Below are 138938 nucleotides of genomic sequence, written 5' to 3'. Positions count from 1 at the left end.
AATTTAGCGAGGTACGAGGACTAACAGGACTTTACCCTTCGCAGACAACCGTGTGCGGCGCAAAACTCCATCAAAGACATGGACTGGGACCAGGAGCAGTGGAAGCCGCTGATTGCGGATCGTAGCTTTCTGTTCTGGCTGGTGAAGGTTCCGTCCGATCAGGACCAGTTGCGTGCTCGGAAGGTGTCGGCCGTGCAGATCAACAAGCTGGAGGAGTTGTGGAAGGAGAACGTTGACGCCACTTTTCAGGATCTGGAGAAACCCGGCATCGACAAGGAACCGCAGCAGGTGCAGCTGCGGTACGTGGACGGCTACCAGTACCAGAACACGTTCGGTCCGCTGGTGAAGCTGGAAGCGGACTACGACGAGAAGCTGAAGGAAAGCCAGACACAGGAGAACATCGAGATTCGTTGGGACACGGGCTTGAACAAGAAGACGATCGCATACTTTACGCTGGCCAAGAACGATGGAGACATGAAGCTAATGCACGGAGACGAACTGAAGCTACGGTATGTCGGGGAGCTGCATAAGCCGTGGAGCTGCATCGGGCACGTCATCAAGGTACCGGACAACTACGGCGACGACGTCGGGCTGGAGTTGAAGCACAATCACCAGGCGCCGGTCGAGTGTACCATGAATTTCGCGGTGGACTTTATCTGGAAAGGCACGTCCTTTGAGCGCATGCAGCAAGCACTGCGCAAGTTTGCGATGGACGCAAAGAGCGTCTCGAACTACATCTACTCGCGGCTACTGGGGAACGTGCGTGCCGATGGCAACGACGAGGTGTTGTTCCGCATGAACCTTCCGAAGCACTTCAGTGCACCGAACCTGCCGGACCTGAATCGATCGCAGGTTTACGCGGTGCGGCATGCACTGCAGCGGCCGCTCAGTCTGATCCAGGGCCCACCGGGAACCGGCAAAACGGTCACATCGGCCACGATCGTCTACCAATTGGCCCGGCTCAATAGTGGTCCGATCCTGGTGTGCGCTCCAAGCAACACGGCGGTTGATCAGCTGACGGAGAAGATTCATCGCACCAACCTGAAGGTGGTGCGTGTTTGTGCGCGTTCTCGCGAGGCCATCGATTCCCCGGTCAGCTACCTGGCGCTGCACAATCAGATCCGCAATATGGCACAAAACTCGGAGCTGAAGAAGCTGCAGCAGCTAAAGGACGAGACCGGCGAGCTGAGTCTGTCGGACGAGCGACGCTATCGATCGCTGAAGAAACAGGCCGAACGGGAGCTGCTGGAAGCGGCCGACGTGATCTGTTGCACGTGTGTCGGGGCCGGTGACCTACGTCTGCAGCGTCTCAAGTTCAACTCCATTCTGATCGACGAATCGATGCAATCGACGGAACCGGAGTGCATGGTGCCGGTGGTGCTGGGTGCCAAGCAGCTCATTCTCGTCGGTGACCATTGTCAGTTGGGGCCTGTGGTAATGTGCAAAAAGGCAGCCAAGGCCGGACTGTCGCAGAGTCTGTTCGAGCGCTTGGTGGCCCTCGGCATCAGGCCATTCCGCCTGGAGGTACAGTACCGGATGCACCCGGAGCTGTCGCAGTTCCCTTCGAACTTTTTCTACGAGGGCAGCCTGCAGAATGGCGTGTGCGCGGACGAACGCAAACTGAAGGTGGACTTCCCGTGGCCATCGTCGGACTGTCCTATGTTTTTCTTGGTTACACAGGGCCAAGAGGAGATAGCCGGTTCCGGCACTTCGTACCTCAACCGTACCGAGGCCTCGAATGTGGAAAAAATAACGACCCGGTTCCTGAAGGCCGGCATTAAACCGGAACAGATTGGCATCATCACGCCGTACGAGGGACAGCGGGCTTATCTGGTGCAGTACATGCAGTACCAGGGGTCGCTGCACTCGAAGCTGTATCAGGAGATCGAGATCGCGAGCGTGGATGCGTTCCAGGGTCGCGAGAAGGACATCATCATTATGTCGTGCGTACGGGCAAACGAACACCAGGGCATCGGATTTCTGAACGATCCGCGGCGTCTAAACGTGGCACTGACTCGCGCCAAGTACGGCATCATCATCGTCGGCAACCCGAAGGTACTGTCGAAGCAGGAACTGTGGAATCATCTATTGAACTTTTACAAGGACAAAAAGGTGCTGGTCGAGGGTTCGCTGAACAACCTCAAGGAATCGCTGATTCAGTTCACGAAGCCAAAAAAGATCGTCAACACGCTCAATCCGGGCTCGCACTTCATGAACAACGTCATGTACGACGCAAAGGAAGTGCTGGGTGGCGGATACTTTGATCGCAGTCCGGCCGCCACAAGCTTTGCATCCGGAAGCAATCCGGTTACCGCGACCGGCTACGGGCACTCGTATCTTACTCAGACCGGTGGTGGTGGAATGGGAGTGGACTTGGGGATGCCGGGGCCGAGTGCAGGCGGGAGCAACTCGGCGATGCCCCTGGACACGTTCATGCGCAAGATGCACGATCCGATCGGGTACATCTCACCGCATCGCGCACATCAAGCGGTCGGCAACATGCCGGTGCCGGTGGGAATGTTCATCAACATGAACAACATGAACATACCGCCGCGCTTCTACCAGCAGCAGCAGGCCATTCAGGCGGCCAAACAGATTCGACGTCCGGCGGCCACCCCCACGGCGGGGGCCAGTGGTTCCATGGCGGGCCCTTCGTCGACCAGCAAACCCGTAAACCGTCCACGTCCAATTGGGCCCCCGAGTGGCTCGGGAGGCAGCAACCAGTCGAAAGGGCAGGGCGGATCGCTTACGCAGGGCATGTCGCAGCAGGGTATGTCGCAGCCTGGCTTCACCCTGTCCCAGCAGGCCGAGTTCTCGCAGGACTACATGGGCGAGTATCAGTCGCAGATGGACAACATCCTGTCGCAGGAGTCCAACTACAATAGCCAGTCCGGGCCGGGCGATCGGTTGGTGTTCGAGCTGCCGTCCAGCTCGCAGTTCTCGCAGCCCTACTGATAACCGGAGCCGACGCGGTGAGGCAAGGCAAGCTGTAAACGCGGATGGATCGATGCGATGCTATCATCAACACACACACACATACTGACAGGTTGGGAGACATCCAGAGGGAGACGGCAAGCAAACGGGAGTGGTTGACTGCTGCTGCGACGATGAGAGTGCGAGAGAGCGATCGGAAAGGCGAGCGAGCTTGTCTGTCTCTCTCTGTGGGCCCCGGCGGCCCCAACCCGATTGTTGGTGGTAAGGTGGAAAGAAGCGGACGATGGTCCCTGTCCCCTGAACGCAGCGCGATTTCTCTCGTACGCTTGTGAGAGCCCAATACAAATCTTCCGGTGTTCCCCGGGGGGAGATATGCGTAGAGCTGACAATGGCAAAGACCGCAAATTCTGGACATGGAAGCCATCATCGGACTTTTGTTGCCGTGCCGAGCTAAAGGGCTATCAACTGAGTGACGGCACGTGGGAAGGTTTTTCCATGCACGACCGCACTCTTCCTACCCCAAATTGACGAGGCCAGCCTACGCGCTGGTCAGTAACGCGGCCAGTTACCAGCACCAGTCGGTGTCTGTCGGTGAGAAGAACAACATTTCACATTTCATCGGTTTCGGTACTTCTTTCGGTTAAGCAGAGGACGAGTTCTTTGAGTTTCGGTTCGTTTCATTGCGATCAACGCGCGTTAGTGAAGGAGACACATATAACATTAGTCATTAGTGAAGGCCAGCGTGCCAGAGCGCAACATTTTTTTGTTGAGGGACAACGCAGCAGAGAAGCGCCATGTCGCCCGCACATTGTTTTGATTTGTTCAATAAAGAAAACGCATCTCTATTTTCACACCCTCATCCTTCGAATGTTTGCCATTCGTCGTTTAGAACGTTCCGGCCGGCCTGCGGACACAATACGTCATCTGTGGCTATCACTGCATATCGATTAGCATGGTAAGATCGTTCGTCAGGGTTAAAGCGCTAGCCTTTTAGCCTACGAACATGTACTTTTGTCAAGAAATTTTCCGATCGTGCGTCTTGCGATGAGTGTTCCGGTTGGCCGCATTGCTGAACTTCCGGTTGCACACGTCACAGGCGTAGTTTTTCTCGCCCGTGTGGATGTAGTTGTGTGTTTTTAGTTGATAACGAGTTGCGAAAGCTGCGAAAAAGCTGGAATTTAGATCCCAGAACGAGTCTGCGGCGGCGCTACTACTGACCTTTCTCGCAAACGGTGCAAGCGAACGGTTTCTCTCCCGTGTGGGACCGCATGTGCGTTTTCAAATGAACGTGCAGCATGAACCGTTTGCCACATACACTGCAATCGAACGGCCGCTCTTTGGTGTGGGTTCGCATGTGAACTACCAGATCACAGTTAGCGGCACATACCGTGTTGCAGACGGAACAGGGGAACTTTTTCTCCTTCTTCTCACCCGTGTGCTGTCGCATGTGGCCCTGGGGGGGAAGTAAAGTTAACTTACATTCGCACTTCATCCCTTCGTCGGGCTCCTCTAACATCTAGCCTTCTACCGGAGGAAGTCTTTCGGAAAAGCCAGGGCCAACGTTCCCTGGTACCCTGCGGGACAAATCTGGTAGTAGGCTTCAGTAGTCTTAGGAAGAGACAAATATCGGCTACTACTGCCGAACGTCTCTAGAATCAATAGAAAAAAAAGGCATCCCTGGGTACCTACGGTCAGTTCGCTTTTGCAGGGGTAAGCCTTGTCGCAGTGCTTACACTGGTACGGTTTTTCTCCGGAATGCGTGCGTATGTGGACGATAAGGTTTCCGTTTTGATTGAACCGCTTCTGACAGTGGGGACACTCAAACGGTTTCTCGTTGGTGTGGATTCGCGAGTGTGCCTTCAGCTGCCACGACAATTTGAAGCCCTTCTGGCACACGGTACACACGTGCGGTCGCGGTTCCTTGTGCACTTTCAGGTGCGTCGTCAGGCCGCTTCTTTTCGTGAACCGCTTATCGCACAACTCACAGGCATAGGGCCGAACCCCGGAATGGCTCCGCATGTGTAAGTTGAGCATGGGCTTGTCGTAGAAGCGCGCGTCGCACACCTTACAAACGTGCGCCTTTTCGCCGGTGTGCCGCAGAATGTGGTGGTTGAGTAACGACTTTTCGGCAAACTTCCGTGAACAGCTGGTGCATTCGAACCGTTTCTAGAACGTTACAATCAAGGTCATAAACTCATGACACAGTAAGTTAGTTTGCCTGCTACCCACCTCGGAGTGTCTTCTTTGCACGTGCTTCCGGTAGAGCCTGCGCTCGGTGAATTGCATGTCGCACAGTTTACAGTACCGCTTGTCCTCTTGCTCCGTCTTGCCACTGTCCGCCGATGATCGAGGTTCTTCCGCTTCCATTGAAGCGTTGATAAGATTATTAAGATGCTCTTGTTCCAATTGTTCCTGTGCGGTTCCGGGGTGTACTATCACGCGCGGTGCGCCACTGGCAGACACCGATGACGCCAGTTGATTTTCCATTATTTGAATATACTCCTCCGTAAGGGCATCTTTCAAATAATTAACGTGAATCATTTCGTCATCCTCATTATCATCGACAATTTCGGCTTCCTTCGACATGGCATTACAGCTACTTCCGATGAACTCGGACAGTTCGCGCTTGAGGTTGCGCAGGATGATGGATTCTTTCAAATCGCCTTCCGCGTGTGAGGCTACACCATTGGCTACGTGTATCATCTCAGATGGCGGCGATTGAGCTGGTTCGTTGAGTAGTTCACTGGGATTAACGGTGACCGCATATTCCTCCTCTTTTATCAGCTCTTTTGCCGCCGGTGGCGGTGTAACGATGTCCACCGTTGGAACCGGCGGCAACGGATGTGGTTGGCGCGCCAAAGTTTCAAGCTTAATCATCGGAACACCGTCGATGACGGATTCTTCGCGTTGCTCCAAGGAGGCAGCGTGAGTGTTCATAAGTTGAAACCGAAACTCTTCGATCGGAACAACGACCGCTGAGGTTTCGGTGTTGCCGTTGGAATCCGTCAGGACAACATTCAGCACCTCGTACTTGGTTTCACTGTCCTGTTTGATGACGACCGACTTTTCAATCAGAGATCGAATCGTGGCGTCCGATTGTTCGCTCATCTGACGGAAATTGCAGCACCTCTCCATCTCTGTGCAGCAATCGAGGCAGATATGACACGGCAGTCCATCGGATTCGCTAATCTGTAATGCAGAACTCGAACTCGTTTTCTACCAGGCAGAAGGTCATATAATATTCATACCGAAACACTCGAGCAGCTCATGATGGTCTCAGCAAGACAATACTCGAAAAGGTCTTTCAGCTGGTCTTTCTCCTTTTCCACCAGACATGTTCGGCAGATTCGGTCCAGGTAAATGATTTCTGTATCGCCCGATGCCGACGACGGTACGTTTGGACCAGAAAATCCAACTATTGCGGATTCAACCGGAATGGTGGATGAACAATCCATGGTTGGTATATCTTCCGCCCACTGCCACCACACTATATTGCAGGACAAATTATTACCTTGTTAAGAAAAATCGAGTATTGCTACCCACGAAGAATTCTCTATGTATCAATTGTGAAACAACAATATTTACATTTGTGCTGTCAAATAAATGCCATGCTGAAAATCGAAACGCAGTGGCACAACCCTGCACATCAGAAACACATCCCTGAAAACGCAAAAATGTTTGGTGCGAAATGCGAAAACCAGGGAAATAATGAGAAATTATTGAATATAATAGAAGAAAGAAAGAAGTAATAGTAGAAGGGGAAAATAGAAGAGAAATAAATTGATTTCTGAATATGTTTCCTGTTTTTTTTAGATTTTGTTGCTATACCAGCAAATAAGAACTTAAATTATCCTCTGTTTGTAAGCAAAGCGTATGCAAAATGTATTTACGCTCGGGTTTACGCATCGGCCGACCCGTAAACGTGTTGACACAGCCGCAGCAGTTTGGCATTAATCTGTAATGTCAAAACATTACGTTACGCTTCATGTTGCCCCCAGTTTGACGTTAGAAAAGCGTTTTTCCTCGCTAATATAATATAATAATGATAATACTCGATGCGATTTTTTGCATTACGAGAAAGGTAAATATGAAAGCGCGGCTTAGCCGAAATCCCGAAAGCTCGCGATTATGTGCAAGGTTGTGTGGAAATAATAAAACTGGCTATGATTCGTTGCGAAGTGCATCATACTTTTATCCAAGCCGTGAAAATTTAAGCTCAATGGCTGCCCGTGGAAGCAAAAAAAACTGTGACCCGAGTTTGTTCTAACCTTGCATTGGTGCTTCTGTTTTACTCTACAGGATACTATAGGTTTATTGAAAGTTAATGCAAAGTAATGTTTTTCGTTGCAGCTCCCCGATAGTGCATGTCAGGCTAATGGTTTTGAGCGCTGAAGGGTTTGGGGTACGCCTAAGGAAGCGAAAAGATAGCAAATCTGCGCCATGCATACTAGCAAGACGAAAAAGTCCATTGTGGAACCGATTTTTCGTTTAGAGAGATCTGGTAGTGTCGGTGTGAAGCTATACTATAATGGGTCCTTCCGTTTTTAAATAGAAATCGTATTTATATATTTATTTATTTAAAAGTTTGCTCGTATTTGTCACTAATTAGTCGTAGATTTGGCGTGCAAGCGTGATTTTGAACATAAGAGGAAGCGAAACACGAGTGCCCACAACAATGCCGGGCACAGTCTGCATGGGAAACGGAGTAACAGATGCTACTGTGGCGCCACTAAGTCTGCAGGATAGTGCAGTGATCGTTTGTAAGGCGAACCGAGATAGCCAAAACTGTGAAAATATGATCCCATTGTCAAGTGACTGCGCTCCGGGTTGCGCTAGAGTCAGCAATAGGCAACAGCATCAGCAACATAAGCAGCAGGATAACAGCATTAGCAAAGCGATAACCGCTGTACATTTCGCCTCCGGACCGATGGCGTACGGCACAATCATTAAGGGCAGGAAGGGATTCAGTAATGGTAGCTCCATTTGCAATCGTAAGAAGCAATCGCACCAGCAAGTAATAAACAGTCTGAAGCCGCTGAGTTTTAAAATTGCACCAAGTGGCCTGGATATGCCGGAGGATCCACTAGCAAGGGCTGTCGTTGGCGAAGCGCCTTCTGATTCAGAAACCGCCAAAAAGGATTTCAACTGCCATCCAAACAACGGCGTTAGTGGCTATAACGAACAAGAATGTAACATTCCAACATGCGAACGAAGCGAACGAGCGAAAAAGAAATCTTCGCTGGAGACCAAGCCCAGCAAACACAGATCGGAAGATTTGGCCAGCGATTCGTCGTTGCAATGTTCCCAACTTACCGTAAATGGACCCTCGGAAAGCCCGGCGGAAAAGGAGCTAATCTGTACGAAAGGGATGAAGGAAATGGTGAGTATTATTGGTCGCCGCTTTTAGTTGTAAGTTGAGTGAAAAGTTGTGTCTTTGCAAAACTGTTAGAACCATAGTAGCCTCACACGATAGTGTTCGGTATCGCAGTAGACATGTTTCAGAGGGTAATGCGTGGTATCGGTTTTGGATTGGCATAGTCGTGCACTCGGAAATGGAGCCTTTTTTGTAGGCCCTCTGCATCGATAATACGTGAATGAGTGATCCAACATTTTTGAGAATCTTGATAAAGAACGTTGTCGTGTTAGGTTACGCGCGAAGAGAGCATTATTTGAATACGAACTGAAACTGAAGTCATGATCGTCGATGGGATGCAGGCGGAACGAAATCTCGGAAGTCACGCGTTTAAAAGATATGCTTTTTCATCTGATCATTTTTTGTTCATGAAGCTTTTGAAGGCCGCCGAACCTAACCATACACCAGCGGGATTTACTTCGGAAGACATCGTTCATGGTTACACGCAAAGAGCTCATAGTTTTATCGATGCTTTGTCACAATGTTCGACAAACGGTGCACCGCCGATCACAAGACCTTCTGGCGGCCGCACAGTGGATTCTGGCCCCGCTGGATCATCGTCAGGGTCATACGCTTCATCACAACATGGAACACGAGGAAATTCTCACAAGTCACAACATCTACACAAAGGAACGGTCAAAACCAATGGAGCAACCAATGGTGAACATGAGCTTGGTGCACGGACTGGAAATGGAACTGGCGGTATTATACAGTATTGTAAAACAAACAAAACTGGTCCTCAAGGAATGTCAAAACAGAAAGAATCGAGCCGTTTGGATCTCTTCGGTGGTACCCAGAACGGCGGTCTATCTGTTACTTCGCAAAACATTCGTTCAACTCATCAGCAGCATGCCCATCAACAATCGTCATCATATCTGCACCATTTGTCGGGGGCTCAGAAGCACCAAGTGCATCCGCAGCAACCGATGCAACAGGAACTGCATCATGCGATGCCCAAAGCGAATGGATCTCATCAATACTCGTTCGATTTTCTCGTAGACGTTGGCTTGAAGATGTCTTATGCTGGCACCGGCAATGGCACGAGTCAATCTGTGGGACCGATGCCATGCGCCGCTTCTCAGATGAATTATAATTTTACGCAACAATTCCAGCAGCACTTGCAACACCATCAGCACCTGCCGCAGCACGCACCCCACGACCACAGCCAGAGTACGAGCCCGAGCCGATCGCAATCGCATCCGGTAATGCACCATCATCATCAGCAGCACCATGCCCAGCATATGCCCCAGGCGATGTCTCAGCAACAGCAAAACCAACACCACCGATCGCAGCCCACCGTGTACGGAGGAGAAAATCTGATTTCCCAGCAAAACTTCGTGATGAATGATGCACCGGCGTTTTCGAATCACATTGCGATTGCTAGCACCAGAGAGCTGCAAATGTTAAACGCTTGCACCGGTGCTAACAGCAACAGCGGCAACATGGTCGAGGCAGCGCCCTATGTATACACCCAGCACGAGGGCGACCAGCAACATCAACATCATCCTGGCATGTACTACCAACAGCATCATTCCCAGCAGCAGCAGCAGCCACATCAACAGTATCTGCATAACTATCACACAAACAATAACTATCAGTACCACAATCGCAATGGGAGAGGAATTCCAGCAAACTACTATGGCCACGGCGGCGCAGGGTCCGGTCGCGATGAGGGCAGCAGGAAAAAACCCTGGGCTGGACACACAGGAGCCAAAGGCAAGGGAAGTGCTCCGCCGAGTACTGGGAAACAGTTCAACAAAGTACAAAACGTAGGTTACTCTTATCGAAAGAACTACCACCACTACCATAACTATCCCGCGGGCAATGGGCATCAGTACTATGAGCATTCGTCTGTGCCGCCGCCTCATCACCACCACAAACAGAACATGTACCGGAACTTGGTGTACGTTCGAGGATATGACCAAGGCCATGGGGCTGCGTATCTCCCAGAAACCAGTGCTGCCGTTTCTACCACTCACTGTGCTAAGGAGCCCGTAGAGACTGCGGAGCAGCACAGCGCGGACAATTGCCTAAACACTACCATTGCTGCCGAGGAAGAGGTTCCAGCACCAAACGAACTGGTGGTTGAAAATGAAGCCAGGGATGCTGAAGACGGTTGTGAAAAGCTTTGCAGCGTTCCGCGATCTTCGTCGTCCTCGTCTGTGGTGTCGATTCCATCGACAGCGTCATCGGCAGTATCGTGTCGTTCGGCTGTATCTCAAGCGCACCTTCCGCTGGAAGCTACCCATGCTAACGGGCACGGTTATGAGTCAGACTCATCGCACTCATCCGATTACCACGATGGTACGTATCGTGCATACTCCAAGTACAGCCAAAACAACGACGAGCGGCCAGTGTATCGTTCATCGTCCACGACGTCCTCGGGCATATCGACCTATCCACCCTCGAGCGAGTTCATACCATCGACACCATTGTCCATGCAAGCCGGAACACTGGTGAGTGAATTCTTCGGCCGCAGTCACAGCTACCACGGATCGCATCAGAATCTGTCCGTGTATGCCAGTGGCGGAAGTGTCGGCGAAGTAAGCCCTCCAGCCGGCTCTCCCACCGGAAACCCACGGTCCGTTTCGGGGACACAATCGCTGCCATTATTTGGTGAACTGTTTGGAACTGCCAACCATCATCAGCTACAGTTGACTGACAGTCAGTCGGTGATTAGCTTCGGCAGTAGCTCTTCATTGGATCAGGCCGCGTTGCACAATGTGGCGTGTAGCTCGTCAAGCTCTTCGTCCCTTTCTGCGTCATCGGTGCCGCCCAACGACTTCTCGTCGATGCAGAGCGGACATCCAAAGAAACGGTAAGATTTCCCTTCGATTCTGACATGGTTTCCGATGGCATTGAATTTCTATTGCCCTTTGCAGCAGTCATTCGGGACGTGCATCGCCAAACAATGGTAGTGCGCCAACACGAGCACCGAGTCGGTGCGCCGTGGCATCGGCCTCTTCGGGTGGCTCTTCCGCTGCTTCGAAAGAGCATGCCACCAGTAGCAGTGCTGGGCGCAAGAATAATCAAGTTTCTCTGAGCTACACCTACCATACATCGCTTCCTCCGGATTTCTCACATACGCCAGCCGATCGGTTCATTTTGCGCGCCAACGAAGTTGAAATGAAATCCCCACCAGAACCGCTGACCGACGGCGGCCCACATGATGGTTTGTCGCTGAGTATCTGGGAAAAGTTTACGGCTGCCCAGCAGACGGAAGAAACGTACATCGCCAAGATGCACCTCTGGCGTTATTTGTACACTTGCATCCGCAAGGCTTATCCGAAATACGGTCTATACCTGGTCGGGAGTACGATCTCGGGCTTCGGAGCGAACAGCTCGGATGTTGATATGTGTCTGGTGGCTAGAGGTGCCCCCATTTACTTCGATCCGCGCACCGAAGCGCTGTGCCATTTGTCGCTGGTGAAAGACTATTTCGTGAACTTACCGTCGCCCACCTTCGAGCAGTTCAGTTTGATTCAAGCAAAGGTACCAATACTTAGGTTTCAGGATAGCAAAAACGGTATCGAGGTGGACCTTAACTTCAACAATTGCGTTGGCATTCGGAACACTCACTTGTTGCACTGCTATTCACAGAGTAAGTATGCTGGAAGGTTGCCTGGATAGCGGTCGGTTTCAGCTTTAGCATTAATTACAGTGGACTGGCGCGTACGCCCCTTAGTTTTGGTGGTCAAGCTGTGGGCTCACCATCACAATATCAACGATGCAAAGAGTATGACCATTTCGAGTTACTCGCTAGTTCTGATGGTGATCCACTTCTTGCAATGCGGCGTCAGCGTACCCGTTCTGCCGTGTTTGCATTCTATGTATCCCGACAAGTTTATGGTAAGGACCGTAGTGTGTTCCCGGGGGTCTCGAATACATTATTTGATTAATTTTTACAGAAAATTATCGACATCAACAGCATTGAAATGATCGAGCGGATTGAACCATACAAAACGGAGAACAGACAGACTCTGGGCGAGCTGCTGTTGCAGTTTTTGGAATATTACACGCATTTCGAGTAAGTTTGAGCATTTAGCTTAGTGTTTCGTTGCAGGTTAGTAATGAAAACCTACACTCTGTACCGTCCAGGTACGCGCGCTATGCAATTTCGGTTCGCACGGCATCCATTATACCGATCGAGGAGTGCCGGCTTGCCAGAAGCTACAAAAATGACCCTCACCATTGGAAGCATTTGTGTATCGAAGGTAAATGAGTGCACGAAAATGCTCCATGACCACCGTGAAACTAATCGATTTGATTTCAGAACCGTTTGATCTGACCAACACCGCTAGATCAGTATTCGATGGTGACGTATTCGAGCAGATCAAGTCTACCTTCGCCACCTCCTGGCGTATGCTAAAAGCCAGCAAAAGGTTAAGCGTCCTTTTCGGAGACCCACTCTTCACTCCGCTGACGTCGACACTTTCAATAACCTCATGATCACTGCTGCCTACATTGGTAAGATTGCTTCCATCGGTTCTACGGGGGCTCGGGGAGTCGATGAGGAGTTTCTTTCGCGCCAGTGGTGTGTGAGATATCAAAATCCTGCTTGAGACTGATGGTTTATTATCGAAACCGTGGAGATACATGGCCAGACGGGAGGGAAGCGTGATTTAAGTTCAGTCCACTGTTCGTTGATTCGTTAGTGAACGGAGTGCAACGTGGTCCCATGGTCTTCTCAGCGAAAGTCGTTCTTTTAATGGTTCAGTGATCAGGAGTGATTGTCGCTTTGCCGCAGTGGACGATTATCATATCACGATGGGGAGAAAGTTCAACAAAACAAGGGATCTGTTTGGGGAAACTGGCAATTCGATTGCTGTCACTGATAAAAATCCGAAGCAATATTGTTGGTGCTCTGTATAGGTGACGGCAGTGAAAGTAGGACATAAAAGGAAATCATTAAACTAGAGAAAGCTAAGACCCAGGAGCGCTGGCAATGTATCGTTGAATGATCTCGAATAGTTAATCTTAAATCTGTCTGTTCCGTGCCATCGTCAAAGGTGTGAACGTGGATGAATATTCGTAATAGTGCGTACTGTCGCGAGAATGTGAGTTACTAATGTCTAAGAAGCAATACTCCTACTAGAGCCTAATGCTAACATTAAAAGTGAGTGATATCCTGCGTGGATTTGCGTTGTGGACGACAGGGGCTGACCAACAGGGTGAGCGGGAAAACGAGAAATCAAACCATAGCTCTCACAAACAAAGACAGCACAAAAGAGGTAAACCTAGGGTCACTGGTTCACAGTACGGAGCAATGTGATAGAGATTCTGTGTTGAACAAGCGATTGGGTCAAAGATTCCTTCTTCCAAAGAAGATTTTCCTAGTTGTTAGAAAAAGTAATTAAAAACAGATGAAATCTCTCAACTAGTACATGCAACGTATGCAAAAAAGCAACGCGAGCGCGAGAGAGATAGTGGGAGGATACCATCATTCGAATTGCAACACGCGATTAGGTCGTAGCAATGATATGTTATTAGATTTGGAAGAAGAATGTGGCAAACATCACAAAGTTCAGCAAAGACAGTCTCGTGATGCATAAAAAACAGAACTTTTAACAGTTTTCATTTTGAAAAGTATATATGTATAAAGATGAAATGATAAAACACGGCTGTGAAATCAGAGAACTAAAGTAACATTAGAGATGCTAAACTAGTCGGCGCGCGGTATTAATCGCGGACCGATGTAAGGCGATAATGGTGTTTGATCAAAAAAGTAATTTATACTATATTTTTAGAGTTAATTTATACGAACAATTCGTTGAATTGCCGTTGGGAAAATCAAGAATCTCTCAAGAACCGAAACCTTATGTCGACAATAATATCGTCGAACGGAACAGAAAGAGGTCAGAGCGAAACTCGCGTCGTAGAAGAACTTAAAGAGAGGCAAAGAGTGAGCCCGTGAGCGCTGCTCGAAGCGGAATTCTTGATCAACGGAAAGCTAAGAGCGAACGTCACATAAAAAGTCAAAAAAAAGATTAAAAACCAGCATAAAAGTGAAATTACACACACAAAAAAATAATTCAAGTGAATCATAATCGTCTTTAAGGTAACAAAAAAGGAAATCGAACCGTAGGAACCGCAATGAGTGTTAGGAATTCAGAAACAGAATGTAAAGCTCATACGAGGCATTAGAAGATGGGACAGGAAAATTAAAAGGATAGGCTCATGAAAGAGAACAATAGAAAGAGAGATAGAGGAAGAGCGAGAGAAAATTAGAGAGTGAACGAACAATAGAGTGAAAGAGTGTGTTTGTGTGTAGAAAGCAAGAAAGAAAGAGAGCGAAAGTGAGTGTGTGTGTGTGTGAGAGAGAGAGGGAGATCGAGACAGAGGCCGAGTGAAAATTTCTTATGTTCCGTACCACTCATGTTGGGGGTTTATGAAAAAAAACTGAGAAAAAATAAGAAAAAAAGTGAAGTTTACAAAACATGGCCATGGCTTATTACTGTAGATTCGAATCCAAATCCAAAAACTCTGGCTGCTGTAAAAAGTTTTCGGAGTTATTTACAAATATCCCAGCAACTTTTTACATTTCACCTACTTTGTTATGTGAGTAGTGTTCGCTGCAATCTATAAAAGTATATTGATCATAGTAAACTTCGAAAGCAAAACCTTGCCCGATGGTCATGGATACACCTTTGAAGTGTATTCGTGTTTCGGAATGCGGATTGAGCCTCCGTTTCGTACTCCAGGATCATCAAGATCTTACAGTCGCATTGTGCTGTTGTGTTCTGCTTTGCATGAATATTTCGGAATGGGTGAACGCCGCGCCCGGAAGAGATTACTAACCTGGTAAGTTTTTCTGTGTTTTAGACACCGTCGATGTACGGTAGATCTTGAATGCAGCAAATACATTTAATTTAAACTTCAATATACTAAGCTCCGATGGAAGTTCCTTTGCCGTGGAGCGAAAAAAGAGAAACATTACTTTCTTTTTTCGCCATCGCCATTAACGTCTCTCTGTAATTATTTCCACACGATCAACGATGATACCGTAGACCCCAAAGTGCAAACACCCGAGTTTCTGTTGACCGGTGCTTAAGTTGAATGATCGCAATGCCGGCGCACGAAAGTGTGTTTAGATCATGAAGGTTTTCCGGCGTGGTTCGGGCTCCCAAACTTACGCCGGCCAATCAACGTGCTTGTGCGAAGCATGTGTGTACGCCGTAAAAATAGACTGGCGTAAAAAGTTTTTCGCTTCGTTGGCCATGAAACCACGTCGTTAAAACTGCACCATTAATGACAGAACGGGTATGATGAAGGAACGGATCTTGCACAGCCGCCATGTTTCATCACTCCTGTCGATAAGTAAGAAGTCACAAAGGCCACTGGTAGTATTCGTAACGTTTGAGGTTAGGAGGGTGAAGCAATATTCGTATTCAATTCAATGTTCCGTGGTCCTTTTATGTCGGTTCGATTCTCTTCTCACCGGACGGGACGTGATCGGTAAGTGGCTGGGGATTTTATCGTGCATGTTGCGGAGTCCGCTGGTTGATGCTTTAATGACGTGCTCTGGGGACGAGGGTCGCTTGGGGCAGGAACATTTTCTGATTCATAGCTTCGTAAGATAAGAAGCCTTCTTTCTTTCCGCTCAATGGAGGGTGTTGGTCAAACTATCCGCCTTTCCGTCCGGCAATCGCGTTTTCGGACAGCACGCACATTTCACCCGATGTTGAAAACAGCAGCCAATCTTAGTACAGCAGCCCAATTGGTAGCCGTTACGACGGCGGACTCGTTATTGATTTTATGTTATATTGAACAACCAAAGAATGGACCATAAAAATAAATAATTTCGTGCCTGACTTAACGCAAGCCACCACCACCATCCGGTTTGTTTTTGGCGTGTCTCGTTTTCGGGGTATCCATTACGCACTTCCACCAGGTTTTTTTGGCCGAAACCCCACGACGGTCGTTACGCGGGACGGGAGCTCGTGCGCTGGGTGGAAGCGAAAAACAATAACATCTTGTTATGATGATCATTTGGACTTTGACTTTTGGAGCCTTACAAAGCGGCGGAAAACGCTGCCCGGGTCAGCTTACGACCGGGGCCAACGGGGATGTAAAATGAAGGGTAAACGCAGGAAACGGGTGAACGGAGGGAAAAAGTTTTCCGGCCCGTGTTGCTTAGGGTTTAAGTTTTGCGAAACGCCATACCACGGGCAGGAGTTCGGGAGTACAGCACCGAGACACGATTTGTCCATCCCAAAGGAGTAACTTTTTCATCAGGATTCCTTTTTTCACATCCATCCATGGAATCAAGCAACAAGACATTTTGTCGTTCTAAGGGGGCCCGACCTGGTCCTTTGCATCTCATGTGCATCCCCAAGACCGTCTGTCGCAGAGAGAGACGCAGTTTATGGATGTTTTCCGCTGTGGCCAGTATTGTTTTTGTCAGCAGACGCTTCAGGGGTATCCGTGTCCATCAGTGGCTCCGTGTTGAGTGAGCGCTGCAAAAGTGATTTGCAAATTAAATCTCAAGAAGCTCGAGGGCGGTTTTCGCGAAACCGATGCCGAAAACTTCACTGGTCTAATCGGGCTTTCGCTTATATCCTGCGGTACACAATTCTTTTGTCAATCTTTGATGCAAACCAAAGCCTAGGGGTAACTGTTAGATTATTTAGGATCTCGGAAGACGGACCAAGAAAGTTTTGCCAAGGAAGCAGCCCTGCTTCGAAGACTGCCAATTCGCTTGTAACACAGTGTACCGTATAATAAAGGGTAAGACATTTTGCCTCTGTTTTTAGATAAATATTCGCTGGAACTTTAGCGTTCTTTTTCCATTTTATTGCAGTCTTAAAGCATTTAGTTCGCAATTTGTTTGGATTATTAACTAAATCATAAAACATATTTTAAATCTGGAAAACATTATATGCATGGAAAATTGTATGTTGGAAAACAACATCCCACAACTTTTTCCATTTTGGAGACATTTTGGAATAAGCTTTAAGTAGGTAACGTTTGTTACGTCCTGGGAATTCATTTCGTTTCATCTTATATAGTGTACCGGCCCTACTCTCGACGGTGGGGAACAACGAGTTTGGTATGGCGAAAAGCCAAACTAGAGGATGCTTGAAAACGATGACGATGCATCAGTTTTGATCTACATCGCAGATAAAGGGCCAGTGGACCGGATGAGTCGGGCGTTGCACGGTGAACAATGCAAGACATTCATGGGATGCCCACCTGCATGTTTGGCCACCAGCATGATCGACGCGCGACCCAGCATCATCGCGGCAAGCACCGTGCATGATAGATTCGCCGGAAGCAATTGACTGGGAATTTATTGAATTTTATTATTATCCCGATGCAACGTGCCAGCACTTTCCCGCCATCAGTTCCCGTCCGGAGCACTGCGCGTGCAAACGTTATGTTGGCTTCGGTGGACGCGCACCTGATGGCTGGCTGACTGCGTGCCTGGTTGGCTGTGGTGATGTGTTATATATTTAAAATCTAATTATGCTCGTTAATTGCTAAGCCCAACTGCGATCCAATCCGATTCCGCACAGTCCGGGTGCGGATATTGGGGTTGGTAATCTCGACGGTCACCACTCGTCGCGTGCTGGGAGAGAAATGCAAAACATGCACCTATTAGTAGCCGTGACGTGTGAGGCTCGAGAATGATGGTCCGAGGGCGAGAAGGTAACAGTCGCTCCGAAAACGAGTCGATTCAAATATTCTAGATTAATGCGAGGTTTATGCTCTTCGGCACTGATTTGTTGATAGGGTGCACTGGCGAACAAGGGCACCGTGTGTACCGCCAACAAGTGCAAAATGAGTTTTGCCAAATCGAATCCAATCAGTTGCAAACCGAATCATCATCACACGCAGTTTGATTGAATGTTTTGACAAAAATTAAAATATTCACTCCACGGCGTGTCCTTTTGTGGTTTTCGGTCCGCATCAAATGAATGGTTCAACAACGCCATGTACGGGGCACGCACAATTCGCCTGTGAAGTTCACTTTAAACCAGGTCAACCCTTGGATGTCGACGATTGGCACGATAGGCAATGTGGTGCCGATATCAATTCCCGGGCATCCCGTCAATAGCCACCGTTTCCCCGTGAATCTGTTAGCGTTCAGGAAGTTCGTATAGTTTCCCTGAAAGTATGCTAGTCTTATGCAAAACGAATGTTGCATCGTAAATGGCCGGCTACGATGCGACCGATGCGTTTGATTGGGTTTTAATCAATCATTTCGAAGCCAGGTTGAGTTCTTAAGTTGGTTGCTATGTGACTAGCAGTGCTCGATTTGGACTGTTGCGATGCAAACGAATTATTTTTTTGAGGTTTTCCACTCAGTAGCCTTAGTAAGCGTTGAGAAAAGTACAAACTTTTCTAGGCTGATATCTAGGACATGGTAACATACGCTGGGGATGTGTCTTTTTTATTACAGTACTTCCGGTTTCCGAACTAGATGGCTGAAGTGTTCAGTACGATCATAGGTCGTCCGATTATTTTCGATTCGTGTCAGATGAAAACCGTTACACAAAGAACGTTCGGATGTGGTGCTCAACTGTCAATGGTATCGATTGAGTTTGGTACTGGAAGTTGGCCGTTGGCATCCATCCATCCTGCATGGAGACCACCCTTTGGTGCCTATTGTCAAAGCAATCGCGGCATAGTGTTTGGCATCGCTTGTCCGCAAAAAACCCAAAACCCGACAGGCATGCCTCCGTCTAACTGCTCCGTTAACGGCAAGCTCTCTGTTCCTAGTGCCACATGGTCTAGGAAATGTTGGGCGTTTTTTGGCTGCTGATAGAGTTTTCATGGTAAGGTGACAAAACACATTTACGCTCCAGGTCCGTATTGTAACACCGGTTTTACCGCCCTTTGGGCGCACAATGATTGATACGAGCTTTCCCATTGTTTGATGTTGAGGGAGCATATGATTTTAAGCTGGCCCTTGGAACACCCGTGATGGTTGTGCTGTTGGACTATAGTTGGTTGGAGGATTTACAATGAACTTTAGAGTCTCTTTGCAAAGCGACACAGGGTTGTGGAACAATTGAACAGTAAATTCTCTACGCTAAGAAAGCAGAGAGAACCAAATATGTTTAAAAGTGTAAAAATGAGATTATTGCTTGCTTCACTAGAGAACTACTTTTGAAAAGATTGTTTAAAACATTTGTCGATTGCTTTTTCCGATTCCAGCGTTCCAGCAAAAAAGGTTTGAAATAGCTTTGGTGAGATACCGGCGAAGGGAACATCCTGTTATGGAATGAAGTAACTGTCTGGCGGATGAGAAAATGAAACATAGAAGAATGTGTAAACATCGTTACGTTTGCAATTTACCGTTTCATTGCAGCTATTCTTTGATAGCAGTTTTTTTTATCGCAGATTCATTTGTCCGTTGGTATCAGCCACTCTTCCACGGGCCAGGATTGAATGAAGTAACTTAGATCAAGCACATGTCGTGGCCATTCGTTTTAGAACCCTCAAGTTTAGAAACCTTACACCATATAACAAAACAAGTTTTATGGTCTATAAAGCATCTACTATAATAATTATTGCCTCATCCCCAAATGGAATGTTAAAGCTGAAGCCGGGTTGTTTTGTAAAGATCCCGTTTACCGTTTCCGGTTCGAACCTTTCAATCCGGTTGAATGTTTAAAACCGTTGCATCAACTGACCGGAATTGATTGGCTCGGCCATGCGATCATTTGCATCAATTGTGTGCACTTCATAAAAGAAACACACAACATGGTTGAACACTAATGGCAACAATCAACGTCATAAAATGACGGCTGCTGATCAATATTTCCCATGCCGCGGAACGCCCATAGCGATTGTCAATTACACAAACACATGCCTCTAATGGTTCGCTTAACGAGGCCGCTGGGGTTTTCCACACATTTTTTACTCGTTGCTAGAATTGAATGATTTATATTGTAGGTAAAAGATTAAAAATAAAGTTTCCTTCCAAATTCAGGCCCCAGGTGGAGCCAACAAACACATTTCTGGACCCATTTCATGATTAACCTTCTTCGCAACACGTCGACACCGAGAACGGTACGAAGCAAATTATTGTTAGTTTCTTTTGCTTATTCATGAGAAACGGCCCCAAAAAGTGTCCATAGAGAAAGGCTACGTTTCCCCGAGTGTATGACGATGATAGTGCATAAACAGCCCAGCTAGCCACGGAACTAATAAGAGCGCAGAGGCACAATGACGCTGGGCCAGCACTAGCCCAATTTGTCATGGATGAATCGTTGGTCAATAAAGCATGCCAGTCCCACGCGAACTCGCACGAACAACATTTAGCTCTCACGCCCACAACGGCACGTTCGTAATTTATTAATCGCAGCGCCAGGAACTGTAAATAGCGGGAAACCCGCCAACCTTTCGGCGTTTCTCTGGCCAACCTGAACATCGTCGTAGTTTTGAATAATGGTTGTAATAATCTTCGTGATTGCTACTTCGCCCAGCGTAACAACAGCGCCAGGGTTTAATGCTCCGTCACTCGGTTCCACACGATAAAGTTCGCACATACAGATGGATATGGTAATTGAATTTTGGCTATGCAGAATTCTTCCCGAACTGGAGATCGCAATTCAAGGGTCCTTGATGACACGACTTGATGCGATCGGTACGCTCTTAAGCGTTTCCTAGAAATTAGCCAAACTTTATCACAAGCTTCGCCATTTCTAGCCGATGATTGATTGCCACTAGGTTGGAGCTAGGGGCAAATGGGTGTTGGCCACAGGACCACAAGTGTGTGTGTGTGTGTATTGGGCTGCCGACCGAGAGGCTGCCAAAAGTGTAGCTAATTCACCGCGGCGCGCGCATATGAATATTTCAATCAGCAACTTTTTTCATCCTCCGAAAAGCCTCCCTAGCTCTGGGTCACGTGCTTCGGCGGCGGCCTTTTAGCAAGTTTCTTGCGAGAGAAGGGTCACACAGCTCAGACTAGGGATACGGATGATTGGGATGAACGTGTGCGTTCCTGCACGGGATGGGCGGAACATGGGCGAAGCGGCCAAAAGCTTTCGAAGAGTTGTGAATTGGCAGTCCTCTCACTGTCGTTAGAGAGCCGATGTGGCCGGATATGAAAAATGGGTTTCTATTTGTATTTACATCTGAATTGTGTGTAAATTGAAGTTTTCCATCGATCCGGGGTGAGATGGGCTTATCCTTGTCGGTTGGCCTACGGCATCGGCAGTGTTGGGGCTGGGCGCGGAGCTGGCCGTTTGAGAATGGTGGCGATTATGGGATATCCAAGCCGGAGGAGGATAAACCCGATAAAAAAGGGCGCACATGGAAATATGATGAATTGATGCTGGTTGTGTCATCATTTTTGGAGGGTTTAGAATTTCGATTCCCGCATATTCCCGCCGCCAGAAAGCGTGACGATGTTTTATCGATAAGTTAATTCACAATTCACGGCCAGACGGAGAGAAGGTTCGCAAAACTTGTATAAAAATATCGTGCGTTACGTGAGCGGGACGTTTATATCTTGTTATTTTGTGTCTCAACGTCATGTTTGGTAGCCTTTTCTTCGCAATTCGACTATTTGAAAATTTGTTCGGTATTTAAAGATTAACGGCCTAAGCCATTTCAGGCAGATCTAAGTGGACAGCCAACCGTATCAACCCCTCCGGAGTTGGTCTTCTTTGGGTTCAGGCATCAATATCGATCCGATCTTTGCCTCAACTTATTGGCCCTGTCGTTCACGTTCAGGCTGTATTTGCACGAATAGCACCGATGATAAAACTGGATTCTTGCCGAGATTAGAAAAAAAACCACATCAGATAGAATAAAAATAGAGAATCAGTTTCAACATGCTCCGGTGAGCACCGAGCGAAAGGCACCGGCTTTTTCCGGGGAGGCACTCCAGATTGGTATAAAGTTCGGGCTACAAGTGCACTGTCGCCGTGCGTTTAGTTTCATGTTTGCAAAATCCGTTAGCGTAACTTCCGTTTCACGAAAAAGTGTGTTAGGAGCGACACGGACCCGGCAGAAAGCAGAAGGATCCTAAGATTGCCTTTACCTGTCTGCAAGACGATTGCCAGTTTATGCATTTTTAAGACACTCGAAGAGCCACCGGCAAGGCTTCGAATGCCGACCATGTGGCTCAACACGCTTCTTTCTGTCTGTAGATTGGCTCGCTTTCAAGATTCCGGTTTCGGGGCAGTGATTTAAATTTGAATATTTTATCACACAAAAAATCTTGGCCGATATTCAAGTTGGCCGTGCAGGAGTTTAACGTGTGTTCCACGTACGGTCGCAAGCCTGGGCTTCTAGTGATGCGTGGAAAGAGCACATTTAAGTAAGCCATGCACTGTGCACATCTTGCAAACATTCGCAGCAGCAATTGAAGAGTTGTTTAGTTAAAGTTTCGTCTCTGGCTTAATGTTCAGGTGTTCCGAAAAACTCGTAGCTTCATCGGTAGCAGTTATTCCGTACTTACCGGTGAACAACATTGGCCAGTGAAGAATAATTAATTTCCTACGACCTGTTTTTGTTCCACCGTTTCCATCCTAAAGTTTCAAGGTTTGCTTCGTTTCCCGGGCTCAGTGTTTCAATTTTTAACACTTGATCGTTTGAGTTTGGCCACTAAGAAGTTTTTGTTCGCGTTCGCATGGCCAGCGCGGCACTCGTTAGTGAAGTTTATCACACTTTTTATCGAAGAAAGAATGCATTTTCTTACCGTTAATGGTGGTTTGATGATGAAATTAAAGAACAGGAATGATATTATGGAAACGAATGCATCCGCGGTGCAGGCACGGCGTTCCCGGGGTCCCGGAACAAGTTAATATCCATACAATGGCTCTCAACGGACAAAAAAGAATGTTTGGATCCGTTCCAGAATCGGGCTGGCTCTCCCGGTGGCCGGCTATCGGTAATCTGGTGGCCAGACCCTGTCAAACGCTGGCTCGTCTGCCGCCCATCAGTTATGAGCAACAATGCAAAATAGCACGGAGAGACGGCAAAGTAGGCCCCGACGCCGCGGAGCCAAATGGAGTGTAATTTTGCACGCTCATTTGTGAGTTCCACTGTAATCTTGCACCATTTCTCTTTGGGCGTGTGTTTTTCTCGCTCGAATTCGGTTCAAGATGCGCTATTACACCAGCCGGGGATTTCGGGATCGCTCCGGAATATCTTCATCCACTCTAATTACGGTAAACGAAGACCCAGGGAGCAACTGTTTGAGATATGATGCCGAACCAAAAACCACGATTAACGTAAAAAATGGCCACTATGTGGCCACTGCGCGAGGACCAAGAGATTGGAGAACTGGGTACGATTTTTTGCCGCGTCTTGTTTGTAATGATAACAGGAAGTGTGTGGTGAAGTGTTTGAAAAAGTGAAACTTCTTCTTTTACTTTCAGGACGTTAGAGCGAACTGAAGAATAATGAACCCACCCGTCCTCTTCGTAACCATTTTCCGAGCTCATTTGGGTGAATGTTAGCAACAGACAGCTTTAATTGTGAAGACCACGAGTACGATGGAGTCGCCCAGTACTTTAATGCGAGGCCGATGGAGTCCCCCGGTACTCCACGGCGTCCCAGGGTTCATCTTCAAATCGGTGCCGTAGCCGGAGCTTTCCTTTGTGACTGTGCAACGCATCGAAAGAATTCTCCGTAAGCCGGTGGCATTAAAACACTCCAACCGACCGTGTGCTCTCCCCGAAGGGGTTTCGTTTTAAGCTGGACGTGGACCCGGTGGCCGCCAGCGGCGTTGGTGTTATTGATGATGGGAGCACTGGCAAAGAAGACAAAGTTTGAAGGAAACAGTATCGTTTTCGATGCGTTGTTATAAGAGGATCACATTTGCATACTGCGAGGCCATTTTCGAGCTTCGGGCGTAGACGGTGTGCGTAGAACAAAGAGCGAAGCTTGAGTTGTTTATCACACGCAGGATAAGCAAAAAAATATGCGCCACTCTTGTCGATAAAGTTTACGCTTGCGATACTTTAGGGAGCCCGCGGGAGAAGAATTTCGAAAACGGCCGGGTTGCGAATGCTCTGTATCGAGGGCGACACCAAGGTTTGCAAATCGACAGGTCAGGCCAATCGACAAAAAGTTACTTAGTTTAGGGGAAAAAATGGATGGTCCTGACGCCGGGATGCCGCAGGATCGTACCCATGGGCTGGGTCTAATCTATTTTCAAAAATACCAGGCGATATTGTAGAGGATCTCATTAATTTCCAAACCCATTAACGGTGGAGCCCTTCTTTGCCAATTACATCTTGAAATATGCGCGCTTTGCGTTGGGACGCCCGGAAACTCCGGCCCAACCGGACCGGGCGAAGTTTGCATATATTTACTGACCGGCTTAGTTCCGCAACGAATTCGCTGCTTCGCCCGTTGCGGTGCTTTGGGAGCGTGTCCAGTTCCAGGAGGGATTTTCCATAGCCCTTAGTTGGACCCATTTCTGCCATGGACCAGTTCTGCGTACCGAAGTATGATGAACCGAAAAAAGGGGGTAACAAAAGAAATGTACAACGCACGCCCTCCAACGGCGTGGCCAACGTGATGGCGGGGCGCGGGGGGAAAAGGGGCAAACAAACGTCAGAACGAATGATAAACGAAACCGCAAAACCGTAAAAAATGAATAAAAGATGTTGGATTTTCCGTGCCATAACTTTCGGGGGCCGCGCATGGTGTTGAATTCCACGCTCTCGGCCACAACGGACGCTCGGCGGGCGCGATGAGCAACGACTTGATTTTAAAAAGGCAGGATTGATGATAGGGTACAAAAACCAGCATGGCGCAGCATGGCGCATCATCCCTGGGTTCGCAACCAGTGCCGGGAGTCCCCATGGGAGGGGACCTGGGCGAGATGGGCAAAACAGATTAAACCAAGTCCAGTTCCGTCACGTGACGGTGGTTCCGGAAGTGTGGCCATACGAGTCATTAGTAGGTGACCACGAAGTCAGCATTTGCATTACCTGGCACAGTTGTTTCGGTCTTTTCAGTGCATCCTGTAGGGGCTGTAAAAAAGTTCGTGTATCCGTTGCAATGGCATCGTTCGGTTCGTTAATTAAATATTGTCCGTGGCTTGCAGTGGCTCAAATTTTTCATTTCTATTATTAAGTGCGACCAGTCAGTTCCCGCTGTGCAGCGTAACGACTCTCTGGCCAGTGTGCGCATGCTGCATGGCACCACACGGTTCACATGAGGCGAGTTGTTGGATTTGTTACCTCGTAGCACTGGCGGCCCAGCTGCACGACACACGCTCGACACTGATGCGAAAAATGTAATATTTAATGAGATTTTCACTTTTCAATTTGAAGGAAAAATATTACGAAGATATATCAAACACCGGGCCGGGCCATAACGAAGCCGTAGACGCTGTCGCGGCCACAGCGTATCCGGTTAATGGCAGGCGAATCTCGGATGCTTCGCCGTAATGATGGAGGCTCTCGCCTATCGTGTGCAGGGATATGAAAAGAAAATATTAATCAAATCAGACGAGTCAGATAGACTTGCTCCGGGGGCGAGAATTTTCTTTCTCTCTAACGTTTGCCTTTTGCTCTAATATATAAACAATTTTTCACAATTTTCAAAAGAATCTATCTCTATTTTCAGATCTTGATCTGAAACGAACACCTCGAACCAATTTGTAGTATGTTGATTCCGGTTTTTGATAGTTGTCAGCATGCAAGTGGGCCAGTATCCTTCTGTAGACGTTTTGTTCTAGAACTGTTAATGACATCTGGGATTAAGGGCAGGACAATAATGCTGCAGATGCCTGCCCGATACTCTTTCAAATGCTTGACTTCGGCGGTGTAATTAAGTGCAAGCATGACTGTTGCAGAAAAGGAATACGGGCCCGACCGACACCAACTACCGGGGCTGGATGCAATAATCAGTCGAAATCTTTTTGGCATTATCCGGCGGTAATATTACTGTGGCCAAATTGAATCACTCCAAACTGCGCGCTTGCCAGCCCCAGTCCTTCATTATTCTTTAACACCATTTTAATTACATTTTCGAATAGCGCAACGAAGTAAAAGTTCGATCTCCGACAGTGCGGCCGAGTGGTATCGGATGTAAAGGGCGACCGTATTCCGAACCGTATTCGCTTGGCCAGAGTGCACACCAGAGGCTGATAAAAGCCAACCGGGTGATTTTATGCAAAATTGCAAAATATGCTTCGATGTCAGATGGGCGGAAGTCGTCGACGGATGTTCATTAATGCCGAGATCTGGTCCGGTCTGCGACAGTGACATTGTGGAAAAGACGCGCAGCATGAAGCTTACAAAATGATGAGTTTACCAGTTCTTCTTGCTGTGGCTCTGAAATTTCTGGTAAATTGGTAGAAAAAAACAGCCCAGCAGGTCTTCGCGAATCAGGCGAGGGTCAGGTCTCGGAAGGACAGGTTCGTCGTAATCAAGAGCGAATCAGGTCGGTATCAGGTTTGGGGCGTAAACGGATCAACGGTTGGGCAATTTTACGATAAATTTTTAGTTTTAGGCTCCAGGCAGTTACTCTACAACCCTTGTCGGATGTTATAGGGCCCTTCAACTTTCTATTTGAACAATGTTTGAATCGTCCGTTCGGAAGAGGAGAAGCACGGCTGCACTCAGTGTCATCATCGTAGCCGTGATAGATTTTAACCTTATCGAGAATGTTATCAGCATCGTAAGATGGAGTTGCTAATGCGATTGGTTGACGAGCACGAGGCTTGCGTCTTGGCTCACGGCACATATCACGGACCAACTTGCAACAAGGTGCATCAGTAAATGGACCTTCCAAGGGATCGTAAGCTCAAGAAGGCAGATTACAAATGGAGCTTCTGTGAGCGATTACCGATGTTCGTCGAACACGGAATAGTTTCATTTGTTCTAGCTCAGTGAGTAGTTCTAGTGTGCCGTTTTGGGATGGTAAAATTAATTCAATTTGTTACCGGACTATGATCCTACGGCGATTCTGCATTAGGCAAAAGGGCAGCAAAGCAATAACGTGCGTTTACATCGATTTAATTAGTATTAATGATCGTTGTGATGTTGTTTCCACGGTCAGACCGGGGCCAATATGCGTGACCAAAATCTGATACTGTGGATAAGCGCGCAAAGTGGGCTGTGGTGGCCTTTGAACCGGCCGTGGCAGTACTGACCAGAGGTATGGCGAGCAGAGCTTTGATCTTTCATGGTATAAATGGTGTCACTCGTTACACATTAGCAGTTTCATTCATAAACATCGTTAGCTACGTGGGTCGCGTCTCCTCGTTCATCGTTGCCAACATAGTAGATAAATCCGACTAAATGAAATCGAACCATTGAAAGTATGCAACCGGTTTCTGAGGTCAACATAATCAAATTCCAAGCCCAGCGGGAAAGATTGCGTGTCGCATACTAAATCATAAAGCCACAAAAGAACGATCCGAATGACTGATGAGCCTTACTCTGATTGGCCAAATTGAGAAAAGATGGCCCTCGTGAGAAAAAAGGGCAATTAGGCAGCGAACGGAAGGAGACAGAAAAACACACAATGGTTCACACATTTTACAGTCTCGATGTTTATCAAATGGCTGCAAATGGGTGGGGGCCATAAAAGGGGTCAATTTAATTATCGAAGAAAGGGTGCATCAGTAGAGAGCTTGGGTGTGGCTTTTTCGTTCATCTGCCGGAACGGGTCTTATCGGTCGAACCCGTTTCCCCGTTGTGTCTGGGTTAATTTCGATAATGGCCGTTATAGGTCCCGTTCGGTGACTGAATGAAAATTAGGCCCCAGAGAGGACCGGTCAGCGTGCCCTAGTCCTGCCGGGATGGCCGTGGTTTGTGCCGACAATGGCCGTCGGTTGGCAGTAACGCCCTGTGTGTGTCGACCACCGTTGTCTTTGTTTACGCGAAAGCAAACACGTAGATACGGCCGCGCACATGTTCTAATCTTGTTATCAATGCGAATACTAATGCAGTGACAAGGTCGTAAACAGTTATGCTGCGTAACGGGACGGAATAATCTGACGCTCAAATATTCACCGCCATATTATACACATGCCACGCGCACCGGATACAACGGGCGACCGGACTCTATTGCTTCGTACCTACGCAGCGAACGGGCGCGAGGTCCGTAGATTATTTTTGCCCACGGCCGGGTCCCACATGGACGGAATGGGTTGTTTGGGAAGTTGCGGACAGACATCATGGCGCCGTGGCTTAGTTGGTTAAAGCGCCTGTCTAGTAAACAGGAGATCGTGAGTTCGAATCTCGCCGGAGCCTACATAAGCTTTCTACGGAGAGAGAGAGAGGAGAAAACTAACGAAGTTTTTTTTTACCACTCACTCAGTACAGACACAGACGCTCTATTCTCGGCAAGGTTTCGGTTATTTACGTTTATGAGCGGAAAATTTAAATTTAAATGAGGGAAATGATAGTCGAATTATGTCGATATGAAATGAGTTTCCTTCGTCGCCCTTCCCGCGGGTCCTACGTCCCAATGTTTTTGGGGATAAAAATAAACTCACATTGCGCGCTCTCGGGGCGCCAGAGCGACAAGAGTACGCATTGATTAAGAAACTAATTAGGTATCCGGCTGCGGAGCGATAAATCGTACCGGGAACACGGAATGGTTCGTTCGTGGCGCCGGGTCGTTGTTTGTTTTGATGTCGTTAGCGACCTCTGCGAGTGCCGGAGTGCCGTACGTGCCGACGAAACGTTGCACGTCTTCGATAACAAAATGGCTGTCGCCGTCATCGTCGCGCGGCGCGGTGTTCTTCCGCAGGGAAATTCACGGAAGCTGGCACGGTTATTTATGAAAGTGGTCGGTCGCGGTATATTGTGGCCATGCGAACATGGGTGCTGCCCCGCGGGTGTCATAGTCAGCGTTCGTTCGCGGCATAGCGCGGTACAATTTATGCAGACGAACGGACAACACTCGGACGGACCGGGCGTGGACTTTACATTCATCAAATGGTTCATATCTTGCTGCCGCTGAACGAACGGGATGCATGCCCGTGCGGTCGAATATTATTGGTATTTGGCCAGTGACGAATGATAATCTGGGTTCGTCGTAATTTATGAAGTGTGACCGCTGTAACGAGATAGTTCCTCGGCTTAGAGACCGTTGAAATAGGATTGAGAAATTATTAGAAGCGCCCACGTTTCAACACACAGATCCGATCGGATATAGAAGCTGTTATTCGACGGTAATGTTATTGAAAGTATCTGCTTCTATTCGAAGGCAGCACCGCGTTACTGGGGCACATAAACATCAAAGGAATGCGCCGGCTGGGACGTCGAGCGAGAGATGGCGTTTTTTAGGAGCTTCCACCAAATGGCAGCTGTTGTTGTGGGCGGCGTGTGGTGGCTTTACGGTACACACGCCCCCACCAGCACATGACACGCGTGTGTTTTTAATCATACGCCATGTTGTGGGAATTGGAACAGAACGCGCAACAGACGTATGAAATGCAACACCCCACATCAGTTGCAATTAAACGAAGTTGCCGGCCTCACTTGCGCCTCAGAGCCCCAGAAAGGGCGTATGTGTGATGTACGTGACGGGCAGGAAACCTCGTTATATCACGCGGGACGATTATTGAGGGTCGTGTGGCCAGCTTAGTAGCGGTCAGCCGTAGAAGTTGCGATAACACTCGAAGCCCAGAGTAAAGCGGAGCCGAAATAGCTCAGTTGGGAGAGCGTTAGACTGAAGATCTAAAGGTCCCCGGTTCAATCCCGGGTTTCGGCAAATTCTAAGCTTCTTTTTTCATCAATAACCATACACTCAATAATTCTTATGCTCCTTGCAACGAATGGCGCACGCTCTAAGAAGGGCGCATTAAATGGAGATTAAACGACAAACTTGAAATGGACTTGGTCGGGAATAGAGTTCCCCGGCATATAAATCTTTCGCGAGTAGTGGAAAATTACATTCGTTTGGAAAGTAGTTAAGTGTTTTACGTGTATCGAAAGTTCTTATCACAGTCCAGAGGTTTGAGAGCGAGCCGGTCATCGATAACGGTTAGTGGTTTTTTCCGTGAAGGAAGTTTTTCATTAAACGTAGAACGATATAGGTTCTGGTTGAATGGATCCGAATATCGCCCAACTTCTGCTCGAAATGCTGCGCGAGAGAAAGGATATTTTGTGCAGCGATGGGAATAAGTAGAAATAAATTATCCATTTTCTTTACTCTTCACCGGTTGTGGTTTGCGCTGGCTGGCTGGCTGGCTGGCTGGCGGTTGTGAATGAAGTGGCGCTATTGGGTGCAATAGTGGCGACGGCGGTGGCTGCGGGTTTAATAACATACGATGCACTCTGCACCGCCAAGCCCAGCCCTGGCTCGCCACGTGTTGGAGGTCGAAACGATGACGACGAAAAAAGCCGGTGGCCCTATGTGCCGCTCTGGTTTGGGATATAATAACGATGTTTTCGGTGCTCTTAATAACTATATTTTTAGTTTCGAGCTCGGATGGCGAAGTTTTTCCAGGCAGCACTTTCGGCCTCTTTGCAGCGGACGTTACCAGAGTGCATCTGCACCGAGGGAGCTACACGAAGCATTGTGCAAAGTGTTAATAGGAAAAATCAAATGAGTTTCCGTCGCTGCTTTTCGCGCCAGAGTTCCTTTTTTCGTAAAGTCGCCACGGCCGCCCGAGGAAACCATTTCCAGATCGATTATCGTGCGTTCCATCGTTTGCTGCCGGCAGCCTTTCGGCCGATTGGCCAGTCCAGGCGGAGAAAGAGCATTAAATGTCTATTACAGGAAAGCTGAAACCATTGCCCCGCAATCGCTTCTGCGCCTGGGTTTGGTCCCTGGATTGCGTGAACGTTACGAGGAACGCCTTGGGCAGCAGATCGTTGGTGTCATCAATTATCCGCCCGATGCAATGGCCGTAAAACGATAGGGGAAAAAACAACGGTGGTAAACCCGAAGCGATTTGTGCGGGATTTTCGACTGCAGTGTCCCTGGGGCGGGGGCATTCACAAGCTTTCGCATTTTCTTGGATGCATCTTGAAAGGCTTATTACGATCGAATGGCTTTCGGTGGACGCGCCCCATCCGGTGGCATTGGCTTCATCCATGACCGGGCCTCACTAAGTGCACGATTCCTGTGCGCCAAAATATTCTTTATACGTAATGGAACCGAACATGGAATGTACGTACAAGGAATGATCGTGGGCTTGGACCAGCTCCAATAATCGACCATAAATCGTGTTAAAGGGGGCCTGGGGGTTTCCTTGGCCAACACAGTACTGGTGGCCAAAAAGTTTGGAACTTGTTAAAAGGGTGATTTCGGGAAAAGGGAAATATAATCTTTGGCACAGCGAAAAAGAAGTATTCCTCTCCCCGACGGGGAATCGAACCCCGGTCTCCCGCGTGACAGGCGGGGATACTTACCACTATACTATCGAGGACTTGAAATTAGTGGACACGATTACTGTAGTGTGTCCGGGCACGTGTTTTAATAATAGATTTCAGTTCGAATAGTAGGCTTGATAATTGATGAAACACTTAATTTACCTAAAGCACTTTGGAAATTTTATTCTTCCATTCGGTTCAACCAACTGTTCTGGGTAGTGTGTAAACGTTAGTTTATTGCCCTCAATTTCAAAGTGAGGCTGGTTCTGGTTAATGCGATTCCTAGAAGGACAAAATACTGTCCTTAACATATGTTGCCGAGAAGCAGTGTGCTACGGCGCAAGTGTTCGTATTACAATTTAAAACTTCGTCGGTTCCTTGGATAGGTCGTCTGTCGGATGCTAAATTCACCGCACCGCTTCGCATATCGGGTAATAGACGGCAGGATTCGCTGGGGGTCAACTATGACCAATATGCGCTTGTTAGACATGACTCCCTGCACCACCAACGTGGCACGTGAGGCGACAGGGGGATGATTATTTAAGTGCCGGATGCCGATGCATAGACTGCACATTTTTCTTTCGCTTCCTGTCTCCGCCGCCGGGTCCTGACACTCGTTTAAGGCCGTTACACGAGAGCGCTGCAGAGGTTGAGTGGCCTGGTTCGATTCAATATAGCACCACTTTGGTGATTCCCGTGAACAACAGCTTAGGCGATAGGTAACTGATATACGAAGCTATTGGTTTTCGCTTGCCACCTGCAGTCACGAGACATGGAAAGTTTTTCCGGTTTCGGGAGGACCCTGCACTGCAGAGCCTGCAGGGTGTACGTGCGAAGCTGTGACACAAGCAAAAATGTGACAAACTCAACGATTCGAAAGAAATAAATGGATGGTACTTAAGAGGGTGCAGCTCTGCAAACGAGTTCTTACAATGTGTGGCGTGCCCCCCGTGGGCGATGAGAGGCAGGTGGATGAAAAAGCTGGTCATTTGCAAGGGATGTCGCCGTGCTTCGGAAGCGATTTGTGAGCGGATTCCGTGTAACCGAAGCTCGATCCGGGACGATCCACCAGTTGGTGCTGCTGGCCGGTGTAACACTTGACAAAGCTTCAAGCAGTCGAGAATTTGTAGTAACTTACGGGGCCAGATTACGGTGCACTGTCGCGTGTTGGTGGGTGCAATTGGATTTTGAGTTCCTTTCGCAGTTAACGCACGAATGGGTGACGTTTGTAATATTTTAAGCTGACTAACGCCAGCATCAATTGATTTATGCTCCAACTCAGCCTGTTGGAAAAAGGGTCGTAAAAGTTACAACATAAAGTTCGGCATACTCGGAATGCGGGTCAGTATGTGGGTCAATAAAGATTAAAAGGTTGCGCGGTAATTATAAGTTTGTTGGCATCGCTGTCCGCGTTTAGAACCCCAATCGGTGCATTCGGGGGGCACCAGGTTCCAGGTTGTGGGCGCCTTCGAGTTTGGCAGCAGCGCTCGGTCCGACGATCGTTGGCTTGAGGCCAACCGTTAGGGTGGTGAACGGAAAAGTAAACAACCGCCACGCCAGGATACATCGAGTGGACGGAGGAAGATTATAGGATTAATTTAAATTCGATTATCCCATCCGCTAGGTACCAGAAAGCGAACCGAGCAGTAACATTTATCTAAAGAAGTTAAATGAAAGATTTAAAGGACTTTTTTTTAATTTTAAAAATTACTTTCGAAAAGAAGCTTCAACTGTCTGTTTAATCATGGAGTTGCTCTTCAAGAATCTGTTCTGTTTTACTTATCAATCGATGGAAAGATTCATGCCAATCAACTCCCAGCGATGTCCTGAGGGCCTCATGTCTTCGCGACTGACGAGGGCTAAATTATAACGAGACCTTGGGCAGGTAAACGAAGGAAAAAAATGGTTTAATGAAGCAGCCTGAATCGGCGTGCAACGGAATTTTAATCAAAGCCTCGTAACGAGAATCGATAGACCCTTTTTGCGGCGGGTGGGAAGATCCCGTGCTCCTCCTCCACGTTTCAGACTGACCGAGGTTCCGGCGGAGAATATGAGTGCAAACAAGTGTACTTTGAAGAGCCGAGAGAACTCATTCCTGAGGATCCAGAAAGGTTCACGCATAAAAACAGATCTCGGCAGTTTCCCGGGCCGCGCGTGACGGATTCGCCGCTCTAGTTCTTGGCCGGTTTCCGAGCCCTGGTACGGTAAATAATGATAGAGAAACAAGACGAGTGGAGATGATCAAACGCGCAGTGCGTAACTTTTTGTAACATTCCCAACGGCCCCTGGCCCGGCGGCAGCCCTTTCATTTCTGCTGGTGCAAAATGACGAAGGAAATTAATTTTAATTTCATAGGTTCGTGTGGCTGAGGAGGGTAAATTTCCCCCGTAGAGAAATTACCATTAAGAACAGAGGCGTGTTGCCGCTCCGGCAGACGGTGGTCCCACGTCCCACGCGGGTTTAACGCTTCTCGCCGAAGTGGCTGCTCCGAAAGGGGTTGGATCGAAAGTAATTCAATTCGCTGACTCTCCTCGGCAATTTAACTACGCTACTTCGGGTGGTCGTCGCTGTCCCAGAGCTCCGTCGTCCGTCGCAATGACCGGTACTGGAAAAGGAGCCCTCCGGAACGGAGCTCCAAATAGCATACGGAGCACGGTTTAATTCGACACGCTCTGTGGCTGTGAAAGCTCAAATGTATCGGGCGAGGCATTCGGGCGGAAAACTGGGCCTCCGATTGGCAGACAAAGAAGATCTCGGCCACTCGTACCCACATGGAGGACCCTGGGCGCGCACACGGCTCGTCGGACACACGTTCGGCCGAGTATGCAAATCGAGTCCCTCAGCTAGACAGTTCTGTCCCGGGGTCCACCGGGGATACGGAAAACAAAGCAAACGATAAAGCGCGCCGGAGGAAGAGCCAGACGGACAGGAAGAGAAGTAAGTGGCCTACGGAACCGAATGATGAACTTCGCGACGCAGGATTGTGGCAGACCGACGTATTCCCGGTGGTAGTTCCCGTGCTCCTCGCCCCTCGGCCATCGTCGGAGTTTAGGGTTGAGTTTGGGTTCCTCCATGGACGGCGTAGGTTGGGGCCTTCATTCTGACAACTTTTCTGCTGGGTCCGCTGGTCAGCAGCCAGGCGCCCGGATCCGGCAAGTCACACACGGCCCCGGGCCGACGTTGTTCCGGTGAATTGCGAGCATCTCGCTGGGGAACGCCAGAAGCAAATTCAGTCACCGACGGCGCACGGGTTTCGGCCGTTTAAAGGGAGTGGCTTTCGAAGGTGCCACTTTCAAGCTGACTCCCCTATCCGGCCGACGAGACAGACGATGGTCACGCCAGGAGAGCTCGGGTTACGTAGCCGCAGAACACGATTGCTCGCCACGAAAGTTATACAATTATTTTCGGCGTTATTGGGATGAAACTTTTGACGGACTCCTTCCGTCTAGATCCGTACATTAAATATGCCTCGCGGACTATTGTTTTGTGGGTTTTCGTAAATAAATGTGTTATTTAGGCGAGCGGGTTTTCGCCACCGGGGGAAATATAACTCCTGCGCCTTTTCATTGACAACCGGACGGAATATTTCGGACCAAGGACTCGGTGGGTGCGCTATTGTTGCAATGCGTCCCCAGCACGTACCTGCGCACGTAGTTGGCTCTATTTTATGCACAGATGCAGCCGGCCATAAAAAGGGATTCTCCAGAAAAAAGGGGCCCGGGAGAAAAATAAGCGGTCCGCAGCTGAAAAGCTGACATCTGCAAAAACAGAGCAAAGCGGCCTCAACCGGTGCAAATGCAAAATAAATTCAGCCCCCATAAGAATGGCCAGCGGCCATTTTGATCTTTCGTAAGCAAAAAGATTTGGTTATGCATCACGCTTTTTACCACGAAACCGAAACGTGTGCATGGCGGATCGGATGGATTTTTTCTCGCAACTGTCGTGGGCCTCTGCTCCCGACAAACTTATTGGCCGAATTGGGATCGGGAAGGCCGCAAAAAAGGCCGACATTCGGCCAGCAAGGAGACCGCAGCACGGATCAGCACTTTCGGCACGGTCTAGGTCCTGTGAATTTGTTGTCATCAGTAGCTCTTGTGGAGCGGAACCGGGAGGCCGTATCGTCTCCGAGAACCGGCCTCACTTAACACATTGGTATTGGTTTATTATCTGGAAAGTTCAATCCGTGCCTAAAATCATCCGATTTTAAGGGAACAAAACCCGAATACCACATTCTGAATCAGCCAACAAACCATCCGCACATGAGTATGTTGCCGGATTTCTGGCGAACACCAACCACTTCCAGGACCATCTGTCTCCTCTGCCTGACGACTTCCGAGCACGGCACGGTGGACGCAATCGAGCACGTAAGCCGATCCAAGGAAACCATGTTTTCAGCACCATTTAACACTATAAAAGACGACACTGTAACCGGTCGAAGTAACGGGGGCAGTAAGTGCGGCGCGGAATATGCCTTTCCGTGGCGTCCATGCTTTTGACACTTTTCCTGTTATGCTGGCTTACAACTTTACACAGGTCGGCGGAAGTGCGTGTTCCTTGACCCGATAATGCCAGGTTAATGCCGGGGTGTGGTACGAAAGCAATACGAAAATTTGGCGGCGTGAAGTAGCGATTAATCATAACTAAGTTATGCGTGACAGCGATCGGGCGGACATTAGTTTGGTGTAAGGTGATCATTCGTCAGTTAATTTAAATTATCGTGATGCCCAGCACAGTCGATGGCTATCAATTATAGACCGAACTGGCCAAGTCATCGTTAAATGGACATAAAAACTAGATTGGCTCAAAGGTGAAATGATTTTAGGTTTCATTCGCTCTCCGATCGGTGGCACCAATTTACGTCCGAATTTTGGTGCCAGCCGCATGGACCGCTGAATGTACAAGATTATTAAATTGCACCGACAGCCTCGCACGGCGGGTCTTAATGGCATTATCTTGGCGCATGCCGGTGGTGGCGATTGCGCCCGGATCAGTTCCGGGTCCGGAGTGAATGAGTGTTTCCTAGATAAAGCAGAGCCACCAAATGCGCGAATTTAGTGTGTACCCGAGGCTTTGTGACTTTGTCCACTAGCGGCACATGTAAATGGAGTGGCGGTGGTGAAAGCGCTTGAAATCGATTAAAGTAATTTATTTGGAAATTAATTAAAATTCAGCGCTCGCTTCCAATCCGCGAACTATTCACACGCCAATTCGCACTGTTCCGGCGTGAAACCCGGTGCCGTTATCGGGCACCAGGATGGTCGACCATCCTGCTGGCCCTCTAGGGAACGGGGTTTGCGGTGTCCACAAGCGAACGGGCAGCATGCGGAGAGGGTGATTTCGTTACGCCGAGCGCTGGCTAACTCACTTCCACGTTGGATGATAAAACGAAATAAAACCCACAAAGACCTCCCGTGGGGCCCAAGTGGTACCACCCAACCCAACCAGAGAGTCCAGTGTCGGTAATAACCCGCCGCCGGTTGCCGGTTAGTGGGAAGATGGTGCGGATTTGCTGCGGATCCGGTGCACATGGCCCGACCGTTTGGCGATGTAAATTGCTGACCATGGACAGCAATTTGGTTGTTTTTTGGTTCCCGAATTTGCTCCACTCGGCTACGAGTTCCCTCCGGACGCTCCGTTTATTGGATAAACGTTCCGGGTCTTAGCACTGCCCGCACGTCCGTTCTCTCTAGTAATGGGTTAGTCAAACTCCACGCACCGCGCCCCGGCGATGGTTTTCGATCGGAATGATCCGTGGCTCGTTGTGCTAATGTTTGCATTTTTTGTACCTGTAAATCGAATTATGCAAATCGCTAAATGGGGCCACAGCAACACGGCCAGTGCATGTTCGAACGTGAAGTGTGGTTAAGAATGGGTGTTCTGACGCTTGCGAAGGCCATGTTTTGGGGGCGCCATGAGCCGGATGTTTTGTGGCGCCATGAAGTCTACGGAGGCTGCGGACCCCGGGGCGAGATCCATACTAAAATCATAGAAATATTAAATGATTCAGTGTTAATCAAATTCAACACGCGGTACGGCTGCGGTTTTCATATTTATCGAAATCCCTACCAGCGAATGGCTAGGTGAACAACGCTATCGACGAGTATTGTTTCGCAACCACGACAATCCGGCGGAATTGCAGTCAGCCACAGTAATAATTAAACTCCTACGTGAGTTAAAGTTATGGTGTCATTCACGCGATGTCAAATTATGGCAAAACTTTAAATATACAGGGGCAAGTGGTAGGTGCGATATTGTTGAAATCCGTAACCACATTGTTGATCCTACTCGAAATCTATGGACGCGTGGACACATGGGAACTGAGTGTGGCTTCCGATTGTAGTTAGTAAACAAAACGGGTTGTGACCACGAAAACCACCGGAAAGATAATTGATGCCATTGTTGATCCTTTGGTGTGAAAATCGATATCGCGTTTTTGGGTGACACGAGGCGTACGGTGGTCGGTCGGCCGGTCTAGAAACAACATATTGATCGACTCATTAATCCGCCACATCAACCGGGAGCAAGTAAATAAACCGCCCAACGATGGCGGTTGGTGGGCATCGCGTTGCTAGGTTACTGATTAGATTGACTACGTTGATTGATTCGACAAACAGATATGGAGCTGACGCCTTTCCACAGATTTCGCGGCGCTTTTTGCAACTGTCACATGATGATGGGAGTTTCAGCGTATGTGAAGTAAAAGTATAAGGATATTCCGTTGATTTCAGTACCGTTTTATGTTGTGTGCTACTACATCCGGGTTGTTACGGCTCGCACTTGATACCATCGACGTTCGGTCGGTCGGAGATAAATTCTCCCTGATCGAGGACCAGCTTGAGCGAACCGAGCAGATCGATCAAATCGTAGCAGCGCACCAAATTGTTCTGGATGCCAAAGCTTTGGAGGCTTTTGTTTCGCGTCAGCTGCTTCGCATTGACGTAGGTTATTTTATTCCCGTGCAGCAGTAAAGTTTTCAGGTACTTGAGCGGTACGAACACGAGAAAGTTCATCTCCTTGATCTCGTTGTACGATAGGTCGATCTCGTCGATCAGGTCGTACTTGCGCATCGAGAACGTGCCAAACTCCACGTGCCAGATGAGGTTGTGGCGAAGGTTTACAAAGTTGAGCGACTGCAGCTCAGCGAAAATGCCAATCGGTAGCTCGGTAACTAGATTGTGCGACAAATCTAGCGAGGCGAGGGAAGCGAGATCGTCGAAGATGTTGCGTGGCACGCCGTCGAACGAGAAGTTCATGCGGGACATTTCGAGGCTGTACAGGTACGGTAGGTTGTGTAGGAAGTCGAAATTCTTCAACTGTACGCTGCCAGATATGATTAGCGTGCGCAGGTACGTCTGGTTGTCGAACGCATAAGGGCCGACACCGAGGAGCTTGTTGTTTTGGAGGTCGATCTTTGAGGCGTGCGTGAATGCGTTGTTCTCGATGATGCTGATGCTGTTGTTCGACAGGTTGAACTCTATCCCCTGGCCGTTGATAGCAAAGGCTCCCGAAGCAATTTTGGCTATCGAATTACTGCTCAAATCGAGCGATCTAAGGCTAGTGAGATGCGCAAACATGCCCACCGGCACCGTTGAGATGCGGTTGTCGCTCATGTCCAACCTAGTCAATTGCGCCATCTTCGAGAACGTTTGGATGTCGATCAAGTCCAGCTCAAGCTTCATCTCGGACATGTCCAACTCTCTGAGTCCAGTAAGCGACCGAAGGAAGGCAAAGTCTTTGAGCGTTGGGTTACCCTTTAGAGTGAGCTCACGGAGCTCCTCGGGCCACTCGAAAGCTTTCGGAGATATTTCACGCAAACGGTTGAAGGAAACGTCGAGCCCGTTGATCGTGCTGAAGGTGTTTTCTTCGATGCGCACCAGATTGATGGCATCCGCTTTCACTCGGCGGATGTACGGAATCGGCGGCAGCGTATGAATGTGGCTGTCGAAAAACTCAATCCAATCCTGATACCCTTCGTTACGAATCTCCTTGAAGCGATCCTCGTCGGTGGCGTAGATGTTTTTGAGCAAACACTTGCCATCGACAGCTTCGCACGTTAAGCGGATGATGGCCGGTTCCGATGCTGGCAGTAAAGATGCCAGCATAACGATGGGCGCAAAACACGCGAACCACACTCGACACATGTTGCGGATGTACTGAGCATTCCATTGGAATAGCTTGTAAGAAGATTACGAGACCGGTTTCAATCGCGTTTGTTATCAGCACCCGAGAACGTAAACCATCGGCCGGTTCTTGCTAGAAAGTGGGCTATATTTTGAAGTGATAACCACTTTGAGGCGTTGGCATGTTATGTAAAATAGAAAAGAAACAAATTGAAAAGAAAGAAAAGTCGATTGTTTATTATTAAGTTTCATTGTTTGTTTTTTATTTCTTACTTCAACCAGTTCGGCTCTAATGTTTGTGGTTCACATCTGAAGTACAAAGTAACTTTCCTTTGGGATTTGTGTTCTGGTTGGCTAGAGTATGGTTTTGACCTGGCGGTCTGACCGCTCAGCATTACTGATACTCTTATATTGCCAGTTTGCCGGTAGATTACTTTAATGTTTGTCCAACACTCGTGCAAACTCGGGTTTGAACAAACGTTTCAACTTTTTCGTTTTCGGTTTCCGACTTTCAGTTTTGAAAGTATCTGTTCCCGTAGTTCCGGTCAGCGTAATGTTTTCTTTCGTTATCGTGAACTTTTTACCCTTGATCCGTGTATCCGAATAATCCGTATTTGGTTTTGTCTGTCCACTCGGATCACATGTTGGTATTCGACGTAAGACATTTAAAAAATGTCCATCGACTGCCCGTTCGTGTTCATTCGCTAGTCTCCAAATGAGTTTTCTTCGAGTTTTTATTTGGTTCGCTTCGAGTTTTATTTGCGAATTCAACTGCTTCTTGAGCTGAGCCGAACAACGCGGGATTGAAAATATGTTGGAATGGGATTTCGTCGCAGCGTCGTAGGTTGCTAAGCAACCGTAGGGATAGTAACGATCGATTGCGTTGACAACTGTGTTTTTTTTGGTTGACAGAGATTGTAGAGAATTTTATGTATAACAATGACAGAAACTCTGTCCGTTTCAGAGTTTGCTCCTAGTTTGTGCATTATTCCTTTGCTACACGATTGATTTCGAACTTTCCCTCTTTCTCTTTTCCAGTCCGAATCCTGCCTCCTGTGTCCTGGTTTTTTGCCGCTCCGCACTTCATTACCGTTGTTTTCGATTTTGTTATAATTTATTACCAACTTTCTTGAACAGCGCTTGAATGCCTTCGATAAATTTCCGAATGAATAACCATCCGCTTTGTCGAACCGATTCGACATTGGCAACTGCACCCAGCAATCCTATGGTGCCGTGCGAATGCTTTTGATTTTTCCGCGCCATGGACCGCGCCTTATTTTTAATTTATTATACAAAGTTAAAACCCGGACCGAAAGCAAACATAAAACAAAAACTTTCGTTTTCAACTATCGTTCCAGCGCCGACCAACACCAACGAGCTCGGTGCTCGATATTGGAGCACCATGGAGCACGTCCTTTGGGGCGAATTGTTGCGGCCTTTCGTAAGTAATAGTTGAAACACTAAATGTTTGTCGTTGGCCAGCACCGGGCCGATAATTTGTTCGCCCTTCGAAGGGAGTGTGTATCGGCGGTGCGATGTCTCGTGATTCACAACGCTTCCCATTATTTGATATGTCAACAATTGTTCAATAGACAAACATGGTTGAGATAGTTTTGCTGTTCTTAACCGTGCTTTTCGCAATAAAATAAACTTATCGTGTCTTTGCTTTCGAAACAACGGTAGACGAAATCGCGTCATGTAAAAACTTTTAATTACACCATAACGGCCAGTTACTTGTTTCTTAATTCTTTTTGCATGTTCGATGTGAAACGAAAACGGTACAAATTTCTCTATCCATAAAGGTTTGTCATTCGTTTAAACCAAATTGCTCCGCATCAGTACACTACGCAATGCTGGTTTCAGTCAACCTAAAGTAGTGTACTAAATCAGTTACGTTTATTTACATATTTTGTCTTCTAAGCGATATTTTATATACACATGGTGGTTCTGTACAAATTAGATAATTGAAATAACTAACCCGCCCGCGTTTTCCTAACCGTGGCCGTTCTCATTTTTGGATTGTAAAAGAGACGACCCGGGAAGTGAACTTTTTGAGCTCGAATGGGTGCTCCACTTTGGTGACGCATTTCGCACGATGATATTCAAACAACTCTTGGCCAAACCACTAGTCACAAAACGAAGAATAATGTATCCGTCGTGATCGGTTGAGTTCAAAAGTTAGTAGTAGTTTGAGGAAATTATTCGCCATGCATGGTGAAGGATTGTAGCACTTTGGACGTATGAATATGGTGGCGTGTAACACTCAATATTAGATGATTGAATATCTAGGCTTTCTGTACAAAAAATGTATATAAAAATAAGGCACGAAACGAACGAAAAAAATGAAATTCTGGTTTAGTTAATTTAGATGCAAATCTACACTCTATTTCGCATTTTCCACATTCAAATTGGTCAAAACCAAGAAGAAATGGAAAGAGGATTCGAAAATGTTGTGTGAAAATGAAAACCAAGCCACATAACGACATGGCCGGGTACAGTCTGGTTGGCCTATCAGTCTTTATCATTAAGAGTAACTAAGGCTGTTAACAAAACGTTGCACGCGTCCTATCTGAATTCAAACGGACAACTCATTTGAATATTGTGTCGGATCAGGGTGAGATCTCAATGATACGAACCCAGCTGTAGTCGAAAGTTTCGGTATCCATCGGAGCTCGGGAAGCAGTGCAACAGTGTGTACGGTTTCCGGTGCCATGATCCGACTTCAATCAATTCCAAACACTTTCCCGGCAGGTTCAAAATTAAGGTTAGCAGATAATCCAGATAATCCTCCTGCCACCGTTCAGTCGGAGAGCGGGTGCAGACAGGGGTTTGTTGTTTGTGCATTGTGAAAAACATGTTTGGTTCCAAGTTACTTAAGCGATGTTGGCTTCATTTGTTGCTTCAGACGTCAGCAGAGGGCAGAGTGTTTGATGTTTGATGTTGCCGGCGTCGGTTAAATTCGATATTCCTTAATGCTCGTCGTCGTAACTTTACGCCACTCACATGCACCCGTCCCGGCACTTCGGGCGATGAAAAACTCGCTCGCTCGCTGAAGCATTACTATGTCAGCCGAAAATCCTTCCATCGGATACTGTGGTGGTAGAAGAGCAGAATCGTCGACAGGACGAACGCCACCAGGCTGGGCCCGGAGAGGATGGTCGAGATGCCGTGATGCATTGCCGCGGGGTGTTCTCCTGGAACGAAGGGTGTGGGATACGGGGGACTTTTCACTAGCCAGAAGCACGCGCGATGCAATGGACCTGCGCCACACAGAGACACCGGGAGTCGTACACTTACCATTTAGTATGTGCACCCGCACGGATGCCGGATTGGCGTTCGACGGCTCGCAGGTGTACTGGCCAGAGTCGCTGGCGATGGCCTTCTGCACCAACAGACGGCTGGTCGTCAGGATGCCCTTTTCGGTGACGAGCGAAATGCCTCCCCGGGGCGAGTCGAAATTAATGTCCTGCGTTAGAGTGAAAGGGCGAAAAGCGCGCAGATCGAGTTGACAATTGGCTTACGCGGCTCCTTGGAGCCCAAATTACGTGGCCAATCCACACAGGACTTTATTCGGGGGGCTGGCCTTACTTACATCTCGATTGTGCTTCCACACGACGGCCGGCGGTGGCTCGGGGGAATACTTAACGATGCAGGTGAGATTTATCGTTGAGCCTTTATTGATAAATAAATCAGGGCCACCGTTAATCTCTGTCACTGGTTCTTGAAGGAATAAATGTTGGCCATCGAAGGCAATCGAAACAGCGGTAGCGTGTTTGGTGTACAAATGGTCCCCAATGTCGTCCATCAGCCGGGGAGCGAATCGATGAGTTTGAAAAACCGGCGGGACCATCACAAGCAGGCGACGACAGGAAGGTGTGAATGAGAAGGGAGGGAGAAAACAAGATGGCTTATTAAGTTATTTGCTCGATCGCAGCAACATGATCCAAAAGGAGTTAAGACAGGAGGTAGTCGATCAAAGATGGCGTCCGTAGTTGCGCCATTATTTTACAATTAAAACAAGCATAGTTCACTTCATATTTTGCGCTCGAGGATTATTTTAAACTTATACCAACGACTGTCTATTAAACCCAAATCCAATCGCAATCCAGTTAAAGTGAGTAATGAATTGGCGTTTAGGATCTGCCAATTTGCTTGTGGTTGGCTGTGATTGTGATGACAAACCGAGAGCAGGAGCAATCGGTGGACGGGAACAATGTTTTGCACATTAATTTTATTAATTCATCCACTGGCCATGAAAATTCCTTTGGAAGTTTATTGCATGAGGGTTGTGGTCTTTATCATAAAAATGTAGCCCACAGACTGTATCGCTCGATGAATTGCTTATTTGTAGATTGTTTATAAAAATTAATAACTCACTCAACGTCATTCCGATAGCAATAAAGTTCCATCCATGGAAAACAGCGATTCCGCAACATCGAAAGGGCATTTTATGTGTACCATAAGTGCTTCACGCAGCGTGCAGAGAATTATGGTATTAAAATCAAGGATGATAAAAACTCCCATTCACTCTGCCCAATCGGCAGGAATTGTTTGCAGCATATTTATGGACCAAGATCTTGCTGCCGCCACCGCATGTCGGGGCGACATAATTTCGCTCCGCAAACATACGCCATTTCGTAGGTTTTGTTCGTGGAGAGTGAAAAGCAGTTAAAGTTTATTTCTCCTCCTGACCCCTGGCGGCCAGCAAATCGTGAATCGTGTGCGGTTGAAGCGTGGCCATAAAAGCAACAGTACGGACCCGTACCGTACCATATCAATGTGATGTTTGGCGTGTGCTTGGATTTACTCCGGAAAGACACACGGGGGACATGGCAATAATGGCAGGTCGCAACGTTCTCGACGTCGCCACCGAATAGTGTGGCGCAGAGAGGGACGCAGGACGAAAATACACCCAATCCCCGTGGGCACGAATACGAGAACTGTCAGCTGCTCATAATATTGTACATGTTCTACATATTTCATAACATCCGGAAGCCTCCGTTACCGCAGCGCCCGGGTTCCGGTTTCCGGTAAACTGATTTGTCGATGGCGAGCAGCCCTACAGGAGCAGCCGGAGACTCTGTGCCGGCGAAAATCTTTCCTTTCGCTTTGGCCGACTGGCAGCAGCAATGTTGCAACACAGCATTCGGTGGCCGCCCTCCACTGGCGGACAAGGAGCGCATTAGAAGGAATGCTTTTAATGTTGCTTTTTACCATTCCGCTTGGAGCGGCGGAAGATCATAAGAATCCGGCATTCCGGCTCCCGGATGAAATCAGAGAACCCAGTCTTGTGTCCCAGTCTCCCGACGCCAACGCGTTGGCACAGGCCCGAGCTCGATTTCTCTATTTGTTCACCAAACAGGGGGCGCCCGAGTTTGCAGGCAATTGATTATGATTTTTTTCTCCAACTTTGCTCGATTCCTCAGAAACGGCTGCAAACTTCACCAAAGCGCGTGCACGCCAAGGGCTTTGTAATTTTGTTCATTTTAATTTTAACAAAACTTCTCAGCTTACGGCGGGTCGGGTATTTCGACTTTTTGGAGTGCCACCTAGCTGGGGATGTCGCCGTTCTCGCCCGATTTGCTGCCACAAAGCGCAATTCGTAAGCGAACTGGCAAGTGATAGTGACGTGGCCGAAGTTTTACTTGCCGTTGCGGCGAGAAGTGGCTGCTGAGCCAGCGTCAAACTCGAGTGGCCCTTCGGTGCCAAAAGTATCGAAATCGTGCACCAAAGTTGGAATTAAAGTTGCAGCTCACGGCAGGGCTAAAGGGCCAGTAATTGGAATTTCTCTCCGATTCGGTTTCTGCGGCGTCTGGTGTGTCGTAGTTTCGCCGCAACATGCCACACCGGCCACCGGGCAGCATATCACGTAATACTCACCCACTATCGTGAGATAGACAAAGTGTCCGATCGGTGGTGTGGTCGATATTTGACACTCGTAAATGCCGGAATCCTTGCGCTGGGCGTACCGTATCCGGAGTGTCCACTCTTCCGTGTGCGGCGAGTGCATGGCTTCGAAGCGCTGGTCGCTGGTGTAGGTGTAGCGCCCGACCGTCAGCAGGTGGATGTCCCGATGCCGCACCCAGGAAACCTGGAAATGGGAAAATCGAAGGAAGCGGATAAAAACAAACTCCCCGAAGCAGCAAGCTGAAAGCTGAAGATTCACCGAAGGGTTGCTTCGATCTGAAGCAGGACGCAAGACTTGCACTAAATCGCAGACTGCTTAGATGTGACTGCTGAGGTTAAAACATGGAACAAAGCATTGGCGGGCACGGGTTACAAAAAGTCGGAATGAGCCCGATACGAACTGTAAAAAAGAGAGCCAAAAAGTGGCTTGAATTCAAAATACAACTTTGCAGTGATTGCTGGGAGCCGTAGTTTTGCTAAACTTTTTCTTCTCTCTCTTGCAGCGCTTGATGGATTTGGCAAATCGGGTCCGTTCGGAGAGTTTCAATTTTTTTTTGCAGTCAAATGGCCACATAGTTATTTTTCAATTTCTCCGTCGGTATGCAGTTCTGAAGTTGGCTTTCGTTTACACTAATGGCAAATGGTGTCGCGCTGCATACGGTTCCAGCTCTGCTGGCGACAGTTCGAGATTGAAACTGTTCGGAATGGTGAAAATAACCGGTTCGGCTCACTCGGCATCGATGGAATTGTTGAAAACATGTTGCTAAATCATTTGAACGGATTGAACTTTTGAATGAGTTGAAACGAAAAAATAAATAAGCTCCTTTAGAAAGTTGTTCCAACCAAACATTGTTCTTTATCAGCTTTTGAAATAATTGGATGTTCCACCATACAGTACGCTCTGGCGCACTTTTGTGTTTCACACAAAGACGAAAACATCGCCGTATTTTCTGATCCGTTATCCGTTTCGAACTCATTCCACCAGCCCCGGTTCCGGTCCATGTGTTGCGGAGGTTTAATGTACCGTCGTCGGTACCGCCGCCGCCAAGGTGTAATGCAAATGGTTGGGTGCGGTTTTCGGCGCAGTTGATACCGAGCCGAGGCCAGCCAGCCACACACTCGTGGAAATCTCGGTATCACGTCGTTATTTTCCGTAGCGCCGCATTCTCCCGTGGTTGTTACGCGGCTCGTCGTAAGGACAGTAAGCTATTTTTCCTCATTACCCGTACGTTAGACGATGAATTATGGTAAAATGAACCGAGTATCCTGGGCCCTTACGTGGGCCAACTCTTCCACCGAGTGTGAAACCTGCACCATTAGGAATGGCAATCATAATAATAACAATGATAATAAGGGGGTAATTTCTGTGGGTGAGTTTTTTTTTGTTTCCCCGGAGTTCGCCACTTGAGCGGCTCTTCCGAGCTTAGGATGTCGTTGCGGGATCATGAAAAGTGTAAAAGTGACGCTTCCAACACTCCCAGCTCACTGGAACAATGAGGCTGAGTGGTCTGTTTCCGCGTGTGGTTCCGTTCCGTAGAAATCCCTTCGGGCGTTTGAAGGTTCAAAGTGTCACGCTCGTGAGTACGAGTTGGTTTCCTTTCAAACTCTGGTAGAAGTGGAGTTACATAAGTCGAAAGTTTAGTTCCAATTGTTTTAAGTCGCTCAGTACACGTTATGTGCCTAGGTCTGGAAATTCATGCTTCACTGCTTTGCTGGCAACTTCAGATTTTATCTCTTATATGCCATCCAACAATCAAGACACGATACAGCTCGGTCATACCCAAATCTAGCCCTAGCATTAACCCATTAGAACAGATTTAAGCGGCTTCCGTTGGGTGGCCACAGACTGGCGTGTAATTATCGTCTACCCTTAGCCTTGTGCCTTCTGCTCGGCGCAGGACTATAGGCCGGGAGTCGAAAAAAGTTTGAGAGGAAATTGGGGCTTTACTCGACGAGCCGTTGCCGTTGTTGGCAGGAGTCATCATCATCGGCCGTACGGACAGTTGTAATCCGGAAATCGAAGCACCGATATGGCGCTAATTAGGTCAGGTTTTGCAGGGCTCCAGTTCCAACAAATCCCAAACACAGGAAATACAGTCCCAGTTTTTTGTGTCCCATCCCGAACCGTTTTTCTGTCACGGGCTGGTTAACGACGCTGGTGTCGCAAACGGACCGATGCCAGGGCGCTTACCGTGCGATTGCCGAGGTTTTTCACCTTGCAGTTCAGCAGAACCGTTTTGCCGACCAGCCCCGTGATGTTGGTAGCAACGGATGTATCAAAATAAGGCCCAGTTCCCGGCGTTGGCCACTCCTGGAGGAATTCGGTGCGAAACTTTCTCGAACCACCAGCTAGTTCACCTGTGCGAGAGGGAGAAAAGAAGAGCAGAGGAATTCTTTAGTATGTGTGGCCGTGTAGGAATGGTATGGAAAATGAGATGACGCCCAACCGGAAAAACGGGCCTATTCGCGAGGGAAGAATTTGTGTAATATTCGCCCGCCCGCGCGAAGGTGGGTGATGTTAACAAATTGAAACATTCAACATTTTTCCACAACGCACCCCAGCTTCAGTTGGATGGCGTGCTGGGCCGCGCAGAATGGCGTGCTGGGCCGCGCATTTCGAGTGTTCTGGCATTCCCCGAGTGTCGTGTCTGGCTTATGTCGATAATTCTGCGAGAAGTGGAATTTAAATATTAACAAGTGCCGGCGTGTCCCGTGAGAATGCCAGACTTACACGGGAAACATGCGAAACATACATACGGCCCAGCGCACACCTTGGCGGTGGCGTGGCTTTGGCACGCACCTCTTGAGAGAAGTCATCTTTCGAGGACAGCACAAGTGGAAGTTGTCTCGGCCGTTCCGGCCAACCCGAGGAAAAGTTTCCCCTTACAAACATCTTGGCGCGACAGTTTCGAGCGCTTCTGAATGGCCCAGTGTGTGGGGCCCCGGTTTTAATTCCATGTCGGTCGTGTGATGCGGGAATCCCGTTGACGCTCTAAAATGTTGCAAAATTTTACATAATCACTCGCCCAAACGTTCCTCGCCGGCGGATTGTGTGTCGGCTCTGGAAACGGGGGACACAAAGGCGGATAAGCCACACGAAAAGGACATTTAAAACTCTTGTGAAAAACGGTTTTGGAATCGCATTTAGGAATCAAGTAAATGGCACGGGAAGAGAATTGCTCTTGTAAGTTTATTTGGAAGTTAATTTTCGGAGACAGACGAAGGTTTCCTGTGCCGTGTGAGGCATTTTTAAAAGCATGTAAGACGATCCACGCCCCGCAGCATCCGCATCTTTGTGGGGTGCGAAGCCGTGGCTAGGATTCGTGGTTGTGTCGAGAATGGTGAACCTGACCCCTGGCCGAGGAGGCCGAGTACCGGACGAAGACGATGGTGCACTCGAGAAGACGGAACGAAGGATGCCAAGTCGAAGGATGGAAAATGGCCCGAGGGATTTTACGGGTCACTTACGAGCCGCTGTTCTATCAATCCCGGGATCGGAAAGGTCGCCTAGTTTCAGAGTTGCATTCCGTGGAATGATTGATCTGATTTCGCCCTCATTTACCCCAGCCAGCGGCACCTCAGGCCCATCGATCGGTTCGGGTTCTGGTTTTTTTTTTACGAAAAGGAATTGGAAAAGCGGGCCGTAAGTGAAAAGAGCGAGTAATGGCTAAATGAAAATGTTTGTTATAATTATCATGCGCAACCCGGCCGGAGGTCACGGGGGCCGCCCATCCATCATCGTGCACGATAAGCTCCCTTCGGCCAGGCCACGCTTGACGGGCTCGCCCTGTTCCGGTGTTGAGTCACGAGATTAACATTAAATGAATGAACCGCCCGGCCGCCACCCACCGGGATTAAATCCTGATAAAGTTCGGAAAAACCGGAAAGTGAGGGGCTCGTTGCGTGGCCTTTTAAGGTACTTGGCCCGTTGGCGTGGGTCATCCGACCACCGTGACGGGGGCGAATGTGAACAGTAATTGGAAAATCTCCCGGCATGTGGCGCGGACTTTGGCCGCCGTGAATTTGAATTTGGTCCCGCCCCGTCGGTTATTGGATCGTCGGCGGGTTGGGATTGTTTTTATTTATTTTATTTAAATCCCCCGCCCCACGCCGCCCGAACCCATCGGAGCCCCGGTGTGAGGGTTGAAAGGATTTGCTCCCCAATCTATCGGGGGAAATCGGAAATCTGTATCTTAACTGAATCCGGGTTTTGATGTACAACGTCCTGCCCGGGAGACTGGCGGGAGTAGTTTTTTATCCATTCGGTCAAAGTTTATCGGACCGGTAACGGGCGGTGACATTTCGGCATTTTAAATCTCGCGCATGTTTTGGAACGGATCGGAGGCTTACATTGCATGTGATTAAAATTGCATCCAACGCTCCGCAGGACGCCATCGGCGGAGCTTTTCCTTTTGACAATGTTCCGTTAATGGGGTCCGAGCGGTCCGCGAAAGGCATTATGCAATATTTACATAAATTCAATTTCATCGTCAATTTAAAATTCGTTAGCTTTTACGTCTCTGCTCCCGTGGTTCGATCACTTTACAGTGGTTTAAGTCTTTTTATCAATTGATTAAAAGAGAGACCGATTTATTATTCGACACCCAACTTTGTAGTTGTACCTTGGGAATTGTGGACATGGCGTCAAACTGAATTCCTTCTTACAGCTCATAACCTGTTTCATTTTACAAACTCTGCCCTAGATGTATTTGTAACGTGCAAGGAAACAGTGCCTATCGTGCTGGATATCATGGTTCTACCCGTCTCCTAGCCTGGCCATGGATTGGCCGGTTATGTTCGCGTGACGTAACGAAAAGGAAACCTCTTATGAAACGGCTCCGAAAGGGCTCCGAAGTCACCGCGTTGCAACGACGGATAAAATTGAAAAGGAAATAAGCCACATTGTGGTGTTTCCTGTTTGGGGCTGCCTCAGCCGCAACACAGAGTACGGCAGGAGGATGACAGCTCGAGAACACGACAACGGGTTGGAAGAACCGTTTATATAGCCATGGCCGCTGACCTTTGCAGGAAATGAGAAAACGGGAAATCTCTATAATCTCTCGTATGACGATTGAAAGCTGTTATAATAAGGTTTTTGCCATGCAGCGTTAAGAGCTACGAAAGAGTCTAAACAGTCTTTTGATAATACTCTGTTTAACTTGTTTCGCATAAAACTTTTTGTTTTATTTCATTAAAACAAGTGCCCTTCATGTCGCCTCGTTTGATAGGAAACAGAATGAACATCTGTTTTTAGTAATTCTGTTGAACACTAATTTGCTATCTGCTTATCATCAACAGCCGTGACATGTTGATAGAAGCCCTTGACTGACCCTCAGTTACACGAAGCTCACCCTCTGAATGATGCTTCGTAGCGAAATTAGGTTAGCGTGTCTTAGCCTCAAAGGCGAAGAACTCACCGCTGCAGCAGATTATGTTTTTTTGAAGTATCGTTACCAAACAATGGAAAGTGAAAGATTCCAAGGAGGCAGGTTCGGAATGTGGCCCAGTACGGCTTAGTTCTATCGGAATACCGTGTCGTAGTGTGGAGTAGGTAATAAAATATTTGTGACATAAATTCGCCGACATTTATTATTCATTGCTGGTGCTGCGTTACGCTAAGACAGGCAGAAGTAAGGCAAAACCGATGAGTTGCTTCAAAATGCCTGTCGAGAAGCTGTTGGATTTTTGCTGTGCCCTCGGGAACGGTAATCTGTGTTTTATGCTTGACGAATTTCCTGGTCTTGCCGGGATTTCGTCGTAAGCTCTCGAGAGGATTGCTTTCTTTCGCTCGGTCGCCACGACTTTCAAAAACTACATGTCGCTGATAACACAACTATGCGAAACGTGCCACTGACACTGAAGGCGATTTTGTCCGCACCACACACCCGGTCGGGGGTCGGTTGACATGCACCATAAAGGGCTGCACAGCGAACGACTTTCTTCAGTGAGACCAAGTGGGACCTTTCATTCCACTCGAGCCGGTCCTTTGATGTGTCGACCGATACGGGGAAAAGTACCTGCAGCATCCGGACGTCGTCATCTTTTTCGGAGAGCGCATTATGTCGGTCCGTTTGCTATTTTCCGCATCACTGCGAGTTCCGCTGTTGGGACACGAGTTCGAACGAAAAAAAGTGTTTTTGAAAGGTGACATTAATTGATTTATGTGACAGGCCATTTCCGTTGCACATGTCGCTCTCCGGCTCCGAAGCCACCCAGCCCGAACTCATCGATTACGGCATTACTGCGCGCCATGGTGCAAGGAAGAAACATCCGGCTTCCGGATGCGATCTGGAGTGCAGCGGTGGATATACAACCAGCGAGCAGCCAACAACGGACAGCTGCCCGTGAAGCTGCGGCGGGGACGGGACGAACATCTATCAATCGATTTGGGTGATTTCGACAGATGATTTGGATAGCCGTGCGTGCGTGATTTTCTACCGACGCCACCGCCACGTCGGTTCAAATTTATTGCATTTCACTAATGGATCCACCAGCCTTGCCTCGGTGTATTGAACGCGCACAAAGCCTCGATACAAAGAAAGGAATCAGTTTTGTTAACGGGGACGGATGCAAAAAGTTATGACGACGACCTCCCTCGAGCGTTGATCGTCTTGCGAAAGAGAGAGAGAGCGTACGAAAGTGATAATAAAATATTTCCCGGGATCATGTCAACGAGCCGAGCCTGAGTGCTTAAGACCGCCGCCAAACAGTCAGCCGAAGAAAGTGGAAAAACCCTCGGTCGTGTTTTCGACGAAACCGAAGGAGTTGCCCGGTGGTTGCATCCTCCCATTCACACGATCCATTTAACTCGCCAACCAAACTGATACTAATGGTGGTCGCGTGAGCAAACACGATGTGTCTTGTGCGGTTCGAGCAAGTTCTTTTTCAGTTCAGCGGAAAAGAAAATACGGGGCTACACATGTCTTCAGATATCCGCCTCTCTTCGTAGTGGCCATATGTACACAGAGTTTAAAAGTATCACGACTGTTTCGGAACTCGTTTGCCACACTTAAACCGCCACTGGGGTTGGGTTTTGAAGCTCCCTTCAATTTTCTCAGATCAAAGTGACCCCAAGTTTTGCACGAAAATCCATTAGAAACCCATTTAGAGGGTCACTATGCCTGGGCGCGTCCTAAAGTGGCATTAGTTCACCCGCTGGTGGCCGAATTTGCGTTGATCCTTCGAAAGAAGGGCCTGCTCGTGGTAGGCTCACGGGCTTTGGGCGCTACCCCGATGGACAGCCAGGAAGGGTCAGAGACAATCAAATTACACTTGCCGGGGCCACAGGCACACACCGGCTAAGCCGACGTGCGTTTCTGCGGCGCTTGGGTGAAGTTTCTGCTCGAATGGCATTTTTAATGGCGGGTAGCACGTCACACACTCAGAATAAACGATACGGCAATAATCATAATCATATACAAATTCGCCTCGATCCCCCATAAACTGGGTCGCGGGTTGCCGGAGGTCGCGCCAGAAGTGCCCGGGGGGGCTTTTTGGGAAGGTTTGTGACACCTTTCACGCTGGCTTAGGCAGGGCACCCGCTCCCGACGGGTGAATTGGTGGCGATTTGAACGTCGGCGGGGATGACCCTCGAAATGGAGGTCGAGCTCTGCTCGTATCGCGCCTTTGGCCGCAAACAGACATGGAGGCGCCTGGTCGGGGGTGGCATTTGGCGCAAAGAAAACGGAAGATAATTATTAGGGGCGCAGGTAGAGACCCAATTTTAAACTGTTTTACGGCGCTCATTACACATTCCCGCATTGCTGAGTGCGGAGGTTTTCCAGTACGAATTTACGAATGTGTTTAATTTTTACGGCGTTGTTTGCTGGAACAACACCGGAAAGTTTGTGTGGCAATCTGTTAGGGTCGGTTATTGGCAGCCGAAATCGAAGAGTCGAGTTTTATCTGAGTTGACCCAAGGAGATAATCACCAAAAAGTAACCCTCAATTTTTTGCCAAAAAATCGGACATTTAGTGAAAAAGGTTCCTTTTAGCGGTCGATTCAACAGAGGCGGAATGAAGTCAAAATATTAAATCAAATGAAATGTGAGAAACGTTAAGGTGATAGTATCAATATTTCAAAGTGCACGTGCATGGCCGAACCGAAGCACCGGTTGGCTGTGGAAGACAAAGTTTATTACTTATTGCACACTGAAATGCAGTTCTCCGTTACTTATGACTTGGAAGCGGGTTTCAATTAACTTCCCCGCACAACGCCACGATACGACGAGATGCATCCGTTTTGATAGCAGATAACGGGCAGCGTCAGCCTCGGCCATGAAAGCGATTCTAAGAAGGATGGCGACTATTCAACGGAAAATTTATTCAACCCGTGCCATTGGGGAACGATTTCCGTTTTGAGTGGTTTGTCCTGTGTTTAATTAGTTTTCCAAATTTATGGTTTTACAGTGATTCACAGAAAACGGCTGCCAGCTTTAAGGGTTAAGGTCTTCCTTTCAGACGCCAGTTTACTGTCATGGTGGACGTCGACGAATTGACAGTTTGATGTTTGAGGTTTGCTTCGATGAAGCAGATTCTTCCGTGACGTTGAGTTCAAATAAAAATGACAAGGGTAAAATATTGAACATTCCAGGCTCACTTTAAATTGAATCGTGAACACTCCCAAAAGAGTTACAGAAAGTTACCGACATTGATGAACTAGAAATTAATGGCGATGATGGTATGGCGTCGTCAATACCTATAATGGATTGTATCTCCTCGCCGCCACAGGTTGTAAAACATTCTATTTGTCTGTCCTGTTTTCAACATTTCCAATCAAACTGTATTTACATATCACCTGGCAACAGCGGAACTCGAATCGAATGAAAGGGGCGAATTTATTATCCAGATCCCGGTCCCGGTACGGGTGTGCAAAATATAATAAACCAAAACACGTACCCATAAACCGGGAGCCGGACGTATCCATAGCATGCTTTGCCGGACCCTCGTGCTTCGTGACAATTTTACATATGGCGCTGACGTGGGTAGGTTTGCCACCACTTCTTAACGAACCACACGCAGCGGTAACGATGCACTCAGCTCGCATCGACGACGATCGAGGAGTTTTGGAAAATAAAAAAGGAAACGAAAGAAACTTTGTCGGTGTCCCGAAATTTATGTTCCAAACAATTTCGAATTGATGTTGTCCCATGTTGTTACAGAGCATCACCCTTCGAATGGGGGAGGGCAATCCTTGCCGACCTTTGACGGCACGGGGCGTATAAGCATGAAATTATTAGGAAAAACGAAACAAAAATCATCTCCCTGTGCGACGTGAGGGGGACCTTGCGATAAAACGTATCCATGCGAGGAGTGTCGTGCGTGTTGTAAGAAACCCCCCCCCCCCCCCGGGCCAAGGTCCTTTCGTTTTTGCTATTCGATCCATCCATAGAAAAGGGGCTAAAAAAGCGAACGGGATCCAAATTCATTCTGCTCACTGAGACGGTGCGAAGAACTCGAATGATTTTATTTCTCCGTACGAGCGTCCCTGGTTCGATGGACTTCGGCACCGAACCGTTCACTTATGTTCTCACTCAGACGTCCCTCAGACAACTCGGAGGTACATGTCACCTTCTGAGAAGCGAGCGATGTCGATGGTAGCCGTTTGATAAATTGCGTAATTTCGGGAGTGAGTCGAGTTTATTACGTTTATGTCTGAGACATTTTCATCGTGTCCCTCCGTGGGACGGGTTGGAACAGTGCGAGGTTCGAGGTCGAATGGAAGGCGATGGTTCATTGCGCAAGAAAAATACTTATCCCCAGCAGAACGGGAACCAGCAGCCGGGTCCGCACGCCGGAGAGAAGTCATACGAGAGAAGAGATTTGGACCAACCGACCGGTGGGTGGATGGCGCAAACGTCGGAAAGATGTTTTATCTCTATCAATTTTGTTTGCCCCGATGGAAGGACGTTGTTGTGTACACGTTGCTTTCTTTGGCCCTGCGCCTAACAATACGGATATATTTCTGGATTCGGTATCGGAAATGCGGGACATTTTGGTGGCAAACATTCGGGGAAGAAACATCCGTCCGTCCGAGAAAAGAGCAACCGAACGGAAGGCGGAAGCGGATCCGATATTGGCCGTATTTTTAGAGAAGGTTACTGCAAAGCTTTTACTTACCGCTTGGCTCCGCTTGGCTTCCCGCGTGACCAAACGGGTCCCTAGGGAGCTGCCGGTCTTCGAAGTGGTCTTAGTTAGTGAGTGGATGGCTTGATTTTTATGAGACCCACTTCCGTCAGACGAAGCGAGGGTGCGCCAAAAGGTTGATCGAGGTTGGTGCCGTCAATTTAGAGGTAAACCTTGAATCGGAAGGCCCTCACGACAGGCGGGCTTACCGCACGGATTTACTTATGAAAAGTCCAACAAACAGACAGAGCGATTGTCAACTTTATCATAAACGCTGCTCGTTATCATAATGGTTTTATTGGCGGCGGGAATTTGTTTGATTGGCGCTTAGTGGCGCGGGATTGACAGAATTAACAACGGGATAAGCTTATGAATGGTTGATGCGACATAAATTGTGACGCTAAATCGGGCATTGTTAAACACAATAGGACTCTAACCAACACGGTTGAAGTTCGCTTCATCTTTTAACAATTATAAAATCCAATTAACCACCGCCACCGCCATTTTAATTCTATTGTTGTTTGCTGATTAGTTTAACGGCCGAACTCAACCGGAACCGGAGTTAGCGAACGGAGAAGTAAAAACAACAATGTGATATGATTCGATTTTTTAATTAAAATGTTTTGCACAAAGCGAGCTTAGCGGTAGGTTTACGGTGTCTGGTTTGAATTTTTTGTGAGACGATTGTCGCGCCACTTTTCGCGCCGCTTCACAGGAAGTGCGTACGCAAAATGCTGGCCGTGAAAACAATTTTATAACAACAAATACCACGCACGGTGTGTGTGTATGTGTGTGGTTTGGAAAATACTTTATTCCTCCCGACCCGACACCCCGCTGAAGTTGATGAGGGAAGCGATGAATTTTATATTTTTTACCTTCACTCAAACCGGGGTTTTTGCTGCCCCATCGTCAGTGGCACTCTATGGATTGATGTGGTTTTGTGGCGCAAGTGGTCATTTGCTCGTTCCTCGTCCTTCGTGGTAATCCCACAATGCTTCGAGCGATGTTCTATTGTCCGGGCGTTGCGAGCATGAAAACGGAGCGGCGGAGTGCTTTGAATGCTTTAAACTCCGATTGAAAATGTTTAGCTTAAGCACTTCAACGAGGTGCATTGAATTGAAATCATAATTCCTGTCAGGCAACGAAATTGTATGCAAATTAAAACCGCACTGGGGAGAAGAAAACAATCGAACGTTGCCGGTTATGGACTGTTACTGCCGAATCTGTGTTTGATACACCGTAAATCCCAAAAACTAGATGACTTAGTGGTCGTAGCCAAAACTCGAGCACGGCTGCGGCGAGAGCCGCAGGACATTAAGCTTGTTAATATTTTGGCCTTATTTAAATGTACCATAAAATCACCGGCGAGGCGGACCGGTGCGGAGTGTAGGGATAAAAAAACAACTTTTTTAATGAGATTCCATTGCTTAGTGCTTAACTTTGTTCTCCGCCTTCGCGGAGGGGGCACCTTCGGTAACAATGGCCCACAAGGCCCCTATTGGTGTTTGGAAGTAAATTTCATAGACATCCCGTTGGGCGAGCTAGTCTCGGCGCGGCTTTCGGAAGTTATTCGCTTGTCGTAAATTAGAGAAAACGATAAAAATCCTGAAGTTTAGTTAACTTTTTAAACCCTCACCAGGGTCCCGGCGCGCAACTTACTTTCTGGACACTTGGATCCGGACATAATGTGGCGGCGAAGGTGGTCATCGTCGCAGGACACCGCAGGACGATGGGCGGTGACCCCATTGTGTGCGGAGTCGAACCGGGTGAAAGTTCTGTATGAATGCCTCGTTACCGGTACTAGTCGTAAAACGGTCCGGCGGGGTGCCCCGTCGTCATTCGACTTCTTCGGCAGTTCGGCGATCCGGGGTTGGTTGGCGAAAGGAATTTGGAAGCCGGTGGACGGCGGCGTGTCTTTTAAATGCGTTGCGACAACCGACAATTGATCGCCTCGGGATCGTGCCGTGAGCGGTGAACTGAGGAGCGAAAGGTTACTCCTACGTTACTCTTCGAAATATGGCGCCTTCCAGAGGTTTCTACTAGCCGCGAATTTGCTCCCAACAACGCGGCCGCAGGAGCGACAAGTTGTCCCTGGAGCAGTGTCAAAAGTTAATGAAACATAATGAAGTTAGTACCGGTTTTTTTTGTGGTTGAACCATTTATCAACAAGCTTTAGAAGTTGAAAGAGAACTTTTCTGCGGGTTGTCGGAAATCTTTATCGGCCTGGGCTAAGAACATTGACAATAAATCATGATAAAGAAAATTTGAAATTTTGTCTTCAGGCCCAATTCGCTTGCCTCTCGTATCGATCCGCAGAATAACATTTTTAGTTATTGGCGGCTAGCGGAGTTTTAGATTATATAAATAAAACTTTTCTCATTACTGTTAGCTATGTTTGTAGGTTTGTTGTGCCTTTTAGTTTTCCCAGTTACGTTTGCTTAAAAATTTTATTTCAATAATTTCTAGGGAAAACCTGTGCCGGTGAAAACCCACTGAACCAAGATGATTCCAATGCTACAAAGCGATCATCTCAACCTGATAAACTCAATAACGTTAGGAAGGATTTCCGTCGCGACACGGTAAGACCACCGGGACCTGGTGGGCAGTGAATCGAATCATGTCTAAACATACTACGCCGAAATAAGAGCAACAACCTGGCTGGCGGGAGACTGGAGCTAAAATTTAATATTATTGATGCCTCGTGGACGTGGGAGCGTCCAAAGTTCATTGTTATTTTATTTGTGCAAAGTTGATCCTGCTCCGCCAGGACCGCCCCGCGGCTGCCCTATGACGGGTCAACAGAGTGCACACGAGCCCTCGGTGCTTGGGGTGTGTGTTTGTGCAAGGTTTTTCTTTTTTTGTAGAGAAATTCAACAATTTTTCCCTGCTCGCCGCTCGAGGGTCGTAAAGTGAGCCAAAGCGGTATAGAGTATGATAAACATCATCACATATTTTGTGATGGATGGAAATAAATTTTATTTGGCGTAAACTTTCGACGGAAAATTTACCGCTCATTTCCAGCTTCCGTTATCTGCACTGCCGTGCACCATCGGCGCTCATATAAAAGAATACGTACGTGGAGCCGGCATCGGAGCGGGTCGAGCTGGCCAACCTGGGTGGAGGATTTTTGCAAATTTTCTGTTCAAGTTTCATCGGGCATGAAGCGCACCGTCTCTCCACCGCCGACACCGCCGGAACTACCGGAAAATCAAAAGCCCACGTACCCGGCGAGAAGAAAGCCGTCAAATTTTGCTTGCCAATGCAGAAAACGTAAAATTGTCATCGCCGGAACGCCAGGCCAGCAACTTTTTAGGGCGCCTCACTGACTGCCGGGTCCTGGTGCTGATGATGATGCTGATGGTTGCTGTGGAAATCGGCACGAGTGCACGTTTTGAGATTTGCACACATGTTACTACATTCCGGACGCTTTTGACGATCGGAATATCGCCGTCGTAACACACCGGGGTGCTCCGTGCGAAGAACCTGTACTCGGCCAGGTTTGTTGGTTAATTTTTTTGCCTTTGCCGGGCAGAATAAAACGTGCCCTGCTGATCTGGCAACAAAAACGGCCGACGGTTGGGACGGTGCAAAGCAGAAGAAAATCGAATGACAATGATTCGGGCCCTGCGTGAGCGTGGCTCATTTGGCTGTGCCCCATCGTAACCAATGGCAACGGGCACAAAAGAAAGAAAAGTCGTTCATACGCATTTTCCTCGCATTTGGCGGGAAAAGTCCCGAAGGCGGAATGGTGGAAATGATTCGAGAGCGTACCAAATACGCAAACAGCATATACCGTACGTACAATTACCAAATGGAAAGTGTAAAATTCGTTCAACTCGGATGCTGGCAAACTGGGAACGAACGAGACCACAGGGCAAGTGGGAAAAACACCTCGTTTGTAAGTGCACGGATGTAGGGCGGTTTATTGGCGGAAGTTCCCGAGAGATAACATTGGCTGAACAGTGTTTTCGTTTGGCTTGTGTATTTTCCGTCATTTGGATCGAAAAAAGCGTGTGGTTGGGACAGGCGCGATAAGCAAAAGAAGCGTGACCGAGGAGCCTAATTCGATATCGTTCGAAGCAAAAAATTTACCATAAACGAACCGAAGAGGGACAGTGAATAGATTCAGGTTCACAAGAATGGAAAGCTTTTGCGATTCAAAAGCTATTTAGGAGTACCGAAGGAAAATGCGCATGGAAGTTTGCTAAACGGAGTCCCATCTCCAGTGTTCGGCTTCAAAACTACTTTCACCCAAGGCTCCCAAGTTAGCTAACGGTAACCATAGAAACCAACCCTCTTCTCAGCACAATCAAAGCAATCAACATATAGTTTTCCCGCAGACAAGGGTTGACATGTTATTCGACAGCTGACAAGGGAGCACCATTTTAAAGCCCACAGTTTCACCACGTTACTTAATTTCGCATAAACAAGTTGGCGCTAGCCCGACCCCGAATGCGGTATGCTATCTATCGCTTCAGGTTGAACAGGTTTATACTTTAGTTTTAGTTAAACAACCGTTTATAGCCGGAGCAACGCACTATAATGAGCCGTAAAAACCTCTCACTCAGTGAGACAACTCAAATTTTGTGAACCGAAGTGTCAAAGAAAATTAGATAATTCAATATGTCCAACTGTTGATATGCGGCGGGCGAGATGCTATCGTCTGTGTTTTGCTTGAACGAGGTTTTTGGTTTCGTGGCTGAAACAATAGACACTCCTCTGCCAACATCATCACTCCTTTTGGCTGATTTCGGGGCCGATAGTAGTGCATTAAAAAGTAGGATCACTTGCGAAAAGGGGCACCGGTGATAACAGTTGTCAAAAAGCTTCACAAGCTGTCGACAGGCTATGAAATGGAAAAATTTTTTTTTTGCACAGCTCGATGGAAGCACGATGGTGGACATTAAAAGATATGCTGTCTCATTATGAAGAGCAAATATTGCCAACTGTCGGCGTTCGGTTTTTATATCACAAAAAAATGGACGACAGATTTGTGCTCCCGTTCCGACGGCGCCGTATCGGCCAGTGACAACCACATGTCCGAACAAAAGTTTACTAAACCAACGCATTACACCGGAGGCCAAGATTCAACAGTTTTACGAGCAATAAAACGGAACGCCTCGGCCGCTTTACAGCGGAAACCGGATCTTTTCGCAGCCGCAAAGACAGCAAAGTTTTGATGGAGCAGCACCTAACTGGTTTCACTTTAAATATGATGGTGGGCCCGAAAAACATAAACATAGACAATTAAATAGTTATTTTATGTTTCATATTGGTATAAAGACTGTGTGACTGAGGGTGTTAAAAAGTGAGATTTATTTTGTGCTACTTTTATTAGCACAATGCGTGTGGCTTCGCCAGAAGGGAATTGTGTATCAGTGGAAACTCCATGCCTTTTTAATAAATATTTTCTCTCCGCTTTAATCGCTCCATTGCCCGGGCTGCTTGGATAAAAAACAAATGGATTGCAACAAATGGAGCAAGTTGTAAAAGCTTTGCAACTTATTTACGCACCGGTAACCTGCAAAGCGCCGTGCTGAACAGGCAGACAAGCTGTAAAATCCAACCCAGCTCCCTAAGCATTAGCCTAATGGATGGGCGTGTAATTTGTAAGACTTTTCGATACAGTTCGAAGGATCAGCATGATATTTTCCGTTCATTCATCAAAGAACCCGGAAACGGTATTAGGGGATAAAGTGGAACAACTTCTGCATTAGTTCGACGAGGGTGTTAACGTGGCGCCCTTCTTATCGAACAGACAGTTCAAGGCACAAGATTTGCGCAGGATGGATTTAGGTTTGGTGTTAAACAAGCCCAACAGTAGAGAAATTAGTTTTACTAAAATAGTCAGAAAAACACTTAATCCTGGTTGGTGAACGTAAATCATCGAAACCATGGTGACCGCACCTTGCCGAATGGCGAACCGTTGCGTAAGACACATGGCACACTATGATGCTCGGAAGTATGGCGGATACTCTTTACTAATCATCACAATCACGTCTCGAGGACATCGGTGCTTATTATTTATTCCGTCGTTGATTATTTTTCCGCCCGGAGGATCCGATGGAACGTGCCATCGTTCGGGTCTTCGAGGTACGTCCGTTGGGCTTTTCGGTGGTTTCTTTTATCCGCACATCGGCTGCCCGTCTGCCCAGGTACCTGGGGCCAAGCCCTAACCGTCTCGAGGGTAAAACCCTTGTTATGGGAAGGTTAGTGAGTAGTAGGGAAATAAATTTATCACGTCCATCGAGAAGTCCATCGTTAAGTGGTGTTACGGACGAAACTCGTGAAACGAACACACGACCTGATAGACTACCGGAGGTCCTTGTGGTGTATTCCGTTAACCAAGGTCATATTGGCTTGGGCTGTGGCCGTCCGAAGCGCCCGGCCCGTATGTGTTTAATTAATCGCATTATCCTGACAGAATTGCTGCTGAACGATGACGACGCAGCCGCAAGAATTGCGAACTGAAGTTTCCGATGAATGATGGGACACGGATTCCGTTTTATGCCTCGAATCGGTTGACCGGTGCTGCCCGAGATTGCATTACCTCTTCGTTACAGCAGGCAATAGATTATCATCAACTATATTTATTTCACTGGCTCGCCGGTATCCTTTATCTTTGAGCACATTACTCATTTTTGACTAATGCACGGCCACGTGAGGGATTGTGTTCGGGTTGGCTGAAATTGATCTGCCAGAATGGATGTAATTACAACGAAAGAGGCTTATCACACGTGTAGCTTGGTGACTTATTGTACTGCTTTATCTTACTCATGAATTTTCGCGCGTTTGTAGTTTACCAATATTGTGTAGAGTATTTTTTCTCATCTTTTTCTCTGCCCAACACGTGCCACTTCCGTTCCATCTACGTTTCGAAGGCATACGCCGCAACATGTTTGCTGATGAGCAGTGGCTTCGCGCTCCGGCTCTCCTACGATGCCTGAAGCGCCGTTCCGTTGCCTTATTGGCAGTCGATAACTTTATTTGCAAATTCGATGCTTCCTTTTCGGTGCTGCCATTTCGAGAATTCGAGATGCCCACAAGATGCCCGGGCGCACACACGGCTTTCAGCTGGCAAGAAGTTAGTGGGCGATGTTTGGCAAAGATGTTTTTGTAAGCCGCCAAAGGGCATATCGCTTTCCTGCGAACGATGCGACATTTGTTTTACTTCCTAATCCAATTCTCGAGAAGTTGAGGCTGGGGCAGAGCAGCGCAAATAGTGCTCAAATGCTCAGCTCCGTGAAGGCAAGCTTGAAGGTCGCCGAACGATGGAACGGATCCGAACTATCCGATGGAATATTTGCAAGTTAAAGAACTTTATGGTGGAAAATATGTTTAAGTAACACGACTGCAAAATTTACCTAAAACACACCAAATGCAGGCTGGTGGCTTATAATTAATCACAATTATTAGTTGTTTTAGCTATCTGTTTTAGATCCCGTGTTATGTTAGTCCTTTTCCGAGCGGTGCAATAAATCAATGATAATGGTATTGACTTTATCAACGAATCGAGCTGTACGGCTGTGAACGAACCCGACGCAGGATGCGGCAAGGATGGAACGGTCGGAACTGGAACAAAGAGTGAAGATGAGAAGACAGTTTTTTTGGGCCAGCTCCGAGGACCTTTCACAACCATTCGAACCATTCGGTGGGTATTTCGCTCGAGCAGCCCAAGAAAAGCTTTGAATGATTAATTATGATTCGACGACGATGAAGTCTAAACATCGACTCACGGGGTCGGTATCTTTAGCTTTCATGACTTTGGGGTCACTTTGTTCGTGTGTTCGTGGAAACGCAATTTTCATGTCGAGAAAATTAACCCCAAATTTTCCGAAGTGGGCGCTACTCGTTAAGGGAAAACTATTTGTAGCGTTTCCTTAACATTGTGAGAATCGGTTCTGAAAGTTTACAAGAGTGCGAAGAGAAATTGAAAGTGGACCGAGCGACCGATCACTCACTGTGGTTGCTCCGGCATCTGCAAAAAACAAGGGACAGGATACGAGATGAAATCGAAATGCTGGTGCCCTATTTTTGCCAGTGGCAGTGGTCATCAATTTCCACTCAGATTACGAAGCACACCATCAATTATAATCCCAGCGTCCCAGTGGCGCTTCGTGGTGGCCCCTAGCATCGGCCGCCAGATGACGATCGATTACAAGCACTTGAAAGCTGGAAATGCTTCAAACTTTGTGGCCACATTGTGAGCGAAATGAATTCCGACAGGCAGCAGCAAGGAGCAAGCGATAGTCGGAAAAGAGTTGCCGGAAGTTTTTCTGCCATTCCCGCGGGGATCCGACGGGGCAGAGAGGCGAAAGAACCGCTTGTGGTGTGGCTTCCGTCGTTTGGCTTGTTTTGGACCATTTTCAAATTCACAACTTCCGCGCCTCGTGACGGGCTGCGTGTGTGGCCCTCGTTTGTTGTTTGCCGGGCCCCCATCGGTCGGTCGGCCCATGGCCCCTTATCCGATCGCATCATGTTGGATGTTATCCAATAAATCTTTCAGAAATCAATTTTGCGCCCCCTCTTCCCGGGCGCACCGAAAATTGAGTGAGTTCCTCACGCGGCCACGGAGCAGACGGACCGTGGCTAAAAAAACTTCTTAAAACACTTTTCATCTTCGGCGGCGCACAGAAAGTCGGGCTGGTTCGGGCCGGCCCTGCCGTCCACGCCGTGAGGAGTTGCCAAGTGATTTCCGTCTGATAGATGTGGCTTAATGTGGTTGAAGTGGAGTTTTTGTATGCTCGATGCCTCTTCTCGCTGTCTCTCGGCTTTCGTTACGTGTCCCCGTGTGTCGAGCAACCGGAAATAACGTTCTGTGTGTTTGTGTCAGCGGTCGCCCACTAAACCGGGAGGGGGTGGTGGTCGGGTGAAAAGGTTTTCGGAAGTCGAAACAATATTGTTCGGTTACGGTAACACGACGTCATGATGGTTCCATATCTTTTAAGGTTATGTGGCCTTTATCCGATCCGGCTGTGTATGAAATAAGGAGGACGGCCGGGCGAGGTCCCAGGAATCCAATTTTAAACAATGACAAACGGTTATTTAAAAGGATATCCAAGAAGTTGTGCCCGCTAACAAGGCAGTAACATTAAATTGTCTCCATTGAGCAGCGGCATGTTTACTACACGTTTATTGTTCCACGAATTGTTCTCCTAGGGGTTCACTTCCGAGATAGCATTGTTTCAAGGCGCACTCGTCTCGTCTTACGCCGTTGGCTGTTCCACGAACCGTGCACCTCGTTCGGGTACCGGTTGATTACATTTTCAATGTTGTTTTCATACTTCGAAGTCGACCACATTATGGCCATTTGCGAGAAATTGTCATCACACAGACCGGATTAGGGCCCGGGCAATCAGCAATCAGGCGGCTGGCTGGTTTATTGAATAATATTTATGCCAAATTTATGCTAAACTCGATTTATTCCTAATTTCGGAAGCCCGCATTTAGTTGCTACTGTAAACAATCGATTCCGCGCGCACCCGGCATTTTCTAATAATGGATCGATCGATGCGGGATGCAGTCGTGCTTTATGTTGAATCGACGTCGAAATGTCGGAATGGCCACTCGGTCAGAGTTTCTTGATTGGAGAACTCCGTTTGTGCCGATTTATTCATCCACAAAAGTGGTGCGGTGGGACTTTGGGACCCCTTTTCGCACAACGCTTTGGCAGCGTATTAGATTAAGGTATATGATAAGCGTTCGCCCGGCGATCGGTTTTTGGCCACAAAACTGAATTAGAAGTTCGTTTCGAACGCGGCTTGGTGGCGGCTCGCAGGTTAGCCAAACGGTGTTGGTGTTGAAGGACTGTGAAAATTGAACAAAGGATTGCCCCGGATAGCACGCGGCGGCTAGCGTTAAACGGAATTTATTCTCCAGACCCGGAAGACTTGGACTCGTAGTTTGGCACTATCTGGTGCAGTTTCTTAGACTCCCGCCTGCCCCGAAGACGGCTGCTGATTCACTTCCGTATCGCGGCGTAGCATCGGAGGGCTCGCCGGGCACGATCGGTATTAAGACCTTTGGGGAAAATGGCTCGAATCGAATAAATAAAATCCACTTTAATGTCTACCAGATATCAGATCATCAACCGGGGGTTTTGTTCCTTGCGCGCCGCTGTACACACCCGGGACGCCCGGTGCCGAGGTTGTTTATGCGTTCTGGAGAGCGTAGGTCTGGCGCTGTTGAAACCAGGACGAAGCATCCTGGCTATTAAGTGGGTGGCGGGTGCTTTGGCGCCGTTTGGCCGTTGCAAAGAATGCCCGTGGCCCCTTCCGTGGCCCTCAGAGAGCAATCCAGCCGCGCGCCCAAAATTGGTTTTGAACTTTTTGCGTGCAATTCGTTATGTGTGGGCCGCGGCCGTGTGAAGTACCGGGGTTCTCACGTTTCGCTTCAGAAGTTATTTGGCCCCGCATTTCTTATCTCGTGCCGCTTGCCTCTCAACGATACGTGTGTATTGAAAGGGGGGAAAAACCAGACCGAAACCCAAGATCTCTCCGCGCCAGATAACATTGTTTTTCCCCCGTGTGGGTCGTTAAATTAATCCTTCTTATTAATGGTTACGGCCGAAAGGAGAAGGTCACTGCAGGAGAAAAATTGATTTGCTGTTTGATTTGATTAAAAAGCAAATTTGTCCAATACTGTTTTTAAAAGGGTACAAAAGGTTCTCTTCCGTTCGCGGCGAAGTGAGTTCCAGTCGCCACGGCCAGTTAGAGGCAAACTCTCCAGAAACAACTTTAAAAACTTTTCGGCGAGCAATTCGGTGCCGGCTGGGTTGACAATCATTTACCATTTTATGCACAATTTGGAACAGAGAAAAGTTTTTTTTATTCATTTGACTCTCCTCTTTTGTTGATTATCTGTCTCTTTACGGGTCCCGAGGGGGCCCGAGGAGCAATATTTTCACCATTCATCTGCCTGCCTTCGAGTTATGCCCGAGCTGGGCCACTATGAGTGCCTTGGATGAGACACGGGGGGATGCGATTGTCATCGGCTGTCCCTGTGGGGTAAAAGAAATAATGAACTGCGATCCATTATCACTCGGCAGCGAAGGACCACCGCATCAATTAAGCAGGTCAGCTGCGGAAGTCTCTCCCGCCGGGGTCAAGTTGTTTTCCCGCGGCATCTGCACCGCGGCAACGTGTTCTTTGTTAGGGCCGAACCATGGACAAACTCAAGTTTCTAAGTCAGAACTGGGAAGCCTGTCCGGGCCGTGACCGTGCCGTGGTGGGGCATAAATTTAGGAACTCAAGAACGGTATGTAAATTCGCGGGGCGAAAAATGATTCTCCCTCGGGTGCGTTTTCGAAATCAGGAAAAATAAATTGACCCCGCGGCTGGAAGCGGCTTCATAAATACACGGCCCCGGTGCCAATTAGGCTGAACGAAACGCGAGGAAACTTTTGGCGAAACGCCGGCCATAAGTCGATCGGCGACGTCGACGATAAGGCTTTCCACGTCTCGGCTTTTACGAGCCGAACTTGGCCCCAGAAACGTTCGGTGAAAGCGATGATAAGCGACCTACGCCAGGATCCACGCACAAGAACGCCGCAGATTAAAACTTCGCCTTACCGGAAGTGGCCCAAAGGGGCCACTGCCGGCGGGCGTTACTTATCGCGCAGCTTGTTGGTTTATTAGTTCGTATGCTCGTGTGCTCCCGAGACACTACGGCACCGATAATGGACTGCGGATAAAGTCACAAAGTTTGACGGGGCGTACAGGATCTCGTTCTTATCTTGATCCGGCGTTCCGGCGTTCTTTTTCCTTCTGCCCTGGGCTCTGCGTCGATAAAGATGTCGCTGGCGTCCGTGCGGGTTGTTCGTTTGGCGATTCAATAATCATCGATGGGGCGTCGCTGATTAGTTTGCGCGGAAAGGGAACAAACACCACGACAAAGTGCCCCACAAACAATCGTCGTTAACGCATCACGGGAGCACCAGGCTAGAGGCAAAACAAAAACACGTCACGGACCGTTTGGCGGATTGTTTGACCATCCGTAACCGTAGTCCGTAAAGCCCTTTCCACGGTGTTAATGGTTCGCTTGAATCAATTACCATCGCGTTACGCCTCGGCTGCCGGGATGCGTCGGAATGATTTACACACTTCCGCGATTATGCGAGCTCTTCCGGCTCCGGCCAAAGCCGAGGCAGTATCCACAATTCATCCCCGAACCCGGCCCGGGTACTCCCGGGTGGAGCCACCGGGCTAAATTAGCCGGCAACAAATTCCATAAATTCAAACGATTCACGACTGTATTCATCATTTCCGTCATCATCCGAGCGGCCCCCCTCAGAAACCGACCGAGAGACCGAGATCCCCACAGTGGAGGCCAACTAGGCGGCGGCTATTCGGCGAGGCTTCGCACAAACGTGTCGAGATCATTACGATAGATCATCATGGCGTTCATTAAATTAATGGTTCCGCATGTGAGCCTTGGAACCGTCGGCTCGGCCACGCCGTGGCCGCGGCCTACGAAAGGTTCGCCCGCTTTTTCTCTCCGGCTCTGGCTTTGGCACATCCCTTTTGGGTCAGTTTTGGTTGCCGGGCTTCTTTCGGGGCGAAACAAAAGGTGCTTTCTGCGCCCGGCAAAGGCCACAGAGCGATAGAGATAGGGCGGAAGGAAGGATATACGCATGAACACAGCATTTGCAGGCACGAGCCAGAATGCGGTCCGGTGTCGGGAATTCGTTCCGAGCCTGGTTCCCACCCCGTGGTTCCGGTTGTGGACGAAGCCAGGAAGCGTACGGGAGCCAGCAGGGAGCAAAGAACAATTATCCGAAAATTATGGCCGTAAATAAATCATAATTATATCCCACTACTCATCGTGTGGTCCAGGGAAACGTGTTCGACGGTGCGTCGGTCCTGTGCGGAAAGGTGACGACGCTGAGGCTCCTCGTGCCCGTTGCGGAGTGCTCCACATTTGAATAGCTAATTGTACGGAGATGTTTGATCTTGGTGACACAGGAGTAGAAAAGGAGCAAAAAAGTGTAACAAATCAGTTCATAGGTCACTCTCGGTGCTGCCAAGAGGATCGTGGAACTAGTGGTCGTAAATCCGGCTTTCCGTAAGTCGCGCTTATTGTGTTCGTTAGTGTGTTTATCGGATTGGGGCGAACCATTATCCATAACTCAGCGAAAAGGGGCCCAAACGGTCGGGCAGGTCTCCTGAATATTTGAAGGCGAGCATTCCGAAGTATTTATCATTCCTCCGTGCGTTCACACTTATCGTCATCGTGGTTACTCGTTGACCTGCGGTCAGCATACAGTAAGTCCCGCGTCCTCAGGAATGCCTCCGAAGGCGGCTGGTGGGTTTATCGAGGCAGAAAGTGGATTAAATTTGATAATAAAATATGGATTCTTGAATTTATGACCTGCAATTTAGCGGGAGCCTTAAAAGAATCGATCTTTTGATGGGGCCGTACGACTGCCCTCCCTCGAAACAGCAATAGTTCTTTGTCTACGATTGCACATTGAATTGATGTTTTATGGAGAAAAACGGAGGAAACAACACCTTCTAGTAAACGCCTGATTCGACTTTTGTGATAAATTATGAAAAACTAGATCCATGAAGGCGACGTGATGTGAGAATAGAAATGGCTTTTGTATCTAAGGCAGGAAAACAAAACAATCTATGTTTCAAAAGCGATAGGAAACGAAAGAGCATCTCTCTGATGGCGAAAATAATTTGTAGGTAACTTTTATGAATGTAGAAATTTCGAAGGTGTGTTTCTAAAACAAGCCATTCTTGTAAATTGATTAATTTATAGAAGCACGGGGAAACGGGTTCCCTCTGCCGATCGGATTGTACCCCGAGGTTGGGTGAGTATTAATAATTCATAGCACTACGAATACTTTGCGAATACTTTAAGCAAATTTGCCAGCATCGCGCTGGACTCTGGAAAACTTTGATGGGAAGAATTTCGTAACGTTGAAGATACCTCACTCGACCGTCAACCAATCTCTCGGTGGAAGTAAAGGAAATCGATCCCAGTAAAATGTCTTCCCCGGGGGGCGGGAGCCCAAGGTTCGTGTTCGAAAGACGAGCCTAATGGTTTAACATTCCTGCCGCAACGACGCCATCACACAGTAGAAGGGAGCGGAGAAAGAAAAACAGAGCAGAGCATCGGAAACATTGCATGGCCGTACTGAGCGCGATCTGTGTCAAGGATCGCGGTGGCTTTCCTATCGTGCGGATTTTTGCCCGACGTTGCCCGTGAAACACGGGGGCTTCATGTTGATTGCACGGGGAGGGCAATTGTTGAATCCGGTTCGTTGTGCCCCTCCAGGGCCTCCGCCCGCGAGACGGAGCGAGATCGCATCGACGGTCGCCGGAAGTAGTTAAGTAAACTTGCATGTTTGTAGCGAGTATTTTTGCTATTTCTCGCAGCAGGAAGTTCCTGTAGCGTGCAATGAATTACTTTGATTCAAATCGTTGACCTGCCTGGATAGCGTTGCCGCGTTGAAGCCGGGGCGTAGGAGACAATGGCAAGTGATTTAGCACAAAGCCTTTTTAAAGACACGCCTTTGCTTTAATTGATAACAGAGCAGGAACAGTGGGACCACAACGAAGGAATGTTTGTAAACGTTTCTATGCTCAGAATACGGGCTTCAAAAACCCATAGCGGTCGATTTTCCGTTCTGTTTTCCGAACAGCTTTGTGCCGAAATTCAGTAAAAAGTATTCTCCGTGGGTTGGATAAATATTTTCCCCGTGACAACTCAGGTGAAAAATGGCCCCAAGCAACGGTGAATCTCGTGCACGGTACGTCCTGTTGTTTTCTCGGGCCAGCGACGCAGAGCTAGAAGAAAGGATTTGGCTGTCCCACCAACATGGATCCACAGAGAACCACAAGGCGAAGGGTTCCGTCGTCCCGATGATAATAATGATGGTTTCTGTTTTTCGCTCGTGTTCAACGGATTCTTTCGCATATTTCGCTTCGTGCCAAAACACGATTTTGCAAGTGTATCGTCGGGCAATGGACTGCTGCGATGTGCAGCGGATGAATGTATTCAACCCGCAAGGAGGCGTCGTGTTGTTGGCTTAAAGAACTGTCAAGACTAGAAAGCGCCGTCGAGTGGAGCCGTCGTTGATAAAGCAGACACGACAGACGAAACGGTCGGTCTCGTTTGGTTTACTTTTCATAACAAAAAGAGAAACATCGTAAACTGCTTTTAAAGCGTGATGCTGTTTGCTTTAAAAGGTAGAAGAAAAGCACCGCATGAAAGGCGCCGGCACACAGGAGCAACCCGCAATCTGTAATCACTCATTTGCGAGATAGCGTTAACTTCCTAGAACCTTTCAGGTAAGGACACGTTCGGCGTTTGGGAACCGTTCGGCAAAAAAGCCTCGGCGTAATTAATCACGCAATTTTTAGATTAACCAGGCAAGAAAAGTCAAGAGTTAGGGGCCTGAGTAGAAGCCATGTGAGGGTATCGTTAGAACTGGCCCTTTCAGTGAATTTTAACAACAACTTTATTCCTAATCGAAAAGGTCAGTCTCCTAAACGGGTTCCAATGATTTATGGTATTCTCCCGACAGGACAAAAATACTTTGCCCGACTTACACACGAAAATGTTATAAGCAATCGCTCTACGCCATTTTCCAGAAAGGACACCAAAAGTATTCGTCGCAGTTCAGATTAATCTCCCTTTTCCGGGTTAATGGACCTGTAGATTAATACTTTATTGTGGCCACTACGGCAGTATTACGTTAAAGTTCTTCTCCTAGAATGTCAGCACAGAGAATGGAGTGACTTATGTACATTTACCAGTGTTCTCAGGCGTAAAAGAAATTTTATTGGCATTCAAATTAAGTAGCCGCTTCAGGCTGTGGGCGGTCCCACAGTTTGGCCACTGACCCGGAAGAAAGTTTTTAATTAACAAAAGAGGGACAAAGAGAACCAGCTTAGCCGAGCGTAACCCGTAAACGGTACTTGCTTGCTTACTTGCTGAACTTGAAGCGGTAAGTGTCTTTTAATCTGGCCGGAGAACAGCGGAACCCTTGCTCCGGAAGCCAGTGGCTTGAAATAGCTCGTGAAGATGTATTTCAGCCGAGCCGGGGGTGTTGTAACCGGTTTGCGCTGGGAAAGGATTCAATGTGCTCCGGTCTCCGGTCTGTAGATCCGGTCACCAGAAGCCTACGCAGAAACGTAGGCAAAAGGTTCATTAAACAACTGAACAGGGCTCTAGCGTTACAACACGGCGATCCCTTGGCGAGCCTAAAAGTGGGCCCGAGCTTTCCCGTGACGTGAATGGGAGGAAAATATGAATGTTTTATTATTCCGGGTTCCCCGGGAGGTTTGCGGCTCATCGAAAACAATTTAGGCTGAATTTGACCGACGTCAAATTAGGTAAAATTTGAAAATCGAATTAGGATGTTGCATCGACCGGACTTTGTGATTTTCCCGACGGAGATTCGTCTGATTTAATAAGTTGATACGCTGCCCGTTTTCGGAGAATTTAGTGGACCAAGCCATTGCGTTTTGCACAAATTCAATTTATCCCAATAGTGTGCCCGTTCGGAAAAGGGAAAACCGTAGGCCATTCAGAATTGTACGCACCACTTTGTGGAGGAAAAATCGAGAAAAGCTTAATTGTAATTCGTTCATGCGTCATGAAAAGATGGTGCCATGTTATCGTCTTCTTTCTGTACGAACTTAGTGGGTAAATAAGGAGCATAGCGTCTTCCGGTGGTGTCCTCGAAGAACCTTTTTCACTTACAAATACTACATCGCACCGTCCCCATGGTCGCCAGTTACGCCCGATTGGTTTCGGGTACGGTTTTGCTAACGATTTGATTTGATTCAATTTAGTGCTACTTTTTTATTTACATTATCTGCTTACGAGCGAAATGGCGCGCCAGAACGTGGCGCATCGCATCGAGAAGCTTTTTATGGGCAGCGGCAAAATTGAATCTGGGGCGACTGAAACTGTGTGTCCGTTGAGATTACATATCACCGTCGGAAAAGTGTGCTTTGTATATCCGGGGCTTCGAAGGTTTATTGAGTGTTTTGTAATTGAATTTAGTTCGGACAAACTTTCTGCAAACATCAAACTTCGTCAAACTGATGAACCTGCTGCCGTAGGAATTAGCGGCAAGCTGGCGACAGGACCGGTAGGAATACGTGACCAAATCCGTGCTCTCAAGTGTGTCGGGGCTAAACTAAACCGAATCTGGCAGGTAGAAGAAGATTCATTATTTTTATGACTTTGAGAACTATACCAAGTCGATATCAGTTGATGCACTTTCGCCCGCTTTTTTGCGGATCGGCACGTGCCGCCATCTTCACTGGGAGTGATAATAAAAAGTAAACACGTGTATCGATGGCAGCCTGGCAGTGTTTACATTTCTGATACGCGATGCTCGTCTGATGTGCGGCCAAAAATGTAGCAAACGAACATGACTGACGGCAACGAATCAATGGCAGAGCAAGATGGAAACGAAATAAATCCAAATCACAGTCAGACACGCACACATGAGGCGCGAATTCAAACATTTACTCAGTACAGCGGGCCGCGCAGGATGTGCTGATCGGTTTTTATTTATTTTTAGTTTGGGTCCCGCCAGAAGGCAACGAAGGGTCAGGATCTTGCATAACCCAAAAGGACGAGACACATTTTAGTGGTGCTAAACATTATTGATCTGCAAAGCGGCAGGCGTGCTCCGGTGCGCCTCCGTGCTGCGAATTGTACATTTTAATCTGTAGTGAAAATCTCGATCCATAAAGTTGTTTGCTTCTCGAGATCCATCTCCAGCTCGTGTCGGGGTCGGGTTCTTTATGTGTGGCCGCAGATAATCCTTCTTCCAATTCCACACTAGACCTCGTGGCACTCTTGTGTTTCTTTCCGCTTTTGAAGTGTGTCGTACATACGCTGAATGAATGTAACGCATGTTCCCTTCGTCTTTCGGCCTCCAAGCCCAGACCGCAGCGGTCGTATTTCTCGTCCTTCTGAAGTGTGATGAAAGAGGCAAAGAATAACGGTGTCTGGTACGCTTCAGACATGTTGAACGATTTCGCCCGACATTTTGCCTTTCAGCAGCTTTTCCGACGCTCCGGACACCTTTCCCGGCCCTTTTTTACGTCAGTGGCTGCCAATTTTTCCACCCATGGGTTTACAGGACGAAAAAATCATGATGCAAGATGATCGCGTACTGCCGACGGCCCTTTGCGCCCTTGGTCGCACCGAGAGATATGAACTTTGGACCCCTCGGTCGGTCGGTTGGCAGAAAGGTTGGCAGAGACTGTAGGCTGCAATCCAGCAGGAATCGCAAAATTCATTCAATATTCATATAACGATTCCATTCGACCGAAACATCCGCCGGCCCGCACTTTCGGTACGGGCGTTTCGGGCGTGTCCTCCCGGGGATTGGCAGGATCGTGGGTTCGCTTCGTGGCCGGTGCCGGGGACTGCGTAAGCGTGGGAATGGAAATTCGATCAGATGACAACCCGGCCAACGGGCAGTTCGGTGCTAAAGGCTTCCACCGGAGCATATTTCACGGATATTGGAAAGATTTGTTCCAAAGCGGGGACCAGCGGAATATGTTTCCGTTTTCTTCGCCGCTTTAAGCTTCGCTGCCCTGCGCCCCAGTCTCATCCGTGGGTTTTTTTTTATTTCGACCCCAAAGGGATTGCGGAGCGGTTGTGCCGCATTCGTGGGATACTTCGTGTCTTTCAATCTGCAGCGTTCCGATTCAGCTATTTAAATTTGAGCCGCCAAGGTCCATCGGCCAGATTTCATCGCCAGCGGATGCTATAAAGGAGTTTACTTTTGATGGAAATGATTGCCTCCATAAAACGATCTGTATCGGCACACGCCGGTCCCCGGATCCGGGTCCTTTTCATTCATTTTAAATTATTCTCGTAGCGTAAAATCCGGTGACCAGGCGGAACAGGCATACAGCTTAATTATTACGGCATTTTTGTACATGTTGAATATTTGACAAACTGCCAGCGTAATTGAATAGTAATGAGCCGGATGCAAAACATGGTCTTTTGAACATCGCGCTCCGAGAGCATAAGAACAAGTACCGATTAATTATGGGCATTATCAAAATGATTGTACTTTGTTATAACTTCGGCCTGGTTCTTACACAAAAATATCGACATCCTCAATGAAGAGTGTCGGCCCTAGGCGAAAGTATGAGAAGAAGCGCTCGGATTCGAGGAGACAGCGAGAAATATTCGCTGACCCACGCTTCGGCCGGAAGGACATTCGTCTTAAAGAATAAAAAAGTAGTTTTCCCAGCCAGCTGCCCCACGAGGGTTGCTCCATTCGTTTCGGTTGCCGGCGGCAAGTGGACCCTAACAAAAAAATAAAATTTCAAGCAACTTTTATTGAATGTGACCAATCAAGCTGCGAAGGGAGGTCTTCTCTTCAGAAGCACTTCAGCATCAAACGAGTTTAGAAGGACCAGTTTTTTTGCTCCTTCCGCTCCGTGCTACGACTTGTTGGTTCGGGGAGGGCTCCGCATTTAAAAGGAAGTGCTGAGCTTCCGTGATTAATTGTGCATGCCACGCGAAAGCACCTGATGCGCGACGAAAGAGAAAAAAACTCAAATGGCGCCCTCCGGGAGCTTCGTGTAATAATATGGCTTCTTTGCAATTTGTTTAATTGATTGAGTTTGCCCGATTTTCTAATTCGTTCTCGAAATGCCTTTTTGTGAGGCATTTGTTTGCGATATTTGTGTCCCAAATTGATCCCCACTCTTGTAGTGACGCTTCGGTTCGTCTTTGCAAACGGTCCTCGGTGTGTGTTTCGATCGAGACATTGTCATGCATAGTATCGATTTCATGAATTTCGTAACGGAGCATTGCCACAACGTCCCCCGCAGCTAATGCCCCGTTGCCCGGGGGTGCGGATGTACCTGGCGTTCAGATACGTATCCCGTAAGCTCTATCGATAGCTCGTTTGGTGACATTCCTTACCGACAAAGTAACAGCCGATGGACATCCCGACGAGTCCGTGTGGAGCACTCGGTACCGATTGGGCGTGTGGTACGGTTTGCGGATAGCGACGGGCGGTGAAAATTGATTCCGCAATCGAGTTGCTTTCAAATTCAGTACGCCGCAAACGTTGTAGCGTTGTCGGTATCGGTGCCTTACCGAAACGTGATATTGGCGAGACTGCATAATATAAATAAATACATGCCGGGCTACGGGCCGTGAAAGTGCCGGTGAAATGCGGGAGGCCGTGATTGAAACGATGATCTCCGGATGCAAAAAGCAGACGGCCAGTGGCTCCAGTTCTTCGATGAGCCAGCTGAACATTCTAAACCAATGCAGGTCAACGTATTTTATTCAGAAAGTATTTTAGTTTTTAACCCGAATTTATATCTCTGCTCTATCAAACTGGTTCTTAAAAAATAGCAAAACGATCAAAAATGGCTCCCAGAAATCATTATTGGTCAAACCTTATTAACAACATATTCTCCTTTTTTGTTAAACTTTTGCCAAAATGTTAATTCAATTGCCCATTGTTTTTTGAGTGAAGGAATAACGGGTGCCTCAACAACTATTTAAGGAACTAATTAAATTTTTCGGTCATTTGATAATGTAAAAGCCGTTAAAAAATCGTCTGTTCGTGAAGACATCTTAAAAAGGACAGCCTGGAACAACCGGATTCCTGGCTTAATCGAAACCCGGCTACCCGACGATTGTGCGGTGGACGTTTCATACAACTTCACCAATGTTTACCGTTTGAATTGCTACAGATCCTTAGCCGCTTTGGTTGACACGAAGAAAGTCATCCGGCTGGGAACGCTGATTGAAAAGAATCCAAAACTAAGCTCGCCGCAGGGACTCGATTCACGGATCGACGAATGGAAATTGATTTTTTATGGTGCCCTCTAAATTAGTTTCGATTGCTGATGGATGCCGCCGTGGTTGATGAAGTTATGGATCGGCGATCGACACGAAATACGATACGAGCCTCACTTCGGTCTCGCTTTTTGTGGAGCAAACTTAATGAAAATCAATTGCCCGCAACAATTCGACTGTGAGAATATTTTTGTGGATGAAAATTTAGTTCCCAACACAATTGGAACGGATAGCCGTAGTTGCGGCAACGTTTGCCTTCGCCGGGACATGTGTTACTTCCACCTACGGCGCGCCACGACGATTATTTTTATTGGCCATTTGACTTTGACCCGGATCACCGCAGCCGCACAGGCGAATCAAATATCGGAGCCGTAATCATTGACTATCAGCAAGTTGTCCGGGGCATCCGCGCTAATGGAGGAAACGAGATTGTCGAGCAGCAATCCGAAATGTTTGCGGCCACGGCCCGGGTGATCATCTGCTACGGTAATCATCATAAATTGTGGCCACTGAAAGTGACTGTGTTTCGCGTAGTCAACATGGTCGTGAACTTTTGGTGCACTTAAAGGGGCCAGCGACAGGGAACTCTTTTCCGCCCCTGTCCAATCGTATTGTGGTAGGGAAAGGGTAACACAGTAATCGGAGTGGATTTACCATAAAACAACGATAAATTATTGCTACTTTTTTATGTGCTGTGCGTTCCAGGGCTCTGGGATAACGGATCGACAGGCTCACTGTGCGCATTGCTAGGAGATCAACTTCGAACTTGGTTCGTTCTTGTCTACAGTGTAGTGAATATATATGGCCAAAGAAAGTGCGAATTGCTAAAGTTTCACTTAAACGACGCTCCCAGAAATTGGTAGATTTAAAGTGGCCTTACGGTTCGGAAAATCTTAGTCCGATTCGGGGAACCGTGCGCTCCATTACGTGGCCAACAAAGAGTGAACATTGCGTCAAAACGGTGCTCGGTTATTTACATATTACATTTTCGGTTGCCGCTGCGAATTCGCAAGCCAAGGAGCCGTTTGAGTCGAGAACATGACGCCGTTCCTGGAACCGGGCACTACTACCGGGTGCCGAAAAATAATAAGCATCCTCCCGGTCAGTGGCACGTTTTTGGCGAATGAAAACGAGCGTTGGGAAATAAATTTAATAAATATGAAAACGATTTTAATTACGCCCATGTCGGATAGAGAGCGGGCGGCGGGCCGGTCTCTGTCGAAAGTTTCCTTCTAGACGCTAATGAGAGCCCACCGGTCCGCCGGTTCCGTTGTCGGGGTTCGGAGTACAACATATTTCTAACGCAATAAATTGATTGTCCATGTTTGTCTGCGCGCAATTTCGGGTGGAAGCGTCTCCCAAACCGGAACCGGGAACAAATGTGGCAATCGCAAGCGCTGGAACTCATTTATTTCCATTGTCGAGACGTTCACCAAGGCGTGACACAGAAACTCACGCCGGGTGAAGTGTGAAATGAAATTTGTGCTCTTAATTCTATCACATTTGGCTCGTCTTTCGGGCGATCGGGGGCCGAGTTCCGGAACGAGTATGTCCAAGCGCACACGAAAAGACGTGCTCCAGCGACTGGTAAGTGTTTGTCGTGGGAGAGACGCTGCCACACACATCTCCGGCGCCGGCAGGATTGCACAATTGACATGCATAATCTAATTAACGACTAAATTAAACAAGCGAAAAACTTTTACTACGGGCTGCTCCGGTTTGTCATAAATTTATCCGTCGCGAGTGGGAAGTGAATTTAAATATATTAAACCGGCAACAAACCACCACTCCGACGGTGGAAGTTCTGCGACGTTCCGTCGCGAACCCCCCGAAAGGTATTCGGGAGCTAACCCGATCGCCGGCATCCGGGCGCTCTCCGGGCGCCAGGAGCCGGTGTCACCGGTGGCGACGGAAGGAAGTGTTGAAATGAAGTTCGAAAGGGGCTCAATTTGCTCAAGACTTTCGAGACCGTGGCGTGTGGCTGGCGGGATTCTGTGTGTGTAATAAAGGACTAAAAGGGAAAACTTTTGTCGTCGGTATCTACTTGGCACTCGGTTTACTTCCGTTTTCACAAGAGCCCTCCTCCAAGAGCCTTTTTCCAGCAAGCTCTTTTTCGTAAGATAACGAATTAAGCGAAGATTCAGAGTGACAGCGTACACAGCGATAATGTATACCGGCACAGAGAGAGACAGAGAGAGAAAGAGAGAGAGGCCATAATTCTTTGAAGCCTGCCAGTGAGAAATGGCATGCAAAGAAGAGGGATGTTTTTTCCGCTGATTGTTGCACCGGAACGCCGTATGCTGGGCGAAGGTGTGTGGTGCATCTGTGAGGACGATAATTATGTTTTCCTGGCTACCCTGGCAGGAACTCGTTAAGTTTACTTCCCTGCAGAACGCGTTGCGTAAGATAGGATGTGGCGATAAGGTGACCGCGCCCGGGCCTGGCGCTCAAGATCTTGCTCATCTTTTGCGGTGTAAAGAAGAAAGGACGAGAAATAATGGCACTAACAGCACCGAGGACGTGCACCGAGGATAGCTTCGTAACTAGTTTTGGCCCGTGGCTGCCGTTCATTTACTGCAGTCTCAGACCTCCAACGCGTCAGAAAGGGACCGGAAGGGACACGGAATAGGTGTGAAAATGGGAGCATCATCTGAACTTATTCTTGTCACTCGCGCGCGCGGCTACGTGACGGCGAGAGCCATGATTAAAGCTTCCCATGCCGTGGTCGTGCGGTTGTGCACTATTTATGCTCCAGGAAATCCAATCAAAGGTGTGCTCCGTGATGGAGGTTGCCGATATGTTGCCAGCGTGCTGATAAAGGCGACTCATCGCCCGTACCGTGCGCGGTAACCGCAGGAGGAGAGTATGTTTTAAAGAAGCAAGAATGAAAGAATGGCTACAGCGGCGCAATGACTAGCGTGGTTGTGGTTTGCTTTCCAGAGAAGCTAGGAAGATGTCACTGGCACGGGACCGAGCAGAACACTATTTCAGTGGCATCATGCTGCGTTCCGAAAATTGTAAGATTTAGAATGATTTAAACAGAGTGAATGTTCCGTTTCTTACAAAGCACTGGCACGATCCGTAAAATGGTGCATGGCGATGTGCTTTTGGCCCTCCGAAACCGATCCGATCCACCGCGCTCAATGGTCGATGAACCGAAACGTTATCCTTTACGTTCCATTGTGACCTATGCGAATTCTATTGTACTTTCGTGGTAAGACAGGGGGCTTGGCTCCGGAACTGGAGCATGTTTGGTTTGGCCAGGAGCGAAGGTGCACGCTGTCCTGTCGCTGTGGTTGTGTGGTGCCTGGTATTGTTGTGGTCTTGGTTTGCCGCTTCGGTTGAGCTTCCGGCTTTTTTTTTTCCGCTACTCATTTCAATTCGCTTCGGGAACTTTTCCGGTGGCTTTCATCGGAGCATGAGCTGCGCATTCGTAAGCATGTAGACATGCAGGTCTGTGCTTTTCTCAGTAAACCCCATTGTGGGCGCCCGCCTTGAGTAACGATGTATGGGGGCGACATTTTGGCGCTGCGATCCGGCCACACGGTTGTTTCTTGCCCGCTTCCGACCATTCTGTGCGGACATATTTTTCATGAAGTGTTTTTACTCGCGGGGGGAACAAATTATATCGCACATTTTTTCACAGAAACCATCAGGTCACGTGGGACTGTATATGTGTGGGTGCGACCGAATGCTGAAAGCAAGTGACAAAATAAAATCCGGCTCCGGCTCCGGCTACGAAAACTGCAAGCTTATGGTGGCTGGCCACGGGGAACAGAGTGCTCCGCTTGCTGGCGCTCCACACGAAACAAGGAACCGAAATTACCAAAGTCAGGCTCAAAGGCAGCACAATTTATGATGCCGAACGAGGGAGAGAGGAAAGGCCAAATGCAGTCCCCTAGGAAAGGAGAGAATGGGCGTAGGAAGAACATAATTTCCATGTTTAAAAAGGCGCATCAGCAGAACTGCGTTGTGTCACCGGCCACAATAGGAGATTGTGTCCCGGTTCTCGGGTTGCGGTGTAGAATTTAGGTTATCCACGAAACAAAACACCCAAGGCCGGCGTACTTTAGCCAGGCTTACCAGAAACAATTAAGGAAATAATTTTTATTTACCAAACGCCACGGTGCCCATATTGGGGCCCACGGCATTGGGCGGAACCGGGCGACGAATAGATTGGGCGGAGGTGGAGTGGGGCAAAGAGCCTTCGCGAGCCAACAGGACCGAAAGTCTCGCCAGCAGAGAATACATGAATTAATTATCATAATCAGTACCGTTAAACGGCCGGCGCCTAGGGTTGCCGTTTTCAGAACAGTTGGGCTAGTCGCGAAGTGGGTGGAAAGAAAACGCCATAAGGATCACTTTTCCGCCATTCAACACCATTGTCCGTTCGTAGAATGTTGGGAGGGCACAGAAATATGATACGTCGACAATTTCTGGTGTTTACGATTTGTTTAAAGGAATAGACCGCAATTCATCCGCTGGTGTTGGCACATGTCGCTCGGAGAAGTCGCTTGTGTTTGTGAATCATGATATGTTTTCCACTTTTTTATCGGTGTCCGTTATCACTTGTTTAGGGGTATTATTTAAGAGTTTGCTTTGAATTTCTGATGCGGTTGTTTGGTGTTTCATTCTACATGGTATGTTATTTCATACTATCTACAAACTACAAGAAAGTGAAGAGTTTAAAGTAATTCTCATATATACCTTCATTGTTATCTCGGTTATCTTCGATTCTAACGCTGGCAATGGTCAATTCTGAGAGGGAAAGGGACGAGAAAGGGAAAAAGACAGATAAGAAAAGATTGTCGTCTTTTCGCATCTTTACAAAGTTTGATCTATAAAATTTATATAGCTCTACAATATTTTTTCATATGGTGCTTCCGTTTTTGCTATAAAATCGCTAGCTCCGGCGGAACGAGGAACGAATAGTTTAACAGTTTCTACCTTAAATCTCCTCTTTCCTGTGGAGTTCTACTTATGCTTGCCTAGCTTCGTGGCGTGTTCTGAATCCCGACTAAATGTCCCCCGGCGATTGTGAACCGTCCAAGTTTTTGCGTCTTCCGGGACCGCTTTCTTGTGAAATCAAAATTGTTAGCAAGTTTGCTGCGAGCGCAAGTTGCCGAACACTATCAACAACATCTCGCAATTTGTATGCTCCTCTGGGCTTTTGGCCCCACACTTGGACAATTTCTTCCGTTAAAGCTCCCAGGCCGATAGCGGTTGCCCTCAGCAAAGTGACAGTTTAGTCGTGGGTTGGCCTTTTCACTTCAAATCTTTCCCTCGTGAGGCAAAAAGATTAGCACAGCCGTGAAAGAGGTACGGAATTTTCCGGAACCTCCTCACCGTAATCAATCAGAGAGAAAGAGAGAAAAGTTGGAGGGAGCACGTTTTTCGCGGGCCCTCTAAAGAAGAATCGTGGTTGGGAAGAGGGCCTATTAAGGCTTAAAATTTACCATGTCGTTAGCGACCAAGAGGCACCATTAATCATACTCCTAACGGCATATTGTTAAAAAAAAGGCATGAGCACGTATCATAAGCCGTCACCAGACGACAGGTATGCGTGACTACCGTTCACTCGGAATTCCAACGACAACCATATTTCATCGCAAAACCGAAAGGATGATTTCTGGAAAAATCTAATCAAATGACGGGTGTACCCGCTGTTGCGCTGCTGTTTGTACGTTTCTGAAAACCTGTCCATGTCGTTTCGTTAAGAAAAAACATTCCCGAGTTTTCACATCTGAGCTGACTGTTTGCCCATTATCTGAAAGAATGCAAACGATTAAGGATGGCGCAAAGGACGTAACGGTATGATTTCTTCGTGGCCAAACGGAGCCGTCCTTACCTGTACTAACTATCAGCAACAAGACGGCCGTTGAAATCGGGGCCATGTTCCACCTCATTCTGCCGGCCTCCGTATCGTGCACTGGTGAGTTAGAAATTCCGCAGTAGAAATATTCCTCCGGAAATGCGCCTTTGGAACACCCTTCAAACACTTGTTTCTCGAATTATTTCGTGTGGTTCCTTCAGAAACTCTGTTTCCACGATGCATCCGAAAATCGGCCGCAAAATCTATGATGGGACATGATGGCCAACGCTCTGGCCGGCAATCTTTCGGATGAGCACTGTATTCACTGTTCCCACATCGTAGCAACCGACGCTTGCAGACACATTTTGCGGACAGCTTTCAAAACTTTCCGAGGAAGTCACACGACACGTTTCACTTGCCCCGGCGGCTGTCGAATGGGCTCGGTCGAGAAGAAGAAGTTGCTATCACTCGGTTTAACGCTTCACTTATCGATATTTTGCCTCATAGGCCCTTTTTCGGATTTTCTTTTTCACTTTAACGCGGGCCTGTGTCGATTCCAGCTGTCGATAATGGCTGCCGAAAGAAGATGACAGGTCGGCGCTCGGAATAAACACTATGCTTCGATTGCGTTTCCGGCGCTCCAGTTAGGGGAAGTAATGTACACCGAACGGGTAACTCGACACTCCGCGGCTAAGTGGACGATTATTTTCCACACCCGTCACATTGTTAATGGTGCCCCATCGCAGGACTTCACGCTCCACCATGCACGTCATGCTGCACGCGACACGAAAATTATCGGTTGAAAAAATCAAAGCTAACTCGATTAAAGAAAAGGCAAATCAACGGCACACGTGAGGCCTGCTATGTTTCCGGCGAAGGCGAATTCTCTCGCCAGATTCAGCTCCGGCTGCGCTCTCGTCTAGCGCTCGGTGACGTCGGATGGCGCGAACTTGCCAACAAGTGTTGATAGACTTTGCGGCTAGACGTGTCTGACTGATCGACCATGCTGACGGCTCTTTTTTGTTTTTCGCCACTTGTTCCCGCGGAAAAACTGCGGGCCTAGAAAATAAGCCCACGACGGGGGCTTATCTGCTGCCTTCCGTCGGCCACGGACCGGTCGGTCGGTGGCTGTGGCCTTTGTTTAGACCGTTGTGTTTGCCTTACACGTCCTCAGCAGCCATCATTTATCTTTGCGTACACTTTTTCTACAAGACACCGTTAATACGACGGGGATACTTTGCTTTATCTCCGCTACTTAGACATTTTGCCGCTTGTTGTTCGTAACACCACGTAATATCCGAGAGCCCCCTCATTGAGCAGCTTTTACCATCACGGCGCTATCGAACAGTGTACTTCTTTGGCTTGGTCCACTCGTTCTTGATACACAATCACTAGGCACAGCACTGCTCACGTTCTCGCTCATGGCTGCCAGGACAGCACTCGGAATCGTTTCTTGGAAACCGTAGGCATAACAAACACCATCTGAAAAAATCCTAAGAAGCGAAAATTGGCCGTCAGTTTTTTCGTGGAATCCGTTACATCAATTTTGAAACTGTCGTTCCATCTCCCGTGTCCTGTTTTCAGTGAATTAGCCTACGGATACGGAGATTTTCCTCATTTCGATCACATTCGATCTCATGATCCGAAGATGTAGTGTCAAGATGTTGTAAACAATTGGCACTGGCCGTGTGGCCCCTTGTTTTGGGACTTATGTTTTCTAAGGGTCGTTGAAGTTGGATTGATTTGAGGTGGAACTTTTTCCGGTCAGTGACAGCCTTGGCCACAGTGTGATTGTTTCATGTGGTTCACCACACACTTGACATGCGCGCTTGGTTTGATTCAGTTTTTGTGGCGATGTCGAAAGCTCAGAAAAAGCCGATCGGATGGCCGTCCGACTGCTCACTCTGTTCCGCAAATGACATTATTACAGGAACAGTGGTAGTAAAACGCCACGCCATGCTGACGGATGCCGGCCGACGAGAAAGTGGAAACCGTTTAGTCTAAATGATGGGGCAAATAAAATAAAAATCAATTTAATGGCTTTCCACGCCGAAAAGTTGGTCCCTGATCGGCCATCGGTTGGTCGGTAATAAATATAAATAAAAGCACTCAATCGCATCCACTTAGACGATTTTTCCGTTGGTGTTTTTGAGGTTCTCTGGGAACGCAGCCAGGGCGTAGGCGGCCAAGGCGGCAAGGGCGCCAGGGCAGGCGTGTAGCCTTCGTTAACGTTTTGTTAACAGGCGGTGGAAAAAGTTTTTGATATCTTATTAGATTAAATCATTACTCCGCAGGGACGTAGGCCAATGCTCGATGCGAAAGCCATACAAATTTGTATGTTTTATTAATCAAACTCCGCCGTCTGTTGCTTCCGATTGAAGGGCAATCATATTGTGGAAAAGTAGAACCACTGTCGGCTATCAATAAAACTTTTGCAATGGTATTTAACACAAAACAAGCAATCAAATTGTACATCGGGGGTTTTATGCTTTTGACTTTGAATTATTGAACTATTGAATTTCACTTTCAAATTCACTAAGGGCTAGAGAAACTATGAAATAATTAAAACATTCATGCTGCATGCTGTGCCGAGTTATGATTTAATTTGTTGAGTTCGTTCTAAAATGATCAAAGATGTTTATGAATACAGCGTATAGGGGCACCTTTCATTTATTCAAACATCCGTTGAGCGTAATGAGTGCGTCCAATTCGCTTGTCTATAGGATTGATTGTCGTTAAATAAAATGAAATAACACGAGTTTTGCTTGGTACGGGGCAAACCCCTTTTTCAAATCACACAAAGTTCAATTTTATTCAAATATACATGAAGTTGTTTTCGTATGAAGTAGACGGGAACGGATGAAATAAGAATCAACCAAAACCAATTGCATGAACCGGTTCCGTAGAAATATCGGAAACGCCACCGAAGCGGAAGGGGAATTTAATCAAAGTTTGATTCCACAAAAACCCGTAGGTCAGGATCGCAAAAGTCCGTGTACCAAAAACTTCAGGAAAATAGCCTCAAGTTATTTTTTACTTTACAAAAAAACGGTGCAACCAATCAGAACTCGTTTGAGGATTTGCCGGTGAAATATAACCGGTGTTTTATAATTTAGGTAGAGTCGAAGCACTCAGGCTTTCAGGGAATCATTTAAACTGTATCTTGTGTAAATATGGACATGATCATTTCAAAGAGAGTGTGTTTTTGTAGCTACCACAAATGGGGTAACAAGTGCACCCTTCTGCCCACCGGGAGATGTGTAAATATTGTAAAAACTCTATTGGATTCCATTATCCCCAGCGAGGCTTAACAAAGTGTCTCAACCCGCCACTCGAACGGTTTTACTGCAAGACGATTTTCGAGAGATTTTCCCAGAAAACCGTTCCCGGTGTGCCCAGGGGCCCAGGCGTAAGAACCGCTGCTAGAGCACACGTGCTGAGTGGTGCCGTGCCCACGCACACGCCCAGAATTCGTTGAGGTTGGTCCTTGTTTTCTCCACGGACAGGACCTAGGGCTTGGCTACAGTTGTGTAACGTTTTGATGGAGAGACCACATCCCGCTGGCAGCGAAGAGCGAACGTTTTTCGCATCACGATTACGACTGCGTTCCTTTGCCGCCGCCCCTTCCTGCGCAGCGATAAGGACTCGAAAGAGAACAACGACCAACGACGACGGTTCGCGTGTTGCTTCTGGGGAGCCACAGTGCCGAGGTGACAGTGAATGTGCCGCTTACTGACATAGTGGCTGTCACTTTGCGCCACTTCGCAGTGTCGAAGGACTCTGACCCTCTGGGTGGACGCGAGCCTCGAGAAATCGCGACGAGTGCACTGAAAGTTTGCAATAACAGGTTCCCATGCGGCCCAACCGTTGGCTGTAACCGTTTGCTGAGTGTTACCATGCGGTAATTAAATTTATTTACGAGTACCAAAACGGTGGCCGCCCACCGGTGCGGACAAGAGTTTGATAATTCGGTCGTTCGGTTTTAAGTGCAAAACGAACGAAGTTCTTTATCACCGCCTGTCAATCGGCGTTTGCGGCTCCCGGCTCCCGGCTCCGGTCGGTAAATCGGTTCCGACAGACGTAAAGTGACGCCGGGTGGTACAAGTGGCCACTCATAATCGGCGCCGAGTGTGGGTAAGTGGATCCCAACTCACCCGTCCCAGGACTAAGAAAGGATTTTTATTCATCTGGCCGAGTGTCATACTCTCGTGAGTTGTGCCGTGGTTGCAGAAGGAATCGATCCAACCGATGGCCGCTCAAAGATGGAAACGAGGCGTAAGCTGAGCTGGGGAAAAGTTTTCCATGTACGCAGCACACATCGCAGACCGATCGGTGCTTGGACAGGCGGAAGCATCTAGGTAATTGAGTTTTGATGTGTTCCGTGTTGCGTTAAAGTCCAGCCCAGCAAAAAGGGTCACGGGTGAGCAGCGTGTGGAACTTGTTGGATAAGTTTTTGCGCCTGCCAATAGAAACACTACAGCCACGGCAGTAAATTTCACTCACGACATGGCACAATGTCGGCCATTGGCATACCATATTGGATGGATCGATTAGGATCCTGTTGATGCGCCTTAATGCAGTTTAGCAGCACTTTCTTTTTGAGATGAGACTGGAGTAGGCCAATCAGCTCGGCAAACGGCAAATCAACTTCAGCACAACAAACGAGCACCTAATTCAACATACAATCCGTTTCGTCCGTCCGTCAGGCATCGTTATGCGCCCAGCGGCCCCGTTGGCTCCCCGTACTGACAGCATCCAGCCGTCTTTTTGCTCTCCCTGAAGCTGAACGCCCTACGCCCTGTAGCAATCGAAGCAGGCCGGCGCGGCTCAGAAAGGATAATTGAGTTTTCATGGTCAGTCGGTTACGTCAAGCATCTGTCAGGAATTGTGCTTTGTGTGAGTCAATTAAAGGGCGAATAAATTGTTTTACCGCCGTGACAGGATTTTTCGACCCGTGAGCCGACTCGAAAAACCCACACGGCGACCCCCCCGGGAACGGTTATGATTTTTTGTAACGCGTTTCCCGTCGACAGGAGCACCACGTGCCGTTGATGGAACGAATGACACACGTTTTTTCTGGGGCCCTAGGCCCTCCTGATGGCTTATGTGGCCCCTCTCGAGAACATGTGGTGATTGAATGATTGTTACAATCCAGCGAAAGAGGATCAACAATGTAACTGGAACTTTTCGGCCCGGCACAACAATGTCGGGTGGCATAAAATATATCCGTTTGCGGCCAGCGCGGTAAAAATCATCTCTTCCGATTCATTTGCTGGCAACATTGCGGGCCGGGCTCCTAGGCGGGAGTTATTTTATCGATTTTATGTTACTCCACTGCGGGCGTTATTGAAACAAAAAGCATCGTGTGTCGTCCTACTTTGAGCTTCCGCACGCAGCACTCGGTCGGTCCACCCAGTCGACTCAGCACACATTAAAATACATAACAAACATTCCTAGCCAGCGTCTCGACGACGTTGGTGCGTCGTGGCCGGGCCGGGAATGTCCGGCGACCCGTTCGCCCCTAAAAGGGAATCAATTCTCGCACAATTTAACTGCCGTTTTAGTGGCAGCCTTCGCCATTGCAGCACATCCTTTACCGCCCTGCCCTGCCCGGGAGGCCGGCAATTTTTCGTCAAAGGACACTCCCTTGCCGTTAGGGTGCGTTCACTAGCCAGCGTCGCTCCGGGGGCTTTTACTACGTCACTGCGGACGGTGTCTCGTGGGAAACCCGAAATGGTGGAAACTTTCCGCTAGATCCGGATCCGTAGCACACAACACGCACACGGCACGACCCGAGTGGGTGGTAGATAATAAGAATTATCAAGAGACGGCGCCCGTCTCTGGGCGAACACGTTCACATTGATCACTCACATTAGGCAGTCGGGTTCGTCGGGTTTTATTACACGCTCTTAATCCAATCATTCCGTGGCGACGTCAACCTATTCCGCTGTTCCGATCGATGTCGCACCGATCGGGGCGTTTGCTCACTGAACTGCCATCATTCCGAGGCTACAGCACCTCGCGCACCGTGGGCGCCCTTTCGTGGGACGCAAATTGCATTTACATAATCAATGTACGGGAAAATTTTATACGCTACTCTGCACTCCGTCGTGGGCACATTAGAGAGTCGTGGGACGTGGGCGCCCCCCGCAGTGCATCCTTATCCGCCCAAAATCCGATCTCCGGTGGAACCGCGGACGGAACACGCGGCCATGACGCGACGATAGGTGCACGCTCTGTGTGTGGGTGTGGGTGTGGGTGTGTTGTCGGCGGAATCGTTTCGACCTGAACCGAACCGAACGCTCAGCTGTACGGCTGCGACGAGACTGGAGTGGCCCTAAACATCCGTTTCCGCTCGACCATGCTGTCGAGTCGGGTCGGCGTCGTCCTCGTCGTCGTCGACGCCGATGAAGCCGGCACTCGGGTGTGTTGAACTGGCAGCCGTGGAAGGACTCCATTTGCCATGCGCCACGCGTACGCAGCGAACGTTTCCAAAACACACGGGAAGCCCGAGCTTCCAGTGGCCGGCCAGGCGGCTCCACTGGAAGCGGGTTGGAAGCTGTTGCTGCTCGGCGGCCAGCAAGCTGGCGTGGCGAATAATCTCCGCATTTGTCTGCATTCGCGATGGATGGGTTGGTCCTCAGGTCCCTCGAAGGCTCCGGTGGGTGCGCTAGGGATTTCGCTGTGGTCGGATCACCGCACCGGCCCCAGTTAGCCTGCAAATTGTATCAGGATGAAGAGATACGTCGCCACGGTGCTAATAATCTAATGGGGCGGCACAAAGAAACCATTCTTAGGACCCGGGCCTATCGATTGAGAGCGGCGTGCGCGTCAGCGAATTTACATACCGCGAAAAACACGTTCAAATTTACGTCGAAGTAATAGGTCGTTATTTTAATGGGCGTCTGCCGGAGTTGGCACAGAAAACTGTGCATCTGTGTGCGGGCGGGAGACAAAATCAATACATTACTAATTAACGTACACCTCACCACTAGCCGTCATCTCCGGAGTTTCTCCTTGCCTTTTTGTTGCACATCAAGTCATTCTCCTGCGCGGCGGCGTATCCTATTATGGCCGCTGTTTTCTTTCCCTAAAACAGGATTAATTGCAATTAAACACGTATGAGTCAGAACTGGTGACTACTCCGTACCTCTAGTACCAGCAGATGGCAATTCGAGGCGATCTGGAGCAGGTTGATCATATAGACGATGGCCCACGAAAGGAAGATGCTGGTCGAGAATCGTCGCTTGGGATCCGTTTTGAAGATCGCCCGATAGAACGTGTACAGTGCCATTATTCCGTACAGCAGTGTTACCAGACAGAATCCTGTGAACTGTTTGACTGCCGACGGTAAGAACGCTCCCGATTAACCCTCCGATTAATTACCTCCGTTTGACAGCGATGACTTATGTCGATCGTGACGCTGTGGATGTCATCATACGCCAACGCGACGCCAGCGACCAGTTTCCTGCGCAGGCTAGCGGCCACAGGGCTGTCTACTTTGATTTTCTTCCTCCCAAAAGATGGCCGCAGCGCCGTCAAATCTTCGTCGCAAAGTTTCTGGCTGGTGGAGGAGTTTCGGTAACTCCGGTTCATTTCCGATTTTTGGTGTCCTTACCTTAGATGCTCGTTGATGGCGCGAACTTTACAGCGGGCAAATGTCACTTGTCCGATAAACAGCCCGCCAATGACGCCCGATGCGGAGCTGATGAAGAGATGGGCGACAAAGATCGGGATACGCTGTAAGCCGTCTCCCAGTCGGTAGGCCGTATAGAGCGAATAAACGAGGGCACTGACTGTCAGTGCGCACAGCAGCAGCCAATTGGCCAGCAGCTCCCGATCCCGCCGATCGTTGTCGTGGGCGATTCCCAGAGCGGCCAGTTGGGCGTCAATCGAGCGAAACGCATTCAGCAGATCCACGTTCCATCGATTCTGTATGAGCCACCGCACCAACACGAACATCATATCGGCCATGCCCAGGCCCAGGATGATCTTACTGCCAATGTCCACCACATCGGATCCGGTGGAAGAATACGAGCAGAGGGTACGCATGTTTTCGTAAGAAAAGTACGCATACATTGCGACGTTGAGAACACAGCACGAGATCCCGACCCGGGACGGACTGGCGACGTAACCACTTTCGGTTTCGCTAAACTCGAAGTTCCTGAAACCAAACAGGCGCCCCGTAAAGAATATTACTCGAACAAGTGCCATCCTGGGCCCGGCACGACTTATCACCACCGGCACAATGTCCCGAAATGGAGTTCACAATATCGCCCGTCGGGGTTTTTATGATGTCGAGAGAATTAGATATGCCCGATACGCATCGGAAGTGCAATCGCGGGGTTCATGAAATATTGATTTCATTAATTCCGATTGCTGCCCCGCGCTGGCGTCATCAGTTAGTAAAAAATAAACCCCTCTCCAAACTGCACTGTACAAAATGAATACACAAGAAATGGGATCCGATTTTTTCAAAATTCCCACCAATCGAATTGAAATCGCATTTGCGATTCACATTTTGTGGTTCGTTCGACTTTGCCCATTCCGGTTGCCATGGCAACGCGTGGCTCACGTCGATGATGTGTGGAGCACCGCTTTGCATAAAGAATCGGCAGGATGACAGGATGTGTTTATGAAAACCACCGTAAGCCCTCTTTAGCAAATTAAATAATCAATTTGCAAGGAATTTTGCAAACCCCACTTTTTATCGCCTTCGAGCAGCGAAACGTTTTAAGGATTCGATTTTCGTTCAACGCAGAAGACACGGAATGCTGGGTAATGTGTGCGTGTTTGTGAGTAAGTCGTTTGAAGATACGCATGAGGAGCGCATCAATGGAGTGATCAACACCGCGATTCCCCAACAGGGCGTGAAGCTTCAAATGTTTAGTTTTTCAATTTGCTCCTTTTATCTCCGTGCAATGCACCATTGAAAGGCCCCAAGGTTCAGCTCGCCGGAGGCCAAAAGGACCACGTTTTATTATTTGCGTGCTTGAGCTTTCGTTCGCCGAGCACCATCCTCGAAGGACACATTCGCCGAAAGATCCCCGGAGCCTGGCAAAGCACGGTGAAAGCGCGCGGGCGCGAGAGAGAGCGAAGTCGTAATGGAATTATAAATGTTTAGCCACGTTGGCATCGTTAGAGCAACATTTATTGGATTTTGTGGCAGCACTGCTCTGGGCTCTCGGGGTTCCGACGGATTCCATTCTCAAAATGATTCCAAACCAAGACGCGCTGGTTGTAATGACTGTACGTGCCGCTGGCATTTTCTTCCACCCCGAGACATCCCTGCGGTGGGTCGCTGGTGGTTTGTTGGACGAATCCGAAAGTGCAGTCATGCGATAAAGACCCACGGCACCGTGCGCTCCGTGCGCGCCCTACGAAGCGCCCGGATGGCAGGGTTGAGTCCCACCTGAAATCATCCTCCACTAAAGGGAGAGATTTTGGCATAATGATCTGCAAACGAACTGCAGAAGCACCCTGCCGGATTCTAGGAAGCTGCGTCCGGGAGTGTCCACTTCTTTCTTTTCTTGTGCGCCTCGGCGCAACATCTTGCATTCCCCCACATGGTCGTATGCTGAAGCTTCCGCCGGGCCGTGGACTGAGCTGTCGAAAACAAATTGCTGTCGGCCTGTCGGTGCAGAAGAAACACATCTTTCGGCCAGCTCGGCCGCGCGGGTTGAAAACTATTTCAACTTACACGAAACCTCAAACTGTGAGCATAATTCTAATGGATCTTCCAAGAAGGTGACAAATGTGCCCTGATTTGAGCCCTGCGCAGTCAAAAGACGGAGGTTGTTGCCGTCCAGGAAGCGGGTCCGCCGGGTTATGTTGTGCTTTGGCTCGCCGAAACTTTCGCGTTGCGGTTGCTCTTCTCCCCGCAATTTGCGACAATTTGTCACCGGCAGGTGAGTTTACTGTAAGCGGCGTCGGTCCCTCGGAATGGGATGGCGCCTTAAGCGAGGATTTTGCATACTTTACCCCTAAAGCAAATTAATGAACTCGCTCTTGAATGGGATATGCTCGGGATGAGCGTGTGAGTCGAGAACCGGTGACAAACGGGACCCGTCCCGGGCCCGTGCGGCAGAAGTTGTGTGAATTTACATACTCTCTTCGTATAATGAGCGAAGAATTACGGCCGTTTTGTGGCCACCTGCGGTTTGTTGCTACCAGCTGGCGGCCGCATTTATCTATCACGCCAGGAAGCTAGTTGCTTTCGGAAGCAATTAAAAAAGTTTGTCAATTTCTCCGTTACATTAGCTGCGGCCCGTTCTTGACACCAATCCCGATCCCGATGGGGCAGCACTTTGTCGCCCGCGCCAGACCGACGATTAACGATCATCGAAATCAATTATCTAGCAGCAAAGGGGGCTTCTTCACTGAAGTTGTCCCGGTAATCGGTCCGCATCAATCTAAAGCCTTGCGAATGCATCACCGGCGTTCAAGCGGTGAGCCGTAAATTAGATTCTTCGTCTCGCAAGTCTCATTACAACACTTTCGTGTTCCGATTCCGTCGAGTGATACGGTTCGTTAGTTGAGCAACTGTAATTAATTTGGCGCGAATTGTTCGAGGGGAGGACTCGCGGGTTTTATTTTAAAGCAATCGCCACATTGGCCACCGACGCCCGCTGATTATCTTTAATGGAGTCATACAATTTCGATTTATCAGCTCAATCATTACGCATTTCGAACTATGGCGTGTGCTGTGTGCGGCGAAGCATAAAAATACACCACGAAAGCGGCGTAATTATCGAGAAATGCCTTCAATTGATTGATGTTCGACGTACGTCGGCCACATATCTAATCTTTATAGGAAATCTTTATTAGAAGGTTCCTAGGACCAAGGTGCGTGTTGAGCGAGGATTAAATTTGCCTGAAACAATAAATTTCACACATTCCAAGTGCCGGTGCCGATGCCGTGCTAGTCGTGCTCGTAAATTATGCATCGACCGGCTCCGTTCTTCGTGCGTGTCGAAGGCACGAGACCGGCAGCCCGGGAACAGTGAGAATTTCGCTGCCCCGTGTGTCACATCGTCTCGGATGGAGCTGTTCGGGCGGGTTCTTCGAAAGCACGTCGACGTGTACGACGTCATGAACGTGCACTTGGCGCTGCTGAAATACACGGGAGATCTCTTCATTTGCCGCGATCCCAGCGCGGGCACCCTGCACGTTTCGTGGCCCTGTTTTGGACTGTTTGTGGCACAGGTGTCGGCCCTGTTGCTGCTTGCCATCGGTGGTCAATTCGCTCACTCGATGCTGAGTGGGCCGGACGCGACGTACCTGCATCACGGAATGACCCTTCTGATGACGTTAACCGGTTTCTTTGCGATCATCGTGTCCATCGCTAACGCGTGCGCAGGCCGAACTTTGTGGCACATTCTCGGGTGCTTCGATCGGTTCGACCAGCGGATGGCGGTTCTGAGTGCCCCGGTGGATCTTTGGTTCCAAAAGCGTGTCTACTTCCAAGCGACCGTCGTGGCCATAATCGGATGTTTGGTGAGCAATGGAGCATTTCTGGTCTCCGCCGCCACCACGTACAGCAGTCTGGTGCTGAAAATCATCATCTTCTTGGAGATGACACTCGTTCTCCTGGTGGTCTTTTCGACCGTCTGCCAGCTGATACTGATAACGTTCTTCGCGTACTGTCGCTTTCGGCATCTACGCCAGTTTTTCGCACTCAATTTTCTGCCAATGTCCCCAGCAGTAGGTCCGTTCTTTGGTGAGCTGACCAAAGTGAATCAGCAACGGCAACGCATTCACCCGGCAATGTTTCAAGCCGTGCTGGATATGGTTGACGATCTGCACCGAGCGATGCAGCTCATTAATCGGGCGTACGCGGTGCAGGTGTTCTCATCGGCCACGTCCTTGTTACCGTCGCCCACGTTGGTCCTTTTTGCCATCTATCGCTCCTTCGTGACGGACAACTACGAACTGAGCGTCATGATTTGTATCATCGCCGTGGCGACCTTTCTGTTTTGGCTGTTCTTCGCGGTGCTGATATTGCTGTCCTCAGGCATCCACTACGAGGTACGGTTGCTAAGCGATTTCGGCGGTTACTCTGCCATTACTACTTTGTTTCCCCGCGAAAACGTCGACAGGTTTCCCGGCTGATCGATTCGGTCCATCACCTCGGAACCGTTGTGGAGTTCAGTCGCTTCGCGCAAGACAGTGCCGTGTTCCTGAAAGCGAAGATTGTGACCATTCATATGGGTCCGATTGAGCTGAACTGGAAGGTGGCGTTCTCTGTAAGATACACTCCTTGCTGCGATGCTAGTAGTTGAGCAGATGCGTTAACCCCAGACCTTCCGACTGGTTGCAGATGGTTGCTTCGATGGTGTCCCACCTAATCATCCTGATTCAGTTCGATGCGAGTGGCCCCGGAATAAGCGGTCTGCAGGAGAGAGAGTGTAACAAATAAAAGTGTCCAGCATCCACGATTTACGCACACAAACACACACACCGCGTGGGTTTTATTCATATGATAAGCACTTGTTTTGGCACACTGGTTTTTATTTTGGCCGCTGGTAGTAGTGCGTTCCCACGAACGGCATCTTCTCGACGGTCCCGTGGTAATGCTTATCGCGCACTTTGAGCGTAATTTCGGTGCCCGGCTTTTTGTACTCCTCGGGGATGTAGCCCATGGCGACGTTCTGCTGTAGGCACGGGCTCGGACATCCGCTCGTTATTTCGCCGAGTTTTTGCTGTTCGTTGTTGCAGATTTCGACGTGCTGCCGGGCCGGAGCCGCTCCCGGCTCCATCCGGAAGCCGACGCGCCGCCGAGTGACGCCGTTTTTGATCTGTGCATTGATTCGGTCCGATCCGGGAAAATTGTTTTCAGCTCGGCGCTTTTTTGCCACCAACCACAGAAGGTTCGCCTCGACCGGGCTAGTCGTCTCGTCGATGTCATTGCCGTACAGACAGAGGCCGGCTTCCAGGCGCAGTGAGTCCCGAGCTCCCAAGCCGGCCAGCTTCAGTTGACCAACGGCCGGATCCAGCAAAGCGCTCGCCAGCTCGGCAGCCTTCGCCGATGGGACCGAGATTTCCACTCCATCCTCGCCGGTGTATCCGCAGCGCGTTATACGACAATCGGCCACTCCCGCCACCGTGTCCGTGGTGCTGTTCATGAAGTAGAGCCGCGACAGGTCCGTGGTGCACAGTTTCTGCAGCACCGCCACGGCACTCGGGCCCTGTACCGCCATCAGCGATTGATCGTCCAGTGAAAGAAACTCGACCGAAACGTCTTTCCCGTTCGCTTTGAACGAGGCGACTGCTTCCGAAATGTTGGCCATATCGACGGGTTTGCGGGACGCGTTCGATACGATGTACAGCAGATCGTCCGCCACCCGGGTCACGATCAAATCGTCCAGGATGCCCCCGGCACTGTTGGTAAACACGGTCAGTGTGCCCGTGCCATTCGGCAATCCTTTCAGGTCCGCCGTGCAGATCGACTCGATGCAACTGATCACATCCTTGCCTGTAACGCACGCAGTGTTCTGTGTTAGTGCTGGGGAACTCTCACAACGCTGATCGGTTCGTTACCTCGGACGTAGGTTTGCAGCATGTGGGACACGTCAAAGATCGATCCGTACTCGCGCGTGTACAGATGCGATTTGATGATGCTCTGATCGCCGTACTGCACCGGCAGCCAGTAGCCGGCAAAGTCCACCAGCTTGCCGCCGTGCTTCTGGTGGAACTCGTACAGTGCCGTCCGGCTCGGGGCACCTTCCGACGCGTAGCCCCTGACCAGCGAAGAGGACGTTCGCACCGAACGAACCCCGTGCCGTACCATCAGGCGTTGCATTCTGCTCGATCGATCGATTCACTTTCACCTCTCGGACACAAATAAAACCGTGGCCTGGCCGCCCGTATCGTCCGGCGATCCCAGGCCACTATCAGCTTTTGGGGCGTGCAATCGTGTAATCGATGGCAGAGGTCACTCACTAACACAGCTGCCCGAGGCGCTACAGCTGATAGACTCCAGCGAGCGACAGAAACCGTTTCGGAAGCTCGGACAAAACTGAAGCACCGAAGCGTTATCTCCGGGGCATGATAATTTCGAGGATTGCTCGTCGTGCCCGTGCCCGGCGATCGGCAGAACAATTGATGGACCCCGATAGTGCAACAATGTCACAAACAAACCGAAAAACCGGTTTGATTCGGTGCCAAGGTGCCCTCTAGAGCCTACTTCCTCGTTTCTCCGGGGGAAAACGCTTTCCGGTGCGATCGTATGATCGATCACCTGCCGTTACTGTTGATGACCCGGGCTATTAATCTTGAGTCCCGAGCCCCATGTAGGGTCCTTTACGCTAATGCGCACTAAAGTCAGTACCGGGTCAACCACATCGGCGACAATGTCCCGACCGCGTCACATTTACGACGTGGTGATTCCTTTGCTCTCCTTGTCACGAGTCACCGGGGTGGTCGCGTTTCACCTGCTCGGTGAGCCACCGTACGTCCGGATAAAGATAATGCCAGTGGATTGCGTGGCGCTCCTGCTAAACCTGCTCGTGAACTGCTTCTGCGTGTATTTAAACGTGGAGCACAATCGGGCCTTCGCGTTCACTGGTTCGGCGGTAATGGATGCTGGTCTAGGATATCTGTTCCCGTTCGGGGCCATCTGCATGATGTTGGTCAACTGCGACAACGTGCTACGCCGTGGTACGATCGGTTTGATCGTTGCCGAGTTGTACGAGGTGGATCGATCACTGCAACGCAAGAGTCATCGCATCAACCATCGGCGTCAGATGCGGCTGCTGATGCGCATACTGATTCTGTTGCTGTCGTTGGTCACGATCGGCACCGGTTACTCCTTGGCGGTGGCTGTAACGGCACACGGTTCCCAAAGGCTGCAGTTTCCCGGTTTCGTCACCAACACATTCTCGTACCTCGTGACGGGTACGGAGATCGTCCTGGTGAACTTCCATTTCATTATCGCGGCCCGATTGGTTGCATTCCGCTTCGATGAAATTGAACGGTGTCTCCGGAAGCACCTGGACGCTGGCCAGTGGTGGATCGAGCGCGGCAACCCCTGGGGACGGAAGACGACCCGGGTTGATGTGATCGCCAATCTGGGGGATGATTTTTTCACCCTAGTTCGAATTGTGGCCCGAATCAATCGGGTCTACTCGAACCAGCTCGTGTTGTGCATCTCGGGCGTATGCTTTTACAGCATCTTTATTATCTACGCAACTACCTTCACGATTTTCATGGGCCGCATGGAGGAGCTCCGGATGGTGTCGGTCATGCTGAGCGCGTGGGCCTTTATGGTCGCCATGATGGGCTTCATCTTTCACGCGGGAGTGGAACTATCGCGTAGCGCCCGGAACGTGGCCGAACTCCTTCACCATGCGGTACAGCGGGAGCAGGACGCGGGGATACGTCAGAAGTTGCTCCACTTTTCCCAACAAATCCTGCTGCGCCCACCGAAACTACGAAGCTTGTTCTATGAGTTCAACTGGAAAACTATGTTCCGGGTAAGTTTCGCCGGACTTTCACCGCAATGCCCTTAAAGCGCCGTGTTTATTGTTTGCAGATTTTTGGGTTCATCGTCACCTATCTGGTGATACTGATGCAGTTCGACCGCGTTTCCGTCAGGCCGGCGAAGGAATGAAATCGAGAGCCGCCGGTTAAGATCGCATCGCGTAAATGATGCAATTAATGGGATGAATCAAGTATTAAACGATTGTGCAACGATTTTATTTCAAGCCGTCCTTTCATTTATCACACTCTCGTTCCGCACACTCAACCACTTTATGCTCAATTGTATCTCATTAATTAATGACACGAGTATGGGGGAGAAAAATCGCGAAAAATGTGTCTCCTCAATAATTGATAAATAAAAATGCCTCTCCTCGGAACGATGCGCCCGATGCGCCATGTGTTGCATCGCTTCGTCCGCTAACTTGTGAGTTTATTTTAACACTTGCGTGCCTGGTTAATTAATCTTCATTATCCATCGTATAATCGAGGGTCCATCGTGGTCGCGGATGATCGCGAATTATGACACAGTTGTTAAAGTCATTTCCTTTCGCCGCGTGTTTATTGTATCGCATCGAACTGTATCATTATGATCAAATACGTTGCCAGTTCGCCGGTGGCCTGCAAAGGAAATGTTTCATTCTCCATTGACTTCAAAGCCGGCTTTCGTCTTACCCTAACCAGCAGGAGCCAATCGACGTCGAAAAACAGCAAATCAATGCTCGGCAGACGGTGAGACATTTGCTCCGACAGCCACTGTAGCTCGTCCTCGATCTCCGCCGACGTGGTCAGGTTGATGAGCCGATGAACCAGCTTCCACGTGTTGATGGAACATTTGCGAAGCTCGCCCGCCAGGGCAATGCTCATGATCGATAGTGCAGAGTAGAGCACAGTCCCTACCATGTAGAACGCAGCGTCGTAAGCTTCAGCCGCTATGTAGCGGTAGAAAACTACCCGCAGAAAGGCGAAAGTGGCCACTAGCAAACTGACCAGGATGTGGATCATCAGCATTACCATCGGTGTGCCATAGCTGACCGAACAGTCGTGCGTGACGTCACACAGTTTGTCCTGCAGCTTCCTCAGCGTGCGTATCAATCGCAACGTTTCCTGCACATCACACTCAGAGTCGATACGGTACGTTAGCTTCCTGCAAATAAATAATGGCAAAGACTGACCCCTATACTAAAGTTTGCAGCACTCACTTCAGCACGTGGTTGATGGTCTCTGCGCGTGTCCACACGAAGTACAGCAAAAGGTTGAACATCATGTAGAAACAGATCCCGCCGGACCAACAGTAGGACATAAAAGCGCCGGCCATGAAGTGATCGCTCCAAAACTCGACGCCCCGAATGCCGGCCAAAAAGATCGGATGAAAAATGCAGCACATCACCGTGCTGAGCGACCCGAGAAGATGATGCACTTGGTAGTTCCTGCAGCAGCACAGTTTCGCAATCTGTTTTGGATAAAACGTGGACTCTAGTATTTGTACCAAAGGTGATTGACCACTGAGCCGTTACCTCCGCATCAAACCGTTCGAGGTCGGAGAACATGCGCAGGATACGCACTTTGTGGGCCTGGAACAACCACGGTGTCAGGAGCAGTGCGAAGAAAGGCAGCTGCATTAGGATGGCCATACTTTGCTCGACCAGGCCGGAGCTGGAGATATGAATGAGACCCCAAGCGTCGGTCCGAAGCGTGACGAAAATGAAATAGATTCTCAACAACGTTAGCAGCACTATCCAGAACCACTGGACCGCGGCACCTTCTTTGGCCGTGTGGCTGTCCGCTGAGATGACGTGCACCCCCAGCAACTTCATAGCCTTCCAGATGGGGCCGAAGGCTTGAGAAAACCCGTGGGCCGGAAACCACCATCGCATCGCGTACTCTCGGCGGATTTGCTTCCGAACCAGCTCGATCATCGCGTGGCGCGTCCAAAAATGATACTGATCGGTAGTGGGCACCGTTTGGGACCTCAACTCCTCAACTGGACGATATGGAGTGATTAAAAATTCATGCCACTTTGGGGCCGCATAAAATAGGAGCGAACTGCTATCGAAGGGGTCAGTCTAAGGATGTCTTCGTTCCGAAGGGCCGTTCGGTGGTTCCGGGCCGAGCCGCGCAATGTGTTTGATGTTCTAAAGTTCAACGATGCGTTGTGTGACGTTCTGGGTCTAACCATCTATCGCTACCGTGGGGATCCTGCGAACGGAGTCGCTGAGCTGAGTGCACTGAAGATGGTGAATTTTTTGCTGATGAATGTACTTCTGGTGGCTCTGATGATCATTCACGCCTACATTCCGAAGAGGTTCACCAACCAGTTCACCTCGGTGATCGTGATGTACGGCATCCGGGCCCTGCTGGTGGGCGGTGTGTTTGGAATTTCGCTAGTGAACAATCTGAATGCGTGGAACTGGAAATCGATCATCAAACTGGTTCAGCGATTGCATCAGCTGGACATTCAGTTTCAGCGGATCGATCATCGCATCGATCATGTCGGCCATCGAAGGCAGCTCTTGGCCGGATACAGCTTCGCGCTGATCGCACTGTTGCCGGTCGTTGTCGGCTTCAACGCAACCACCATCGTCTTCGTCGATTCTCGATGGGAATCGTTTAGGATGGTCATTGGCCAGATCTACTTCAACTTGATCTTCTTCACTATGGTTAGCATGTTTTTGACGCTATCCTACCTAATATCGGTTCGTTTCAAGCACTTGAACGATGCCATCGAGCTGAGATTCGACACATCGAACGAATCGTTTGTTGAAAGCGATAAAATATTGCCACCGCCTTACCTTGCCCGAGAGCAGATAGCGATCGTGCAAAAGTTTGCCGATCTGCACCACCAATTGAACGAGATCGCGGACCATGTTAACAGGGATTATAGTGACAAACTGCTGTATAGCGTCATCGGTTCGCTTCAGTTCTCGGCGTTCAATCTGTTTGCGCTGCTAAAAATCTTGCTCAACAATATTCCGCAAGTGCGAGTGTTTACCTTCTTCAACGTGGTCGGAAGTATGCTGTACACGGTAATGTTCATGTTCGTGATTAGCCGGACGAGAATGATAGCCCGAGAGGTGTGTTCCGAACCACAGGATGAGTATGCAGAGAGTTAATGTTGGCTTTTCGTTACAGAGTAAACATACAGCCACGTTGCTCCACAAAGCCATCAATAATGAAACGGATGAAAAGTTGGTTCGATCGATGGTCATGTTCTCGAGACAGGTGAGGAACCGTTCGGCTGCCATCGGCTCCAAGCAGATCGTGTTCGACTGGCCATTCATTTTTGATGTAAGTCTTTGTAATTAGCCGATAGAGCATCGAGTCGAATTAATGGGTCCTACGGTCCTTTACTCGATTACAGTGCATCGCCGGACTGGCCTCCTACTTTGTGATCATGCTACAGTTTGATGCGGCATTCGGATAAGGACGTAAATCGTCATCACACCTGATGCACTTCGATAACCTGCACTTTCGTTAATTAAACCCAACCAAAGATAATTCCTCGCGTTGCCTCGTCCAATATCAGTATACTCGCTGGTGTGGTCACAATGAGCCAAAGCGGCACTCGGTTCTGGTTTAAGGTGAACTCCGTTTTCGAAGCATTCCGTCCCGTTTATAGGGCCAGCAAAATGGTTGGAATACTCGTCGATACGATCGACTTTCGGAAGCACGACATCACCCGGACCGTGTGGGATCAGATTGCGCTCGTGGCCGGCGTTTTGCTCGATCTTCAGGCCCTAAAACTGGCCGCTGGCCGATCGCTTAGTATTTCCGATTCGATCCTGCTGAACGTGGGCATCTACAGCTCGGTCAATTTGGGTTTCATCATTTCGTTATGCATTCCGCTCTGTAACCGCATCTTTGCCCGGCGAATGCACGGAATGATCAAAACGATGGCGGAGGTAGACGGAAAGCTAGAAGATCATGGGTACCACCTCAAACACCAGTTGAACCACTTTCTCAGCTGTGCGTATATGGCCACACCGATCCTGATCAATTTCCTACTGTTCGGTAGCACGCTTATTGGTCAGCGAGTTTCCGAGGCTCAACGAACTAGTTTGTTAGAAATTATTATTTTTATTCGATCTTCTTTGGTTTACACCATCTTTGGGTCTTACTCGTGTCTCACATTGACGTCCATCTATATGCGCTGCAAAGGACTGAACGCGGTGATCGGGTAATGATTACTTGTGGACTCTCGATTTTGAAGCGATTTAACGTGTGTTCTTTTCACAGCCAGAGGCTTTCATCTCCGATCGACACAAGGTCTCTGATTGCCTCGGTACGATGTTTTGGAGAGCTGCACGAAAAGCTCTGCGACATCATACTGAGCTTCAACTATTGCTTCGGCCTCCAACTGCTCTGCATGATGGCGTCAGCGTTTGGGTTCACCCTGTTTTCGCTGTTTGGTCTCGTTCATGATTTGTCACGTTCTACGGGCGATGAGAATTACATTGCTACGATGTACAATATGGTTTATGGTTGCATTTACCTGTCGTTCATCATCCAGGTCGTGGTTAATGGGAGTCTCGTAACGCACGAGGTTTGTATGGAACAAGCGATCATGAAACAAGCAGACGATCATTTTATGTTCATGTTTAGTGCAAAAAAACGGCGGTGATGATACATAAGACGATTTGCTACAACCACCTCGAGCCGGCTGTCATGAGGCAGATAAAATTCTTCTCCCTGCAGCTGTTCAACTCCGACCCACAAGTGTCCTGTTTGCTGTACAATTTTCAGTGGTCTTTTCTCGTTTCCGTAAGTTGCTTGGACGATTAACCCCCAATCTGCTCGTTAATTGAGATGCCTTTCGATTGTAGGTCCTTTCGTCACTCATGATGCACATAGTGATCCTGGTTCAGTTCGATCTGGCCAACATTGCCACCAAAGTGTGAACGCAATCTATCACCCGAAAGTAGTGTAATAAAATTGGATATTTAAATGGGACAGTCCCTAACTAATCCATTCTGAAATATTGCGCATTAGAGGCAATCAGAGCGGTTTCTGCAGATAGTATCGGCTGTTTAAAGTACCGCAAAGATAAAAACGACGAAGATTGATGCTTGCAAAGCCCGGAACATCCATCATTTAGGGGCGCAATTCGTACCATTAGTAACGAAACATTACTCCTGAGCCAGAATAGATGATTTGATATTGAAAAGTTGCCATGGAAACAACTCTAGCTCTCTGTCCGACATCTCGGCGGGTTCTGCCTCTGTGTGTTGCAAGTGCACCGAGGAACTATTGTGCCATCGGATCAAAATATCAGTCCCGGTCTTCCGTTGAATGCTCCTTGAAGAGAGAGAGACAAGCCGCCAGTGACAGAATCGCATATATCTTTGAGAGAGCTCGGGACGCCAGGGTTGACGCCTCCGAAGGTGGTCTTACATATATTCCGAACATCCGAACACCCTCATTTAAGACGGGAAATAGCGTAGAAATGTAACGCAGTCCGCACACAAGCTAATGGAAAACTGCCAGACCGAACCGAGTCCGACAAAAACGACGGCAAATTTATCACGTAGCTCCACCGTATCCTTGAAACATCCAGATTTATCAAGTTGCCGCTGCTGCGTCCGGCGTAGAGCACCAGCGATCGTGTGCGCCACCGTACGATGCATTTTGCCAATCCCAGCCCTGTCAAACCGCACACGGACTTGTGTTCTCATAGTTCGTCATCTATTATTCACGGGCAAGACGGAGATTCCGACTCCGACGGTACGCACTCAGATTCCTTACTCAATCGCCTCACGAAATCAAGAAGCCGTGCGTCTGCTGAGAGTGAGCCATTCCAGCCGCAGAGAGATCCTTGGGTGTTTAAATTATCCCGCTTATGTACGTGAGTTGATTACGTCTTGTCACTTTTTGGCTTCGGGGCAAAGGTATCGTACCTCACTGAGCGTTGGACTTGCCGAGTAAAGAGCGTGTCGTGTTGTTGTAATATTTGTACAAGACGCTGGCGGATGGCTGATTTGCACGATTTACACTTCAAACTGAGCGTTTAATTAGTTGCGTCAATTTTATTCCCTTTTATTAAAGCATTCTTTTCGGAGCAGTGCTTCAAATGTTTGCGTTCCTCAAATCGTTTTCTTAAAGAGTTAATTGGTCGATAGCGGGCAACAAAGAACTGTGGTTGCCAAAGATTGGGTTGGCAGATTATGGACCATTCCGTTTTATGAATATTTTATGTTGATTTACCGTTGACTTCGCCGGTCGCTATTTTTGTTAAAGACCTCCGCTTAGCGGGGCAAAGCATCGCAAAACGTGACGATGAAACGGTCACTGCGGGCGTTTTCCGTGATTCCCGCGCGTTCTGTAATTACGCCACTAAGACGCTCCCCGCAGGTGAACGAATATATTAATCATAAGCAAGGTTGGTAATAATTGAAAATTCAAATATAAATATCGTAGTCGCCGCTTCCTGTCAACAGGTACTAAGCTAGGTTGAACGAACTTTTAAAGCCTACGTCACTACCAAGGTGGTCGCATTAAATTTAATGAATATGCATCAACCATTCCGTCTGTTGCCAAACCAAATACGCAACTTGAATGGGACCGAAGACGGATTCCAAAGGACTATGTCTAGCAGTTATTGTTACTGAAACTGCCATTTTAAAAATTTCAAAACTTCAAACCACAGAGATAGTCTTTTTCGTTGCCAACCGAATAACGGTTCAAGGATTGCATACATTTAGGCGTTCTTCTTCTTTGAAAAGGTCTCGAAAAATATTCGATTTAAATTATTAATCCCTCTTTCGGGCTTCTGGATTTAAAATCAAGAAATGAGCTCATTGGCCAAACCCCAAAATCGTGTGATTGCTTTCGGACCGTTCGGCCCTTATTTGCATGATGTCAAATTGCACCAAAATGTTGAGATACGTTGCGAAGGACGAAATCATCTGCACGGAAAAGAAGTAAAGGACAGGGTTAGTCACGCGTGTGTTTGCGTGGATTCCGACAGCGACTTGCCGTGAGCAGAAAAGCCCAATCGATATCGTAGAAATAGCACGAAACCTTCGGAGTTTGGTGGGACAGCTGAATAGAAAACGCTCTCAACTGAAAGAAAATCATTAAGCTATTGATTTAGAGTCGAAACGACACCACTTGCCTGTTGTAACACGGCATGATTGCATTCGTTGTAAATGATGGCTTTATGCAGCAAAATAGCTGTTTCTTTGGCCTGTAACGAAACCATCTCATGAATATGCCTTGTCGAGCTTCTTAGTACTCTCCTTACCTTTTTGTGCAACAAACTTCCAGCAAAGATGATTTGGAATATAATCAGGAGATAGAAGAAGCTCAGAAACAGTTGCGACAGTATGATGGGACCGGCGTTAGCAAGGCGGCCAGCCCTGGGCGATAGGTACACGTGGATGATGGCGAAAAAGCTCACCAAGTTCAATCCAAATGCGCTGGCCAAAACGTAAAAAATGTGCACGAAAAAGCACCAATTGTAGTGCAAAATGATGGCGGACAGTTTGGTGTAAAGTACGGCGAATGCTTTGGTCGTTTCCTTTTCCGCCAATGGCAACAGCTTCTTCGTCGCAGTCGGTTTTGTATGAAAATATAAGCTAAAAATCAAGATACGAGAGAAATTTACGAATCTTCACTACTCCTCTGCTAATGCGCATCGTGAACGCACCCGAAGGCAACATTAATTTTGTGGTAACGATAGACAATGGCCCAGAGCGCCTCGCAGCAGTAGCACGTACTTGTGATGAACATTAGATTGGCCATTATGAAAGTTATCAACACTACCGTATTTTCACCCGTTCGATAGTCCACTTGGAACGGATTCGAAAGGACCGTCCCGGACAGGCATCCGATCTGAAGCAAGAACGCCACGAGCAGATACATGGCGTGGCAGAAATATTCCGTACTGTAATCGTGCCGGTAACCGATTCGCTCCAGTTCGCGGTCAGCATCCACCACAAGCTGAATGAGGCGATCGTATCGATACGCGTTAAGATAGTTCACTATCGGGACCACGATCATGGCCAGCATTTGTATCGACAGGAACAGATTCAGAATGAACTCGATCAGCGCGGAATTGTACAACGATCGATTCCGATCGAACGGTGCCGTGCTTGATTTGATCACCAGAAAACTGTTTAAGCACACGTAGCCCACAAAGATCAGGACATCTTTGAACGTGCGCCGGATGCTGGCCGTTTTGAAATTGGCCGTAAACGAAACCAATCCGAGGGCCTTCGTCAAGTAGTACATGGGTCGGAGCGTTTCGACAAAGTTATGGGCCACAAAAAACCGCTTCATTTCTCTGCGAATGTTGTACGACCGAAGCGTCAAATTAAACTATTTGCCGCCTGCCGAGTTCGAGGCCCACCAGAAGTGCTCAAGCAAGGCGGCTGAGAAGGCAGACAGGGCTGGAATTAATTACTTCGAAAGAGGGTCACTTTCCAGCGACGATAGCATCGGCGACCGGGCCAATGATTAATGGCGATCCGTGAGCATCGGTGATAATTGATGATTGGAACGACAATTTGCATGGCACAGCCGGCAAGCTGTTGGAACGCGCGTCCTAGCAGCGAAGACACTACAAGCAATATAGCAGAAGATCAATAGTATTGATTCGAGTCGATTGGTTCAAATGTTCCTCCAACACTCGGTGTAACTAATAACTGATTATAACATTGGGGGATTAGGGCGCTTCGTTTAGCATTCTGCCGGGAATCGGTATCGGTGTGCTTGTTGGTGCTCGTAATGAGCCCGCCTAATGAACAGACGTGTTGTGTGCTCATAAATTAATCCCCGGGCAGGCCGTTTGTGTTATGGTATCTGTATGTTACAAGCCAGAAAAGTAGCACCGCCAATTAAGGATGGCTGGAAAGGATTGTCGAGTCCTTGTTGAAAAACGCGACTAGCTGAAGCTCACCATCATTAACCGCGCGACAGTGATTGAAATAAATTATTCCCCTCCAGCGCGATGCTTCAGCTATTTTCCATTTTTTGGCACGGCGGTCGACGGTTGGACGACTGTACGGCGGGGCGGTAGGGTCCCCGCCATCCAATGGAGTTGCCAATGGAGTACGTATTACCGGAGCGCCACCGTAATGCGGCACGGGCACCGCAAACGACGAGCTGGCCGGTCGTCCATCAACGCCAGCAGCACGCTAGGTCCCGGCAATAATATGCTAATTCATTCATCCCAGCTGCTGCTTATGCCGCTCATATTGATGGCGTTGGTCACGCCAACGGCACGGATGTTCGGATGATGTCGAACATTGTTTTACAATCGGCAGTGCAGTTGTTGTCGTCCGTGTCCGGGGTGCCGCAGCCAGCCGGCCATTTCGTTGGCGTCCCGGCATTGGTGACCCACAGGGAGTAGAGCCGGTGTTGGGTCTTTGGTGACATATCGCCTCCCGAAAGTCCCAGAGTCACCGTGGAGTCGCACGGGACTCGAGATCTGGATGTCCGGGAGACGCGAGGGCGAAGTAATGCAAAAAGGTGGCAATAAATTTTGAATTACAATCTCCACGCCAGCCAACCCGGTGGCCCGGTCATTTGGGGGTTTGGTAACCGACACCCTTTCGACCGTGCTCGGGAGGACTCAAACTCAATCCAACGCGTCTCGACGGGTTCCGGATGTGATGTTTCCCCAGGGTACAACTTATTGGAACGGAAGGTGATTTATTTGACGCCTGACGTTTCGCATGTGATCCGCATTCGACGTGCGCAACGTGAGCTGGGGATGTGGCCGCTCAAGAAGTTTGGAGAGCGCTCGGAATGTACCATTCGTTCGAACCCAGTAACCTAACGCAGCTGTGCGTTTCGTTAGCAAAATGTAGGGGAACTGGAAATGAAAGAAAGTTATGAGAATCCCGATCCTAATTTTGTGGACGCATTTCCTACTCAGTTTGTCGAAACTTCTATACTTGAAGTCCGGGTCAGATTAGTCATTTGCCAAAGGTCGAAGCTACTGCCGTGGTAGTGACTCGGTTTTCCGTTTGCAGATATTAATCTTTCTTTCAATTATCGCCACGAATCGCCGGGTTAATCAATGTTAAATGATTCGACTCATCTGAATAGGCTGCCGACATTGATTTGATTGATTTGTGGTGAAGGATCGTGAGCTTAAGCGAGGTGTGATAGGGTGTGGTGAGGTGAGGTGAGTTAAGGCGATGAGATTATATTAGATGAGAGGAGATGCGATGAAATGAGAAGAGATGATTCTCGACTTATCATTACAGGAAACCGACTTACCAAAGGTTAAATTTTCTACTAACCTGGATTCATTGTATACCCAACAGCCCTTCAATAAATGCCACCGAAATCAACATGACGATGATGATTTTTCTCATAAACTTTCATGCTTAATGTGTTCCCAATGACTCATGTTCTTCGATGAAAGAATAACTATTCGATGTAATAAACGAAGTCCAACTTTGCGTGAGATGAAGTTCACCGGGTCGGATAGTTCCTTATGGAACAAGAAATTTCCCTTCGGTTTAAGGGATGCAAGAATCTAGTCCGTCCAATAAAGCCTCATTGTTGTCTCAAATCATGCAAATTCATGATTTATGGCCTGCAACGAATTAGTCCGTTCTGTCAGTGGCGTTGACGAGCTCAACCTCCAACCTCAAAGATCTATGCTAATATTATACAGTAAACTACATATTGACTGGAACATTCTAAGAAAAGGAAAACAATGGAATCATCACCAAAGCTTTACTGATTGTGTCATGCCAGGAAAAAAATTGATCAATTGACGGGCGGTGAGCATAATAAATTGGATGGCTGCTAGCACTTTCGCTTGCAAGCTGAAAGGATTCGTCGGCCCGTAGACGGCCACCATTACAGGGCGGTATCCTTTCCTGCGAATAGTGACGTTCCGACAGCTCACTCCGTGCCGGGCATCTCTTCTGACCAAAACCAAAATGACCATAAAATTTACCTATTTACCGCTTATTTGTAAAAGTAACGATCTTCGTCCACACCCTCGGGTGGAGTTGCCCTTGGCCAGAGCACGTTCCAGCCACACACAACCGCTCCGCTGGCTGTTGCAGTTCAGTGACTATGGAATATGCTGTTGGCCACACATCCATCCCGCCGCTCGTTGGGCCGTTCTACGATAAACGAGGCAGCGAAACGCCCAGCAGTCTAGTGGATGGTTAAACTGAAAGCCCCAGCCAGCAGTGGTGAGTCTCCCAGCATTCGTCGGACTAACAGAGCCCTCCGACCGTATCCTGTGCGCTCCAGATAGTTGAACAATTTTGCATGCAAACATAAGCATGGAATATATTCACCATGGTCGATTTTCATAAACGAGCCATATTTCAGCTCGCTTCCTTGCCCAGATGATGATTCGGTTACTCGGGGCTCGGGCCGGCCCATCGTTGACCAGCCCGGGCGACGTAGATCAACATCATTATCATCATCGACGGAGGCAGCAACAGCATCAACATGAGGCGACTGGCCGATAACACTGTGCTGAAAATAATGGTCACACGTCCGCCAGTTCGCCGCTGTGCACTGAAAATCACTTAATAAATATCCTGAGCATATATTACGGAGCCGAGTTGCGCGAAAATTAGTTTCATTCGTGGAACCATCGGTCAACACCATCCCTATGAACCGAAAATACCGAAATAGAGTTTCAAATCACCGTTTAAATCGTGAAATGAAGGAATATTGTCATCACAAAAACTAATCTCTAGGAATTAAAGTTACTTTTTCGCCACATTGGCTGGGATCGGCCGATGCGTCAGTGGTGCCATTGTTTAACTAGTGCTTCGAAGCAACAGGTTCCTCACTGGCAGTTGCAGCTACGATCATGGTAAAAGTTTTACCTTGACACTAATCTGCATCGGCCAAATATTCCACCAGACCCACGGCTGCACCGACCGACCGGGATTTTAAGCTCCGAGCTTCCAAAGTGGTTTTCCGGTTTTTTGCACATAACTTCTGTGACTCATTAAATCCGGGTGGCGTCCCCGGAGATCTGTGGTGACCCGTGGTGCCGTAGGACCGTCACATGTTTGATGATGCGGGTTTTTTCTCTAATGCGGCTCTCGTAACACACTCTTTTGCATCAGTCAGAGAGCCGAGTTCGCACCCACGAGACCTCCTTTTCACAGCTGAGATTCAAGGTTTTGGGTAATGTTTTATTCATTGTGCGAATGAAATTAGCCCCCGCCGGTTCACCGAAATGGAAATGAGCCGGAGGTCATGACAGACTACAAATTTAATCAGCCCCCAGACCGAATCTCTGCACGCCCTCGTGGAGAGCAAAGGTCAAAGGATTTTTGGCCACTCGATGATTTTTACCGCAAGGATACCTGTTGTATGACGATAATCTAGTATTGCGCCACCACCGTCCGCCGGATGGCGTAACCGTGATGGGTGATTCAATAAAACCGACCTAATATCGAGTAGCATTAAGCGGGCTGTCTCTGGCAACAACGTCCACTGGGCTGGGAACCGCTCCAACGGCCAGGAAGCCGCCTTACAACGGGACCAGCTACAGCGAGCTACATCTGCACATAATGACCTCGAAACGAGCAGCAGCAGCAGGCAGGCAAAGGCAAAAGATGGCCCGATGTGTGAAGGGTCCCCGACGCACGACCATCTGCGTCGGGGACACGAGGCTTTAATAGTCTGCTAAGAGAGCCAATAAACATAAACTGCAGTTCACAGCCAGGCTAGACCGTCGTCGTCGTCGCCGTCATCGTCGTTTGGAGCGTCATCTGCACTGCTCGAAGAAGGCCTGTTTCCATGGTAACCTGGCTCGGCCCCCGAGCATATGATGGATCGTTCAATACGCAGTGACTCCAAAGTAGTGATGGTGAAATGTGTGTTATTTTTCCAAGAAACAGGGTTTTCATTTTAGTTTGGGAATTTTGTCAACATTTTTATAGTTTTATGAAATTGTTTGAAATTATTGTCACACCGTGGATTGATTATTTGTCGACCCACATAGTGTTGCAAAAGATGGGGCCCAACACGGCGTTCGTTCGAAAATGGCCCATTGGTATGTATTTTTTCATTATTATTCCATGCCGCTTGGAAAGTTTATTTTGCTTACATTTCAAGGCCTCCTTGTAAAACAGCAAAACTTACAACCTCAGGATAACCTCGTTTTGGGGACGATGATTGGAAATTGAAATTTGCCGGTTTGCTGAAAAAAGTGAAAGTTGTGATGGCCACCGCAGAAGCTTTCCCGAGGAGATGCTAGAAAAACGGGGAATTCCACGGGCATCGAAATTATCATCCATTGGCATTTTGGTGCACGCGTCCTGATGCACTTTCTCCGGCGGAAGGCGGTGCAGCTCGCGTTCCCAATCCCATATTTACCCCGATGTCCGCGCGGAAGCCGAAGCTCGTGAGCTTGAGCACGCCTCGGCGGCTGACTTCTATTGCTACTGCTCTCGCTGAAACAACGATGAGACGCGCGCGATTAGGAAAAGATGTGCCCTGGCGACGTATTGCAACATCGTGCCGGCTCTCGAATGCATAACACAGTACCGTGCCTTGTCCGAAGCCGATGATGATGCACTTGAGTCATTCGCGGATACGTTGCTCCGGAGCTCTGCGCTATTTCGTCACGGCAAGGTCTCGGCGGATGTTGGCGGAAACTTTCCTTCCTAGGGTACGTTGAAATAAACGATGCAAATTCCGCTTTTGGACACCGAGAGCCGGGTGGGCCCGCTGATTGATGATGCACCCGGAGTGGCGTCATGTGCCATTTGTCCGCACGTGACTTTCTGCGGGCGCTGTCATCTCTAGCCCAGAATCTTTGCCGTGCTCGTTCGCTCGGAACCATCGGGCCGAGAGAAGGACCTTCAAAATCGCGTCCCGTGGTCCCGGCAGATCCGGCAATAAAATATGAAGGAAATAATTTTAGACCATATTTTTGCCGTCGCAGGCGCCCGTACGCCCGCTGCAATGAAATTAGTACTGCGATTTATGGCCATGATGAAGTGGGTTTTGGGGCGAGAGCCACACTGAGCCACACGTTTGATCTGAAACATGACGGTGCGTTTTATGTGGGACTAATTTCTTGCTTCGGTTGGTTTACGGATCGCTTGTCGGAGAAAATGGCACACAAATGCTGGCGGAAAACAGCGTTGTTTCACCAAAAAGATTCAATTTACATTTCTTTAGAACATCTTAATTTGTTCGCCTTGTGTCGAAAATGGAGTTTGTTTTATGACAAGAGAGAGAGAGAGAGAGGGAGAGTGGCCATAGCAGAGGCATTTTATTTGATTCTCGGAATTTTCCATTTTATTTATTTAAGTGTCAAGAGCGTGGATGGCGCGGGCTTGAAGAACTCACACAATCAGACAGAGATAGAGCTTCTGGAGTGGCTTAAGAAATCTGAACCTCACCCAACAGCTTAACGGCCGTTCCGATGGACAGTCGAATCTTGAAGATCGTTTCAGATGTTTGAGTGCCTACAGCTTTTTCATGGCGTCGTTGAACCGCTTTTTAGTACAGCCATTCTAAACCACAGAACGTTTGCGGCGCGGCGCAAACGTTCTCTTTCTCGGCTTTGTGGTTCCACCGGCATCCAGGGCGAGTAATAATGAAAGGCAGGAACTTAGGCCCGAGCGTTCCCAAAATTATACGATGAAAGTGCCCTCACTGAAACCGCCAGTAACGAGAGTTGAGAGCACTGGAAATAAAAGTGAGGAAGCGCGTACCTTGCATTCCTTTGCATCCTACCAGGGCATGGCTGCAATATTTGTTCGGCCGCGAAAGTACCAAGACGCGGCACCCTGTCGGTAGTGAATTACCTCAGCCATGGTCTTTTACGATTATTAACTGCGTGATAATACATTAATTTTGATGATAATAAACAAGGCATGTAGAAAGGCCGCGAAGGGTCGAGCCCAGGTTTTACGATGTGGATGCCTAGCGAGCGCAACATGATGGAAGCCCACGCCAGTGGAGCAAATTTTCAATAGAGCAATCCGCTACTGTGCCTTTGTGCGGTTTAGCAACATTATGGGACTTAAAATGAATCCATTATCATAATGCAAAAAATGCATTCAAACTCACTGCATTGCACTGGCCAGGAGGGTGTTCGGCTGGTCGAAATTCCAGAGTAATCCCCATTGAGCGCGCCCTGGTCGGCAACAGTCGGGCTCTTGTTGCTCATTTTTATCCGGCTCCGGAGCAAATTCCTCTGATCCTTTTACCTAAGAGATCACGAACAACGATAGCGGGTTCGCATGTGTTAACCGAAAGGTGTTTCCCGCTGAACGCTGGGTCGGTTAGTGGCCACACTCTGATAATCATCGTGGCTCGTGGTCGAGCGTTGATTATCCGTGCGAGATTATTGAAATGGGTGTAATGAAGGTGTACGTTTATTGCCCGGCAATGGCGACACATTTTTGCTCCGTTCTCCTCGGTAATAATGGTGGGGTTTTTCGGCCATTTACTTCTCCGGTCGACAAACACTGTTAATTACACGGACAGGTATTGGCATGTTCTCGTCCCTCTAGCTCTCTAATGGTTATTTCCACCTCTCCTCGTCCAAGCCCCGGCTTCTTCGTGCCGTGAGCTCGGAACGGAAGCCGAGTTTTCAGTGGAGCGCCTTAAACCCTTGGCCACGAACGGTGAAAAAACGAACGAACCACGTTGATTACACGTGTCCAGCGCGGCCAACCGTTAAGTGTTTGCATCACGTGCAAAACGGTCCTTCCGTAGCACGTCCGCTTCGGAAAATGATCTTCGTGCTTGACCCGCACGTGGTTCGATGCAGGAGGCGAGCCCTTCTGGTCAGAATGCATCGACAACGACTGACATCGGAAAAATGGGAGCAAAGGAATCTTTGATGTGAGGTATCTAAGAGAAGCGTTTTGATTGCTAGGATATTTGCGGAACAAAGTAATGCAAACCAAGTAACCATTGCTGTCTTTGTGGTGGCAAGTCTATTAATCTCAATAATTTTGGTCAAATTGGCGAATCTTAAAGATGCTTTATTACGTACAAAGCACTTCATAAATAACATCGGCCCACGGAAACCGAAGAAATGGCAAATGGATGCTCATTCTTTCGTAACAGCTGTGCGACATTTAAACCTGGACTTGCGACTTTCATTTACCATCCATCTTCACGAACGGGAACGGGACAAGGAACCGGAACCGCACGGAGTGGCGAGCGGCACCGAGACTCCTGCAGCGCCGCGCTGAAGGCCTATCAAAAATCCTGTCTATCCGGATCCAGAGATTGTCGTGGACGGTAACGTGGACGACGTTACACGGTAGAATCGAGCCTTGGCATTCATTTCCCGAGACGTCCATAACGCGCTGCGCTGGCTCCGGTGGCGTAAGCTCCCGGCGTAGCGTAATGGCAGAAAAGATGTCGGGACCGGGGGCCGAGGAGACATATCAGATGAAAGTGGAACCGGATACGAATTGCAATTGGCATCAGTACCGTCTTCTTTCGCTTCTTCAAAAGGGGTCGTGCCGTACGAGGGACGAGTGCCGCGACGCATGCCACTGGTACCCCTGGTTGCCAGCCAAACTGCCGATACTTTCAGTAAATGGGCAATAAAGTCATGCATAAATTCCCGACGTAAGCGTTCCGTTTGAAGTTAAATTTTGCTGTGCGATCTCTCGGTCCGATCGTCGCCATCGTCCGTCCGTTTGAAAACGTGACATAAGCCCTGGGTTTCTCGACGCCCGTTCCAGTTCCGGAGTCTTTCTAATCGGGGATCCCTTAATAAAGCAAACTATTGCCAAACTTTTGCTTCTCGTTTTACAATTACATTTTTGCTATCAGTTCCATTCCATCCGATCCGATCTTCTTTGATGCAGCTGATAGAAAACCTAAAAATATTATTAACCAAAAGTTCATTTTGATGTATTTATCCTATTTAAAAAGCTTTCCTCGAGTTTGTGGCCACAAAAGAACTCCCGTTCAGGTTCGTTAAACATTCACACAACAATTCGCGAATCTGCTGTTCCGATTTTCCGGCGAATCGCTGGAGGAGAGCAATAAAACTTATTTCGTGTTCGCCGAATCTGATTTAATGGCCACGAGGTTAAAAACACTGTGAACGGACGGCCCCTAGGATGCCAGAGCATCATCCTTGTTTCGGTTCTGACCGAACCCATTATAAATATGTATACGCGAGTTGGTCGCCATTTTAATTTATGATTTTATTTTTCCAAGCATTTTACATTTTGCTTGCACCCTCGCTCGCTAAGCATACGCATGATTCAATTAGCATACCAGCGCACACATACACGTACACATACATACTTTTCCGTACTGAAGATCGCACACACGTATACACTCTGCACAAACAAACGGATAACAACCTCCGGGACGCCCGCCAGGGTAATGGATGTCCAGGCGGTAGATGAAATAATTAAATACTTAATTACAATGCGCATCTCCTGCGGGCGAGCGGTGTAGCTCCTTCGTGGCCAGCGGGCGGTCCTTCTTAACTATACGCTTCGCTGCGGAAATGGTGGGGCATGAAATAAATAAAACGTGGGAATGATTCTCGGGACGACCTTCGCTTCCGGCGCTCTCTATCGCTCGTGACCGACGTGTCCGTTCGGGTGATCCCGCAGCGTTTGCTGGCCCTCGGGACTCTTGAGAAACACGGACACTTCGCTGTGGTCAATGTTGGGATCGTACGCATCCTGCTGATGCGACACGGCGGCCCGTTGATGCTGGGGTTGCTCGATTGCACTCAGAATCGACTGCAAGAGTCCTTCGGAGAGAATTTGTTCGTGCGGCGCCGATCCGGAACCTTGGAACTGGAGCTGGTACGAGCCGTGCTGGCCCTGCACCGGAATCGTGAGACTTTGTGACTTTTGGGCCGAGATCAGCTCCAGGCCGCCGAGGCCACCGTCAAGCCCGGGCAGCTGGGAAGCCTGCAGGTGTCCCTCCGAGGCGGAAGTGTCATAGTGGCCACCCTCTATCGAGTTGCTGTAGTCGGCCGAATAGCTGGCCGAGGGTCCGACGATCGAGAGCTGGTTCGTTTGGAGTGATGGCTGCACGTCGACGGATGTGGGGCCGTGTCCGCAGTCGTTGGCCACCGATACTATGTCGTGTGCTTGATAGCGCGGCTCCTGAATCGACAGGTGATGCTGCGTGAGGAACGGTTTCGCTGGCTGTTCCGAGGGCAGCGCATTGAGTTCCAGGCTTTCGGCATGCGCGACATCCCGCGTCGGTGGCGGCAGATAGACGTTCCCGGAGTAGGCCGGTTTGGTTCCGAAGTTTTCCTCGTGCTCGACGGCGTGGCCAATGGATTCAATCAGTCCTTGCGGCACCGGCGGCCGATAGGCAATCGGGTGACGTGGGGGTGAACCGGACACTGGCCAGGGCTTCAGGTTCCCGCTGATGCTTCCGTGCGAAATGGCAAGACCCGCGTGACGCACCGGCGGCCCATAGTGCGGTCCGGGTGCAGGACCAAAGTGTAGCTTCTGCGGTGGCGGAGGACCTAGTGGGGACTTGGGGAACGGCGGCGGCTTGTACTTGGCTGGGCCGAAATTATCGCTCGGGGGCGCTCCGTACGAGTCCGACACGAAGTTCGAGTGAATCTGTGGGAAAAAGAGCATAAATCAGAGCTGTGGGGAATCAGGACCTGACGTCCAAAGGGCGGGCCGTTTCTACCTCATTGTTCGCCAGTTTGGGCAGCTCGAGGCCCAGCGGGGGCTCGGAGTGTGCGTTAAAAGCGGCACCATGTTCGAGCTTCGGCAACTGCAGACCGATGTCGCCGGAATCGACGGGTGCGTGCTGATGATTGGCCAAAAAGTCACCACTCGGCGGCGGGCCGTACGAGGACTCGGGGGCATGCACTTCGGGCTGGACCACTGGGCCGGCGATGGGCTTCCATCCGTCACACTTGATCTCCGGAGGAGTCGGTGGAGCATGGACTGCCGAGTGGTGGTGGTGGTGGCCGAAGGATTGGGCCGATTGGAGCGAGAAGCCCGACTGAACCGGTGGCGGACCGTAGCCCGGTTTCGGGGGAGCGTACAGCGGCGCTGGCGGCGGAGGTGGTCCGTAGAGCGGCTGTGGAGCCGGAACCGGAGGTCCGTAGACAGGTTTCGGAGCCGGAGGCGGGGGACCGTACGCCGGGGCGAGGTGCGGCGGAGGTCCGTACACCGGTTTCGGGGCGTGATGATGATGATGGGGCGCGCTGTCGTCACCGCCGCCAAATCCGAACGTCGAGAAGAGTTGCTCCAGGAAGGAGGACGACTTTTTCGGATGTGGTGGTGGAGGACCGTGGAACTGGTGCGGTTTGTGGTGCGGGTAGAAGACCGGCTTGGGGGCCGGTGGGGGAGGCCCATACTCGATGTTGATGTTCGGTGGTCCATAGTTCTGCACCGGAACTCCGTACTCTTTGTGTGGAACGGGCGCTGGAGGTACGTCGGGCGGTGGCGGAGGGTAGTGGGCCACGGCTGGCGTTCCGTAGACCGGCACCGGCAGCTCTGGCCCCGTCGCCGGCGGTGGTCCGTACGAGTCCGCCAACGGTGCCTCTCGTCGCTGGGCCTCGTGGTTCCCGTTGGATTGGTTTGCATTATTCACGACGGCGCTGGCCGTGGCCGAAAGGAGCAGCAGCGCGCCCGCTAATGACGCCATCGATCGGATTGGTGCCTAAAAATAGGGGGAGAAGAGAAAAGGTTAACGTGGCCGCCCGTGAAACGCCAAACGAAATTGGTCAGTGCGACCACACCCCAGTAATTTCGATGATCTTTCCATCCACGATCACGATCACCTGCACACAGCACACCGTGACCGTTAATGATCGTTTCCTTTTTCACTTTCGTTTGTCAAAAGGGTCAAGATCTGACAGCGAAAGAGAAAGACGCCACGCCACGCCACGCGCCCCGACAACAACAAAACGATCACTTTGACAGTCCCAGACTTGGCGCTGCCGCAGGGACGCTGTAAAGATTATGATCTCACGATGATGCCGAAATGGCCAGCACCTCCTCGAGCGCGCTGCTGATTGCCGGGAACAGTGCCCGTCAGTTCCGTGAGTGAAAGTGAGCGTCTCCCGTGGCCCGTGGCCGGGGCAACACAAAAAATGGACGCGCCGATCGCGGCCTTCGCGGCCAACGTAATGAAGCAGCGCCGGGAACCCCGGGGATGATCGGAGTGTGGAACTTTCGATTTTATTAACATATACATACGCGTACACACCAGTCCGAATGTGCTTTTTGCGGCTCTTCGGTTCGGTGTAAGCGACGTAACCGACTCGGACCCTGGACTACGGGCGGCCCCCGGGTCTTCCGGGAAGATCTCCCCACAGAAGAGAATGTGTGCGGCCGGCGATGCCGGTTTTAATTGGAAAACACCCTCCGGACCGGACCCGGAACTTCCCGCAGGAGCCCCGAAGGCACCCGAAGTGTGCCATCGGATGACGACATTGTTGCTCTCCATGCATTCGCCATTCATGCGGTAATGCGATGGCGAAGTGAAACGGAACCAGGGTGTCGCGACAAGGTGGCAACGATTAGCATACAGCCGTGCGTCAATGCGGAAAGCGGGTCTCCGGTCGGCCAGGGCGTGCGTTATGAGTGTTTGAGCAAGCTGTTGGCAGCCAACATACAAATCAGGCCGCGGCGACAAAATGGAAAGCGTAGCGCAAACGATCGGCCTTCGGTGAGCATTCGGATGAGCGGTCGGGGAAAACTAGGTAATGACAAAAAAGTAGCCGATTTTCTTTGTCGATATTGAACCCACCGCCATCCGTCTACGAGACGGCTGTTTTTGGCTTTTCAGGAATTTTGTTTTCAATGGCCCCTCTTTTTTCGCGCACCTTTCGGATAAACTTTCTCTTCTGATACCGGGCGACCTTTGGGTGACGATCGGTTGCTCTTTTATGGAACGATTAAGCCCGACGAAACGTCAAAGTCAAATTCGTAGCCCAAAAAAAACCCTGCAACCGGAAGCCTTACGCTTTCAAATTTTCCAATCTCACTGACTTATGTAAAATCGGTGCGGAAGCGGATCGAATTCTGATGACCGGATTGTAGCGAATAGGCGCGTCGTTTGTCGCTATGTTTCGAGTTATTCGACCACGAATTTCGAACATTACAAAAATGGCAATACGTTCGAAAAAGAGAGATCGGTAAATCTATGTCCTCTTCGCAAATGGCAAGCTGTTGCCGAAAGTGTGTTGACCAAAACCTTGGCAGGTTCGTCAGCGTAAGTGTCCACTACAAAAGCCCAGGTTCCCGGCACCTTCAGGCCGGTTCGGGTGTGATTCGATTTGTGGAAACTCTCTGCACCGCTCGCGGGCCGCTACCGCCCGACGGAAAGTAAATTTTCGGTGAGAAAACTGTTTGCCGGAGAAATGTCGCAATTTGTTCATCAACCGACCTGCGAACGCCGCAGTTGCCATGCCACCCAGCCAACCCGGCGGTGGAAGCAAACAGAAAGGCGGATGGGCAAGAAATTACCACAGGCTTAGCCAAACACTTCACGGCTGAAGATGGCGATACAACACCCGAGCTGGGGTGGGGGCGGGCTAGATCCGGGAGAGTCCGGGAGAATCCTTAGCAGGCCTCGGCCCGGGCCCCAGCCCTGAAGGCTGAAGTGGGGCATTTTCTTGTTTGCGGTTTTTCTTCGGAAAAAGCTTCGTCAACGTCACTGCGGCTTGCGGTGGCCACCCCGAACACTGCTGAGTGCCGCTGACCTTCGTGCCACGTTGACAGACACACGTACACACACACACACACACACACATACGCACACCAACACTTCCCAATGGCTGCAATACGAAACCGTGCGTTGTTTGTCTGTGCGATCCGGGAAGGGAACCCAACGGCGGCCGGACCGACCGTCAGAGAGAGAGAAAGTTCCAGTAATCCTCGCCGGGAAGCCCGGAGCCCGGAAGAGTTGAGCAGCACGTTCAGCTCCAGGTGTGCCAAAGTTCAGACCCATCGAGAGACATCGCTCGTTCTGCGGAAGTTGGAGACGGTTTAATGAAATTACTGTTTTCGGGTGGCGTACCTGTTACGAGCGCCGGAATCGCCGTCGCCGAAGCTGTAAGCGAGGGGTGGGGAGTAGGGGAGTAGGGAGACAGGGTGACCGCCCCATGCGTGCACGCCCGGAGCGCGGAAGTTTCTCCATCGTCGTCGCCGTTTTTTTTGTGGGACACTTTCTAGCAGCCTGCTTCGATTGTCTGGCGTAAATCGATATCTTCTCAGCTGCTGCGGGCTGCTTCGATCGGCGTGTTTGTGGAGAAATTTAAATATTGATTTTATATGCGCCCAGCCCACAGGAGGAAACAATTAAACAAGAATTGGTTCCACCCGGGATTTTATTACTTCCCCCCCCGCCGGTCGTGTTCCTCGCATATGGCGCCGCTCTTGAGTCGTGTTTTTTGTGTGGTAATTTCGGTGGCGGTGAAAGGTGGCCCGTAGGCAACAATCAGAGCCGAAAAACCGGAAACAAATTCCAATCTCACGGCGGGACACGCACCGTGTTTATTTCACACAAACCCTCTCTCTCGGATTGATGATTAGAGTTTGAGGTCCGACGTTAGCGACAGTACAAGTTCCGGGTAGCTGTCAAGGTTGACAGTTTTACACCACAAATCACGTGGATAAAGTCATTAAACTGCACTTCGAAATATAGGGACTTTTGTGCGATAATAAGCTTCAAGATTCCTGGAGATTCAGAAATCCCTTGAAGAATCCCGATGGGAATCGAGCACTGTTATTAACACCTGTGTGACTCCTGGCAGGGTGTCGAGCGTCCGACGACGGGAAATAGCAATCGCAGCCGAGATGGTTGTCAATACTCATCAGGAAATATTTGTCACCAGCACCAGCCTGCGGCACAAAGTTCAAGTCGGACCTGCTCACGTGTGTCACGTCCGTGTGCTTCAGTGTGGACACGTGTCAATGGATGTGTCAGCCGGTGTACAGGGAGCCATCGGAGAACTGATTTCTTCTGGCCATCCCCAGACGAGAACGCCCGAGTACTTAAAAGCGTCAGGACCGGTGGAGCCCAGGTTCTGAAATGCCGGAGCCGAATGACACTAAATTGAACTGTCAATCAGCTGGCGATCTAGCGTGTATCGAGTTTCACCGGGAAAAAATCCTCCACTTTCGTTCCGGGAAGTGCCCCAGTGCTGTGCCGTCGGCCCCGGAGGAAAATCAGAGAAGGAAAAATTCGATTTGTCTTCACCTTACGACCGACGAGGCCAGAGGTTTCCCTTTGAAGTGCAACTTTGGACAAGTTGCCGACTCGACGGCGCGTCAGCTGATCAAATGACCGATCGAATAGCACGGAGCGAACTGTTTGATTGACGGCGTCCAGAAACTTATGCTGTCTCCCGAGGGCTCGCCAACAGAATGCGGAAACTGCGCGTTGTTTATCAATGGCCGACACGGTGCTAATTAACCATCGACGAAGAGTAATCGCTCAGTGCCCAGCTAATTAAACTTAAAATTCCAATCAACGAAAAATGGTCCCACCGACGACGACGACGACGGATCCTGCGCATCCTTGCACGCACCGTCCGGTCAAAGGACCGACCTGTGGCTCTTGTGACTCTACCCGGTGACCTCTCTGGGACCGAAAGGGCTGCCAAACCGAAACGAATTAACGATGCTCATGAATTTTTAATGAGCCTGCGATGGTAAAATTTACCGCCAACCATCGGCCAACAACAACAACCGAACAGGCAGAAAATGTTTTCCTTGATTTTCCTGGCATGGAGGCTCTTTCATAATTTACCGAAAACGGAGCACGACCTCTACTCGGCCACCTCGGCGTTTTAGCCTTGACCCAGAACCCTCGGTGGCAGATCTGTAGGTGGCAGATCTGTAGGTGGCAGATCTGTGTAACATCCTTATTTCAACTTCACCGAGAGGATATGATTGGAAGCTCCGAAGCATCTTTAGAGCAATAGCCCTCCAGTCGGGCGTCAGGGACGATCGCAAGTGTCTCTCGCTCTGTATCTCTCTCTCTCCGTTTCTCTCTTAGTAAAATGAAAAGTGAAGATTTTCTTTTCCTCCAAGCCTCAGTGGCAAGCCTCATTGAAACGTGAGCCCACTCCAAATGGATTGAATGGCGCAACCGAGTTACATTGGCAAATATCGAGAGGACGAAAGGCATCATTGAGCAGGGCGTTGGAAAACAGTTTAGCGAATGACATTTAAGGGTATCATAAATGATTTGTGGAATCCACCATCAAACCGCCGGTTCGTGGAACCGCTGTCAATTGTATCTGGACCCTTGATGATGTAGGTCGTTTTCCCAATAATAATTACCACATTAAGTGTGAAGGTCAATGAAGGAAGAAACGAATTTCGATCGAATCACGCGTGGCGCGTACATTAACGTTATTGTTCTGGTAATATTCCACACTCGATGTAGTGCCAATCGCCTTTTGGAGCACTTGTCATAAAAGTCCAGAAGCTGAAGGACACATCTCAACATCATTGTGACTCGTGACCGCACGCCGGCGTGGAAGCTGACGAATGATGAGAGTCAACCACATACCGACGCTAAACGGTCGAGTTGGACACGGTTCGGTCGTTCACACATTTCTAACCCGGCACCGATTTACCGGATGAGATAATCCACTTTCACGGACAATATAATGTTTTCTGGAAGGTGACCACCTCCTCCCGAAAGCTTCTCGAGGAGCCGGCCACTCTCAATGTAATCTCGATGTAATGACGAAATGAATCATGCTCTGGCGGACCCTCGATTCACCTGCGGCCCCAAGATGGACGACAAAAATCATCATTACCGCACGGACGGCAACCGCCGAATGCTCTAATAACAGCGCGGTGCCGGTGCCATTTAAAGCCACTCGACGGCATCGGCATCTTGTCTCTTATTAGGAAAGCCAAAATGTTCGGTGCGGTTTCGGGGCACTCCAGGGACTCGCATTTTTGCGCGTAGAAGTGGTTTGCGGCCAACATTATGAGGCTGCGATTTATGCATAGCATCATCATTAATTGGAGTGTCATGCGTGCTTCTCTCGTGCCGATGGTTAAGCAGTTAATTCGCCTCGCCTGGCGAATGTTCTTCGAGCACCCCCTTCGCTCTGCCTTGGGAATGACAAATTTTGCGATTGTCCTTGAGCGCGGTGACAAGCATGTCGCGAAGGCCCTGGCCACAAAGCTGTGGCTTTGCGCAACAAACCAAAGGAGCAAGTGTTGGATCCACATTTTGTCACATGCCTCACATTAATCAGCTGCGTTTCCGTCGTCTTTCGGAGCGGAGAAAGAAAGAAAGTCTTACGAGGAAAGTGTGTTTTTTTTCCTGTCAAGGAATTAATGCTATGGAAAAGAAGGCATCAGCGTTGGGGATTTTTACGAACTTTTTTAATTACGGCCGCTCTCGCTTCGCGCTTCTTTGATCATTGCTAATAAAACTCATCCTCCAACACGATCCTTCTTGGAGATAATTTACGTAACTTCACCACCGTCGAGTGGCCACGGCGTCTACTTGACTAATTATCCACAACGACGACGACGATGACGACGTGTCCAGGGGACACAGTCTCCGGCACCCTAGTTCTACTCGCCCGCAAAGTGTGACTATAACGATGCAATCAAATGCCCGTTAGGCGGCTGCTGGCCGTTTTTTTACATATCGGTGACGCAAAACAACATAAAACACGGGCATCTGGAGTATTGGAACGATGCACTAATTAGTACACTCTCGTGTGAACCAACCATTATATTTATATGATGGCCTCGCAGTGGCAGTTATGCAAGCGAGCCTCTTAGAAAACTTCCGATCAGCAGAAGCCGAATCGCCGAATTGCGCGGTCATTCCGTGAGTGACGCAACCTAATCATGCGGACGTACCGAGCCCATTACCCGTTTGCTTAAAGTGCTGGATCCGCGCGATTTGTCCCACGAGTGGGGCGCTCATAATGCCTTTTATGCTCCTATGCTGCCTTTCCACGTTGTGCCACTTTCGTCTTCACCGTGGCGGCCACGCACAGAACATTAAAAGCCCCTCTCTTCTCTCTCACTCTCTCTCTGTCTATTTACAAGGTTATGTGGCGTGCGTATCACTCACTGGTGGGTTTACTTTCCCGGCTCGGATCGGCCTCTGAAAACCTTTTCCTTCTTCCCAGCCATCGGCGGGCCACCGGAGCATCATATTTGTTATTGTTTAGCGAATGTAGGCTAGAGACAGCTAGAGTGGTGGTGGCTCTATTGGTTGCCAGCGCCAAACTAGTTGCGCAATCTCCCGTGCCGCTGATGGGTGGAAGAGAGCAATCAAAAAACAATAAACCATCGCATCACAGAGACCGGCAGAGCAGTTCCCTGGCGCGGCGCTCGTCCGGAAAAGTCAAACCGGAAGCTAATAGGTTTTGAGTTATTACAGTGGGTCAGCCGCTGCGCCCAAAATTTCGCCCGAGTCGTGCGCTGATTGCGATCGAAATGGGAAATTATTTGCCGGGTTTTGGGTAAGAAAGTATACAAAACAATAGAAAATTGGTCCGGGCTTCAACTTTATTGTACTTCTCGAAAGGGCTTCACGGAACGAAATGCACACGATCGATGCTCGGATTCGCAGATCAACTTTTGCCATTTCGCAAATTACTCCACTCCACCGAAAGACATTCGGAGAAACCCCGCCCGAGTAGTTCGACGGAAGCCACCGGAAGCCATGGTCGAACGGAACGGAAAGCTCCTTAAATCCTGTTCTTCAGCTTCAGCTTGTTTTGTAATTTCGGAGATGGGACGAATCTATCGGGGGATAATAGAAAACTGGTAGTTTGGCAGTCCTTTATCTTTCCCCGCCCCCGCCGAGCTGAGTTAGTTCCGGCGGAGAAAATCCCCCAAGATGGACGAGACGGACAGCCTTGAAACAAAACGGAGCCAAACACTTGTACACTTCCGGCGCTTCCGCTGCTCAATCAATCTGCTCGCCATCGGGCAGTCATCCGGAGCCGCAGTGCAGCTAGAATTGCTGAACTGCTTTTGTATCTCAATAATTATTGTATAAAGACGGTGTGCTTTTTCCTCGAGTGGGAAGGAATGGAACTCTCGAACGAGGTCAAGTGCCAACACCGTCAACGTACCTGGCAGAGGGCGGAAAAATCGAACATTAATCAACGTGGCAAGCGTCTAGATCGAGTAGCTTATCTTCGCTATCATCTTAATCAAGAATACGTCGTTTCCTTCGCCGGAGCACTCAAGGTACTGCTCTTCGCAGCCCCGGGCTGGCGAGCTCAATCGATCCGAAAACCGATCGATCACCGGCGTGGGGCGAACGGGGAGCTTCAATTTCCGCCCCGTTCGGGCCATCCGACTGGTATCTGATTTTATGGCCTTGAAAGTGCTGCGATCTGTGGAGCAATTGCGAATCACAATGGAACCGAAAGCCGGAAAAAGTGACAATTGCTTTCGGTGCGATGCGGCCATCAGTCAGCAGTCGCGTTTCGCGTAAATCATAATCTTTATGATGCAACAATGTTCTCGCTTCTCTCGGCCGGGGAGCGTCCATGGAGCGCCCCGGTGCCGAGTAAACGGCTGTTTTCGATTGTTTGACGTGTGGTCGTCGTCGTATGTCGTCGTCTCGTCGTCGTGTGGCCGCAGCAAACGGTGCATAGCGACGGAACCCCCGGAACGACATTGCGCCAGCGAAAGATAGTGGCACATCGTAAAACAAGTGCTTTTGTAATAAATAATGCCGCTATCGTAGGCGAAAAGCTCCTCCCCGGCGGGCGGTACTTGGCCAACCGAAAATAAAATGCGGGCGAATGCAATGTGGCCTCGTTAGCTGCACAGAACACGCTGCTCGCTGGGGCAGCATTAGAAAGACGGTGGTTTTACGAGGACGCAACGGCTAATGCATGCGATGGTATCGGGCGAACGGTTCTGGCCGGGCCACTAAAAGAATGGAACCCGAGACGATGAAGATGAGCTTACGTTGGCATTAAATTAGCACTAATTTGCTCAGCTCATTTAGACGATTAATGCTCGATACACTCGCGTCGCGTGTTTCTCTCTCTCTCTCTCTCTCTCTCTCTCTCTCTCCCTCGTTCGCGATCTCAGTTGGCATATGTGTTTCTAAGCAATTAGCTTTTTTAGGTTAAGTCCTAAGCGAACTTCTTAATCTTTGAAAAAAATGCGAACCGATTGCATTGAACTGTATCGACAGTCGCCTGAGTTTCTTCAAGAGTTTCTCACATATTGAGACACATATTTAATCGGCAAATCCCACTGCTTCCGGTATTCGAATTCAGCAATTCGCACATCGCCGAACGTGCTCGAAAAACGGCACCGAGTCACCGAAGTCGTTCGCGAATCGCAAACTGTCGCGTACGTGGCGGAAGACCGTGATATGGCCCATTAATTGTGCCATCAGCTTCCAACAGGTCCTTCCAACGTCAAGGCGTCAAAGGCGCGTGTGGGGGCCAGATTGCCACCCAGAAATCACCTTAAAGATGATGTGTTCGGCCGTTCGGTTTTCGCTCAACGGCGGAATATTAGCACGTAGAATGTGGCCCACCATTTCAAGCCGTAAAAAGGCACTCCAGGGCAAAAGTGGGCTCGGAAATTGAAAGAAAGCATCAAGCTGGCGCTGGTTGTATCATTACCAAACCTTTTCTGTAATGATGCTTAAGCTTTGCAAATTGTTTCATAACGGTTACACGTGCTGAGGCTTGCAAAACGGCCCATAACATTTCCGATTTTCCTTCCATTTTCTCGTACTTATTTGCACAGAAATGAACAACTTTGCGCTGGCAATCTAACTCGTTTCACTTTTCATCGAAGAAAAAAGTACACAAATCATAAGAAAATGGCCCAGAACTTGGCCACGGCCACCCGAAGGGATGAATTGCATAAAATTTGAATTTCAATCCAAGCCGCTACTTGGCGGCTTTAGTTCGCCGGCGAGCCCTCTTCACCCTGCCCTGAAGATGTTCTTTTGAAGAAGGCCACTCGTTAAAGCAGCCTCCGTCCTGTTCGGCCATTAGCCGGGCCGCTGCCCGGGACCATATCGCTGCAGATGGTCGCCTGCATTCAGAAATTACTTTCGTTTGAATGTTCCTTTTGCGTTCCGCAAGGGCTCAAGGGCTCGATGCCCAGTCAAGATGGCTTCCGGCGAGCGGAAGTGATTCAACACTCACCCTTACGAGACAGGAAATAAGGTTTACGTGACATTGTCTCAGAACTGCACAGACAGAGTGACACACGCCAAGAGCCATACTTTTATCATTTTCCACTTCCAACTGCTGACTCCTGAACGTGTGTTGACGAAAGTGAGTTAATGCACCCAGTCAGTTCCTGAAAGGAGTAACGAAGCTTCCACTTGAAAACGCCGCCAAACCAATTAGCCAATAGAAAGCCGGGCGGGCTCAACGAGTATTCACTTATGCTCTATCGAACGGGCTGACGTATGCTGTGGCCCCGTTTCGTGATATTTCCATTTATTTGGTATGGTAATGGTCACATCAAACATCGTCGCTGTCTTTGAACTGTCCCGAGGCCGTAAACGGCGACGGAAGAGAAAAGGTCGATAGGTGGAGCAATTGGGCAGCGACTTTTATCAGCACTTTATGGAACGCGACGGTCCAGTGAGCTGACCTAATTCTTGGGCTGCTTCACTATAAGGTAAAGCCTATTTTTCACCCGACTTCTCCGGAGAGGCTCGTCGGAGCGAAGACGCGTACTGAATATTTATCAGCCTTGAACCATGAAATTGGCCGCTAGATAAACTCTGCTGGCCATTAAGGTTGGATTAGATACCCTGAAAACAATAACCTTATAAGGTGGTCATTTCTGGGCAATACTTTATCGAATCGTGCTTCGATTGTCGCCCTAAGTGATTTTGGGAGCAACGCGAACCCCAAATATATAGCTGTGGGATGGGATTTTATCGGTTCTATTAGCTCGCATCGGGAAAAGCAGCTTCGGAACTCGTATCGAAGGAGAAAATTAGGAACCAACAGCAGAGCGTGGCCCCTGATTCGGGTTCCGACATAATCAATTAGCCCATTAACACTTTCAAAAATGACAACCCTTTCCACTGACAAACGACTTGCCCGGACTGATGACAGTCATTGGGTCTTGCTACGGATCGAAAAGTTCGGTGAAAGCACTCCTGCTCGAGGTGCTCCAGAGCCACCTGGTTCCTACGCGTACGCCGTTCCACAAGGCACAGGATTAGCGCCCGCGGGCAGCCACGTTTCGTCAACCGAACGCGGAAATGGAGCGTTGAAAATGTGAAATGCAGTGGAGCAGCGAACAACGCCGATACGGGCAGCACCATCTTCCGTTCCCCAAAACGGCACCTCTCGTTGGTTCGATTAACACCATAAGACGCATAAGAAACTGGGTGCGCGTTTTTCACCGAAACACGCGACCAGGTTACCGGCTGCACTTTCGGAGCCCTCCGGCTGTCGCGTGAGCATTCTACCGTACACGATTTGATTAGAGAGCGAACGGTCGCTTCCGGTTCCCGGACGAATGTGCGAAATCGATGCGAACGTCGGAGCCAGCCGACTGCCGTTGGCTTCCAGCGATTGTTTTCTCACAATCATTCGCACTTCCCACCGCCAAATCGAACGTTCCCGGAAGAGCATGGGAAAGATAAATCGTTGTCATCGTTGGCCAAACAGCGGCGGTAAAAGGGACGACGTCAACTTTCTTAAAGTATTTGTTTGAAAAACCGCTGCAAACTTTTTGAGCTCATTTTTCAACGGAAACTGACCCCGGCTTGATGGCGGCGCTTTTACTCACCTTTAACCATAATATTATTCTACTTCGCGCCACGTTTCACAAACAGTTTTTAAAATTCGTACAATTGTACAAAACCGTTTAGCAAAGTGCCTCAAAGTCCGGGAAGTGGCCTTTTTTTGGCTTCTTTCACCACCCGATTGTTGACCCAAGCAAATGGCCGAATTGTTGACCTAAGCAAATGTGATAAATGGGAAGTGAAAATTATTTCCCTTTCGCAGGCGGCAGAGATTGCCGCCAATCGAAAAATGGCAAGTTTTTTGGCTTTCGCTGTTCGGCATCTTGCTGCTGGCAGGTTACGTTTGGAAACCCAATCGGCCAACAAACAAAAAAACGCGCCACCGGAAACGGAGCGTTGGCGCTCTATGCCCTAATTGATTCAACATCCATTTCTCGGTGGAAATGTTTTCATTGCGAAACCGATCTTTTCGGCGCGCTGGTAATTGAGCCTTTGCACACGAAACCGAGCCCTGAGGAGCCAACTATGAGGCGAGTAAACGTCAAAAACATTCGGCAGCATGGTGACGGCACCGGCAAAACGTTCCCAGTAGGCCGGGCGTGAATGAATCGAAGGCATCAATCGAAATATTTCAAGTCACGAAAGGCATCATCCGCGTCGTAAAAGTCAATCAATCATCGACCCGTGGGTCGTTTAAAAAGTGCGTTGAAGCGGGTTGCAACTAACATACAGACCCATCGCTAGATGAAAACTTAACAAAGGTTTAAAGGATTACGCTGTGTACGACGGTAAGAAATATTGTTACAATAGAAGAACTACATAAAGAACAAAAGATTGATTGTTGCACTATCATGGTGCGAACATACGGTCCATTATTATCACGGTGTTCATACACGATGAAAACGCAAAATTTGGGGCCTGCGAGGGCCGGAAAAGGTAAGGGAAGGATTCACTTTAATAACCTTCTTCTTCAAGACACCCTTGCCAGAAGGGTGTTAATATAATTACGAAACGAAATCGATATTATGTTGCTCTGGCTCTAGCATTTAAACGTGTTTCGTGTTCTTCTTTCGCGTCCACTATCCATCATTGGCATCAGTTTTCTCCAATCACTGGAAGCCGCGTTGACGATTAGCGAGAAACAAACGAAGCGGACCAGAATCAGAATCAAGTTCAATTAGTCGGAGACATTCTCCGGCCGAACGGCCAAACATCTAAGAAACAGCCAAGCCCCGTTTAACGTACAGAAACGTCCAGCATCGCCAAAAATCGATAACACAGACAGAAAGACAAGGTCAAACAAGCGCAACCGAAATCGAAAGCAAACGAAACTTTTCGTTAGCTCGAAAAGCCATAAAATCATTCCTCATCTCGCAAGTTTCCCCAACAAAGCCCCGAACCTGTTTTCGTCGTGGGCTGCGAGCCGTGGGCCGTTCCGAGCCGTGGGCTCCAGGTATCGGCCGTGGGCCCCAAAATTCTTTCTCTCTTTCGAATTTCTCTTTTAATTTATTGATAACACCGGGCTGCCGCCGCGTCCGACTCTCCGCTGGAGCTTGTCTTCGTCGTGTCGTGGTGAGGTTTAGCTGATTACTTTTCCACCATCGTCGGTTCCCAAATCCCGTGGGTGATCGAGAGCTTTCTGTCGATAAAATTTCTCCACGCCAGGCCGGGAAGGTATTTCAAATGAGCCAAAAAGATTCCGATTGATAAAAGCCGACACGAAACTGTGTTTCACTTCAATGAAATTTCAATTTCTGGCCCGGAATTTCAACCTGGACCAGGATCTCCAGCCCAAAAGTAAGTGAATCGTTTCCAATTCTCTTTGCTAATGTTGGTGGAAGTTTTCCCGAGCGCCCGCTGGGGTAGCAAAAGGATGTTGCTGTTTAACCGTTTGTCACCCAGTCAGCCAGAACCGACGCAACGTAAATCCGGATCACAGTAAAGTGTTACGCAGCAGCACAAAGAAACCAATTTTGCTCACTTCACTTGTCTACATTTTCACGTCCGCTTTCGTAACTCCGATGCACAAATTACGGTGATGAGCCCAAACAATCGCTTACCATTTTCTTCATTTTGTCGATGAAATTACAGCCAACGAACGTGCGGCTGATTCGGTGTCCTCGTTCAGGTGTTGTGCTCTATTGTGCGAATTGATTTTTCACCAATTTTTTCTCCACTTCTATCCCGAAATGGCACCCGCAACGATTCACTCACTACGTTCAGGGTTTATTTCTTTTTCGCTGCTCGTATTTACTTTGGAACTTCAGAAAGAACACTTTCACCTCACCGCTGCCCAACTGCACAACTGAGAAACAGCAACCTTGTCTGCTAGGTTGGCGTAATGGGATCGATCATCGGATCCGGCTCCGTTTGTTAAGCAGTTTCTCGGGCACCCAATGGCACGTAATTCGGCACTTACGATTCTGGTCACGTGCCTTGTGGTTTCGCGATATCTCGTGCTTCTTGTTTGCTCGGGAGCCCCTATGCAACACCACACCACAGTTGGTGAGTCACACTTTGCACACACTGAAATAAAACGACCGAAAAGATGCGCGATCGTCCTGTCTGACTGGCCCGGTGCACGGTTGTTTGCCAAATGCCTGCCGAACACTACCGAACACTAGCTTATTAAACGGAACTGCGGATCGCTATGCTTGATGCTGCATGTTGGCCCCACTAATAGTTACCGCATAGCTGGGAGAGCGTGTGACACAAGCGTTCATCCTCGGCGGCGAGATCACGATCGCGAGCTGCGAGAGAGAAAACTTGAGCGCAGGTTGCTTGGTTGCTTAAGACAACCGCGCACCGGCCGGTGAAAAGTGGCCTTCGGAGAGAGAGAGAGCGAGAGAGCGAGGAGCGAAAGTGAAATGGGAAAGGAAAATGAAAGTGCTGAGCGAAAGAGAGGCGCCACTGTCGCTCTCGTTGCGCGGCCCCCCCTATGATGCCGATGACGGTCTCGGAAGCGTTTTTTGACGTTCGTCCCGGGGTTTCGTCGCTTACGAAGAAGTCTCTCGCCACCGACGGGGCAGACCGGTTTTTTCTGCTTCTGCACCCCAACACCCTTCCGCAGCTACCAGTTCCTCCCGTGGACCACCGGCCCGAACATCAATCTTGGTTACATATTCATGAACTACGGCACTTTGGGGCGGCGGGTGGCGCGCAGTGTGGTGTACGTTTCAACAAATTAATTATTTTGAGCGCTTTTGTTGATTACAAACCGGGGGCCGGTTGCCACCTCGAGTGCCCCATTTGCCAAGTGTCCAGTGCGCCGACGGCTCGGGGGCCTAATGCCGCTGATCTAATGATGGCTAATGGATGGCCCGATTATGGAAGCAGCAACCGTGGCCACCGTGTCATCGTTTTTGCGCTTGGGCACGCTCTATCATTTCAATTAGTAAAATAAATATTTCAAATTGTAACGAATTCATTGCGTTACTGTGCCCATGTAACCGTGTCATACGCGGAAAGGGGAGCCATGCCTTATCGATTGAATGAAAACAAAATTATAATCTAGAAACTTCGATTTACAGTAGTTTTGCGTCAATCAGTGACAATCCTCGATCAGGTCACGGTCGAAACTAATATCTAAATCAGTTAACGATTCAATGCAAAATGTGATTAAGCCAATCTTTTATCGACTTTTTTCAACAATTCATAAAATTAAAAATATGGTCACACGATCTGTGGCCAACTGTGAGTCATTATGTTTTTGCAATAAAGCCTGAGAGCTGAGCTATTTACGTAAATGACGAATGTAGAGTGCTCCTAAATCTCCCGAAAAATGTCACTCATTCTTAAGCATAAGAATAATAAAGATTTCCCTTTACCCGAGAAATTGAACGGCTGGCTGTTTTAAGTGGAATGTTTTGGGTTCCGAAAACCGAATGGGCTCCTTGTTTTTCTTAATCCCCGTGCCAAACCTTGCACTGCATTAACCGCCCGGGGACCGGAATGTGAAATGTGGCCGAAAAAGAAAACAATGGCTCTCAAGGAGAAACATCTTCTGGCGAGAATCAAATGTGGTACCGGAAAAAGAAATGCTGAAGGTGTTGAAATAACTAGGCATCAACGCAATGCGGGTTGATTTAGGTCCGTTTCGACCGCGTTCTTCCCAGAACGAGCCAGCACAGACATGTGCAATCATTCACGCCATCGTGCTCCCTTTTTAGCACCTCGCTCCCCGGGAATGTTCTTTCATCCTGTTTTTAATGCACCGATTTTCGGTACCTTCCGGTTCGCTAAACCATCTTCGGAAACGGAACGGAAGTAAGATAAGCACGGCGAACAGATCGTTAGGGGCCGTCGAAAAGTGGGCGCCATGAAATTCGAAATGAAAAACTCCTCGGAGTGTCGGATATCTGATCCGGGATCAGAAGATTTAGAATCTTTTCCCTGCTCGTCTATCGGATTGACCTATCCTGTTGTTCGACCTTCGAGAGCTTAGGCTTGCGTTTCAGGAAAATTCGCGCACCTTTTCCGTCGCACAAAAACCCCCCCAGTTCTTTGTAATGATTTTGTGCGGTGTGTCCTTTAAATGGTTCAAAAACACAATCGGCGCCTTTGAACCGACACAGCCTCGGGTGGCTGGTGATTTAATGTGGTTCATTGTTCGATAACAAAAGGCCCACGGAACTTGGCGGAAAGTTTTCCGAATCCGTGTTCTTTGTCAACTTGGTGGCGTAATTAAAACAGTATCTTTTCCACCGAAGTGGTTCCCAATTTGCGGTCCGACGGTAGACCCCAAGTGTAAAAATTTAAATAGGTTTACTTTTGACCTCCCCCTTGAAACCAAATTAATTCTTATAGACCCCAGATTGGAGTCCTGTTGTCATCTGCCGACAAATTTAAGGTTGCTCGTTGGTTGAAGAGTGTAACCAAACCGAATTCATTTCATTTCAAATTGCTGAAACAACAATTGACAAAATACAAAAACTGTTTAAAACAAACTACACCACTGTCCGACAGCAGGGTGAGATTCGAAAATTAAGTGAGACGCGCCCTTTCCGAGTTCCGTTTCCGATCGGCTGTTTATTGGTGCCCGGGCCACAGCTTATCCGTTCATTCGAATGCAGATCAGGCATGAGCCGCTGTGGCGACCCCTTAAAGTGATTCATTAGCCCATAACAATCAATCGAACCCAGGACCAGGATATCCGAAATTCCGGCTTCTCCCCACTCGATGATGACCCCGTTCCGGACGCAGCGGAAAGGGTCGTGAGAAGCTGGCCCCGTTAGCGAGCGCCACGGTGCATATTTTAGCGCGTCTCGCGTCATCGCGCCTCTCCGTCATCCGGTTGGTAAAACATTGCCATCATCATCATCATCGTCATCAGCGGTCCATAATGTATCGGGCCCATAGAGAGCGGGACAGGATTGGGGATGTGTTGAGCAAATGAGCGAACGACGCGATTCGCACATTTTCTTGCGGCCAACGGCCCTCATTAGCATATGGGGGCGCGGACGGAGGCTGCGATCGGCAGAAATGGTAAACAATGTGCGCCGAAGTGTACCAATTTCACTATCGGAGGTAGATGCTATGGATCCACAACACCGGGACACGGACCCGGAAGTAGCGGCAAGAAGAGAAACCGGGACACAAAATGGCAAGACAGCTGTATGCGAATGGATACAAGTTGAGGTCGCGAACGTGCGTGCCATTAAAGTCAAACATAAATGATTATGATCCTCCGCTCAGGTTCAGGTGCCCTATGAACTGGCCAACACAATGGCGATGGTTTTTCGGCCCGAACAGTGCAACAACCCAATGCATTTCGTTAATATTCACCGTCACCGAAAGGTGCCAAAAACACCCAACTCCACGTTCGCACGATCGTCCATCGTGGAAAACTTGCTTTTAGTGGCCAATTTATTAGCTTCAAGGAAACACGGTGCAATATTCTTGATTAAACGGATGAAACCACTTAAGTTGATCACCGCGTTCGGCGTGGGAAACGAGTAGTTGGGTAGCTGGGAAAAGGGAAGAACGCGTTTGCGCATAGCGCCGAGTGCTGGCGGTCGAACATGACGCAATCCCTAAATCCCTCCGGTTCCGCCTTAAATCACCTCCCCCCCAACCACTTTTTCAAGGCCCGCACGCAGTTCCCATCACGATCGTGACCAGCCACAGGTCGGGTTAAAAGCGCCACCGGTTTCCATTTCACCGTTTTGTCATCGTGTAAATGGGCTGCAAACGCTGATCCTGCCATGAAGCTGACCACCAAAAGGCCCTAGTCCGATTCGATTAATTTAGCAATTTCGTACGCTTTTCACATTCCCGCATTCCGTAATCCGGTAATGATGCTTCGGTTTTCAACGCCTAACGGGTCAACGCGCAACAACATTGAGGCACCGATGAATCGATGAAATAATTGTTTTCTTAAACGCCAAACCCTGAACAACCCGCTGTTGTTATGCGTACGCCGGAATGAGCGATTTGTGACCTGCAACGGGGGGTCCGAAAATTGGAGCACCCGAGCCGATGATGGCCAAACTTTCGCTTTCTCTCCAGCCAGCTCCGGTGGTTCCGAAACGTGGGCCATCACGCCACGCGGACGAAATGCACCACGCGCCTCGCGAATGTGCATTATGGTAACGGCGTTTGCCGGTGAGTTACACCGTCTTTGGGCCTTCACCACCAGGTCACGTATCGAACCGGGCCATAGCCGGATCGTGATGCGTGAAGAGTCAGGCAGCCATCTAAGATACGGTGGCCGCGTTGCGTAAATCCGCGGGATGCGCGATTGGCATGCAGAAGGCGGGAAACACACGCAAGGAACGGTGGCTCGTGATTTTGGCGCGCCCGACGTGGGGATCGCTCGGACGGATCGAGCGGACCGGACCGTGTAATCGGGTTGATTGGTTCCAATTGATTGGGATGCACACTGTGCAGCACGCAATTAAACACGTGTTTTCCGTGGGTTGTTCTGTCTGTCCGCCCGTCCGGATTACGTTGGTCCGTCGGTTGGTTGCGCTGACAGTTGCAGCTTTTTTGCGTGGCCCCTTTTACACAAAAAATCAACCATCCAGCAAAGGAGCACCAGTTTCGAGCTGAAGCCATTCATTCCATCTACGGACAAGCGTCGCCGTATTCGAAGGGTGGAAGATGGAATGCTGTTGATTACGGGATTGTGGTGATGCGTTCCGCAAACTGATGGTTGGACACAACGTTGAACTACAAATCAGTCGATTTTTTCGAGCGTTTGGACAATTCTGTCTCACGGAATCCGGTGAACAACTGTAAACTGTAGCAGAATACAAAGTGAGCCGTAATTCGGACGCATCAAAAGAATTGTATGTTGTTCCGTTCGCCATTTTGTGCTTTGTAATTGTGATACGATAATTATTTTATCTATTTCATGTGACTTTGTCATTTGCGGTTGAGCACTTGATGAATTGTTCGCCAATTTTATTACAGAAATAAGTGGAGCTTAACGACCCTAAACTCCATACCTTTATCCGCTTGGGTTCACAATTCGGTAAAGCGTAGGACACAGATAATTTAGCCGGGCGATGACTTGTGTTGGCCAACAAGTGACAACCTAAATCAACCCCATTCTGTGTCGGACACTATCTAAACGAGCTTATCAAGACTAAGAGATTTCATGCTCTAACTGCATTGTGCGCTCGTGCACGGAGCCAGCACGGAGGTCACATTATGCTCGGGTGTCCCCGCTGCAGGAAACGAGAAGGCTCCTAATGACATAATAAATAAAATATAATTTCCAAGGAATATTCCCCACTGTGAAAGAGAAAGACAGTCCGGAAAGAAAAGCTGGGTCAGATGCGCCGGTAAATCGTGCCACCGGGAGGACCTTAAGTAACGGAACTCGCCCAGCCACTGGAACATTAGTGATAAACATACCGCATTTTGTTTTCCCCTAAAGGGAACAAAAACCTTCGTTTTCACTCCTTATCCTCTGTTACACCTAATGAGATGGCATCGGCCAACTGGAGGCGAAGGCTCACTTTCCTTCCGTCGGAGTTCTCCTCTCCGGCCAGACGTTTCTGTTGCAGTGGAACGGAGAAAAGGAAATCGAGCTTTGCGGAAACACTTCGGGGCGAGGTGTAAATGGGTCACTCTTTCAGTTCCAACCTAACAGCTTTAATTGCATAATTTCTCGGTCGTATGATGTTTGGCGAGAAAAGTTTTAACTAATGTTTGAACGGAATAAAGTTGACAAAACTCTCAACGGATTAATATTTTAGTTCGTTCTACTGTGTTTTTGCAAATTGATTATATTTAAGTTGTTAATAGAATGCTTTCAAATTACCTCTAAACCGTCCACCGAAAGCGTGTTCTGAAAGCGTTTGCTAATGTTTAAATGGTTTCCGTCTTCGCTTCGTAGTTTTACTTTTTTCAACGACTGGCCAGCATCGCCCGTCGGCATTGCGTTGAAGATGCTTTCCATGTTGCGGTTACGTTGCGGACTCTGCAACGACCTTCACTTGCCGGAACCGCCACCAATATTCACTGGACACAACCGAACGGACGTCCCAGAGTGAAAATATCTTTACCTTTATTTTCGATATTTTTCCTACCTTTCTCTTGTGGAGTCAACGAAGGAGGAACTTGAAAGTAAAAGTGTGGTTCGCCGTGGAACGAGTTGAAATTTTATCGTATGGAATTTCGCAGCCGCATAACGCAGCAGCAACCGGCATCTCGTGCGTCGGGTAGCGTCGGCAAAACGCCGGATGGCGAAGATTTTCGAGTTCCCGAGGGTCTCAAAGCATTAGCCGGCATTATAAATCAATCTTCGGTGTGCTGTAAAGTTTATTTAGAATTTATTCGAACATTGTTCCTGTTTTTTTTTCGACGCTCGGGCTCGACAAATGTTTTATGATTCTTCTAACATTACAATTCGACGTATGTCCGTGCTACGCAAAGCATTTATGAGTTTTGTTTCTGGTTTAGGAGCATTGGAAGAGTCAATACGTATCGAATGCGTTGCCTTCCGAGTGTTTACATTACGCTAAAAATCGTTTGAGAAAGCGGATGATGGTGGGACCATTCCTTGGCTTCACTGCACGAAACGCATTTCATCTCAATTGCTAATGTAATCATGTGGGATGGATTCATCCCGTGCAACGAGCACCATACGACCCGTTCTAATTCCTTCCGCTATTTTATCGATCCCCGTGAGCACAGGCCACCGTTCGTCAAAAGGCGGCGCAGCAAAGCCAGCTTCATCAGCTTTGCTCGTATTAGTAATTCAAATACCTTTGCTGCTGTCCGAAAATCGTTTTCACTTCGTTAACGATTCCGCAAACGACGGCGTGGCGACGATGGCAGTGGTGAGAAAATAGCCTAGAGGCCCCCAAAGCCAAACAATCATCATCCACGGAGCATCGCAGCAAGCGATGGTAGCGACTTCATGGCGTGGCTCGGAACGAAAAAGTGCACTTTTTAATGAATAAATTACGTAAGCATAACTTGTTGGTCTTCCCCACTGGGGAGCGACCTGGGAAAAAGGTACAAACAAATCATAACCCATCCGGTTGCCGAAAGTTTTCATTTTTCTATCCACGTTTTTGTTTCTTTTCCGCAAGATCGTGAGCATGGGCCGCAAAGAGTTTGGGCCCGTGATTCCCATTTGGTTTGAATTTCGACCGTTTCTAAGCTCACGTTCCGATCGTTAATGGAAGTGGGCTCATGCCGGCGACATCGAGCGACGACGCCGGGACGCTGCAGTGGCGCTGATAAGGTAGCGTAAAATAAATGAATGAATTATTCTAATGAACATTATTCCGGCAAAGTAATTTGGTTGGCCAACGTTCACGGTGAGCAGCGAAGTGAAGTTCAAGAGAATTTACGAATGTAAATTAGCTTGTTGGAGGTTGTTTTGTCAGTCAAATAAATTAACGGTGACGCTAATAAAAAGAAATGGAAAAAGTTCCACATTATCGCGCCTGTCAGCCGTGGGGAACACACTACCGTTTGGCGCGATGCGTGGCATGATGCAGGATCCACTTGTTCACCGCATGGGCCTCATCCGTCATCGAAGTTGAATTTATCTCCAGCCCTCCGAGTTCCGAAACTTTGGGCCCCTTGTGAGGTGAACCGTCTCCACTGTGGCGAAGGCGCCAAAATATGCGAGCAATGCGAGAAAGCCTTGAGGAGGCCGCAGAGTCGAACGACAAATGGACTTTCTTTGAATTTCCTTTCTTTTGAAGCGATCCGTTTCGTTTCACTCAATACAAACATCTTCGCTCCGTTCGTGTCGCTCTCCGCTGCACTGTGACTGCCTCGAAACCGGACATGGGCCAGGCTGGCGATCACTTACAGACCGGTTTGTCCAGATTTTGCGATTTCGGGATCTGCCGCCGCCACGTAACTTACACAGTTAAATCCTTCCATGCGTTGAGTTGTTGAGTGGAGGGCCGCGCCGGTCGCTGGGTTCCACTCTCGACGCAGAAGAGCTCGTCACCACCGCCGAGTGTCGGTCGCGAAGAGCCCCGAAAAATAAA

The 138938-nt window shown here is 48.8% G+C and overlaps 11 protein-coding genes and 3 non-coding genes across 16 annotated transcripts in view; 6 read left to right on the top strand and 8 right to left on the bottom strand.

Annotated features, from left to right (window-relative positions):
• LOC131212274 (regulator of nonsense transcripts 1 homolog) overlaps nucleotides 1–3793 on the top strand; it is a 4641-nt gene extending 848 nt beyond the window's left edge. For both annotated transcript variants that reach the window (XM_058206070.1, XM_058206071.1), the window contains exon 3: nucleotides 45–3793. In XM_058206070.1, the coding sequence (XP_058062053.1) occupies nucleotides 45–2955 (2911 nt within the window). In that variant the 3' untranslated portion in view covers nucleotides 2956–3793. The remainder of the gene's footprint in view (nucleotides 1–44) is intronic.
• LOC131211503 (zinc finger and SCAN domain-containing protein 31-like) lies at nucleotides 3600–6389 on the bottom strand. The gene is made up of 5 exons (XM_058204997.1): nucleotides 6183–6389; nucleotides 5164–6123; nucleotides 4624–5100; nucleotides 4153–4387; nucleotides 3600–4094 (listed from the first exon to the last, which is right to left on the bottom strand). Exons 1-5 carry the CDS (start codon nucleotides 6387–6389, stop codon nucleotides 3949–3951), a joined length of 2025 nt encoding a protein of 674 aa, XP_058060980.1. The 3' UTR covers nucleotides 3600–3948.
• A 1472-nt stretch (nucleotides 6390–7861) lies between these two features.
• On the top strand, nucleotides 7862–14725 carry LOC131211493 (poly(A) RNA polymerase gld-2 homolog B). The gene is made up of 8 exons (XM_058204985.1): nucleotides 7862–8314; nucleotides 8882–9049; nucleotides 9106–11165; nucleotides 11230–11948; nucleotides 12009–12196; nucleotides 12256–12374; nucleotides 12446–12561; nucleotides 12621–14725. Exons 1-8 carry the CDS (start codon nucleotides 7862–7864, stop codon nucleotides 12794–12796), a joined length of 3999 nt encoding a protein of 1332 aa, XP_058060968.1. The 3' UTR covers nucleotides 12797–14725.
• Nucleotides 14726–28450: 13725 nt separating this feature from the next.
• Nucleotides 28451–28524, top strand: Trnat-agu (transfer RNA threonine (anticodon AGU)). The gene has a single exon. It is a non-coding gene; the product is annotated as a tRNA-Thr (tRNA).
• Nucleotides 28525–29919: 1395 nt separating this feature from the next.
• On the top strand, nucleotides 29920–29992 carry Trnaf-gaa (transfer RNA phenylalanine (anticodon GAA)). Its single transcript has one exon. It is a non-coding gene; the product is annotated as a tRNA-Phe (tRNA).
• A 1591-nt stretch (nucleotides 29993–31583) lies between these two features.
• Trnad-guc (transfer RNA aspartic acid (anticodon GUC)) lies at nucleotides 31584–31655 on the bottom strand. The gene has a single exon. It is a non-coding gene; the product is annotated as a tRNA-Asp (tRNA).
• Nucleotides 31656–36726: 5071 nt separating this feature from the next.
• LOC131212886 (leucine-rich repeat-containing G-protein coupled receptor 4-like) lies at nucleotides 36727–39735 on the bottom strand. Of its 2 annotated transcripts, none has more exons than XR_009156933.1 (2): nucleotides 37666–39735; nucleotides 36727–37576 (listed from the first exon to the last, which is right to left on the bottom strand). XR_009156933.1 is itself a non-coding variant. In XM_058206955.1 (2 exons), the coding sequence occupies exon 1, from the start codon at nucleotides 39699–39701 to the stop codon at nucleotides 38364–38366; it is 1338 nt and encodes a 445-aa protein (XP_058062938.1). In that variant the 5' UTR covers nucleotides 39702–39735; the 3' UTR covers nucleotides 36727–37576; nucleotides 38331–38363. The 2 variants fall into 2 exon arrangements, 1 of the variants encoding a protein (XP_058062938.1); XM_058206955.1 differs by having other exon boundaries at nucleotides 38331–39735.
• Nucleotides 39736–42779: 3044 nt separating this feature from the next.
• On the bottom strand, nucleotides 42780–82471 carry LOC131208747 (zwei Ig domain protein zig-8-like). The gene is made up of 7 exons (XM_058201585.1): nucleotides 82414–82471; nucleotides 81273–81323; nucleotides 47818–47984; nucleotides 45600–45810; nucleotides 43312–43439; nucleotides 43017–43185; nucleotides 42780–42913 (listed from the first exon to the last, which is right to left on the bottom strand). The coding sequence occupies exons 1-7, from the start codon at nucleotides 82469–82471 to the stop codon at nucleotides 42780–42782; spliced, it is 918 nt and encodes a 305-aa protein (XP_058057568.1).
• A 12351-nt stretch (nucleotides 82472–94822) lies between these two features.
• Nucleotides 94823–96299, bottom strand: LOC131209000 (aminomethyltransferase, mitochondrial). Its single transcript, XM_058201961.1, has 2 exons — nucleotides 95917–96299; nucleotides 94823–95851 (listed from the first exon to the last, which is right to left on the bottom strand). The coding sequence occupies exons 1-2, from the start codon at nucleotides 96176–96178 to the stop codon at nucleotides 94887–94889; spliced, it is 1227 nt and encodes a 408-aa protein (XP_058057944.1). The 5' UTR covers nucleotides 96179–96299; the 3' UTR covers nucleotides 94823–94886.
• A 429-nt stretch (nucleotides 96300–96728) lies between these two features.
• Nucleotides 96729–97987, top strand: LOC131211472 (uncharacterized). The gene is made up of 2 exons (XM_058204949.1): nucleotides 96729–97850; nucleotides 97910–97987. The coding sequence occupies exons 1-2, from the start codon at nucleotides 96729–96731 to the stop codon at nucleotides 97985–97987; spliced, it is 1200 nt and encodes a 399-aa protein (XP_058060932.1).
• Nucleotides 97988–98415: 428 nt separating this feature from the next.
• LOC131211471 (uncharacterized) lies at nucleotides 98416–99671 on the bottom strand. Its single transcript, XM_058204948.1, has 4 exons — nucleotides 99372–99671; nucleotides 99057–99307; nucleotides 98530–99001; nucleotides 98416–98475 (listed from the first exon to the last, which is right to left on the bottom strand). The coding sequence occupies exons 1-4, from the start codon at nucleotides 99669–99671 to the stop codon at nucleotides 98416–98418; spliced, it is 1083 nt and encodes a 360-aa protein (XP_058060931.1).
• Nucleotides 99672–101402: 1731 nt separating this feature from the next.
• LOC131211466 (uncharacterized) lies at nucleotides 101403–102752 on the top strand. Its single transcript, XM_058204932.1, has 4 exons — nucleotides 101403–102026; nucleotides 102074–102397; nucleotides 102457–102615; nucleotides 102678–102752. The coding sequence occupies exons 1-4, from the start codon at nucleotides 101403–101405 to the stop codon at nucleotides 102750–102752; spliced, it is 1182 nt and encodes a 393-aa protein (XP_058060915.1).
• Nucleotides 102753–104645: 1893 nt separating this feature from the next.
• LOC131211463 (uncharacterized) lies at nucleotides 104646–106131 on the bottom strand. Its single transcript, XM_058204931.1, has 5 exons — nucleotides 105500–106131; nucleotides 105095–105428; nucleotides 104966–105037; nucleotides 104827–104913; nucleotides 104646–104756 (listed from the first exon to the last, which is right to left on the bottom strand). The coding sequence occupies exons 1-5, from the start codon at nucleotides 106129–106131 to the stop codon at nucleotides 104646–104648; spliced, it is 1236 nt and encodes a 411-aa protein (XP_058060914.1).
• A 9230-nt stretch (nucleotides 106132–115361) lies between these two features.
• On the bottom strand, nucleotides 115362–136882 carry LOC131211456 (uncharacterized). Its single transcript, XM_058204923.1, has 3 exons — nucleotides 136826–136882; nucleotides 116452–117435; nucleotides 115362–116378 (listed from the first exon to the last, which is right to left on the bottom strand). The coding sequence occupies exons 1-3, from the start codon at nucleotides 136880–136882 to the stop codon at nucleotides 115362–115364; spliced, it is 2058 nt and encodes a 685-aa protein (XP_058060906.1).
• Between the last annotated feature and the right edge of the window lie 2056 nt (nucleotides 136883–138938).

Source organism: Anopheles bellator, chromosome 2 (assembly GCF_943735745.2).
Source record: "Anopheles bellator chromosome 2, idAnoBellAS_SP24_06.2, whole genome shotgun sequence".
Classification (NCBI taxonomy): domain Eukaryota; kingdom Metazoa; phylum Arthropoda; class Insecta; order Diptera; family Culicidae; genus Anopheles; species Anopheles bellator.
This window is presented reverse-complemented; position numbering and strand designations above follow the sequence as displayed.

What these genes read in the sequence shown, in the direction of transcription:
- LOC131211503 (XM_058204997.1), bottom strand. Translation starts at nt 6,389, where the DNA reads ATGGATTGTTCATCCACCATTCCGGTTGAATCCGCAATAGTTGGATTT. An exon ending in CCTGCAAAAGCGAACTGACC is followed by an intron (nt 4,388 to 4,623) that starts GTAGGTACCCAG and finishes CTTCCCCCCCAG; the next exon opens with GGCCACATGCGACAGCACAC. An exon ending in TTGCACCGTTTGCGAGAAAG is followed by an intron (nt 4,095 to 4,152) that starts GTCAGTAGTAGC and finishes GCTTTTTCGCAG; the next exon opens with CTTTCGCAACTCGTTATCAA.
- LOC131211493 (XM_058204985.1), top strand. Translation starts at nt 7,862, where the DNA reads ATGGCGTACGGCACAATCATTAAGGGCAGGAAGGGATTCAGTAATGGT. An exon ending in TGTATCCCGACAAGTTTATG is followed by an intron (nt 12,197 to 12,255) that starts GTAAGGACCGTA and finishes TAATTTTTACAG; the next exon opens with AAAATTATCGACATCAACAG. An exon ending in GAATATTACACGCATTTCGA is followed by an intron (nt 12,375 to 12,445) that starts GTAAGTTTGAGC and finishes TGTACCGTCCAG; the next exon opens with GTACGCGCGCTATGCAATTT.
- LOC131212886 (XM_058206955.1), bottom strand. Translation starts at nt 39,701, where the DNA reads ATGCTGGCATCTTTACTGCCAGCATCGGAACCGGCCATCATCCGCTTA.
- LOC131208747 (XM_058201585.1), bottom strand. Translation starts at nt 82,471, where the DNA reads ATGAGGTGGAACATGGCCCCGATTTCAACGGCCGTCTTGTTGCTGATA. An exon ending in TAACCGAGATAACAATGAAG is followed by an intron (nt 47,985 to 81,272) that starts GTATATATGAGA and finishes CCTCTCGCACAG; the next exon opens with GTGAACTAGCTGGTGGTTCG. An exon ending in GCGGGTGCACATACTAAATG is followed by an intron (nt 42,914 to 43,016) that starts GTAAGTGTACGA and finishes CCTTCGTTCCAG; the next exon opens with GAGAACACCCCGCGGCAATG.
- LOC131209000 (XM_058201961.1), bottom strand. Translation starts at nt 96,178, where the DNA reads ATGCAACGCCTGATGGTACGGCACGGGGTTCGTTCGGTGCGAACGTCC. An exon ending in GCTGCAAACCTACGTCCGAG is followed by an intron (nt 95,852 to 95,916) that starts GTAACGAACCGA and finishes CGTGCGTTACAG; the next exon opens with GCAAGGATGTGATCAGTTGC.
- LOC131211472 (XM_058204949.1), top strand. Translation starts at nt 96,729, where the DNA reads ATGTCCCGACCGCGTCACATTTACGACGTGGTGATTCCTTTGCTCTCC. An exon ending in ACTGGAAAACTATGTTCCGG is followed by an intron (nt 97,851 to 97,909) that starts GTAAGTTTCGCC and finishes TATTGTTTGCAG; the next exon opens with ATTTTTGGGTTCATCGTCAC.
- LOC131211471 (XM_058204948.1), bottom strand. Translation starts at nt 99,671, where the DNA reads ATGAAGTTGCTGGGGGTGCACGTCATCTCAGCGGACAGCCACACGGCC. An exon ending in ACCATCAACCACGTGCTGAA is followed by an intron (nt 99,002 to 99,056) that starts GTGAGTGCTGCA and finishes ATTTATTTGCAG; the next exon opens with GAAGCTAACGTACCGTATCG. An exon ending in ATTGGCTCCTGCTGGTTAGG is followed by an intron (nt 98,476 to 98,529) that starts GTAAGACGAAAG and finishes TTTCCTTTGCAG; the next exon opens with GCCACCGGCGAACTGGCAAC.
- LOC131211466 (XM_058204932.1), top strand. Translation starts at nt 101,403, where the DNA reads ATGAGCCAAAGCGGCACTCGGTTCTGGTTTAAGGTGAACTCCGTTTTC. An exon ending in GCAAAGGACTGAACGCGGTG is followed by an intron (nt 102,027 to 102,073) that starts ATCGGGTAATGA and finishes AAGCGATTTAAC; the next exon opens with GTGTGTTCTTTTCACAGCCA. An exon ending in GGAGTCTCGTAACGCACGAG is followed by an intron (nt 102,398 to 102,456) that starts GTTTGTATGGAA and finishes GTTCATGTTTAG; the next exon opens with TGCAAAAAAACGGCGGTGAT.
- LOC131211463 (XM_058204931.1), bottom strand. Translation starts at nt 106,131, where the DNA reads ATGAAGCGGTTTTTTGTGGCCCATAACTTTGTCGAAACGCTCCGACCC. An exon ending in ATCATGCCGTGTTACAACAG is followed by an intron (nt 104,914 to 104,965) that starts GCAAGTGGTGTC and finishes ATTTTCTTTCAG; the next exon opens with TTGAGAGCGTTTTCTATTCA. An exon ending in ATTGGGCTTTTCTGCTCACG is followed by an intron (nt 104,757 to 104,826) that starts GCAAGTCGCTGT and finishes TTTTCCGTGCAG; the next exon opens with ATGATTTCGTCCTTCGCAAC.
- LOC131211456 (XM_058204923.1), bottom strand. Translation starts at nt 136,882, where the DNA reads ATGGAAAGCATCTTCAACGCAATGCCGACGGGCGATGCTGGCCAGTCG. An exon ending in CTGGCCAGTCGTTGAAAAAA is followed by an intron (nt 117,436 to 136,825) that starts GTAAAACTACGA and finishes CCCTATTTTTAG; the next exon opens with GCACCAATCCGATCGATGGC. An exon ending in CCAAACTGGCGAACAATGAG is followed by an intron (nt 116,379 to 116,451) that starts GTAGAAACGGCC and finishes TTTTTCCCACAG; the next exon opens with ATTCACTCGAACTTCGTGTC.